Source organism: Rhinolophus hipposideros (assembly GCF_964194185.1).
Source record: "Rhinolophus hipposideros genome assembly, chromosome: 23".
Taxonomy (NCBI): Eukaryota; Metazoa; Chordata; class Mammalia; order Chiroptera; family Rhinolophidae; genus Rhinolophus; species Rhinolophus hipposideros.
The window spans coordinates 4373850-4505163 of NC_138069.1; the positions used below are offsets into that span (position 1 = coordinate 4373850).

The 131314-nt window shown below is 39.9% G+C and overlaps 4 protein-coding genes and 1 pseudogene across 5 annotated transcripts; 3 read left to right on the forward strand and 2 right to left on the reverse strand.

Annotated features, from left to right (window-relative positions):
• Positions 1 to 851: 851 nt before the first annotated feature.
• Positions 852 to 101433, forward strand: LOC308491965 (butyrophilin-like protein 3; the record flags this gene model as incomplete). The annotated part of the gene is given in 9 exon segments (XM_081036192.1): positions 852 to 909; positions 63700 to 64047; positions 96374 to 96649; positions 99031 to 99051; positions 99585 to 99611; positions 99901 to 99927; positions 100558 to 101183; positions 101186 to 101255; positions 101258 to 101433. Coding segments are annotated over 9 exon segments (1629 nt in total).
• Positions 25988 to 45956, reverse strand: LOC308491940 (butyrophilin-like protein 3; the record flags this gene model as incomplete). Its single annotated transcript, XM_081036177.1, is given in 9 exon segments — positions 25988 to 26166; positions 26169 to 26268; positions 26271 to 26878; positions 27459 to 27485; positions 27737 to 27763; positions 28350 to 28370; positions 30846 to 31121; positions 36329 to 36676; positions 45899 to 45956. Coding segments are annotated over 9 exon segments (1644 nt in total).
• LOC308491733 (rRNA-processing protein FCF1 homolog) lies at positions 32169 to 32765 on the forward strand (annotated as a pseudogene). Its single transcript has one exon. The product of its transcript is annotated as an rRNA-processing protein FCF1 homolog (transcript).
• LOC308491734 (dnaJ homolog subfamily C member 15-like) lies at positions 94589 to 95134 on the reverse strand. The gene has a single exon (XM_081035742.1). The coding sequence runs from the start codon at positions 95130 to 95132 to the stop codon at positions 94686 to 94688; it is 447 nt and encodes a 148-aa protein (XP_080891868.1). The 5' UTR covers positions 95133 to 95134; the 3' UTR covers positions 94589 to 94685.
• A 12131-nt stretch (positions 101434 to 113564) lies between the features above and the next one.
• Positions 113565 to 130200, forward strand: LOC308491732 (butyrophilin-like protein 3; the record flags this gene model as incomplete). The annotated part of the gene is given in 10 exon segments (XM_081035741.1): positions 113565 to 113622; positions 116363 to 116710; positions 120827 to 121102; positions 127117 to 127230; positions 127878 to 127898; positions 128410 to 128436; positions 128723 to 128749; positions 129385 to 130010; positions 130013 to 130085; positions 130088 to 130200. Coding segments are annotated over 10 exon segments (1683 nt in total).
• Positions 130201 to 131314: the final 1114 nt, after the last annotated feature.

Consider the following 131314-nt stretch of genomic DNA (forward strand, 5'->3'; position numbering starts at 1 on the left):
GATTAGAAAATTTTGGGTTTTTTTCCCATGGCATTGGGGGAAACTTGCATTAAGGTCAGTAACTAATTAATTTTTCAATTTTCATGAGCTTGAAAAGATTGCATAATATCTAATTGTGGATGCCCTGGCTTAGGGTCTAAATAAATGGCTGAGGGAGTGGTTCTTCACCTTTACTTCCGGCCAGACATATTTTCGTCATTTCCCAATACCTTGGATCGTTGGAGATTAAGGTCCTGTCTTGTTCTAGCAAGTTCTTCCAATCTTGCTTCATGATCTGAGTCCTAGTCGTGGACTCAAGAAAGGGGGTGACAGGCAGGATTACCTCAGGCTGTGCCAGGAAATGTTCATGACACCTGTTCTTGGATATTCCTTGTGGAATGGCACCTATTTACCTGCACAACCTGCTACCATCTGCTGGAACAACCTTTTTTTAGGACTAGTTTCCCACCACACACACACAGTTCTACCTGCCAGATTGGACCTTAAGACATCCCTGCATCTGTCAGTCCGTGCCAGCCACGCAGGGCTCAGTGTTGACCCAGGACAAACCCCTCCCAGTGTGCCCCACCCCCTTCTCTATCATTGCTTCCTTGGTCTGAGATGAATGTTTATGGCCGGCCAATAAATGCAGTGATTCAAAGTGCAGAGTCCCCTGTCCCCTAACACACAGGGCCATGTTTATGTCAGGTGACTCTAAGAAGAATGTGCAGCTTGCCATCAGCTCAAGCTCTGCCTCTTCATGGCTCCTCACCTCAGAAGCTGGCCTGACCCCTCTTCTCTCTAACTAGTCCATCCTCCTGTCCCTGCTGTCGTCTGTTTCTATAACGTGAGATCGACCTGCAGACACATCCATGGCCCTTGGGACCCTCGTGCTCACTTTGCTTCTCAGTCTCCTGGGGCTGGGCTCAGGTAAGCCTCCAGGCGGGACTCCGTCTGCCTCTCTTCTTGTTGGTTAACACTTTGAGTTCTTTAGCTGCATGACCACGGCACAGTGGGGTGGGGCATCTTTCTTGTTTGCATTTCCCTGACTTCTGCCCCAGGCTGACATCTATCAATGCCAGGGGCTGCGGGAAGCAGGGAGCAGCGGGAAGGTCTCAGGCCTGTGCCAACAGTGACAACAGCCCAGAACTCATGGCAAAGAGTGCTGAAGAGGGGCCTAGGAGTGGGGGTGGGACACACCAAGGACGTGAAGGTGAATAAATGAAATGTTTGTTCCTGGTGGGCTGTGGAGTTAGGCAGGGTCTCTAGTAGAGCACCAGGTTCTGACATGGAGGATGGGGTAGGAGACACTGATTAGGATGTTTGGGGGAAAGATAATGGTCCAGCTGTGGACATGCTGAGTGGGAAACACATGTGGTATGTGACCTGAGGGTGGGGGATGGTGTCGCGATCTTCAAGTGAGGACTAAGTTGTAACCTGGCATAGTCTGAGAAGAAGTCCACTTTTCTTCTTCTAGTTATGATCAACACAAAGGCTGGTGTGTAGGATGTTGAGCAACTGAATAAGGTACAGAGAGGAAGCTGGAGGCTGGAGTAGACCCCTCTCTCTGTGCAGGTGGTGTCCAGCAGTACAAGGTCCTGTCTGCACAAGTTCATTCTGCCACTCATCTGCTATGTCTGTTGTGCAATAATGGAAAAGAAGAGAGAAATAAGGGCAATCAAAACATGCTCCATGTTTCCACAGCAAAACCCATATGTCTTGTTCACAGGACAGCCTCTCACTGATGTTCATTCTCATCTATTTTGTGACAAGTTTCTCTGACAGCCCTGTCTCCTGGAGAGCTAGCAGGTGTCATGGAAATGACCTTAGAGGCAGGAAGTCTTTATTTTAAACCCTCATTTTCTCTGCTTATGAACTTTGTGGCTCATGACTCCGCCAGGTGTCTGTGTGCTCCTTGTGACAGGAGATGGCATCACACCCTGATCAGGCCGGTGTGGAGATCACATGAGCTCATGTACATAGAGCAGAGCCCAGTGTTCCATCAGCTCAGACTCTGTGTGAATTACAGACAATTTTTCCTTGCTGGTCCCCGGGGGAAGGAGTAAAGGGTAGAAGGAGCAGCTGGAGGCAAGGAAAATGACAGCAGCAGTAAGGGCTGAACAGAGAGACGGAGACACCCCAGGGAAAGGTTCCCTCAGCTTGAGAGCCCCCCACAGCCTTGAAGGCACAACAGCAGCAGCCCAGCTGACCTAGGCTGAGCCCCCAAAGTAGACCAGGATAAAGGTCTCAGTGCAGGTGGGCTGGTGAGGAGGTGATTCTGGAGAAAAAAGTGAGGGAGTGGAGAGAGTGAAGGCAGAATGGAGGGAAACCAAATGAGGGTTTGCCAGTGGGCTGGTTACTGACATGAAAACACCTTCTGAGGGGCCACACAGATGCCAACCCAGAATCATCCCAACATCCACTGCCTCCTGCCCCCACAGGGGATGTGTACCCCCACTACTGTTAAATTCTCAGTACATCTGGGCTGCCCTGCATCAGACTGAGCAGGTTCCAAAGGGCAGAGAAAGCCCTCAGCAGAGAGCAGAGGCCAGGCTCCTGGGTGGCGCTGTCACAGGGCAGGGACATGCCCAGCCCACTGCAGGAGGACTCAGCGTGCGTGGGGTGAGGGGCAGCACTTAGTGTCTGCTAGGCCGGGTCAGTGGCTGAACAGAGATTCTGCTGCAAAGTCACATTTTATATCATCTGACTCCTTCAAGATCCATCAGTGAAATAATTTTCAGAAAAAATTATAAAACACATTTAAAGTATGATAATGTGGGTGCTAAAATAAAAACATCCCTTACTTGAAATTAAGTGATCGCATGCTTGAAAAGGAAAATACACTGTGATCCCCTTTTCTCTGGTGATATACACACCCCACCACACCAGTGTATGCACCTATCAGAAATGCATGCATGTGAGTTAATCAAGAGATATTCCTATTCAGAGAGGTGTATTCAAGAAGATAAAGGGAGCCTCCATAGCTTGTGATCTCTGTGAAGAAGAAATCTTATCATTACAAATGATTAGTGTGATTTACAGCAGGAAAATTACTGACACGATCATTAGCAAATGAGCAAGTAGCAGAGAAAAAGGTGCTCATCTTACATAATGGAACCACTCTTTGTGGAGCCTGTGCTCTGAGCCGAACACTGTGCTGGGCATGAGGGTGGGGGTGTTGTGCTGAGCAAACGGACAGGCCTTGTCCCCACAGAGCTGAGAGTCACGCAGGGGAGACTTACAGAAAACAAATACGCATTTCAAACAAGATGATGAAGAAGGTTTCAAAATGAAGACGAGGGTAAAGCTGCACCCAGAAAATAGAAACAAATGAAAGGTAACATCTGCTGGTAAAGCTGAATGAAGCCCCATTTACCCCAACATTACAAAGTGGAGAAAAGAAATTGTTACACAAGTATGAAAGCACACTCTGTGGAAAAGATAGTCAGCATGAATTCACCGGAGAGCAAATGTATAAAGTAAACACTGCAAAATCTCTTTGTCACAGTGTCATGTATGTCTCTCAGAATTTGGCAGAACAAGTAGATAAAGAAAATAAGGAAGCAAAAATAAAGGTTTAACCTATGGACAAAGACATTTTTTTACTGTACCCATGAGACGTATACAAAACGGAACCATGTGCTTGAGAAAACAAATTGCCGCAAAGTGGAGATTTTATTGTTAATACTCTCCTCTTGGAAAATGAGTCATCTTTAGTTTTTGGCAAAAGTTAAAAGGGGCTGTTGTGAGGGTGTGGTGAAGCAGATGGGCAGCACAAGAGAATGTGGGTATAGATTCTCCTCCAGTCAGAGGGTCAGCATTTGGAAAGTGCTCTCATGCCCCTCATTGACTTACTTAGTCCCTCTGAGACATTGTGTTCTCATCTTGGAAATGGGAATATCACTAACGCACACCTGTCGGGATGTTTGGGGAGACATAATGAAGTAGGGATGTGGAAGTGCTCTGTCAAGCTTAGGGGATGTACAGATGTAGGTCACTGGGTTTGGAAAGGAGATAAGACGGATGTCGCACCCCTGGGCACACGCAGGCCATGAGTAGGACACACTGACAGGGCCTTTGCTCAGTTATCTCTTGTGCTTCCTTCCACAGGCCAGTGGCAGGTGGTGGGACCAGACAAGCCCGTCCAGCTTGTGGTCGGGGAGGACGCAGTGTTCTCGTGCTTCCTCTCTCCTAAGACAAGTGCAGAGGCCACTTGAGAGGTTCTTCAGAGATGAGTTCCATGCTGTGGTGCATCTCTTCAGAGAAGGGAAAAACCAGCATCATATGCAGATGCCAGCCTATCGAGGGAGAACCGAGCTGCTGACGGACTCCATAGCGGAGGGGCATGTCTCCCTGAGGCTGAAGAAGGTCACTCTCTCAGACACTGGTGTCTACGGATGCTGGTTCATCTCCCAGAATAATGACCAGGAGGCCATCTGGGAGCTGCAGGTGTCAGGTCAGTTGGTTATTTCAGAGAACTCATAACTTAGTTGTCTGGTAGAACCATCCGGGACTTTTTAAACTATTTGTTGAATGAGGAATTAAAAAAATATCTTAGGTCATTTAGTTAGGAGATTAGATCTTACCCTGTTTATTTATTCTGCCTCATGTGTATAGTTCTATGTCATTTTATGTGTAGATTTATGTAATCACATGACATCAACATCAGGGTGTAGACCTAGCCCATGACTGAATCTCCATCTGCTACCTCCCTATAGTCACATTCTTACCCACCATCTCACTTGACTCCCCTCCTCACTCCCTTATTATGATCCTCCTTACTCGCCAAGCCCTGGCAACCATTTATCTCTTCTTCATTTCCATAATTTTGTCATTTCTAGAATGCTACATAAATACAACTATACAATATGTGACCTTTGAGATTGGCTTTTCCACTGAACAGCATGCCCTTGAGTTGCCTGTGTTAATAGTTTGTTCCCTTTTATTGCTGAGCAGTATTCCATGGTATGGATGTACCAAGATTGTTTAGCCATTTACCCATTCAAAGACATTGGGGTTGTTTCCAGTTTTTCTTTTACAGGTAAGGCTTTAATAAACATTTGTGTACAGGTCTTTGTATAGGCAAAAGTTTTTATGTCTCTAGGGTAAATGCTCAGGAGTGCCATTGCTGGGTTGTATGGTAAGAGTATGTTGAGGGTTTGTTTTTTTTATTGTTGCTTTTTTTGGCTTTTATTTTTTGAGCAGTTTTTAGTTTGCAGAAAAATTGACCTGTTTATTCCTTCCCACTAAACCTCTGACAAGCAATGATCTTCTTACTGTCTCCATAGTTTTACCTTTTCCACAATTGTCATATACTTGTAATCATGCAGTATATAGCCCTTTCAGGTTGGCTTCTTTTACTTCCCAATACACACATTTTTTTTTCATAAATTTATTTATTTATTAGTTTCAGGTGTACAAAACAAGGTAATACTTAGACGTTCATCATCCATATCCCTCACACTGTGAACCCCCCTCCCCCCATCCACCATCCCTCCGACCCCACACCGAACCATCACATTATATATATAAAATTATAGTTGGCATTCATTAATGTCCAGCCTCTGGTGTCCAATGCCATGATCAGGTATCCACAGCATCCCTGAGGTGGTCTCCCAAATAGGACGCATGTCCATCGGATACCCAACAAAATCTTTACAACATTATTGAATACCTTCCCCAAATTAATTTTCAAAAAAAAAAAAAAAAAAAAAAAAAAAACCCCGAGGCCATCTTGTGGTCACCAGCTGCCTCCAAATCCCTTCACCTTTCCCCTTATCCCCAACCCCCTCCCACACACCCATCTAACCACTCTCGGTTTTTTCTCTGCGTCCCCAAAACTGTCTCTGATTAGTTCATTCACATAGTCTTTTCTTTAGATTCCATATATAAGTGAGATCATATGGTACTTGTCTTTCTCTTTCTGACTTATTTCACTTAACATAATGTTCTCTAGATCCATCCATGTTGCTGCAAATGATAAGATTTCTTTCTTCTTTATGGCTGCGTAATACTCCATTGTATAAATGTACCACAGCTTCTTAATCCAGTCATCTACCGATGGGCATTTTGGTTGTTTCCATATCTTGGCTATTGTGTAAAGTGCTGCAATAAACATAGGAGTGCATACAGATTTTTGAATTGGAGTTTTGGATTTCTCCGGGTAGATGCCTAGGAGTGGAATTACTGGATCATAGGGTAGTTCCATTTTCAGATTCCTGAGATACCTCCATACTGTTTTCCATAGTGGCTGCACTAATCTGCAGTCCCACCAACAGTGCACTAGCGTTCCCTTTTCTCCACATCCGCGCCAGCATTTGTTGTTTGCTGATTTATTGATAATAGCCATTTTGACTGGAGTGAGGTGGTATCTCATTGTGGTTTTTATTTGCATTTCTCTGATGGTTAGTGAGGTTGAGCATTTCTTCATATGTCTTCTTGCCTTCTGTATGTCCTTTTTAGAGAAATGTCTCCCCAAGTCCTCTGCCCATTTTTTAATTGGGTTGTTTGTTTTTTTGGAGTTGAGTTGAGTAAGTTTTTTATAGATTTGTGATATTAATCCCTTATCAGATATATCATTGGCAAATATCTTTTCCCATACAGTAGGATCCCTTTTTGTTTTATTGATGGTTTCCTTTGCTGTGAAGAAACTTTTTAGTTTGATGTAATCCCACATGTTTATTTTTTCTCTTACTTCGCTCGCGCGAGGGAATATATCAGTGAAAATCTTACTCCGGGTAATGTCCATGAAGTTTCTTCCTATATTTTCTTCTAGATATTTTATGGTTTCAGATCTTACATTTAAGTCTTTAAGCCATTTTGAATTTGTTTTTGTATATGGTGTAAGGAGGTGGTCCAGCTTCATTTTCTTGAATGTGTCCATCAAGGTTTCCCAACACCACTTATTGAACAGACTGTCTTTACCCCATCGTACATTCTTGCTTCCATTGTCGTAGATTAGATGGGCATATAGGCATGGATTTACATCTGGACTCTCTATTCTGTTCCATTGATCTATGTATCTATTTTTATGCCAGTACCATGTTGTTTTGATTACTGTAGCCTTGTAGTATAGTTTGAAATCAGGTATCGTTATACCTCCCACTTTGTTCTTATTTCTCAAGATTGCTGAGGCTATCCGGGGTCTTTTATGGTCCCATATAAATTTTAGGATTATATGTTCTATTTCTGTGAAAAACGTCGTTGGTAGTTTGATAGGAATTGCGTTGAATATGTATATTGCCTTAGGCAGTATGGACATTTTAACTATATTAATTCTTCCTATCCATGAACATGGAATGTGTTTCCATCTATTTATGTCTTCTTTCATTTCTTTCTTCAGTGTTGTATAATTTTCTGAGTACAGATCCTTTACATCTTTGGTTAGATTTATTCCCAGATATTTTATAGTCTTTGGAGCAATTGTAAATGGAATTGTTTTTTTAATTTCTCCTTCTGCTATTTTATCATTGGTATATACAAATGCAACTGATTTCCGAATATTAATTTTATATCCTGCTACTTTACTAAATTCATCTATCAGTTCTAATAGTTTCTTGGTGGAGTCTTTAGGGTTCTCTATATATAGAATCATATCATCTGCATATAATGATAATTTTATTTCCTCCTTACCAATTTGGATGCCTTTTATTTCTTTCTCTTCTCTGATTGCTGTGGCTAGAACTTCCAGTACTATGTTGAATAGAAGTGGAGAAAGTGGGCAACCTTGTCTTGTTCCTGATCTTAGGGGGAATGGTTTTAGCTTTTCCCCATTGAGTATGATGTTAGCTATGGGTTTGTCATATATGGCCTTTATTATGTTAAGATATGATCCCTCTATTCCCACTTTCTTAAGGGTTTTTATCATAAAAGGTTGCTGTATTTTATCAAATGCTTTTTCTGCATCTATTGATATGATCATGTGATTTTTATTTTTCATTTTGTTAATGTGGTGTATCACATTAATTGATTTGCGGATGTTGAACCACCCCTGCATACCAGGGATGAATCCCACTTGATCATGGTGTATGATCTTTTTAATGTATTGCTGAATTCTGTTTGCTAATAATTTGTTGAGAATTTTTGCATCTATGTTCATTAGAGATATCGGCCTGTAGTTTTCTTTCTTTGTGGTGTCTTTGTCTGCTTTTGGGATCAGGGTGATAGTGGCTTCGTAAAAAGTGTTTGGGAGTCTTCCTTCCTTCTGGATTTTTTGGAAGAGCTTGAGGAGAATAGGTGATAATTCTTTTTTGAACGTTTTGAAAAATTCACCTGTAAAGCCATCTGGTCCAGGGCTTTTGTTTGTTGGGAGATTATTGATTACTGATTCAATTTCCCTGGTGGTAATCAGACTGTTCAGGCTTTCTGTTTCTTCTTGAGTGAGCCTTGGAAGGTTGTGCGCCTCTAGAAAATTGTCCATTTCTTCAAGGTTGTCAAATTTGTTGGCATATAGTTGCTCATAGTAATTTCTTAAAATTTTTTGTATTTCTGTGGTGTCTGTTGTCACTTCTCCTCTTTCATTTCTGATTTTATTAATTTGGGTCCTCTCTCTCCTTTTTTTAATGAGTCTGGCTAAAGGTTTGTCAATTTTGTTTATCTTCTCTAAGAACCAACTCTTGGATTCATTGATCTTTTGTATTGTTTTTCTGGTTTCTATTTCATTTATTTCTGCTCTGATCCTTATTATCTCCTTCCTTGTGCTCCCTTTGGGTTTATTTTGCTGTTCTTTTTCCAGATCCCTTAAGTGTGAAGATAAACTGTCAATTAGTGATGTTTCTTGTTTCTTTAGGTAGGCCTGCAGTGCTATGAACTTCCCTCTTAGGACTGCTTTCGCAGCATCCCATAGATTTTGGGTCGTCGTGTTCTCATTCTCATTTGTCTCAAGATATCTTTTGATTTCTTCTTTGATCTGCTGCTTGACCCATTCATTATTTAGCAACATGTTATTCAGCCTCCATGAATTGGTGTATCTTCCTGGTTTTTTTCCCCTGTAGTTCATTTCTAATTTAATAGCACTGTGGTCAGAGAAGACAATTGGTATGATTAAAATTTTCTTAAATTTATCAAGGCTTGTTTTGTGTCCTAACATATGATCTGTCTTAGAGAATGTTCCATGTGCACTTGAGAAGAACGTGTATTCTGCAGCATTGGGGTGAAATGCTCTGAAAATATCAATTAAATCCAACTGCTCCAAAGTATCATTTAAGGCTGTTGTTTCCATATTGATTTTCTGTCTGGAGGACCTGTCCCTTGTTGTCAGAGGTGTGTTGAAGTCCCCTACTATGATAGAGTTGCTGTTGATCTCTGTCTTTATGTCCATCAATACCTGTTTTATATATTTAGGTGCTCCTATGTTAGGTGCATAGATGTTTACTAGAGTTATGTCCTCTTGTCGGATTGACCCCTTTATTATTATATAGTGCCCATCTTTGTCTTTTAATATGTTCTTCATTTTAAAGTCTATTTTGTCAGATATAAGTATTGCAACTCCAGCTTTTTTTTTGCTTCCATTTGCATGAAATATGTTACTCCAACCCTTCACTTTCAGCCTGTGTGTGTCTTTTGATCTGAAATGAGTCTCTTGTATACAGCATATACAAGGGTCTTGTTTCCTTATCCACTCAGCCACCCTATGTCTCTTGATTGGAGCGTTTAATCCATTTACATTTAAAGTGATTATTGATAGGTACATAGTTATTGCCATTTTTAGATTTGTAGTAAATTGTTTTCATCTTTCTTCTATTTACAGAAGTCCTTTTAGTATTTCTTGCAATGCTGGCTTGGTTGTCATAAATTCTTTCAGTTTGTTCTTTTCTGGGAAGCTCTTTATCTCTCCATCAACTTTAAATGATAGCCTTGCTGGATAAAGCAATCTAGGTTGTAGGCCTTTGTGTTCCATCACTTTGAGTATCTCCTGCCACTCCCTCCTTGCCTTCAATGTTTCTGTAGAAAAGTCATTTGATAGTCTTATGGGAGTTCCCTTGTATGTAACCTTCTGCCTTTCTCTTGCTGCTTTCAAGATTCTCTCTTTGTCTTTAAGCTTTGCCATTTTAACTATAATGTGTCTTGGTGTGGGCCTGTTTGGGTTTATCCTGGTTGGAACTCTCTGCACTTCCTGGGCTTGTATGTTGGTTTCCTTCATCAGGTTAGGGAAGTTTTCGGACATTATTACCTCAAATATGTTCTCAATCCCTTGCTTCTTCTCTTCGCCTTCTGGTATTCCTATGATGCGCATGTTGTTGCGCTTGATGTTATCCCAGAGGTCTCTTAACCCATCTTCATTGTTTTTTATTCTTTTTTCTTTCTGTTGTTCAGTTTGAGTGATCTCTGCTAACTTGTCTTCTAAGTCGCTGATTCGATCCTCTGCTTCATCTAACCTGCTGGTCATTCCTTCAAGTGAGTTCTTAATTTCGGTAATTGTGTTTTTTAGTTCTAGCTGGTTGTTCGTTAAGATTTCTACATCCTTTTTTAGCTCTAACTGGTTGTTCTTTATGATTTCTATATCCTTCTTTATGTCTTCTCTAAGCTCCTTAAACATTCTTATCACCAGTGTTCTGAACTCTGTCTCTGACATGTTGGTTACCTCTGCTTCATTTGGTTCCAGTTGTGGAGGTTTCTTCTGTTCTTTTATTTGGGACATGTTTCTTTGTCTCCCCATTCTGACTGACTCTCTGTGTTTGCTTTGATGTATTAGGAAGATCCCCTAGAGCTCTTAGTTCTTGCTGGGTTATCTTATGTAGTATGTGTCTTTTATATTTGACTTGGACTACTTCATTCTTCTCTGCATGTGCTCCACAGGTGGCTCGTGTGTTTAGTATATCGTCCTGTTCAAGAAGAACTTTGATTGCTTTTTGCTTGTGAGTAGGTGGGCTTAACTCCTAGGCCGTCTAGTTGTGAAACTTGGCTCTGCTCACCACAGGGTGTTCTGCTGGGTGAGGGTTGGCCACTTAAATGAGGTTTGGCCTCTATGGGCTCTTGTGCCTTCAGAGAATTCCCTCTGGGTGTGTGACTTGTAGGTCAAACTCGGTAGTACTCTGGTTTGGTCCAGAGTTGGCTTCTGGAAAATGTTGAATCTTGTGCCTCTTAAGCTGGGCCCTGGTAGGGCAGTTTCAGCACAAATCAAGTTACCAAGTACAACAACAACAACAACAACAAAGAAAACAAATCAAGTACATTCACATGTAAAATACAACCAACAATCCCCCCTCAACATAGGCAAAGATATCAAAGCAATAATGACAGAACAAAGCAAATTACTACAAGCAGAAAAAAAAAAAAAAAAAAAGTACCAAGCAAAGCAAAACAGAAAGCAGAACCAGTCTTGGCTTAAGCCCACCAGGTAATCTCCAGGTTGTCCTCTGCTGTGCCAAAGAGTTCCCTGCCTATTGCGCAGGCAGCGCTGGTCACCTGGTGCCCAGAGTGAATTTGGGAGTGTAGATTTAAATGCGAGGGGCTGAGGGGTCTGGATGACAGTTTTCAGAGAGACCATGCAGTTTCTGTCCTTTCCTGCACAAATGCACGCTGAGAGTAGCTCCACCAGCCCTGTGGTCAGTATTCCTGAGTCTTAGGGCCCTCCTTCCATGGGTGACTTGTAGGTCAAACCCGGTAGTACTCTGGTTTGGTCCAGAGTTGGCTTCTGGATATGTTGAATCTTGTGCCTCTTAATCTGGGCCCTGGTAGGGCAGTTTCAGCACAAATAAAGTTACCAAGTACAACAACAACAACAACAACAACAACAAGGAAAACAAATCAAGTACATTCACATGTAAAATACAACCGACAATCCCCACTCAACATAGGCAAAGATATCAAAGAAATAAAGACAGAACAAAGCAAATCACAACAAGCAAAGATAAGAAAAAAAAAGAAGAGAAAGAAAGAAAAAAAAGAAAAAGAAAAGAAAGGAAAAAAGAGAAAAACAAAGCAAAACAACACAAAACAAAACAAAAACAAAAGCAAAAAAACAAAAAAGCAAAACAAAACAAACAAACAAACAAACCAAAAAAAAAAAAAAAATCACCAAGCAAAGCAAAACAGAAAGCAGCACCAGTCTTGGCTTAAGCCCACCAGGTAATCTCCAGGTTGTCCTCCGCTGTGCCAAAGAGTTCCCTGCCTAGTGCACAGGCAGCGCTAGTCACCTGGTGCCCAGAGTGAATTTGGGAGAATACACACATTTTTAAATTAACTTTATTAAATTTATTGGGGTGAGATTGGTTAATGAGATTATGTAAGTGTACCATTCTAAAACACATCATTTGTACATTGCATTGTGTGTTCAACACCCAAAGTTAAGTCTTTTTTTGTTATGATACATTTGATCCCCTTTAAATGCTTCTACCTCCCTTCACCCCTTCCCTTCTGGTAAACACCATACTGTTGTCTGTGTTAGGTTTTGGGGATTTCTTTATTGGTTTATTTGGTTTGTCCATTTGTTGCTTTCTGTTTTTATTCCACATAAGAGTGAACTCATATGGTTCTTGTCTATTTCCATCTGTCTTATTTCGCTTGGCAGGATGTTCTCAAGATACGTGCACATTGTTGCAAATGGCAGTATTTCTTTTTTCAAACTATGTATCAGATAAGGAAGTAATGTCTACAGTATATGAAAAACTCATGCAACTCAACACCAAAAAACAAACAATCAAATTTAAAAAATGGCCAGAAGACCTGAACAGACATGTCTCTCAAGAAGACATACAAACGGCCAAGTAGCATTCTATTAAACATACATGTATGCACGACATCTTTATCCAGTCATCATTGAAGGACACTTAGGTTGTTTCCATGTCTTGGCCACCATGACTAATGCTGCAATAAACATTGGGGTACACATTTCTTTACCAATAAGTGTTTTCAATTTTTTCTGGGTAAATACCCAGAGAAGGGATTGCTGGATCAAATGGTATCTTTGTTCTTCATTTTTGAGGAAACTCCATACTGTTTTCCAAAGTGACTGTACCAATTCATTAATATGTTCCCACCAGCAGTTTATGAGGGTTCCTTTTTCTCCACAACCTCTCCAACACTTGTTATTATTTCTCTTGTTGATAATAGTCATTCTTACGGGTTTGAGATGGTATCTCATTGTGGTTTTGGTTTGCATTTCCCTCATAGCTCATGAAGTTGAGCATCTTTTCATGTATCTGTTGGCCATTTGTACGTCTTCTTGAGAGAAGCGTCTGTTCAGGTCTTCTGCCCATTTTTTAAATTGGATTGTTTGTTTTGTGGTGTTGAGTTGCATGAGTTCTTTATATATTCTGGATATTACTCCTTTATCTGATACACAAGGCTGACAATTACGTTTGCAAACTCATCCTAGAAAAAGTGCTACATACCTCATTGCTGAATATCACTATGGTCACCTTCAAAGTTCTCCCCTTGGGAAGCTATGCACTGACACCAGCACCTAGACCTCCTGTCAAAGCAATTTTGGAACTCTTTTTTTCTGGAATGGCCATCAGAGCTGTCATCGTATTATCCTTGATGTCTTGAATGTCATCAAAATGTCTTCCTTTCAATATTTTCTTCATATTTGGGTAAAGAGAGAAGTCATTGGGGACCAGTTCAGGTGACTAGGGAGGGTGTTCCAATATAGTTATTTGTTTACTGGCTAACAACTCCCTCACAGACAGTGCTGTGTGAGTTGGTGCATTGTCATGATGTAAGAGCCATGAATTGTTGGCGAAAAGTTCAGGCCGTTTTCATCTAACTTTTTCATGCAGCCTTTTCAGCACTTCCAAATAGTCAGCATGGTTAACTATTTGTCCAGTTGGTACAAATTCATAATGAACATTCCCTCTGATATCAAAAAAGTTAGCAACATCGTTTTGACTCTTTTTTTTAAAAAAAATTAAAGGTTATTGGGGTGGCAATTGTTATTATAGTTACATAGATTTCAGTTGTACAATTCTGTAATACATTATCTATATCTCACATTGTGTGGTCACCACCCAGAGTCAGTTTCATTTTGACTCTTGGTTTGGAGAGAGGGAACATTTTTGTTGTGGAGAATTGGCTCACTTTCCTTGTGTGCTTTGACACTTTGTTTCAGGGTCATATTGGTACAGCCATGTTTCATCACCAGTGTTAAATGACCCAAAACATCAACTTGCCTCTCCAAAAGGTCTTGGCAAACTTCAATTCTCCTTTGCTTTTGTTCATCGGTGAGCTCCTTTGGGATCATTTTTGCACACACCTTTCTCATGCCAAGATTTTCACTTAAGATTTTCCTAACTGTTTCTCTATCGATATTTACTTGGTCTACTATGTTTCTCACAATCAACCCAATGATTTTGACGCACAATTCAAGGAATTTTTGCAATGCTTTTGTCAGCTCTGCTCCTTACTGGCCTCCCTGACCTCTTATCATCAGTGATGCTTTCTCTCCCCTCAGAAAAAATGTTTACTCCATTTGTACACTGCCATTTTCTTCATGGCATTATCCCCATAAACTTGGACTAACATGTCCCTGATTTCACTTCCACTCTTGCCAAGTGTAACAAGAAATGTAATGTTTGTTCGTTGCTCTAATTCAAGCTCAGACATTCTTGCGAGGTCACACAAAAACACGCAACAACAATTAAAGCCACTCAACAAGACACCGCCACATGTTGACACAAACACAGCTGTGAGATGCTGATACACCAAGGTTATGAAACCTTACCGAGCTGTTTGTACAGTGCTGCCAATGCATAGTGGTAAGTTCGCTAACTTAGTTGTCAGACCTTGTATAGTTTGAAAATATTTTCTCATATTGTATAGGAAGTCTTTTCATTTCGTTATGATTTATTTTGCTGTGCAGAAGTTTTTAGTTTGATGTAATCCCACTTGCTGATTTTTGCTTTGGTTCCTTGAACTTTTGGTGTCGACCCCAAAATCATTGCCATGGAGCTTCTTCCCTAAGCTTTCTTCTAGGAGTTTTATTCTGTCAGGTGTTACATTTAAGTCTTTAATCCATTTTGAGTTATTTTTTTTTTGTGCATGATAAGATAGGGGTCCAATTTCACATTTGTTTGTGTGGTTGTACGGTTTTCCCAACATCACGTGTTGAAGAGATTATCCTTTCTTTATTGAGTGGTCTTAGCTTGCTTGCCAAATATTAGTTGACTGTATATGTTTGGGGTTATTTCTACGCTCTTGATTCTGTTCCACTGGTCCAGATGTCTATTTTTATTCTAGTACCATACTATTTCAATTATTATAGTTTTGCAGTATAGTTTGAAATCCAGAAATATTGTTACTCTGGGCTTGTTCTTACTCAGGATTGCTTTGGCCATTCAGGGTCTTTTTGGTTCCACACAAATATTAGGATATTTTTTTCTATTTCTGTAAAAATTATCACCAGAATTTTGATAGGGGTTGCATCGAGTCTATAGAGGACTTTGGGTAGTATGGACATTTTAATATTAATTCTTCTATTCATGAATACAGAATATCTTTCCATTTGTTTGTGTCTTCAATTTCTTTCATCAAAATCTTGTAGTTTTCCTTGTAGAGATCTTTCACATCCTTGGTTAAATGTATTCCTAAGCATTTTATTGTTTTTGGTGCTACTATTAATGGGATAGTTTTCTTTATTTTTTTCCCAGATATTCAGTTGTTAGTGTATGGAAACTCAACGGATTTCTCTATGTTGCATTTATGTCATGAAGCTTTACTGCATTTCTTGTGTAAAAATTAATAAACAGAAACCTCATTTAAAATAGAGTGAGAAGGCTAGGATGGAGAATTTTTAGGCGAGTGTCCTCAATGCACATGACTGACCCCAATAGAAAGAGATGTAACTTGCACCTCTGACAGGAAGTGTCACTATTTTGCTACCTCAACAGGAGGAATAAAAGATTCCTGCTTGCCCAGTAACAGCTGGGACAATGGGCAACTGACATAACTCAGCCAATGAAAAGTCACTGTACTTCAAACTTTCAGTTTCCTCCAATGGACTCTTCTTTTACAACTGCTCTTCCCAAGTCCATAAAAGAGCATTCCTCCCCTTTGCTTCTCTGTACTTGTGTTTAGTTTGTCATTAGACCTCATGTCCCAAACTGCAAATCTTTGTTGTTTCTAAATCAACCAGTGTTCTGGAGAAACATCTGGCTGGTTTTTGAAGTCAACAGTTGATTAGGGTTTTTTGTTTTGTTTTGTTTTCTCTAGTCTTTAGGATTTTCTATACATAAGATCATATCATCTGCACATAACAATTTTACCTCTTCTGTTTCAATTTGGATATCTTTTACTTCTTTGTCTTGCCTAATTGCTCTAGCTAGAGCTTTCAGTACAGTAAGTTTTCACTTAATGTCATTGATAGGTTCTTGGAAACTGTGACTTTAAATGAAATGACAGATAACAAACCCAACTTTACAATAAGGTGATTGATATAAACAAGAGTGAAGTTCCTATGACATATTTCTGCTCAGAAAAACATCACTTAACTTCTAAATAAAGACCCCAAACACTTCTAATATTAGACTTTGAAATAAATGTGAGCTATACATGCATTTAAGAAAGACTAACATGAACAAATAAGATAATTATATTCAAACCTGATTAATCCTGTTCAGGGGCACTGGTGGCTGGAATCTCTTCCAGCAGCTGAGAGTGTAAGGTGGGAACCAACACTGGACAGGACGCCATTCCATTGCTGGGGGCACTTACACACTCACCCACACTCACATGGGGACAATGTGCAAACTCCACACAGACAGTGGTCCCAGCTGGGAATCTTTTTCTTTTTACTCATCAACATTATAACAAAATGATCTTGAAATGAAGTGCCATTAGTTAAGGACCTGCTGTACTATATTGAATAAGATGGTGAGAGTGGGTGCACTTGTCTTAGTCCTGATCTTAGAGAAAAAACTTTCAATTTTTTACCATTGAATATAATGTTAGCTGTGTGTATGTCATATATGGTCTTTATTATATTGAGATATGTTCCTTTTATGACCAATAGCTGAGAGTTTTTATTATAAGAGGTTGTTGTATTTTGTCAAATGCTTTTTTTGCATCTATTGAGATGGTAACATGATTTTTATCTTTCATTCTATTAATAAGTGTATCACATTTATTATTTCATGCTGAACCACTCTTACACCCCAGGGATAAATCCCACTTGGACTAGACGAATGATCCTTTTCCTAAGCTGTTGAATTCATTTTGATTTTTTCTGTTCTCTATTTCATTTATTTGTACTCTGATCTTTGTTATTTTCTTCTTTCTGCTAACTTTAGACCTAATTTGCTCTCCTTTTTCTAGTTCCTTAAGGTGTAAAGTTAGTTTGTCTATTCTAGATTGTTCTATTTTATTAATATATACATTTATCACTGTAAACTTCTCTTCAGAACTGCTTTCGCAGCATTTCACAGATTTTGATATGTAGTGTTTCCATTTTGATTTGTTTTGAATTTTTAAAAAATTTCCCTTTAGTTTTCTTCTTTGACCCACTTGTTGTTCAACAATGTGTTAATTTCCACATACATATTTGTAGATTTTCTAGCTTTCTTCAAGTTGTTGACTTCCAGTTTCATACTATTGTAGTTTGAATAAATATTTGGTATGATTTCAGTCTTCTTAAATTTGCTAAGACTCATTTTACTGCCTATTATATGATGTATCCTGAAGAATATGCAACGTGTGCTTGAGAAGAATGTGTATTCTGCTGATGTTGGATAGAATGTTCTCTAAATGTCTGTTAGGTTCATTTTATATAATGTATAGTTCAATTTTAATGTTTCATGGTTGATTTTCTGTCTGAATGATCTACCCATTGTGGAAAGAGAATTACTGAAGTCCCCCACTGTTATTGTATTATTTATTTCTTCCTTCAGATCTGATAATATTTGCTTAATATATGTAGGTGCTTTAATATTGGGTGTGTACCTTTACAGTTGTTGTATCTTCTTAATGAATTGACCCCTTTATCATCATGTTCCTGATTTTGGCTTAAAGTCTATTTTGTCTGATATAAATATAACTATTCCTCCTTTCTTTTGGTCTCCACTTGCATGGAATGTCTTTTTCTATTTCTTCAATTTGCACTTATGTGTGTTCTTAAAGCAGAAGTGAGTCTCTTGTAAGCAGCATATATTGGATCTTGTTTGTCTTATCCATTGAGCTACTCTGTGCCTTTCGATTGATGAATTCAGTCCATTTACATGTAGAGTACTTACTGATATGTTAGGACTTACCAGTTCCATCTTATTTCTTTTCAGCTGTTTTGTAGTTTCATTGTTCTTTTTTCCCTCTCTTACTGCTTGTCTTTGACAATTGGAGATTTTCCATGGTAGTATGCTATGATTCCCTTCTTTATCTTTTGAGAAACTTCTAGGTTTTTGCTTTGTGGTTACCATGAGATTTACCTAAAACATCTCATAGATGAAATAGTCCATTTGAAGCTGATAGCAACTTAACTTGAATCACCTGCAAAAGTTCCACCTTTTTACACCCCCCTTTGGATTTTTCAGCTTCATTTCCCCACTTTTAAATTTTTGAATTACAGTTGACATTCAATATTATTTTATATTAATTCCAAGTGTATACCATAGTAATTAGACATTTATATAATTTGAGAAATGATTCCCCTGACTAATTTAGTACCTGGCACTATACATGGTTGTTACCATATTATTGACTGTATTCCCATGATTTACTTTATATGGCCATGACTATTTTGTAACTACCAATTTGTACTTCTTAATCTCTTCACCTTTTTCACCCTATCACCCAACGCCCTCCCATCTATCACTCCCGTTAAATCTAGTACCCATTCTACACCATACATAGTTATTACAATATTATTGACTATATTCCTTACGCTATACTCTACATCCCATGACTACTTTGTAACAACCAACTTGTACTTCTTAACCCCTTCCCATTTTTCAACCACCCCCCTCCCAAGTGGCAACCATCAGTTTGTTCTCTGTATCTATGAGTTTGTTTCTGTTTTGTTTGTTTGTTTTGGTTTTTAGATTCCACATTGAGTGAAATCATATGGTATTTGTCTTTCTCTGTCTAACTTATTTCACTTAGCATAATACCTTCTAGGTCCATCCAAGTTGTTGCAGATGGCTAGATTTCATGCTTTTTTAAGGCTGAGTAATATTTCTTTGTATTTATGTACCACCTCTCTTTTATCCATTCATCCATTAAAGGACACTTAGGTTGCCTCCACCTCTTGGCTATTGCAAGTAACGCTGCAATGAACATAGGGATGCACACATCTTTTTTAATTAGTGTTTTGGGTTTTTTTTGATAAACACCCACAAGTGGAAGTATTGGGTCCTCCTTTGTCTCTTCTTATAGTCTTTGTTTCGAAATCTGTTTTGTCTGGTATAAATATTACTATCCCAGCTTTGTTTGTTTGTTTGTTTCCATTTTCATAAATATCTTTTTCCACCTCTTTATTTTCAGTCTGTGTGTGACTTTTGATCTGAAGTGATTCTTTCATAGGCAACTTATGTAAGGTTCTTGTTTTCTTATCCATTCAGCCACCCTATTGTGTTTTGATTGGAGCATTTAATCTATTTACGTTTAAAGTAATTGTTGATAGATATGTAATTATTGCCACTTTTTTATTCATATTTTTAAATCTTCTTCTTCTTCTTCCTCTTCCTCTTCCTCTTTTTCTTCTCTTTCTCCTTCTCCTTCTTCATCTCATTCTTTTTTTTTTTTATTAATTTTATTGGGGTGACAATTGTTAGTAAATTTACATAGATTTCAGGTGTACAATTCTGTATTACATCGTCTATAAATCCCATTGTGTGTTCACCACCCAGAGTCAGTTCACCTTTCATCACCATATATTTGATCCCCTTTACCCTCATCACCCCCCCCCCATCCCCTTACCCTCTGGTAACCACTAAATTATTGTCTGTGTCTATGAGTTTTTGTTTCTCATTTGTTTGTCTTGTTCTTTTTGGTTTATATACCACATATCAGTGAAATCCTAGGGTTCTCTGCCTTTTCTGTCTGACTTATTTCACTTAGCATTATACTCTCGAGATCCATCCATGTTGTCACAAATGCTCCTATATCATCTTTCCTTAATGCGGAATAGTATTCCATTGTGTATATATGCCACAACTTCTCTATCCATTCATCTATCGAAGGACATTTTGGTTGTTTCCATGTCTTGGCAACTGTAAACAGAGCTGCAATGAACATTGGAGTACACGTGTCTCTATAGAGAAAAGCTTTTATATTTTTTGGGTAGATACCCAGGAGAGCGATTGCTGGGTCGTATGGTAATTCTATTCGTAATTTCTTGAGGAACCTCCACACTGCCTTCCATAGCAGCTGCACCAGTCTGCATTCCCACCAACAGTGTATGAGAGTTCCTTTTTCTCCACAGCCTCTCCAACACTTGTTACTGTTTGTTTTGTTGATGAAAGCCATTCTGACTGGGGGGCATTTTTTTAAAATTAAATTTATTGGGGTGACAATTGTTAGTAAATTTACATAGATTTCAGGTGTACAATTCTGTATTACATCATCTATAAATCCCATTGTGTGTTCACCACCCAGAGTCAGTTCTCCTTCCATCACCATATATTTGATCCCCCTTACCGTCATCTCTCACCTCCCACCCCCTTACCCTCTGGTAACCACTAAATTACTGTCTGTGTCTATGAGTTTTTGTTTCTCATTTGTTTGTCTTGTTCTTTTGTTGTTTTTGGTTTATATACCACATATCAGTGAAATCATAGGGTTCTCTGCTTTTTCTGTCTGACTTACTTCACTTAGCATTATACTCTCAAGATCCATCCATGTTGTCACAAATGCTCCTGTATCATCTTTCCTTAACGTCGAATAGTATTCCATTGTGTATATATACCACAACTTCTTTATCCATTGATCTATCGAAGGACATTTTGGTTGTTTCCATGTCTTGGCAACCGTAAACAAAGCTGCAATGAACATTGGAGTACACGTGTCTCTATAGAGAAATGCTTTTATATTTTTTGGGTAGATACCCAGGAGAGCGATTGCTGGGTCGTATGGTAATTCTATTCGTAATTTCTTGAGGAACCTCCACACTGCCCAATGGCATTTTTTAAAGAAATAGAACAAAAAATCATCAGATTTGTTTGGAACCACAAAAGACCCCGAATAGCCAAAGCAATATTAAAAAAAAAAGAACAATACTGGAGGTATCACACTCCCTGATTTTTGCTTGTACTATAGGGCTACAATAATCAAAACAGCTTGGTATTGGCGGAAAAACAGACACATAGACCAATGGAATAGAATTGAGAACCCAGAAATAAAACCACATAAATATGGACAGATAATTTTTGACAAAGAAGCTAAAAACATACAATGGAGGAAAGACAGCCTCTTCAATAAATGGTGCTGGCAGAACGTGCAAAAGAATGAAACTGGATTGCTATCTGTCACCATGTACCAAAATTAATTCAAAATGGATCAAAGACTTAAGCATAAGACCTGACACAATAAACTGCATTGAAGAAAACATAGGTACTAAACTTATGGACCTTGGGTTCAAAGAGCATTTTATGAATTTGACTCCACAGGCAATGGAAGTAAAAACTAAAATAAACGAATGGGATTATATGAAACTGAAAAGCTTCTGCACAGCAAAAGAAACTATTGACAAAATAATGAGGCAACCAACTGAATGGGAGAAGATTTTTTGCAAACAGTGCCTCTGATAAGGGGCTAATATCCAAAATATACAAGGAACTCATGAAACTCAACAACAACAAAAAAAACAACCCAATTGAAAAATGGACAGAGGACCTGAGACATTTCTCCAAAGAGGATATACAAATGGCAAATAGACATATGAAAAAAATGCTTAACATCGCTAATCATCAGAGAAATGCAAATGAAAACCACAATGAGATATCACCTCACCCCAGTCAGAATGGCTTTCATCAATAAGACAAATAGTAACAAGTGTTGGAGAGGCTGTGGAGAAAAAGGAACCCTCATACACTGTTTGTGGGAATGCAGACTGGTTCTGCCGTTATGGAAGGCAGTGTGGAGGTTTCTCAAGAAATTACGAATAGAATTACCATATGACCCAGCATCGCTCTCCTGGGTATCTACCCCCCAAAAAAATGTGAAAGCATTTCTCTATAGAGACACGTGTACTCCAATGTTCATTGCAGCTTTGTTTACGGTGGCCAAGACATGGAAACAACCAAAATGTCCTTCGATAGATGAATGGATAAAGAAGTTGTGGTATATATACACAATGGAATACTATTCGGCGTTAAGGAAAGATGATATAGGAGCATTTGTGACAACATGGATGGATCTTGAGAGTATAATGCTAAGTGAAATAAGTCAGACAGACAAAGCAGAGAACCCTATGATTTCACTGATATGTGGTATATAAACCAAAAAGAACAAGACAAACAAATGAGAAAGAAAAACTCATAGACACAGACAATAATTTAGTGGTTACCAGAGGGTAAGGGGGTGGGAGGTGGGTGGTGAGGGTAAAGGGGATCAAATATATGGTGATGGAAGGAGAACTGACTCTGGGTGGTGAACACACAATGGGATTTATAGACGATGTAATACAGAATTGTACACCTGAAATCTATGTAAATTTAGTAACAATTGTCACCCCAATAAATTTAATAAAAAAAAAGTTGCTATCAGCTTAAAATGGACTGTTGTGACTATGAGATATTTATGTAAATCTCATGGTAACCACAAAACAAAAACCTAAAAGGTTCTCAAAAAATAAGGAAGGGAATCATAGTATACTTCCATGGAAAATCTCCAATCCACAAAATATAATCAGCAAGAGAGGGAAAACAAAACAATGAAACTACACAACAGCTGAAAAGGAATAACATGTAAGTTCCCTTTTTCAATTAAAGTTTATTGGGGTGAGAATTGTTAGTAAAGTTACATAGATTTCAGGTGTACAATTCTGTATTACATCATCTATAGATCCCATTGTATGTTCACCACCCAGAATCAGTTCTCCTTCCGTCACCATATATTTGATGCCCTTTACCCTATCTACTAACCCCCTCCCCCCTTATCCTCTGATAACCACTAAACTATTGGATTTTAGTGAGCCCTTTCAAATCTGAAGAGTACTTAGAAGGCAAAGGATATTTTTGAGAAAAAAATTACCTCTTCTAGATCCATGAAACGAAAATAGATTTGCAATTTTTGAGGACTGTGTCAAAGTCTGTGCAGGTGCCCCTGGAGCCGGAGCTGTCGTATCCCCCCTTTCCTATTCCCCTTCCAGTTGCAATCAATAAAGGTCATTCGTACCATAATAAATAAATAAATAAATAAATAAATAAATAAATAAATAAATAAATAAATAAATTTGCGTGAAAAATGAAAGTGAACAGAAGTAAAAAAGCAGCTAACCCAGGGGTTTAGTCAGATGGGGATTTTCGTTGTAGGAGTTCTTGATTTCTAGTGTGTTACGTGTTTTATGTTTTATTTGCAGTGTGCTTCATAACTACAAAAGGGTTAAAAACAATTGCAAAGCTGCAATTACTTTTGCACCAACCTAATACATTTTGTAGCAATTTAAAAACACAGTTCCTCGCATCATTTTACTGTTCATGCCAGTTAGTATTCACAAATTTCTGTTAAATGTAAGTACACGGAGAACATCAGATGTAGAGGAAACAGTCTGATAGATGGCTTTCCAAAAGGAAAAAAAAGGAATGATATTCTGCAACTGGGCTTGGCCACTGTCACCTTAGCTGGACCTGTTGTAGGTTTCAGACCTTGAATGCTGGACTCCTGATGTTTAATAACTGTTTATCTAGTAACTTGTTTTTCTTTTTTGTTTCAGAAATAATCATGTTTCAAGAAATACACAAAAGAAAAGGGAAGAATATTTAATCAATGAACAGAATTAAATACTGTGCATATTTTGATATGTAACCTTACAGTGTTTTATAGACATCGTAATTTTTTTATCAAAAGCGAAACTTTACCAACCATTTGTGACCAGCTTGTTTCATGACATGTTGTTTTCCCATATCATTAAATAATTACATTTTAAAAAGTCACAAAAAGATAGAGTCACCTTAAGTGAATATTGGAAAGAGAGTGAAGCCAGTTTGAGAAGGCTGCATACTGTATGATTCCAATTATATGAATTTATAGGAAAGGTAAAACTGTGGAGACAGTAAAAAGTTTTGTGGTTGTCAGTGTTTGGGAGGGAGAGGGAATGCAAGAGGGACAAATTAACAGAGCCCAAGATATTTTTAGGGCAACGAAAGTATGTATGCTCTATGGCAATAAAATGATGGATACATATCATTATACATTGTCCAAACCCATAGCATGTACAACACCAAGAGCGAACGGTAATGTAAACTAGGGCCTTGGGGTGATAATGAGGTGTCAGTTTATGTTCATCAGTTGTAACAAACGTACCACTCTGATGGGGAGTTGATGCTGGAGGGGACTGGGCATGTTTGTGTGTGATGTGGATTGAGAGGGTTATACGGAAAGTGTAATTTACACTCAGTTTTGTTGTGTACTTTACACTCTATTTAAAAATAAAGTCTATTTTTTTTGAAAAGTAAAGATGGTACCTAAAGGATGTGGTTCAGAAAATACTATCCCTAAGATCAACCATGCTCCTCTTTTGGTATTGTTGACATGTTTATTTTTGAAAACAGCTTTATTGAGGTATAATTGACATATAATAAACTGCACATGTGTGATATTTAATTGATATGTTTTGATTTGTGTGTTTACCCATGAAACCATCACCACGAAGAAGACAGCGAGCATTTCTGCTCCCTAAGAGCCTCCTTGTTCCCGTTTCTAATCCCTTCTATCCTATGTCCCCTCCTAGCAACCACTGATGTCAGGGCTTTGCATTTGCATTTTCTAGACTTTTATACAAGCAATGACACACAGTATGCACTCTTTTTGAGAGTTTGGTTTTGTTTTGTTTGTGTGTGTGTTTTTTTGTTTTGCCTGTCTCCTTTCTCTTGGAATAATTATTTTGGATTCATCCTTGTGTGTGTGTGTTAATAGTTCATACTTTTTTATTCCTGAGTAGCATTTCATTGCATGGATATATGAAGATTTGTTTATCCCTTCATCTATTGATAGCATCCGGATCACTTATTACTTTCAATTACTACAAATAAAGCTGCTCTGAACATTCATGTGCAGATTTGTAGAGGAATGTATTTCATTTTCTCTTAAACAAAATACTTAGAGTGAACTGGTAGAATCACATGGTAAGGGACTGTTTACATTATAAAGAAACTGCCAAATTGTTCTCCAAAGTGATTGTACCATTTTATGCCCCCACCAGCTGTTTATGAGACTTTCAGTCCGTCCACAGCCTTGTCAACACTTGTTACGATCAGTTTTTTAAATTTTACTCTAATAGGTAGTAATAGTGTTTCCTTGTGGTTTTAATTTGCATTTTATTACTGTCCAAGGATGTAGTAAGCCCTCCCTCACCTACGTGGGCTTATCAGCCATCTCTATATATTCTTTGCTGAAAGATTTATTAGTAATGGATGCTGAATATGTCAAACGTTCTTTTGCTGCATCTATTGAGATAATCACATGATTTTTCTTTTAGTTTGTTAATGTGGTGAATTACACTGCTTAATGTTTGAATATTAAAACATTCCTTCATTACTGAGATAGACATATTTGGCAGTAATGTATGATACTTGCATTATGTGTGGAATTCAATTTGCTAAAATTTTATTTAAATTTTTGCAACTACGTTCTTGAAGGATAAGAATTGATAGTTTCTTCTATATTATTCTAATATGTTTGTCTGGTTTTGGTATCAGCCAGTCATGCTGGCTTTATAGAATGAGCTGGGACATCCTCCTTCCTCATCAATTCTTTGGGCTTGGCCCAGAAATTCCACAGGTGATTTGGAATAGAGGAAAATGAATTAATATGGAATAAATAAGCAGAGATCATGTCAAAAAAGTTTAATATAAAGAACACATCATCCACTGATGCCAGGACACCTACAAGAGGCAGCATGATTTGCATTCACTATCTCTGGTCTTCACTTGACCCTGAGTGGGAATTCCTGTCCTTGTGTTACAGGTGAGGAGCCTGAGAGCTTCATATTGTCAAAGGTTCTTTGGCTATAGAGTTTGTCCAAACTAAATACACCATCAACCTTCTTCCCTTTGAGCCTCAGGGCAGCCATGATCCCTGACCCCACATGGATGGGCCAGCCACCTCATCTGGAAGCCATGCTGCTGTCTGCTGCAGGGCTCTGGGGCCTGAGAAGAAGCTCAGTGTCCTGAGGGAGAGTGTGAGGTGTGATTCCCTCACGGCACCACCCTGGACAGGAAGGATGTGGTCACCTGTGGTGAGGGCTCCAGCTCGTCTGTGTCAAAAGGTGCTTCTTTCTCTGATCCCGGGGACACTGGGCAGATCACTATGGGAGTTACATTTTTTTCATCACTCTCATCATGCTGGATGTAGGGCCTCAATAACCCTTTAAACTGATGTGTCAGGGTGTAAATGAAGGATTGATCATTTACATTGAGGAAGGAAATGATCCCAGCCTCGTAGTCAAGGAAGACCCCCACTCGTGTAGGGGGTTTTCTTGGAGAGAGGATGATATCATCAGGGTTAAATGTGAGATAGAGATGTTCGCTATTCAGTCCAAGCACCCAGTACCCATTGTTGGGAGACAAAGTCACATGTGTCACATTTCTGTCCACGTCATCCCGGCACACTCCCACAAACCACATTACATTGCATCCCACATCCACCTCCCAGTAATGTTTTCCTGCCTGGAATCCCTGAGTAGCCAACACACACTTCCTTTTAAATTGCTTGTTCGTGAAGGTCACCTCCTGGTGAATGTTCTTACAGCACACAGTTTTCAGATCAGAAATGTGGAGCTGGGGGTGAGCCGTCTCTGGGTCCAGAGTCACTTCCACTGGGGTGTCACAGGGAGAGAGAGCATGAGTCACTGAGGAGGGACCTGGGCTGGATGCAGAGATCAATCCCTCCCACAGCAAACTGGCTCAGGGTGAGATCAGGTGAGGTCCCAGAGCCAGAGGCTCCATCAGACATAGACCCCTGCCCCTCCCTCATCTTCAATGGGGCCCTAGGACCTCACCAATGCCTCGTAATGCTCTACTGTGAGCTCAATATTAGACTTTGTGAGACCTGTATCAGCTCCTCTAAGCAGCTTCCTGCCGTCCTCAAAACTGACAAAATTTACCTCTTTCCCCTCAGTCCATCCCCTTGGCCAGTCACCAGTGCCCTCATTTCCCTGGAGCTTAGCCTCTGACCCCTATCCTGACTGACCCAGCTCCCATCCTCTCTCCTCCTAGTTCTGGGGCAAGAAGTGAGTCTGGGGCAGCTGCCCCCTGGGGTGAATCGGGCCTCACAGATTTATAATCTGCAATCCAGTGTGTCTCATCGTTCTCATTCCCGCTTGTTTCTCTGCTTGGCTCCTTCTCCCAGGCCTACCTGCAGCTCTCTCCCACTGTTACCCTCTCAAACATTGGTACCTGCATGTTTCCGGGCCTCTCTCAGCTCTGAAAACAAGCAGAGAGAGAAGGAGGGTCAGTACTCACATGGAGAGCGGGAGTCAGAGAGACAGGAGACCAGATATGCTGAAGGCCATGGGGTTCTCTACAAATGCACCTCCCCCAGCATCTGCAAACAGTTTCAGGGTCCCCATCACCAACTTGTCTCTGCAGAGACACAGGGCCTCAGGGTCTCAAGATTCATAAACAAGGGACTGGTAAGGAGAGATAATGGGAGTGGAGGGAATAGCTTCTCTCACCTGCTGCTCCATGCTTCCTTCTCCGTTCTGAAAACCAAAAACACAGAAGAGAATGAAATCACAGAACAGGGGCCCAGGGAGAGTGTGAGAGGAAAGCTCTACAACACTCTTAACCAGTTTCCTGGTCTTTCCATGACACAAAAAGCAGAATATTCTGGGCTGATAGAAGCCTGGAATACTTATCTCAGAGTATCAAGCCAGGCAGGAGGTTGAGAGAGATGCCTCACAGGCTCTTTCCCATTCTGGATCCCGCAGAGAGCTCATGAAATCTACAGTTCTTCTCCCCGCAGAATGTACCAAAAGGCAAAATGTGCAGACAGTTTTAGGGGGTTTCAGCATTCCTACCTCCCTACCTGTCTGAGGATCATTAGTTCATTAGTCAATGGATGGGAGGTTGAAACAGCTGTCCTCATCGTCCTGCCCATCCATCCCTACCTGTCTGAGAATCAGTTCATTAGTCAATAGGTGGGAGGTTGAAACAGCTGTCCTCATCATCCTGCCCATCCTTCCTGTCCAGTCTGGAGCCCAGACAGTCCCCAGGTGGCTCAAACTGAGGAACAGGAGGGACCCAGAAGAACTGTGGGGAAGGCTCAGAACATGACAAGACACTTACCCAAATCTTCCCAGATTTTCCCTGAAACAGAAACAGAATATCCAGTGGTGGACACAGCAATGTGTAAGGTATAAACACAGCCCTGGCTCATTGCTCAGGGAGACAAGCTGCTCAGGGTGAATGATGGGGGCTCTTCTAGAACTCTCCTTTTGAGCCCCCATCGCCAAACCCTTGTAATGACTGTCTCTATCTGGGGTAAAGGAAGAGATCAGGAATGTTTATGCTGAAGGGAAGGGCTGACATGTGGGGTCCTGTGGATGTGGAGATGGTGGTTATCAGGGAGAAGGGATGGTAATATATAAGAGAAGCTGGAGTGAAGATGGGATCATGGCAAATGTTCTCAAGGAACAGTATCCTCTCCAAGGAGGAAAAAACTAGTTCTTGGGGTGAAAACTCTTATTGAAACTGAATATTAATTTATCTTGTCTTCGCTTCTATTTATTCTGTTATGAAGTCTTTTCAAGTAATTTAAATTGTTTTGCTGGAGTCTTGGTGATGTTATAAATTTATATCATCACTACAGATAATGAAAATCATTGTTCCCCTAATTCTGGGCCCTCTGTGAGGAAGATGGGCCTGGTGGGGCTGGCATTTCCTAAGGGAGCCATTTCTGGCCAGCCTGGAGTGGGGCGAGGACTGTGGTTGCTGTGGCCCAGGTGATGGGGTCCTGGAGACTGGGGCTGGAATAACAGACCTGGGAGGTGTGTGGGAGGATCCCTGATCCCTGCCCTGCTGGAAGCATGAGTAAGCCATGGGCCCCTGCTTCTCTCTCTCACTTACTCTTGAATGTGTAGAAGGAAATTGTCAGACCAATGACAGCAACACACAGGACGGAGAAGAATACTCCCAGTAGAATAGATAGCAGGCGCCAGGATATGGCCTGGAAAATCACCTCTGCAAAACAGTTCCACAGACCCCTTAGATACCACTGAACAGTAAAAGCAGTTTGACTCATTTAAAGTATCATCTCATACCCCAAGATTGAAAAGATAGTTTCTATAATTTCTTGTACATGTTTATAACGTACTTCTTCATAATTCTTTCTCCATCTGGATTTTATTTTTGTATATAAAATGAGGTAGAAGTTCAATTTCATTGTCTTCTAAACAGATAACAACTCTGCAGGCATCATTTATTTGAATGAACTTTCATTCACATGCTATTACATGCAATGTCGCTTCTATTTTATACATCTTTGTAAGAGTTTGCTAACATTTTTTTAGATACATAAAATATATTAAAATACAGTAAAACAACTAAAATAAGCACAGCAATGTAACTTCTTGCAGGTAACAAGAGGCAATATTTTAAAGATACCGTTTATTCCAGAATTGACCTATATATTCAATATAACTCTATTGAAAATCTCAATAGTGTTTTCTTAGAACTAGACAAGTTGATTCCAAATTTATGTGCATGTACCTGGTGGAAGTTTGTAATATTCCATGTGTGCTTCAAAATAATGATTTTTGTGGGTGAAGTCTTGTTCTAAGAATGTCTATTAGATTAGGATTGTTAATTTCTATATCAAATAGTCTACAACCTTACGTCTTATATATGTATACAAATGTATACTTCTGTTGATTTTTGCTTTGTATATGTTGAGGTATACTATAAGGTGCATATATATTTATATATTTATATTTTTTATAGTTTTCTAGTGAATACACTTTTTATGTTTCTGAAATAACTATCGTAATTATGCTTTTTTTCCTTAAGACTTTTTCTCTTGACTCTAACATATCTACAATGGTATTCCTTTGGTTAACATTTGTCTGTTACGCTTTTTCTATTTTTAAAATGTTTCAGTGAATAGCTCATTGTATTACAATTTCTCTAAGAATTGCAACCATTGAGATTTTTTGAAATTCCTGTCTGACATTCTTTGTCTTCTAATTGGCAAATTAACTCGTTTTGTATTGATTGTGATTACTGACATATTTGGGGTTACATTAATTATCCTATTATTTTTAAATCCTTCCAGAAATTATCTACTTTTATTATATTCTGTTTCACAGAGTAATGTTTTAGTAGCTATATAGATGCATTTATTTTTTTAATGAGCAAACATTTTTTTCCTCTGTCCCTCAAGTTAGCTCTCTTAAATTTTGTGTATATTGATTTTGGAGGGTTGCACCACGAAGATGATCATGTGATGAAGAAAATAATTGACTCTACTCCACTGCAATTATAAATGATTGTTTCCACATAATCAATTCTTTTTTATTTATTGGGGTGACAATTGTTAATGAAATGGGATTTATAGATGATGTAATTATAGATGATGTAAACAGAATTGTACACCTGAAATTATGTAATTTCATTAACACATAATCAAATTTTATATTATCTTTATACCTCATGGATCTTTGGCTTTCAAAACTAATCATTAAAACTGGACAATAGTACACAACAACCCTCAAATAGAGGCTCCTGTTCTCCCTCTGTGCTACACAATCGTGAACCTCTCCCCCACTCCTCCTTCTCCCCACTCACCTCTTATCCATACCCTGGATTCCACCTCTCGGCTCTGGTCAGGGTACTGGATAGAACACGATACGCTCCCAGCATTTTCTTGGACTATAAGGGAAGTCTCCGCATCAAACAGACCCTGTCTGTCTGCATTCACCTTTGAGTCTGAGGGCAAATCATATCCTTTGGGGCCTTTCCATTTCACTGTGGGCTGGGGAAACCAGCCTGAGGACTTGCAGAGCAGCTGGAGACCTCCGTCAACATATCCCATGATAGAAACCAGAGGAGCTGAGCCCAACGCTGGGGAGAAAACAGGAAAGGGATGAAAGCAAAGATGATTTTCTAAGGCCACAGATGTTCTGAGCCAGGTTCATCAAGTACATAACATCCCACCCCCATGGCCATTTCTCTCTTAGACACACATAGACTTATAACAGTTGTAAACCCTTCCATGCATGTCTTTGTTCACTCAACATGAATTTAACAGCTACTATATACATTGGTGTTTCTAAACGCTAAATATGATGAAAAAATAAGATAGTCCATTCTAATGAAGAGCTTGCTGACTAAAAAAGGAGACAACTATTAACAAATGCACGTCATTGTGAAATGCGCAGAAGTGAGCATGGTCAAGTTAGCACTGAGGAGACAGTGATTGTCATCAGAAGTCATGGTTTCCTGGAGGTGACATTTGCACTCTGCTGTGTCAGATGAATAAAAGGTTTTAAAGTGAACAAAGAGAAAAAGGGAGAAGCAGGATAGGCAGAGGGCCCAGTACATACCACAGCATGAGTGGAAAGGCCATATTATGCCCAAGGACCTATGAGCATTTGGCACGTCAGGACTGTGATGTGCAAGAGGGGATAGGTGTGAGGTCTGGGGGACGGACAGTGGCAGGACATGGATGGGTGCACTGACCTAAAGAGTGTGGACCATTGTCCTGTAGGCACTGGAGAGCTGTTGGCTGGCTTCCAGGTAAGAGTTGTGAGCAGACATGCATCTTAGAGAACGCCCCAGGCTGCACTATGGAGGAAGGGTCAGTGGGAACACTCAGAAGGAAAGCTGCCAGATAGATGATCACTGAATCACTCAGGTGAGAGATGAGAAGGTCTGGAAAAGAACACTGTGAGAAGGGGAGGGACAAGTACAGGGAGATAGATTTCACAGGACTAATAAGAGGATGAGGGAGGGTTACTCCTGACCTCCAAATTTGTGACTTGAGAGACTATGGAGAGTACCCCACACAGGGGTAACCTCTTTTTTTTTTTTTTGAAAATGACACAATTTATTACCTTTAGAGAATGTATTATAAAAATATTATAAACAATAGAAGAGTGTGGTGTGAACATGGGGAAGGAAAAGAAAACAAGGAAGTATGCGACCATGAAGCGAATGCTTAGTCTCAGAGATCAGAGGCTTAAAGAAAAGGATAGGTTATAACCTAAAAAGAAACAAAAGAAAGATCCCAGTGCACTCAAGGAAAGAGAAGTCCCCCAACACCCTTCCTGCTTATTCTTCCAGTATAACACACAGCTGGGCCCACCTTACCACATCCTGATTGATACCAATTTTATCAACTTTTCCATTAAAGCCAAACTAGACTTAGTTCAGTCAATGATGGACTGTCTGTATGCCAAGTGTATCCCTTGTATAACTGACTGTGTAATAGCTGAAATTGAGAAAGTGGGGCAAAAGTATCAAGTGGCTCTAAGGATTGCCAAGGATCCAAGATTTGAACGATTACCATGCACACACAAAGGATCCTATGCAGATGACTGCTTAGTACAGAGAGTAACTCAGCACAAGTGTTACATTGTGGCTACGGTTGACCAGGACCTTAAATGAAGAATCAGGAAAATCCCTGGAGTTCCCATCATGTACATTTCTAACCATAGGTACAACATTGAGCGGATGCCAGATGATTATGGAGCCCCTCGATTCTAATTCTTAAAAGGCAAAATTCCTCTGCTTTCCTTCAACCAATTTTCTCTGTTGCCAGTTTATGAAACATGCTACAGCATGAATTATTATTCCACTCACCCATTTGCTCTATTATGAGTTGAATATGGTTAAAGACACTCACTTTTTTAATGTTGTTTTGAAAATATTTTTGTATCATTTTAAAATTTGTTGCATCTTTTTATAAATCCAATGACTGCTCACAAAAAAATATTATAAACAATAAAAAATTCTTCAGAATTAATAGAACATAAAGCACTCTTTTTTCTCCTAGTGAAATTATAGGTAGAATTGGACCATATCTGTGTAGTAATGAAACAATCTGTTAGCAGAGAGAGAGAGAGAGGGTAACCTCTTTTTGAGGATTTCTTATTGCCATCTCCCCCACCCAAACAGCTCTTACCCACAATGTGCTATTCTCTTCCATTGTCCAGGGCCTGGCCCAACAAATGGAGCCAAATAAATGTTTGTTGAGTGAATGAAAGAAGGAACTATGGTGTAAGCACTAAGGAAAGGAATTCCAATAAGATGGTATACACTAATCTCTCCCTGCTCCTCCTTCTACATAGAATTACAAACCTGGAAATAACACAAGAGACAACCATAGGAGAACTCTGAAAGGTGGAAAGAGGTAGGTGAACTGACTAGGGTCCCAGGACTGGAGGACCAATACAGAACAGCCGGACATCTTATGGTCCACGTCCCCTTGATTTTGAGACTTTTTTCTTTTTGTTACTGAGATGGGTCTCCTGAAGGAAACAGACAGTTGGATTTTGTTTTTTAATCCATCCCACTACTCTGTGCCTTTTGATTGATGAATTCAGTCCATTTTTATTTAGGGTGATTATTGATATATACAACCATTATTGACTTATACAACCATTTTAACTGTTGTTTTCTGGATGCTCTGTATCTCCATTGTTTCTTTTTTCCTGTCTGCTATTTCAGTTTGGTGACTTTCTATGATTCTTTTCTCCATTTCTTCTATTTATGTTATGTGCCTCAACTCTAGATTTGTTTTGTGATTACAATTAGGTTTATGTAAAAATAAGTGTTTCATAAACACAATAGTCCTTTTTCTTTTGGTTGCATCTTATCTTCATTCACTTGTACCAATTCAGTCCTTTTCCTCCTTCCCTTTTATGTTTTTGTTGTCACAAATTATCCCTTTTTGTGTTGGGTGTTTATTTCCAAATGGTACAAGTTACATTTTTTTAAAAATTCCTTTTCCCCTTTAATTTTCATGTTATAATTAAGTGTTTAACACCCTATTCTGAAAGAAAGTTGCAATTTCCTGCTTCTGTTTGTCTGTTTGTCCTTACTCAATTTTTTCTATACTTTTTTCTCTTTGTTTCAGAAAAAAGAGCTCCTTTCAGCATTTCTGGTAATGAAGGTCTTGTGGTGGTAAATTCCCTCAGCTTTTGTATGTCTGGGAAAGCCTTTATTTCTCCTTCATATCTAAAGGATAACTTTCTTGTATATATTATTCTTTGTTGGTTATTTCTCTCTTTCAAGATTTTGAATATTTGAGTCTACTGTTTCCTAACTTTTAGCGTTTCTGCTGAACAATCCAATGATTTCCTTTAAGGTTACCATCTTTTTTTCCATGGCTGCCTGAGAATTCTTTCTTTGTCATTAATTTTTGACAATTTTAAAATAACGTGCCTTGGAGAAGCCCTTTTTGGAGTGACATAATTACGTGCTCTGTTAGTTTCTTGATTTTGAGGATCCAGCTCTTTCCATAGATCTGGGACGTTCTCATTGAAAATTTTTTGAATAGGATCTTTGTTCCTGTCTCTCTCTCCTCTCCCTCTAGTATACCTATTATTCTTACATTGCCCTTTCTAATGGAGTCAGATAGTTCTCTTAGAGTTCTTTCATTTTTAAAAACTGCTCTGTTCTGTCTCTCTTCTTCCCTGAGTCATTTTTAGATTTCTATCTTCAAGCTTGCTAATTCACTCTTCCATCTAGTCTGCTCTATTCCAAGACTTTCTAATGGATTCTTCATCTCATTAATTGAGTTTTTCAGCTCCAGAATTTCTATTTGGTTCTTTTTTATAGTTTCAATCTCTTTGGTAATGTACCCCTTTTGCTAATTAATTTTATTTCTAAGGCCTGAATTTTCTTGTATCTTGTATCTTGTTGAATTTTTTCATAATTTCAATCTTGAATTCTCTGTCATTAAAGTCACAGTCTTCCATATCTTTTTTTCTGGAGTCTTTTCATTTTCTTTCTGAGTTAGCTTGTTACCTTGATTACCTTGTTACCTTGATTATTCATTGTATTTGATGGATTGTGTCTCTGTCTGGGCATTTGAGGTAGAGAGCTCTATTCCTTCTAAATACTGTTTTGTTCTGGACAATTAAGCAGGCTGATCAGTAGAGGTGTTTCATTTGTATTCCAGCAGGTGGTAGTATTGCACAAGATTTTGTTTTCTCTTACCTGTAGTTCTGGCACCTCTGAGATCTCAGTGGGGCGGTCTCTTCTGTCTTAGAAAATGCCTAACGTTCCCTGAGGGGGTTGGTGTCCCCTCTATGTTCTGGTTGCCTCGGTCTCAGAGTACTACCCCTATGGTCGGATGTGTTGGGTAATGGGTTCCAGGCCTGTAGGTTCTTCATGCTGCCTTCCTGTAAACAGAGGCTGCAAGCTACTCTGTTCTATCCAAGGCATCTCCACTGCCTCTATCAGGTTCCATCATGAGTGGTGGGTGTCATGGGTTAAGCAAGGAGAGGGGTTTCTGAGTGTGTAGTTTTGTCTTCTTGCCAGTAATGGCTGCAGTTAGTCCATGGCTGCCAAACGTCTTTGTATCATCTCTGCACTTGTTGCCAGGTTTAGCCACATTGGGCACAGCCTACTTAGGCCTGAATGTTGCTTCTGCCCCTCCTAACCTACAGGCTGCTGTACAAAGACTACAGCCTGGCACTTCCACCACTACTTTGTCAGTTGGGGCCATAGTGAGTGCCTGACTGTGTCTGGTGCCCCCATCTTGGTAAGTCTTCTTTCCCACCTCCCCCACTTATTTCATATGCCCGCCTTCAGAGGTCTTGATGTGTGGATCTCTCAGATGAGTTTGTATAGTGAGCAGGGCATCCCTTGTTGAATTATAGTTGTCTGACTTGTTGTGACTTTAAGGGGAGAAACAAAGGGGTCTTCTCACTCTGCCATCAAGCTTAAATGACCCCTATAACATTCCTGAAATTACAGAATCATGGAGATGGAGAACCAGTTTGTGATTGCCAGGGGTTGGGGAGGTCGGTGGGTGAGGAGGATGACTGAGACAACAAAGGCATAGCAGAAGAAAATCTTAGTGGTGATGGGGATAGCTATATGTCCTGATGTGGTAGTAGTTACATAAATGTACACATGCAAAAAAAGTGATAGACAATCACATGTACAAAACAGAAAGAATTGATAGTTTAGGATGCTATCTTCTTCCTGAATGACATGAAAACATTTTCAAAAAGACTCCTGTTTCAGTATATGACATGAAGTCCCAAGTGTTTTTACCATAACACAAAGTTATGAGTTCTCTGAAATAAGCAACTGACCTGACACCTGCAGCTCCCAGGTGGTTCCATGGTCATTACTCTGGGATCTGAACCAGCATCCGTAGAGACCAGTGTCTGAGAGAGTGACCTTATTTAGTCTCAGTAAGACATGCCCCTCTGTTATGGAGTCCTTCAGCAGCTCGGTTCTCCCTCGGTACGCTGGTATCTGCATATGATGCTGGTCTTTCCCTTCTCTGTAGAGATGCACCACAGTATGGAACTGATCTCTGAAGAATCGCACTTCCATGGCCTCTGCACTTGTCTTAGGAGAGAGGAAGCACGTGAACACTGCATCTTCCCCAACCACGACCTGGATAGGCTTATGTGGTCCCATCACCTTCCACTGGCCTGTAGAAGGAAGCACAAGAGATAATTGAGCAAAGACCCTGTCAGTGTGTCCTACTCATGGCCGGCGTGTGCCCGGGGGTGCGAAATCCATCGTCATCTCCTTTCCAAACCCAGTGACCTGCATCTGTACATCCCTTACACTCGACAGAGCACTTCCACATCTGTTACTTCATTCTGTCTCACAAACATCACAACAGGCATATGTTATTGACATTCCTATCTCCAAGATGAGAACACAATGTTCAGAGACACTGACTAACTTAATCAGGGGTGTGAGAGACTTTCGATAGGCAGACCCTCTGACTGGAGGAGCATCTATACACACATTCTCTCGCCTCTGCCTGTCAGCTTCATGGCACATTCACAAAAACCACTTTTCATCTTCTTTGCTAAAAACTAAAGAAAGCTCATTTTCCAGGAGGGGAATGTTAACAATAGAATTGGTCATCAAAATGGCAGCGTGAGGTGAACCTCTGTAAAGATCCCCTGGAATATACAACGAATCGAACAACAATAACTCCACAAAGGACTCCCTGCTCAGCAGACAGGCAAGACGAAGAGGCCCACTACTGAATTCACCTAAAGGTGGGAGAATCCCGCGAGCAGGGGAGGAGGGAAGGGAGAAGTGCGGAGACGGAGCCACGCTGGCTCAGGACGTAGATCTAGTTCAGTGCTCCGAGCTCGCTGCATAACAGAACTCCTACAGCTGCGGGAGAGGGAAGAACTCAGACTGCTAGGGCTCCGCTTATGGCCCACAGGGCTGAGGGGGCAGCATACAACACGGCTGAACCCAAAGCTTACGGCAGAGACCTCGGAGAAAAGACTGAGGGAAGAAGGCTGAAAACGGTGGTTTAAGCCCTCACTGCTGAGCAGAGAATGGAAGCCTTAGACACTGAGACAAGCTGCCCGCTCTCTACCCTCCCATAGCTCGCCCCGCACCCACCTAGCCCTGTTCCGGTGCTAGAAGCGAACCAGTAGCAGTGTCAGATCAAAAGAACAGAAAATTTGCTGTTCTGAGAACTGTGGACCACAGGCACAGATTCGCAGCCCAACTAGTACCGGCAAAGGGGAGGGAGCTGTGGAAGCGGGACTGGCTGTGGTGGTGGTCGTAGCCAGTGCTCTGGGCCACCTCTCACAACTCATGCCACCCCGGGCCCCACCAATCTGTGTGGATCCCTGCAGGAGTAAACAGAACTGCTGAAAAATACGGGCTCTGAATCTGGTGCAGAAAAAGCTTTGGAACTTTAAAAGCTCTCTGCATCCCCACAGGGACGTGGCACCCTATGACCCAGGAGAACTGTTAACAGAGGAGAAGCCCATTTCCCAGGGAATTTCCCCATTGTGTGAGAAGCCGGAAAAGTGCAGAGAAAACATAGCACTACTGTGTGAGAAAGGAACAAAAGGCTGCAGTCAGAGAGAAAATAAAACATTCTACCAACAAATATTGGAAAACAAAAGAAAGACCTTTTCCTATCAACTTGTTGCAGAGCCACTCCTGTAGATGTCTAGGAAGAGAAATAATAAATCAGTAATTACCATGATAACCAAGGCAACAAGACAGCTCAGAAAGAAAGTGAAAAGTCTCCAGAAAAGGAACATAAAGATATGGAAATATGTGACGTAAATGACAGAGAATTCAAGATTGCAGTTCTGAAAAAACTAAACGAAAGAAGAAAAGAAGAAAGAAGAAAACTAAACGAAAGAAGAAAAGAAGAAAGAAGAAAACACAGAAAGGCAATTTAATGAACTCAGAAATGCAATCAAAGAAATACATGAGCATTTTACGAAAGAGATTGAAATTTTGAAAAAGAACCAAAGAGAATTTCTGGAGATTAAAAACTCAATAGAAGAAATTAAGAATGAGATAACGAGCTTAGGTAGTAGAGTTGACCAGATGGAGAAAAGAATCAGTGACATTGAAGATAGAAACCTGGAAATTACACAGATGGAAGATGAAAGACACTTGAGACTTAAAAGAAATGAAAGAACTCTACAAGAACTTTCTGACTCTATCAGAAAGAGCAATATAAGAATATGGGCATACCAGAAGGAGAAGAAAGAGAGAAGGGAACAGAGAATATATTCAAACAAATTGTTGATGAGAACTTCCCAAACTTGTGGACAGAACTAGATCCTTGAATCGAATAAGCAAATAGAACACCTAATTACCTCAATCCCAACAGGCCTTCTCCAAGGCACATTGTATTGAAGCTGTCTAAAATCACAAACAAAGAAAGAATCCTCAAGGTAGCCAGAGAAAAGAAGACGGTAACCTACAAAGGAAAGCCCATTAAATTATCATCATACTTTTCAGCATAAACTCCACAAGCCAGGAGGGAGTGGAACCAAATATTCAAACTATTGAAAGAGAGAAATTATGAGCCAAAAATAATATATTCAGCAAAGATATCCTTTAGATATGAAGGAGGAATAAAGACTTTTCCAGACAAACAGAAGCTGAGGGAATTTTCTAATACACGACATGCACTACAAGAAATACAAAAGGAGGCTATTTGACTTCCAGCAACAGGGACAATTTGGGGCAACATAAAAAGGGGGAGAGTAAAGGCCTGAACCAGATATGGGAATGGGGAAAGTAAGCGTGCTGAAGAAAATGGAATACTCTAAACATCAAACTTTTTTAAACATAAATTTAAGGGTAACCACTCAAAAAAAATCCAGAACTGAAATATGTGCTGTAGTAAAAGAAGAAACAAGGGAAGCATCATAAAATACCACCACACAGAAATAATAGACAACATCAAAAAGGCAAAAAATCATGGAGACACAGCCTTATCAGAAAACTAAAGACAGAATGACAGGAAATCCTCAAATATCAGTAATCACCCTAAATGTAAATGGACTGAACTCACCAATAAAAAGGCACAGAGTAGCAGATTGGATCAAAAAACTAAACCCAACCATATGCTGTCTCCAAGAGATACATCTCAGCAACAAGGACAAGCATAGACTCAAAGTGAAAGAGTAGAAATTGATACTCCAAGCAAATGCTACCCTGAGAAAATCAGGTGTAGCCATAATGATATCAGATGAAACAGACTTCAGGGTGAAAAAGGGAACAGGAAACAAAGATGGACATTTCATAATAGTAAAGGTCACTATACAACAAGAAGACATAACAGTCATCAATGTTTATGTCCACAAAAGGGGAGTACCAAAATATACCAAGCAACGACTAACAGAACTAAAGGGAGAAATTGACCAAAGTACAATTATACTAGGGGACTAAAGTACATCATTGACAGCTATGGATAGAACATGCAAACAGCAAATAAATAACAAAATATCAGTCCTAAATGACACATTAGATGAAACGGAAATAATTGACATATGTAAAGCACTTCATCCTAAAACATCAGACTATACATTCTTTTCGAGTATACATGGAACATTCTCAAGGATAGACCATATATTGGAACATAAAATCAGCCTCAGCAAATTTAAGAAGATTGCAATCATACCAAGCATATTCTCTGATCACAAGACTTTGAAATTGGATATCAACTGTAAAAAGAAAGGAGGAAATAACACAAATACATGGAGATTAAACAACATACTTTTAAAGAACGACTGGGTCAAAGAAGAAATTAGAGGAGAGATCAAAAGATACATAGAAACAAATGACAATGACAATACATCGTACCAAAATTTTTGGGATTCAGCAAAAGCAGTTTTAAGAGGGAAATTTATATCATTACAGGCTTATCTCAAGAAACAAGAAAAATCCCAAATAAATAACCTCATGTTACACCTTAAGGAACTGGAAAAAGAAGAACAAGTGAAACCCAAGGTCAGCAAAAGAAAGGAAATAACAAAAATCAGAGCAGAACTACATGAAATAGAGAACAAAATGACAATAGAAAAATTAATGTGACAAAGAGCTGTTTTTTTTTGAAGAGATTAACAAAATTGACAAACCCTTAGCTAGACTCACTAAGATAAAAAGAGAGAAGACACTAATTAACAAATTCAGAAATGAAAAAGGGGAAGTTATCACGGACACCACAGAAATACAAAGGATCATGCAAGAGTACTATGAAGGACTATATGCCACCAAATTCAATAACCTAGAAGAAATGGACAAGTTCTTAGAAACATATAGCCTTCCAAGGTTGAACCATGAAGAACTGGAAAATCTAAACAGACCGATCACCAGTAACGAAATTGAATTATTCATCTATAACCTTCCCAAAAGCAAAAGTCCTGGACCAGATAGCTTCACTAGTGAATTCTACCAAACCTTCAAAGCGGATCAAATACCAATCCTACTCAAACTCTTCCAAAAAATTGAAGAAGAGACAATACTCCCTAACTCATTTTATGAGGCCAACATTACCCTGATAACAAAACCTGGTAAGGACAACACACACAAAAAAAACTACAGACCTATATCTCTGATGAATACTGATGCAAAAATCCTCAACAAAATTGTAGCAAATCGAATACAACAATGCATTAGAAAGATCATTCACCACGACCAAGTGGGGTTCATCCCCCGGGCACAAGGATGGTTCAACATCCGCAAATCCATCAATGTGATACATCACATAAACAAAATAAAGGACAAAAATCATATGATTCTATCAATTGATGCAGAAAAAGCATTTGACAAGATACAACATCCATTTATGATTAAAACACTTAATAGAATAGGTATAGAAGGAAAATACCTTAACATAGTGAAGGCCTTATATGACAAGCCCACAGCTAATCTCATAATTAATGGTGAGAAACTGACGCCCTTTGCTCTACGTTCAGGAACACGACAGGGCTGTCCCCTATTACCTCTGCCTTTCAACATAGTGTTGGAAGTCCTTGACAGAGCTATCAGGCAAGAGAAAGAAATAAAAGGCATCCAAATTGGGAATGAAGAAGTTAAATTACCACTCTTTGCAGATGACTTGATGCTATATATAGAAAACCCTAAAGACTCCACCAAAAAGCTATTAGAAACAATCAATGAATACAGTAAAGTTGCTGGCTACAAAATCAACATACAAAAGTCCATTGCATTCCTATATACTAACAATGAAATCTCAGAAAAAGAAATACAAAAAACAATTCCCTTTGCAATTGCAGCAAAAAGAATAAAATACCTAGGAATAAATTTAACCAAGGATGTGAAGGATTTATATGCGGAAAACTATGACATTTTTGAAAGAAATCGAAGAAGACACAAATAAATGGAAAGACATTCCATGCTCATGGATTTGAAGAATCAGCATAGTTAAAATGGCCATATTACCCAAAGCAATATACAGATTTAATGCAATCCCCATCAAAATCCCAATGGCATTTTTTAAAGAAATTGAACAAAAAATCATCAGATTTGTTTGGAACCACAAAAGACCCCGAATAGCCCAAGCAATCTTAAGAAAAAAGAACAATGGTGGAGGTATCACACTGCCTGACTTTAGCTTGTACTACAAGGGCTACAATAATCAAAACAGCATGGTATTGGCAGAAAAACAGAAATATAGACCAATGGAATAGAATTGAGAACCCAGAAATAAACCCCCATAAATATGGACAGATAATTTTTGACAAGGAAGCTAAAACCATACAATGGAGGAAAGACAGCCTCTTCAATAAATCGTGCTGGGAGAATTGGATAGCCACGTGCAAAAGAATGAAACTGGACAGCTATCTGTCACCGTGTACCAAAATTAATTCAAAATGGATCAAAGACTTAAGCATAAGACCTGACACAATAAACTGCATAGAAGAAAACATAGGTACTAAACTTATGGACCTTGGGTTCAAAGAGCATTTTATGAATTTGACTCCAAAGGCAATGGAAGGAAAAGATAAAATAAACGAATGGGACTATATGAAACTTAAAAGCTTCTGCACAGCTAAAGAAACCATCGAAAAAATAAAGAAGCAACCGACTGAATGGGAGAAGATTTTTGCAAACAGTGCCTCCAATAATCGACAAAAATATACAAGGAATCGACAAACTATACAAGGAATTCATGAATCTCAACAACAAAAAAACAAACAACCCAATTGAAAAATGGGCAGAGGACCTGAAGAGACATTTCTTAAAAGAGGATATACAAATGGCAAATAGACGTATGAAAAAATGCTCAACATCACTAATTATCAGAGAAATAGAAATAAAAACCACAGTGAGATATCACCTCACCCCAGTCAGAATGGCTATCATCAACAAGACAAATAGTAACAAGTGTTGGAGAGGCTGTGGAGAAAAAGGAAACCTCATACACTGTTGGTGGGAATGCAGACTGGTGCAGCCGTTATGGAAGGCAGTGTGGATGTTCCTCAAAAAATTACAAATAGAATTACCATATGATCCAGCAATCCCTCTCCTGGATATCTACCCTAAAAATTTGAAAACATTTATACATAAAGACACGTGTGCTCTATTGTTCATTGCAGCTTTGTTTACGGTGGCCAAGACATGGAAACAACTAAAATGTCCTTCGATAGATGAATGGATAAAGAAGTTGTGGTATATATACATAATGGAATACTATTGAGCAGTAAGAAAAGATGATATAGGAACATTTGTGACAACATGGATGGATCTTGAGAGTATAATTCTAAGCGAAATAAGTCTGACAGAAAAAGCAGAGAACCCTATGATTTCACTAATATGTGGTATATAAACCAAAACCAACAAAAGAACAAGACAAACAAATGAGAAAGAAAAACTCATAGACACAGACAATAGTTTAGTGGTTACCAGAGGGTAAGGGGGTGGGAGGAGGGAGATGAGGGTTAGGGGGATCAAATATAGGGTGATGGAGGGAGAACTGGCTCTGGGTGGTGAACACACAATGGGATTTATAGATGATGTAATACAGAATTGTACACCTGAAATCTATGTAATTTCACTAACAATTGTCACCCCAATAAATTTAAAAAAATGAAACCAAAAAAAACAGTAAAATCTCCAGTTAGGTGCAATTTGTTTCCTTCAAGCAATGGTTACGTCTTGTAAACATTTCAATGGTACAAGGAGTGAATGTCTTTGTCCATAGGTTATTTCTTCATTTGTGTTTCCTTATTTTATTTATCTGCTTGTTCTGCCAAATTCTGAGAGACATATATGATAACATGACAAGGAGATTTTGCAGTTTTCACTTTGGGGATTTGCTCTCTAGTGAATTGAAGGTGGCTCTCCTTCCATGGAGTGTGCTTTATGAACACACCTCTTTGATTTGGAACATCTCTTGATTAATTCTCATGTATGCATTTCTGATATGTGCATATATGGGTATGGTGGGGTTTGTATACTCATCAGAGAAAAGGGGGTCACAGTGCAAATGTCCTTTTCAAGCACATGGAAATTCAAAAAGTGATCACTTATTTTCAAATATGTGAATATTTTAATTTTATTACCCATTCTTTCTTACTTTAAATGTTTTATAATCTCTCTGAAGTGTATTTCTGTCAAACATTTTGAGGGAGAGTTTTATGATATAAAATGTGACTTTGCAGCAGGATCTCTGTTCAGCCACTGACCTGGCCTAGCAGATGCTGAGTACCACCCCTCACCCTACCCTGAGTCCTCCTGCAGTGGGCTGGGCCTGTCCCTGCCCTCTGACAGCCCCACCCAGGGGCCTGGTCTCTGCTCTCTGCCCTTTGGAATCTGCTCAGTCTGGTGCAGAGCAGCCTAGAAATGCTAAAAATTGAACAGTAGTCAGGGTACATGTTCCCAGTGGGGGGCAGGAGGCAGTGGATGTTGGGATGATTCTGGGTTGCCATCTTGTGGCCCCTCAGAAGGTGTTTCCATGTCAGTAACCTGCTTATTGGCACACCCTCTTTTGGTTTTCCTCCCTTCTGGCTTCACTCTCTCCACTCTCTTACCTTTGTTCCCAGAATCACCTCCTTACCAGCCCCCTGTATTTAGAATCTTGTCCCTGGTTTGCTTTGGGGGCTCAGTGTAGGTCGGCAGGGCTGATGCTGTTGAGCCTTCAGAGCTGTGGGGGCTCTTGAGCTGAGATAACCTTTCTCTGGAGTGTCTCTGTTCCTCTGGCCAGCCCTTATTGCTGCTGTCATTTTCCTTGCCTACAGCAGCTCCTTCCACCCTTTATTCTTCTTTCCCCTGGGGACCAGCGAGATGAAACTGTCTGTCGTTGAACACAGGCTCTGAGCTAATGCAGCATTGTGCTCTGCTCTATGTACATGAGCTCATGTGATCTCCACACTGGCCTGATCAGGGTGTGATGCCATCTACTGTCACAAGGAGCACACTGACACCTGGGGGAGTCATGAGCCGCAAAGTTCATAACAAGGAGAAATGAGTTTATAATAAAGTCTTCTTGCTTCTAAGGTCATTTCCATGACACACTGCTGCCTCTCCAGGAAATAGAACAGTCAGAGTAATTTGTCACAAAATGGATGAGAATGAATGTCAGTTAGAGGCTTTCCTGTGAACAAGACATGCATTTTGCTGTGGAAACATGGAGCATGACTTGATTGCCCTTATTTCTCTCTTCTTTTCCATGATCTACACAATAGACATAGCAGGTGAATGGCAGAGTAAACCTGCGTTGACTGGACTTTGTACGGATGGACACTCCAGCTGTGCAGAGACAGGGGTCTACTCCCGCCTCCAGCTTCCCCTCTGAACTTTAGTTACTCAACATCCTACACACCAGCCTTTGTATTGATCATAACTAGGAGATGGAAAAAAAAAGTGGGCTTCTTCTCAGACTATTCCAGGTTACAACTCAGTCCTCACTTGAAGATCAGGACACCTTCCCCCTCCCTCAGGTCACATACCACAGGTGTTTTCCACTCAGCATGTCCTCAGCTGAATCATTATCTTTCCCCCAGACATCCTAATCAGTGTCTCCTTCTACCCCAGCACCCATGTCAGAAACCTGGTGCTCTCCTAGAAACCCTGTCTAAACTCTACAGCCTGCCTTTAACAAACATTTCATTTATTCACCTTCACATCCTTGGTGTGTCCCCTCCCCACGCCCAGGCCCCTCTTCAGCACTTTTTGCCATGAGTTCTGGGCTGTTGTCACTGTTGGCACAGTGCCCAAGACCTTCCCGCTGCCCCCTGCTTCCCACAGTCCCTGGCATTGATAGGTGCCAGCCTGGGGCAGAAGTCAGGGAAACAAGAAAGATGCCATATCCCACTGTGCTGTGGTCATGCAGCTAAAGAACTCAAAGCGTTAACCAACAAGAAGAGAGGCAGACAGAGTCCCGCCTGGAGGCTTACCTGAGCCCAGCCCCAGGAGACTGAGAAGCAAAGTGAGCACAAGGACCTCAAGGGCCATGGATGTGTCTGCAGGTCGATCTCACGCTATGGAAACAGATGACAGCAGGGACAGGAGGATGGACTAGTTAGAGAGAAGAGGGGTCAGCCCAGCTTCTGAGGTGAGGAGCCATGAAGAGGCAGAGCTTGAGCTGATGGCAAGCTGCACCATTCTTCTTAGAGTCACCTGATACAGACATGGCTCTGTGTGTTAGGGAAGAGGGAACTCTGCACTTTGAATCACTGCATTTATTGGCCGGCCATAAACATCCATCTCAGACCAAGGAAGCAATGATAGAGAAGGGGGTAGGGCACACTGGGAGGGTTTTGTCCTGGGTCAAGATTGTGCCCTGCGTGGGTGGAAGAGGAGTGTCACATGCAGGGTTATCTTAAGGTCCATTCTGGCAGGTAGAACTGTAGGGGCGGTGGGAATCTAGTCCTAAAAAAGGGGTTGTCCAAGCAGAGGGTAGCAGGTTGTGCAGACAAATAGGTGCCATTCAACAAGGAATAACAAAGAGCAAGTGAGATGAACATTTCCTGGCACAGACTGAGGTAATACGTGTACTGTGTCCCCTGTTTTGACTTGATTTCAGGGCCAAGACTCTCATTATGAGGCCAAATGGAGAAGAACTTCCTAGAATAATAAAGGACCTTGTTTTCCAAGTACCCAAAGTATTTGGAAGGGTGCCAGGGCAGGTTCAGCCTTTAGGGTAAGGCAAAGACCTGCCCACTCATCGTTCATTAGACACACTCAGCCAGGGCACTTATAGTATGAGCAATGCAGTCTTGCCAATATGTGGAAACTGACAGAGTGATCACTCACTGGATCAGAAAACAAGTTACCCCAGATACCACCTGAAAAAACATATTCTATAACCATAATGCAATTAACGTGTAAATTGATTTTAAAACATGGGGACCCGATACACTAAGATGTTGCTTATAATGTAATTTAAAGTGACTCATGGGTGAAAACAAAATAATAATAAAAGCTAGAAAGTAGGATAAACAATAGTAAAAGTAGTACTCTTCGACTAAAATCGAAAACATGGAGAACTCCAAATGTTGATGAGAATGTGGAGCAACAGGAACTCTCATTAATTGCTGGTGGGAATGCAAACTAGTATATCCACTTTGGAAGACAGTTCAATAACTTCTTACAGAATAGTCTGACCGTATGATTCAGCAAGTGTGCTCCTTGGTATTTATCCGAATGACTTGAGAACCCATTTGCACAAAAAGCCCTGTACACAGATGTTTATAGCAGCTTTATTCCAATTGCTGAAATTTGGAAGAAATGTCCATCAAAGAGTGAATGTATAATCAAACTGTGGTACATCCATTCAATGCACATTATTCAGCAATTAAAGAGAAATCAAATATCAAGCCATGAAAAGACATGGAAGAATTTTAAATGCATATTATTAAGTGAAGCCAGTATGAAAAGGCTACATACTATATGGTTCTGATGATATGACATCCTGGAAAAGACAAAACTATGGAGACAGTAAAACGGTCAGTGGCTGTCAAGGGTTAGATGGAAGGGAGGGAGGAAAGAGAGGATTGCAGGGAAATTTTAAGTATTTTTTATGACATTATAATGGTGGAAACTTAATATTAGATATTTATCAAAACTCATAGAATGTACAACAGAGAGAGTGAATCCTAATATAAACTATGTATTTTCTTTAATAATAATTTGTTAACTTGGCTCATTGTATAACAAATATACTACACAGTGCAGGATGTTAAGAGGGGAGATTGCGCACAAGAGAACTCTGTATTTCCTACCCAATTTTTCTGTAAACTATAACTGCTCTTTTAAAGTTTATTAATTTTTAAACATGAAAAAACACTACATTCCAAAAGCTATGTGATGCATATAGAGTGGTTTTTAGACAGAAATCTTTATCTTTACATGCTTATATTGAAAAGGACAGCCTGAAAATTAGCTGAGCACAGCCTCTAACTGCAAAGCCAGAAGCAAATGGTACTCCACAGTGAGATTACAGCTGTGAGTGAGAGTCCTTGCTCTCTAGTCCTAACAGATACAAGTAGTGACGAGTAGTAAACTAACAACTTCCATTCAGTAAATGTTGTAAGTGCCTGAGAGGTGTTTGTGCTGGCTGCTTGAAGTACAGAAGAGAAGCGCACACTGACCAGGTTCTGGAATAATTCCAGCAGAGGAAACTCCCAAGCTGTTCCTTGAGGCTAAGAAGATTTAAGTAGGGAATGGTTTTCCAACCTGAAGGTCATTGAGGATAACAATCATAAGGAATGCAGAAGTAGTATATGTTTGGAAAACAGTAAACGAATTCCAGGAGTGTAATAAAAGCTTCGTTTAAGGGAGGGTCAGGAGAAAAGACAGGAAAAGTATGGGGGGGTGGTCCCTAATAAAAGGTGCTGGTTGCTAAGGTAACACATTCAGTTTTATCATAAAGCTTATGAAGGGCCTCTAACAAATTTGAAAAAGAGGAAGTCATGTGATTGGTATTTAGAAACATCACTTTGTCAATAAAATGTAGCAATGTGAGTTTCACAGGAAAGAGATGACAAGAGAACTCACAACAAAACTCCTAGGAAAAGTAGCATTGAAGCCTCTCCCACTAAGGGCAAGGGTTTCCCATTATCATTATACTCAACTTTGTACTGGAGGTCGAAACTGGCACATTGAGATAAGAAAAAGACACAAATGAATAAGTACAGGAAATTTGAAGTCAATACAGTCATTATTTTCAGGTGATATGGTTTTGAGTGTAGAAAATCCAAAATAGTACAGATAAAAGAAATTTTAAAAGGCTCATTCAGGGCTATGATACAACAAAGCAAAAAACTTGCTTGTACAACAGTGTAAATATACTTAATGCTACTGAACTACATAATTAAATAAAAAAGGAATTAAATCTTGCCACTTGCAACAACGTGGAAGGACCTATGCTAAACGAAATAAGTCAGACAGAGAATGACAAATACCGTACAATTTCACTTATATGTCGCATCTAAAAAAACAAAACAAAACAAAAATAGGCTCATCAAAACAGTGATCAAGGAGACGTCATCAAAATGGCGGCATGAGGTGAGCCTCTGTAAAGCTCCCATGGAATTTACAACTAATCAAACAACAATAACTCCACAAAGGTCTCCCTGCACAGCAGACAGGCAAGACGAAGAGGCCCACTACTGAATTCACCTAAAGGTGGGAGAATCGAGCAAGCGGGGGAGGAGGGAAGGGAGAAGTGCGGAGACAGAGCCACGCTGGCTCAGGACGCAGACCTAGCTCAGTGCTCCGAGCAGGCTGCATCCCGGAAATACCACAGCTGCGGGAGAGGGAAGGACTTGGACTGCTAGGGCTCCGCTTATGGCCCACAGGGCTGAGGGGGCAGCATATAACACGGCTGAACCCAAAGCTTATGGCAGAGACCTCAGAGAAAAGACTGAGGGAAGAAGGCTGAAAATGGTGGTTTAAGCCCTCACTGCTGAGCAGAGAACGGAAGCCTTAGGCACTGAGACAAGCCGCCCCCTCCCTACCCTCCCAGAGCTCACCCCACCGCAACCTAGCCCTGTTCCGGTGCTAGAAGCGGACCAGTAGCAGTTTCAGATCAAAAGAACAGAAAATTTGCTGTTCTGAGAACTGTGGACTGCAGACACAGATTCGCAGCCCAACTAGTTCCGGCAAAGGGGAGGGATCTGTGGAAGTGGGACTGGCTGTGGTGGTGGTCGCTGCCAGTGCTCTGGGCCACCTCTCACAACTCATCCCACCCATGGCCCCACCTATCTGGGCGGATCCATGCAGGAATAAATAGAACTGCTGAAACATACGGGATCTGAATCTGGTGCAGAAAGAGCTTTGGAACTTCAAAAGCTCTCCGCATACCAACACAGACGCTGCACCCTGTGACCTAGGCGAACTATTACCAGAAGAGAAGGCCATCTCCCAGGGAATTCCCCCATTGTGTGAAAAGCTGGAAAAGTTCAGAAAAAACATAGCACGACCGTGTGAGAGAGAAACAAAAATAAGTCTGCAGTCAGAGAGAAAATAAAATATTCTACCAACAAGTACTAGAAAACAAAAGAAAGACCTCTTCTTATCAACCTGTTGCAGAAGCCACTCCTGTAGATGTCTAGGAAGAGAAATAGTAAAGCAGTAATTGCCATGAATAACCAAGGCAACAAGAAAGCTCAGAAAGAAAGTGAAAAGTCTCCAGAAAATGAACTTAAAGATATGGAAATATATGACTTAAATGACATACAATTCAAGATCGTAGTTTTGAAAAAACTCCACAAGATGGAAGAATACACAGAAAGGCGATTTAATGAACTCAGAAATGCAATCAAAGAACAACATGAGCATTTTACGAAGAGATTGAAATTTTAAAAAAGAACCAAATGGAATTTCTGGAGATTAAGAACTCAAAGGAAGAAATTAAGAATGAAATAATGAGCTTAGGTAGTAGAGTTGACCAGATGGAGGGAAGAATCAGTGACATTGAAGATAGAAACCTGGAAATTACACAGATGGAAGAAGAAAGAGACTTGAGACTTAAAAGAAATGAAAGAACTCTACAAGAACTTTCTGACTCTATCAGAAAGAGCAATATAAGAATATGGGCATACCAGAAGGAGAAGAAAGAGAGAAGGGAACAGAGAATATATTCAAACAAATTGTTGATGAGAACTTCCCAAACTTGTGGACAGAACTGGATCCTCGAATCGAATAAGCAAATAGAACACCTAATTACCTCAATCCCAACAGGCCTTCACCAAGGCACATTGTATTGAAGCTGTCTAAAATCACAAACAAAGAAAGAATCCTCAAGACAGCCAGGGAAAAAAAGACCTACAAAGGAAAGCCCATTAGATTATCATCAGATTTTTTAGCATAAACTCCACAAGCCAGAAGGGAGTGGAACCAAATATTCAAACTATTGAAAGAGAGAAATTATGAGCCAAGAATAATATATCCAGCAAAGATATCCTTTAGATATGAAGGAGGAATAAAGACCTTTCCAGACATACAGAAGCTGAGGGAATTTTCTAATACATGACATGCACCACAAGAAATACGAAAGGAGGCTATTTGATCACCATCAACAGGGACAATTTGTGGCAACATAAAAATAGGGAGAGTAAAATAGGGAGAGTAAAGACCTGAACCGGAATATGGGAATGGGGAAAGTAAGCGTGCTGAAGAAAATGGAATACTCTAAATATCAAACTTTCTTTTACATAAACTTAAGGGTAACCACTCAAAAAAAAATCCAAAACTGAAATATATACTGTAATAAAAGAAGAAACAGAGGGAAACATCATAGAATACCACCACACTGAAGCAATAGACAACATCAAAAAGGCAAAGAAACAATAGAGACACGGCCTTACCAGAAAACTAAAGATAGAATGACAGGACATCCTCATGTATCAATAATCACCCTAAATGTAACTGGGCTGAACTCACCAATAAAAAGGCAAAGAGTAGTAGATTGGATCAAAAAACTAAACCCAACCATATGCTGTCTCCAAGAGACGCATCTCAGCTACAAGGACAAGCATAGACTCAAAGTGAAGGGTGGAAATTGACACTCCAAGCAAATGTACCCAGAGAAAATCAGGTGTAGCCATAATGATATCAGATGAAACAGACTTCAGGGTGAAAAAGATAACAAGAGACAAAGATGGACATTTCATAATGGTAATGGGGACTATACAACAAGAAGACATAACAGTCATCAATATTTATGCCCCCAATCAGGGAGCACCGGAATATACCAAGCAACTACTAACAGAACTAAAGGGAGAAATTGACCAAAACACAATTATACGAGGGGACTTAAATACATCATTGACAGCTATGGATAGATCATGCAAACAGCAAATAAATAACGAAATAGCAGCCCTAAATGACACATTAGAGGAAATGGACATAATTGACACATATAGATCACTTCATCCTAAAACATCAGACTATACATTCTTTCCTGTGTACATTCTTTTCTAGTGTACATGAACATAAGGATAGACCATATGTTCGGACGTAAAATCAGCCACAACAAATTTAAGAAGATTGAAATCATACCAAGCATATTCTGTGATCAAAAGACTTTGAAATTGGATATCAACTGCAAAAAGAAAGGAGGAAATAACACAAATACATGGCGATTAAACAACATACTTTTAAAGAACGACTGGGTCAAAGAAGAAATTACAGGAGAGATCAAAAGATACACAGAAACAAATGACAATGAAAATACACCCTACCAAAATTTTTGGGATGCAGTAAAAGCAGTTTTAAGAGGGAAATTTATATCATTACAGGCCTATCTCAAGAAACAAGAAAAATCCCAAATAAATAACCTCATGTTACACCTTAAGTAATTAGAAAAAGAACAAGTGAAACCCAAGGTTGGCAGAAGAAAGGATATAACAAAATTCAGAGCAGAACTAAATGAAATAGAGAACAATATGACCATAGAAAAATTAATGTGACGAAGAGCTGTTTCTCTGAAAAGATTAACAAAATTGACAAACCCTTGGCTAGACTCACTAAGATCAAAAGACAGAAGACACTAATTAACAAATTCAGAAATGAAAAAGTGGTAGTTATCACGGACACCACAGAAATACAAAGGATCATGAAAGAATACTATGAAGGACTATATGCCACCATATTCAATAACCTAGAAGAAATGGACAAGTTCTCAGAAACATATAGCCTTCCAAGGCTGAACCATGAAGAACTGGAAAATCTAAACAGACGGATCACCAGTAACGAAATTGAATCAGTTATCCAAAATCTTCCCAAAAGCAAAAGTCCTGAACCAGATGGCTTCACTAGAGAATTCTACCAAACCTTCAAACAGGATCTAATACCAATCCTGCTCAAACTCTTCCTAAAAATTGAGGAAGAGACAGTACTCCCTGACTCATTTTATGAGGCCAACATTGCCCTGACACCAAAACCTGGTAAGGACAACACAAAAAAAGAAAACTACAGACCAATATCTCTGATGAATACAGATGCTAAAATCCTAAACAAAATTGTAGCAAATCGAATACAACAATGCATTAAAAAGATCATTCACCACGACCAAGCGGGGTTCATCCCTGGGGCACAAGGATGGTTCAACATCTGCAAATCGATCAAAGTGATACATCACATAAAGAAAATAAAGGACAAACATCATGTGATTATATCAATTGATGCAGAAAAAGCATTTGACAAGATACAACATCCATTTATGATTAAAACACTTACTAAAATTGGTATAGAAGAACAATACCTTAACATAATGAAGGCCATATATGACAAGCCCTCAGCTAACCTCATATTAATGGTGAAAAACTGACGCCCTTTCCTCTATGTTCAGGAACATGACAACATTGTCCCCTATAACCTCTGCTTTTCAACATAGTGTTGGAAGTCCTTGCCAGAGCCATCAGGCAAGAGAAAGAAATAAAAGGCATCCAAATCGGGAATGAAGAAGTTAAATTATCGCTCTTTGCAGATGACATGATGCAATACATAGAAAACCCTAAAGACTCCACCAAAAAGCTGTTATAAACAATCAACGAATACAGTAAAGTTGCTGGCTACAAAATTAATGTGCAAAACTCCATTGCATTCCTATATACTAACAATGAAATATCAAAAAAAGAAATACAAAAAAACAATTCCCTTTGCAACTGCAACAAAAAGAATAAAATACCTAGGAATAAACCAAGGATGTAAAGACCTGTATGCTGAAAACTATAAGACATTTTTGAAAGAAATTGAAGAAGACACAAAGAAATGGAAAGACATTCCGTGCTTATAGATTGGAAGAATCAACATAGTGAAAATGGCGATATTACCCAAAGCAATACACAGATGTAATGCAATTCCCATCAAAATCGCAATGGTATTTTTTAAAAAAATCATCAGATTTCTTTAACAAAAAATTAGATTTCTAGAACAAAAAATCATCAGATTTGTTTGGAACCACAAAAGACCCCGAATAGCCAAAGCAATCTTAAGAAAAAAGAACAATACTGGAGGTATTGCACTCCCTGACTTTAGCTTGTACTACAAGGCTACAATAATTAAAACAGCATGGTATTGGCAGAAAAAAAGACACATAGACCAATGAAATAGAATTGATAACCCAGAAATAAAAACACATAAATATGGACAGATAATTTTTGACAATGAAGCTAAAAACATGCAATGGAGGAAAGACAGCCTCTTCAATAAGTGGTGCTGGGAGAATTGGATAGCCACGTGCAAAAGAATGAAACTGGACTGCTATCTGTCACCGTGTACCAAAATTAATTCAAAATGGACCAAAGACTTAAGCGTAAGACCTGACACAATAAACTGCATAGAAGAAAACATGGGTACTAAACTTAAGGAACTTGGGTTCAAAGAGCATTTTATGAATTTGACTCGAAAGGCAATGATAGGAAAAGCTGAAATAAACAAATGGGACTATATGAAACTTAAAATCATCTGCACAGCAAAAGGAACCATCGGCAAAATAAAGAGGCAACCGACTGAATGGGAGAAGATTTTTGCAAACAGTGCCTCTGATAAGGGGCTAATATCCAAAATATACAAGGAACTCATGAAAGTCAACAACAGAAAAACAAACAACCCAATTGACAAATGGGCAGAGGACCTGAAGAGACATTTCTCCAAAGAGGATATACAAATGGCAAATAGACATATGAAAAAATGCTCAACATCACTAATCATCAGAGAAATACCAATAAAAACCACAATGAGATATCACCTCACCCCAGTCAGAATGGCTATCATCAACAAGACAAATAGTAACAAGTGTTGGAGAGGCTGTGGAGAAAAAGGAAACCTCATACACTGTTGGTGGGAATGCACACTGGTGCAGCCGCTATGGAAGGCAGTGTGGAGGTTCCTCAAAAAATACGAATAGAATTACCATATGACCCAGCAATCCCTCTCCTGGGTATCTACCCTAAAAATTTGAAAACATTTGTACATAAAGACACGTGTTCTCCATTGCAGCTTTGTTTACGGTGGCCAAGACATGGAAACAACTAAAATGTCCTTCGATAGATGAATGGATAAAGAAGTCGTGGTATCTGTACAGAATGGAATACTATTCGGCGGTAAGAAAAGATGATATAGGAATATTTGTGACAACATTGATGGATCTTGAGAGTATAATGCTAAGTGAAATAAGTCAGGCAGAAAAAGCAGAGAACCCTATGATTTCACTGATATGTGTTATATAAACCAAAAATAACAAAAGAACAAGACAAACAAATGAGAAACAAAAACTCATGGACACAGACAATAGTTTAGTGGTTACCAGAGGGTAAGGGGGTAGGGGGAAGGAGATGAGGGTAAGGGGGATCAAATATGTGGTTATGGAAGGATAACTGACTTGGTGGTGAATGGTGAATGGCATTTATAGATGTTATAATACAGAATTGTACACCTGAAGTCTATGTAATTTCACTAATACTTGTCACCCCAGTAAATTAAAAAAAGTAAAGAAAATTACAGGCTGATATCCCGAATGAAGATAGATGTAAAAATCCTCAACAAAACATTAGCCAGCCCGAATTCAACAATAGATCCAAAGGTCATACACTCGTACACCGTGATCAAGTGGGATTCATTCCTGGTATGCAAGGTTGGTTCAACATCCACAAATCAGTTAACATGATACACCAGATAAACAAAATGAAAAATCATATGGTCATATCAATAGATGCAGAAAAAGTATTTGACAAAATCCATCACCCATTTATGATAAAAACTCTCAGCAAATTGGGAATAGAGGGAACATATCTCAACATAATAAAGGCCATATATGACAAACCCACAACTATCATACTCAAGGTGGAAAAGCTAAAGCATTCTCCTTAAGATCAGGAACAAGACAAGGATTCTGAATTTCACCACCTTTATTCAGCATAGTATAGGAAGTTCTAGCCACAGTAATCAGACAAGAAAAAGAAATAAAAGGCATCCAAATTGGAAAGGAGGAAGTATAATTGTCATTATTTGCATATGATATGATAGAATATATAGAGAATCCAAAAGAGTCCACCAAACAAACAAACAAAAAAACTATTAGTACTGATAAAAGAATTTAGTAAAGTAGCAGGATACAAAATTAATATTCAGAAATCATTTTCCTTTTTATACACCAATAATAAACTATCAGAAAGAGAAATTAAGAAAACAATCCCATTTACGACTGCATCAAAAAAATAAAATGAAATACTTATGAATAATTTTAACCAAGGAAGTAAAAGACCTATACTCAGGAAATTATAAGACACTGAAGAAAGACATTAAAGACACAAACAAATGGAAACATATGCCATGCTCACGAATAGGAAGAATTAATGTAGTTAAAATGTCCATACTACCCAAAGCAATATATAGATTCAATGTAATTCCTATCAAAATACCAATGACATTTTTCACAGAACTAGAACAAATAATCCTAACATTTATATGGAACCATAAGGGATCCCTAATAGCCAAGGCAATCCTAAGAAATAAAAACAAAGAGGGAGGTATCATGCTACCTGACATCAAATCATACTAGAAGTCTATAATAATCAAAAGAGCACGTTTATGGCATAAAAACAGACACACAGATCAATGGAACAGAATAGAGAGCCCAGAAATAAATCCATTCACATATGGTCATTTAATCTATGACAATGGAAGCAAGAATTTACATTGGGGTAAAGACAGTCTATTCAATAAATGGTGCTAGGAAAACTTGACATATGCATGCAAAAAAATGAAACTGGACCACCTTCTTACACCATATACAAGCATAAACTCAAAATGCATTTAAGACTTAGATGTAAGACCCGAAACATAAAACTCCTAGAAGAAAATATAGGAAGTAAACTCTCAGACATTACCCTTAGTAATATTATATTTTTACTGATATATCCCCTCAGGCAAGAGAAACAAAAGAAAAAATAAACAAACGGGAGTACATCAAACTAAAAAGTTTTTTTCACAACAAAGGAAACCATCAGCAAAACAGAAAGACATCCTACTGAATGGGAGAAGATATTTGCCAATGATATATCTGATAAGAGTTTAATATTCAAATTTTATTTTAAAAAAAGAAAACTCATACAACTCAACACTAAAAACTTAACAACCTAATTTTAAAAATGTGCAGAGGACATAAGGGACATTTCTCCAAAGATAACATACAGATGGCCGATAGACATAAGAAAAGATGCTCAAAATCATTATTCATCAGAGAAATGCAAGTAAAAACCACAGTGAGATAAAATCTCATTCCTGTCAGAATGGCCATCATCAATAAATCCACAAACAACTAGTGTTGGTGAAGATGTGGAGAAAAGGGAACCCTCACACACTGTTGATGGGATTGCAAATTGGTGCAGCCACTATGGCAAACAATATGGAGGTTTCTAAAAAATTAAAAATAGAACTACTTTATGACCCAGCAATTCCACTCTTGAGTACTGAACCAAAGAAATCCAAAACACTAATTCAAAAAAAATATGCACCCTTTTGTTTACTGCAGCACTATTCACAACAGCCAACATATGGAAACAACAGAAATACCAATCAACACACGATTGGATAAAGCAGCTATGGTACATGTATACAATGGAGTATTGCTATGCCATAAAAGAAAATGAAATCTTACCAATTGTAACAACATGGATGGACCTAGAAGATATTATGCTAAATGAAAAAAGTCAGGCTGAGAAAGACAAATACCATATGATCTCACTTATATGTGGACTCTAAAGAACAGGATAATAAGCAAACAAACAGAAATAGACTCAGTGATACAGAGGAAAAACTGATGGTTTCTGGATGGGCGGGGGTGGGGGGCTGGAGGAGAAAGTGAATGGATTACAAAGTACAAATTGATAGTCACCAAATAGGGGATGTGGAATATGTGGAATATGATGAATATCGTTGTATAGATTATGTAGGGTGCCAGATGGGTACTAGACTAATGGGGGAATCACGTCATAGATGTGTAGATGCCAGACTGCTGCACTGTACACTGGAAGCTGATGTAGAATAACACTGAATGTCAACTATAATTAAATATATATATTTATTTATTTATTTATTTTATATACACACATATATATATACACAAAGTCTGACAATTAAGATTGTGAACTTGTAACGATGCTGCTAATCCTTTTTGATATCAGAGAAATTGTTCATTATGAATTTGTACCGACTGGACAAATAGTTAATCAAGTTTATTATTTGGAAGTGCTGAAAACACTGCGTGTAAAAGTTAGACGAAAATGACCTGAAATTTTCGCCAGCAATTCATGGTTCTTGCATCACGACAATGCACCAGCTCACACAGCACTACCTGTGAGGGAGTTTTTAGCCAGGAAACAAATAACTGTATTGGAACACCCTCCCTACTTACCTGATCTGGCCCCCAATGACTTCTTTCTTTACCTGAAGATAAAGGAAATATTGAAAGGAAGATTTGGATGACATTCAGGACATCAAGGGTAATACGAAGACAGCTCTGATGGCCATTCCAGAGAAAGAGTTCCAAAACTGTTTTGAAGGGTGGACTAGGTGATGGCATTGGTATATAGCTTCCCAAGGGGAGTATTTCAAAGGTGACCATAGTGATACTCAGCAATGAGGTATGGAGCACTTTTCTAGGATGAGTTAGCGAACTTAATTGTCTTACACCATATATACAAGAGAGTGTACATATATATATATATACATATATATATATATATATATATAAAATCACAAGATGTGAAGTACAGTATAGGGAATATATTCAATGGTGTTATAATAGCTGTGTACAATGTCAGAGGGGTAGTAGACTTGGGGGGATTATCAGTTTATCTGGGGCATAAATTTCTAATCATTATGTTCTTTTGCACACCTGATTTACACTTGCGGTTTATTTTATGTCAATTATGCCTCAATAAAGCTATTTTAAACAATAAATATGTCAGCCACACCAACAAAAGAGAAACATGGTTGTTGATCTTAGGAATAGTATATCCTGAACAACATCCTTTAGGTACCATCTTTACTCTTTAAAAATAGACTTTCTTTTTAAGGCAGTTTTAGGTTTACAACAAAATTGAGTGTAGAGTACAGTTTGTATACATCCTATCGATCCACATCACATGTAAACATACGAGTATGCAGCCTTCTCCAGCATCAATACCTCCAACAGAGTGGTACATTTGTTACAACTGATGAAACCGCATTAACATGTCATTATCACACCAAGTCCATAATTTACGTTACAGTTCACTCTTGGTGTTGTACAACTGCACCATGTACATTGGGCAAATGAATAATGACATGTATCCATCATTTTAGTGCCATAGAGAATACACACTTTCATTGCCCTAATAATATCATGTGCTCCATTAGTTCATCCCTGTCACATTCTCTCTCCTCCTAAATCCTGACAACAACAAAACTTTTTACTGTCTCTATGATTTTCCCTTTCCCATAAATTCATATAATTGGAAACATACAGTATGTAGCATTCTCAAACTGGCTTCACTCACTTACCAATATTCACTTAAGGTTCCTCTATATCTTTTTGGACTTGATAGCTCATTTCCTTTAATACTGAATAATATTCCTTTGTGTGGATGTATTTAGTTTGCTTATCCATTCATCTCTTGAAGGACATATTTGTTGCTTCCAAGTTTTAGCAATCATAAATAGAGGTGCTATAAGCATTCATGTGCAGGTTTTCGTGTGAATATAAGGTTTCAACTCATTTGGGTAAATACTGTAGAATGAAATCACTGAATTGTATATAAAGAGTATGATTAGTTTTGTAAGGAACTGCTAAACTGTCTTGCAAAATGGCTGTACCAGGAAACTTTCTGTTACTCCACAGTTTTGCCACCATTTGTTGTTTTACATGTTTTGAATTTTAGCCTAAATGTGGTATTTTCACTCACATTTTATTCTAAATATTTTCTAACTTTTATTGTGATTTCTTTTTGGACCCATGGGTTGTTTAACATTGTGTTATTAACAATTTCTAAATAAATAGGGTTTCCTAAGATTTAAAATTGCTTTTTTATGTTAACTCTATTATGGTTAGAAATTTTGTTTTTTTTTTCCCCATGGTGTCGGTGGAAACTTACATTCTGGACAGTAAGTGATCAATTTGTGAATTTCCATGTGCTTAAAAAGGTTGCATAATCTCTAATCGTGGATGCCCTGGCTAAGTGTGTAAATGAAAGACTTAGTGAGAGGTTCTTCACCTCTTCCTCAGGCCTGAAAAATTCTGGTCATTTCCCAATACCTTGGATCCTTGGAGACTAAGGTTCTGTTTTGTTCTAGAAAGTATTTCCAATCTTGCTTCATTATGCGAGTCCTAGTCTAGGACTCGAGAAAGGGGGTGACAGGCAGGATTATCAGGCTGTGCCAGGAAAAGTTCATCTCACCTGGTCTTGGTTATTCTTTGTGGAATGGCACCTATTTGCCTGCAAAACATGTCACCCTCTGCTGGGACAACCTCTTTTAGGACTGGATTCCCACTGCCAATACAGTTCTACATGCCATATTGGACCTTAAGATATCCCTGCATCTGCCGTTTACATGCCACCCACCCAGGACACAGTCTTGACCAAGTACAAACCCCTCCCAGTGTGCCCCACCCCCTTCTCTATCATTGCTTCCTTGGTCTGAGATGGATGTTTATGGCCGGCCAATAAATGCAGTGATTCAAAGTGCAGAGTCCCCTGTTCCCTAACACACAGAGCCATGTTTATGTCAGGTGACTCTAAGAAGAATGTGCAGCTTGCCATCAGCTCAAGCTCTGCCTCTTCATGGCTCCTCACCTCAGAAGCTGGGCTGACCCCTCTTCTCTCTAACTAGACCATCCTCCTGTTCCTGCTGTCATCTGTTTCCGTAGCGTGAGATCGGCCTGCAGACACATCCATGGCCCTTGGGACCCTCGTGTTCACTTTGCTTCTCAGTCTCCCGGGGCTGGGCTCAGGTAAGCCTCCAGGCGGGACTCCGTCTGCCTCTCTTCTTGTTGGTTAACACTTTGAGTTCTTTAGCTGCATGACCACAGCACAGTGGGGTGGGGCATCTTTCTTGTTTGCATTTCCCCGACTTCTGCCCCAGGCTGACATCTATCAATGCCAGGGGCTGCGGGAAGCAGGGGGCAGCAGGAAGGTCTTGGGCACTGTGTCAACTGTGACAACAGCCCAGAACTCATGGTAAAGAGTGCTGAAGAGGGGCCTGGGCATGGGGAGGGGACACAGCAAGGATGTGAAGGAGAATAAATGAAATGTTTGTTCCTGGTGGGCTGTGGAGTTTAGGCAGGGTCTCTAGTAGAGCATCAGGTTCTGACATGGGTGCTGGGGTAGAAGGAGACACTGATTAGGACTTTCAGGGAAAAGATAATGGTCTAGCTGAGGACATGCTGAGTGGGAAACACCTGTGGTATGTGACCTGAGGGAGGGGGAGTGTGTCCAGATCTTCAAGTGAGGACTGAGTTGTAACCTGGCATAGTCTGAGAAGAAGCCCACTTTTCTTTCTTCTTCTGGTTATGATCAACACAAAGGCTGGTGTGTTGTATGTTGAGTAATTGAATAAAATATAGAAAGGAAGCTGCAGCCTGCAGTAGACCCTGTCTCTGGATGAGCTGTATCCAGCCGTACAAGGTCCAGTCTGCACAGGTTCATTCTGTCACTCATCTGCTATGTCAGTTGTGTAGATGATGGAAAAGAAGAGAGAAATAAGGGCAATCAAATCATGTTCCATTTTTCCACAGCAAAACTCAATGTCTTGTTCACAGGACAGGCTCTTAACTGAAGTCCATTCTCATCCATTTTTGGATGAGTTCCTTTGACTGCTCTGCTTCCTGGAGAGGCAGCAGGTGTCATGGAAATGACCTTCGAGGCAGAAAGACTTTATTTTAAACCCTCATTTCCTCTGCTTATGAACTTTGCGGCTCACGACTCCGCCAGGTGTCAGTGTGCTCCTTGTGACAGTGTGACAGGAGATGGCATCACACCCTGATCAGGCCGGGGTGGAGATCCTGTGAGTTCCTGTGGGTAGAGCAGACAGCGCTGCATTAGCACAGAGCCTGTGACCAATGACACAGTTTTTCTTCTCTGGTCTCTGGGAGAAGGAACAGTAAAAGGTGAAAGGAGCTGCAGTAGGCAAGGAAAATGACAGCAGCAGTAAGTGCTGGCCAGAGGAACAGAGACACGCCAGGAAAAGGTTCCCTCAGCTCGAGAGCTCCCCACAGCCCTGAAGGCACAACAGCAGCAGCTCAGATGACCTAGGCTTAGTCCCCAAAGCAGACCAGGGACAAGGGTATGTGTGTAGGGTGTGGGGGGAGGCGAATTGAGGAGGTGATTCTGGGAATAAAAGTGAGAATGGAGAGGGTGAAGCCAGAAGGGAGGAAACCAAAAAGCATGTGCCAATGGGCTGGTTACTGACATGGAAATACATTCTGAGTGACATTCTGAGGGGTCACAGAGATGGCAATCAGAATCATCCCAACTTCCACTGCTCCCTGCCCCCACTGTGACAAGCACCCCCATTACTGTTAAATTCTCAGCAATTCTTGGCTGCCCTGCACCAAACTGAGCAGGTTCCAAAGTGCAGAGAAAGCCCTCAGCAGGGAGCAGAGGCCAGCCTCCTGGGTGGGGCTGTCAGAGGGCAGGGACAGGCCCAGTTCACTGCAGGAGGATTCAGGGTTGGGTGAGGGGCAGCACTCAGCATCTGCTAGGCTGGTCAGTGGCTGAACAGAGATCTTGCTGCAAAGTCACATTTTATATCATAAAACCCTCCTTCAGAACACATTATCAAAATATATTTCAGAAAGGTGTATAAAACATTTAAAGTAAGAAATAGTGGGTGCTAAAATAAAAATATTCAGTTATTTGAAAATAAGTGATCACTTTATGAATTTATGTGTGCTTGAAAAGGAAATTTACACTGTGACCCCCTTTCTCTGATGAGTATACACACCCACCACACCTATCTATGCACATATCAGAAATGCATAGATGTGAATTAATTAAGAGACGTTCCCAATCAAAGAAGTTGTTTATAAAATGCATTCCATGGAAGGAACGCCACCATGAATTTACTACAGAGGAGATCTCTAAAGTGACAACTGCAAAATCTCCTTGTCACAGTGTCATATATGCCTTTCAGAATTGGGAAGAACAAACAGATAAGTAAAATAAGGAACCACAAATAAAGTTTTAACATATGGACAAAGACTTTCTTTCCTGTACCTTTGAAACATTTACACGACGTAACCATGTGCATGAAGGAAACAAATTGTCCCAAACTAGAGATTTTATTGTTAATACTCCCCTCACGGAAAATGAGTCATCTTTAGTTTTTAGCAAAGAAGATGAAAAGTGGCTGTTGTGAAGCAAACTGGCAGAGGCGAGAGAATGTGGGTATAGATTCCTCTCCGGTCAGAGGGTCAGCATTTGGAAAGTGCTCTCATGCCCCTCATTAACTTACTTAGTCTCTCTGAGACATTGTGTTCTCATTTTGGAAGGAGGAATATCAGTAACATACGCATGTCAGGATTTCTGTGGAGACAGAATGAAGTAACAGATGTGGAAGTGCTCTGTAAAGTGTAGGGGATGTACAGATGTAGGTCACTGGGTTTGGAAAGGAGATAAGACGGATGTCGCACCCCTGGGCACACGCCAGCCATGAGTAGGACACACTGACAGGGCCTTTGCTCAGTTATCTCTCGTGCTTCCTTCCACAGGCCAGTGGCAGGTGGTGGGACCAGACAAGCCCGTCCAGGTTGTGGTCGGGGAGGATGCAATGTTCTCGTGCTTCCTCTCTCCTAACACAAGTGCAGAGGCCATGGAAGTGCGGTTCTTCAGAGATCAGTTCCATGCTGTGGTGCATCTCTACAGAGAAGGGAAAGACCAGCATCATATGCAGATGCCAGCCTATCGAGGGAGAACCGAGCTGCTGAAGGACTCCATAGCGGAGGGGCATGTCTCCCTGAGGCTGAAAAAGGTCACTCTCTCAGACACTGGTGTCTACGGATGCGGGTTCATCTCCCAGAATAATGACCAGGAGGCCATCTGGGAGCTGCAGGTGTCAGGTCAGTTGGTTATTTCAGAGAACTTATAACTTAGTTGTCTGGTAGAACCATCCAGGACTTTTTAAACTATTTGTTGAGTGAAGAGTTTTAAAAATATCTTAGGTCATTTAGTTAGCACACTAGATCTTATACTGTTTATTATTCTGCCTCGTGTGTGTAGTTCTATGTCATTTTATGTGCAGACTTATGTAACCACATGACATCAACATTAGGGTGTAGACCTAGCCCATGACTGAATCTCCCTCTGCTACCTCCCTATAGTCACATTGACCCCCCTTACCCACCAACTCCCCTGACTCCCCTCCTCACTCCCTTACTTGCAACCCTCCTTATTCGCCAAGCCCTGGCAACCATTTAGCTCTTCTCCATTTCCATAATTTTGTCATTTCTAGAATGTACATAAATACAATTATACAATAATGATCTTTGAGATTGGCTTTTCCACTGAACACCATGCCCTTGAGTTGCCTGTATCAATATAGCTTGTTCCCTTTTATTGCTGAACAGTATTCCATGGTATGGATGTACCAAGATTGTTTAGCCATTCACCCACTGAACATTAGGGTTGTTTCCAGTTTATGCTTTCCAGTTTATGACTTTAATGAACATTTGTGTACAGGTCTTCGTATAGGCCTAAGTGTTTATTTCTCTAGGGTAAATACTCAGGAGTGGAACTGCTGGGTTGTATGGTAAGAATATGCTGAGAGTATTTTTTTTAGCCTTTATTTTTTTTCAACAGTTTTCAGTTTGCAGAAAAATTAACCTATTTATTTATCTTCACTAAACCTCTGGCAACCAGTGATCTTTTTGCTGTCTGCCTGGTTTTGCCTTTTCCACGACTGTCATATATTTGTAGTCATACAGCATATAGCCCTTTCAGATTAGCTTCTTTTACTTAGCAATGCACACTTTTTAAAATTACTGTCATTAAATGTGTTGGGGTAACGTTGGTTAATGAGATGATATATGTTTCAAGTGTACAATTCTAAAATACATCATTTGTACATTGTATAATGTTTTCAACACCCAAAGTTAAGTCTTTTGTCACCATGTATTTGACATCCTTTACCCTTTTCTACCTCACCCCACCCCCTTTCCCTTCTGGTAACCACCATACTGTTATCTGTGTCAATAAGGGTTTCTTTTGGGAGGCGGGGGGTTGTTTGTTTATTTTGTTTGTCCATTTGTTGCTTTCTGTTTTATATTCCACATAAGGGTGAACTCATATGGTCCTTGTCCATTTCCATCTGACTTGACTTGCTGCATTTAGCATGATGTTCTCAAGATGCTTCCATGTTGTTGCACGTGGCAATATTTCATTTTTTAAACTACATTTCAGATAAGGGAGTAATATCTAGAATATATACAAAAAAACTCATGTAACTCAACACCAAAAAACAAATGACCCAATTTAAAAAGTGGAGAGAAGACCTAACCAGACACTTCTCTCAAGAAAATGTACAAACGGCCAAGTAATATTCTATTATATATATATGCACCACATATGTATCCAGTCATTCATCAAAGGACACTCAGATTATTTCCATGTCTTGGCCACCAGAAATAATGCTGCAATGAACATTGGGATACATATTTCTTTACAAACAAATGTTCTCAAAAATTTTTTTGGTAGATACCCAGAAAAGGAGGGATTGCTGGGTCATATTGTAGCTGTATTCTTAATTTTTTGAGGAACCTCCATACTGTTTTCCATAGTGGCTGTACCAATTTACATTCCCACCATCAGTGTAGGAGGGTTCCTTTTTCTCCACATCCTCTCCAATATTTGTTATTACTTATCTTGTTGAGAATAGCCATTCTAACAGGTTGAGGTGATATCTCATTGTGGTTTTGATTTGCATTTCCCTCATAGCTGGTGAAGTCGAGCATCTTTTCATACATCTGTTGGCTGTTTGTATGCCTTCTTGACAGAAGTATCTGTTCAGGTCTTCTGCCCATTTTTTAAAATTAGATTGCTTTTTTAAAATTTTTAAAATTAGATTGTTTAAATTAGATTGGTGTTGAGTTGTCTTCGTTCTTTATATATTATGAATATGACTCCTTTATCTGATATATAGTTTAAAATATTTTCTGACATTCTATAAATTGCCTTTTTATTTTGTTGATGGTTTATTTTGCTGTGTAAAAGTTTTTAGTTTGATGTAGTTCTACTTGTTGAGTTTTGCTTTGGTTGCTTGCACTTTTGGTTTTGATCCAGAATAATTGCCAAGAAGCTTCTACTCTATACTTTCTTCTAGGAGTTTTATGTTATCAGGTGTTACATTTAAGTATTTAATCCATTTTGAGTTAAATTTTGAGAGTGATAAGATAGAGTAAAATTTCATTTTTTGTGTGTGTGATTATACAGTTTTCCCAACATCATTTGTTAAAAAGATTATCCTTTCCCCCATGGATGTTCTTAGCTCCCTTGTCAAATATTAGTTGACTATATATGTGGGGTGTCATTTCTGGGCTCTTGACTCTGTTCCATTGGTCTATGTGTCTATTTTTATGTTAGTACCATAGTATTTCAATTACTATAACTTTGTAGGATAGTTTGAAATCAGGAAGCATGGTTCCTCTGGCCTTGTTCTTACTCAGGATTGCTTTGGCTATTCAGGGTCTTTTTGGTGCCACACCAATTTTAGGATTATTTTTTTCTATTTCTGTAAAAAATGTCATTAGAATTTTGATAGACGTTGCATCAAATCTACAGATGGCTTTGGGTAGTATGGACATTTTAACAATATTAATCTTCTATTTATAAATTAGAATATCTTTCCATTTGTTTGTGTCTTCAATTTCTGTCATCAAAATCTTGTAGTTTTCATTGCATAGATCATTCACGTCCTTGATTAAATGTATTCCTAAGCATTTCATTGTTTTTGATGCTATTATTAATGGGATAGTTTTCTTTATTTCTTTTTTTTATTAAATTTATTGGGGTGACAATTGTTAGTAAATTTACATAGATTTCAGGTGTACAATTCTGTATTACATCGTCTATAAATCCCATTGTGTGTTCACCACCCAGAGTCAGTTCTCCTTCCATCACCATATATTTGATCCCCTTTACCCTCATCACCCACCCCCCACCCCCTTACCCTCTGGTAACCACTAAATTATTGTCTGTGTCTATGAGTTTTTCTTTCTCATTTGTTTGTCTTGTTCTTTTTGGTTTATATACCACATATCAGTGAAATCATAGGGTTCTCTGCTTTTTCTGTCTGACTTATTTCACTTAGCATTATACTCTCAAGATTCATCCATGTTGTCACAAATGCTCCTATATCATCTTTCCTTAACACGGAATAGTATTCCATTGAGCTTTATTTCTTTTTCAGATATTTAGTTGTTAGTGTATGGAAACTCAACGGATTTCTCTAAGTTGCAATTATGTCATGAAGCTTTACTGCATTTCTTGTGTAAAAATTAATCAACAGAAACCTCATTTAAAATGGAGTCAGAAGGCTAGAAGAGGAAACTTTCAGATGTGTGTTACTCAATGCACACGTCAGGTGTGTGTCACCGACCCCAACAGAAAGAAATGTGCCCTGTATCTCTGACAAGAAGTGTTACTGCTTTACTACCTCAGCAGGAGGAAGAAAAGTTTCCTCCTTGCTCAGTAACAGCTGGGCCAATTGGAGACTACCATAACTCAGCCAATGAAAAGTCACTGTACTTCAAACTTTCAATGGACTCTTTATTTACAACTGCTCTTCCTAAGTCCATAAAAGAACATTTCTCCCCTTTACTTCTGTGTACTTATGTTTGGTTTGCCATTAGACCTCATGTCCCGAATTGCAATTCTTTCTTTCCCCAAATAAACCCATTTTGCTGTTGAAACATCTGGCTGTTTTTTGAAGGTCAATAGTTGATTAGTTCCAACAGGTTTTTTTGTGTGTGTGTGGTGTTTTTTTTTTCACTTTAGTCTTTAAGATTTTCTATATATAAGATCATATCATCTACACATAACAATTTTACCTCTTCTCTTTCAATTTGGATATCTTTTACTTCTTTGTCAGTACAGTAAGTCCTCACTTAATGTTATTGATAGGTCCTTGGAACCTGTGACTTTAAATGAATCAACATATAACAAAACCAATTTTACCATAGGCTAATTGATATAAACAAGACTTAAGTTCCTATGGCGTATTTCTGGTCACAAAAACATCACTGAACTTCTAAATAAAGACCTAAAATACTTCTAATATTAAACTTTGAAATAAATGTGAGCTATACATACATTTAAGAAAGATTGACATAAACAAATAAGGTAACTATTTGCAAACTGCTTAATCCAGTTCAGGGTCACAGGTGTCTGGAGCCTCTTCCAGCATCTCAGGGTGTGAGGTGGGAATCAACTCTGGACAGGATGCCATTCCTTCACTGGGTGCACTCACACACACATTCAGATTCTCTTATACTGGGACAATTGAGACATGCCAATTAACCTAATGAACACATCTTTGGGATGTGGGATTTGGGATGTGGGAGGAAACTGGAATTCCCAGAGAAAACCCATGCAGACATGGGGAGAGTGTGTACACTCTTTTTTTTTTTTCTCATCAACATTATAACAAAATGATGTTGAATTAAAAGACATTATTAAGAACCTGCTGTACTATATTGAATAAGATGGTGAGAGTGTCTTATTCCTGACCTTAGAGAAAAATCTTTTGATTTTGCATGGTTGATTATAATGTTAGCTGTGCATTTGTCATATATGGCTTTTATTATGTTGAGGTATGCTCCTTCTATACCCAATTTTTAGGGTGTTTAATCATAAAAGGCTGTCATAGTTTGTCAAATGCTTTTTCTGCATCTATTAAGATGGTGACACGATTTTTATCTTCCATTCTATTAATAAGTGTACCACATTTATTATTTCACGTAGGCTGAACCACTCTTGCATCCCACGGATAAATTCCACCTGGACTAGACGAATGATCCTTTCAATGTGCTGTGGAATTCATTTTGATTTTTTTCTATTATTTTCTGGTCTCTGTTTCATTTATTTCTACTTTGATCTTTGTTATTTTCTTTCTGCTAACTTTAGGCCTATTTTGCTCTCCTTTTTCTGGTTCCTTGAGGTAGAAAGTTAGGTTGTTTATTTGAGATAGTTCTATTTTATTAATATATGCATTTATCACTATGAATTTTGCTTCAGAACTGCTTTTGCAGCATTTCACATGTGTTGCTATTATATGTAGTGTTGCCATTTTGATTTGTTTTGAATTTTCTTTTTTATTTCCCTTTGGGTCTCTTCTTTGACCCATTGGTTGTTCAAAAGTGTGTTAATTTCCACATATTTGTAGATTTTCTAGCTTTTTTCAGGTTGTTGACTTCTGGTTTAATACCACTGTAGTTGGAATAAATACTTGGTATGATTTCAGTCTTCTTAAATTTGCTAAGACTCATTTTACTGCCTATTAGTATATGATGTATCCTGCAGAATGTTCCATGTGCATTTAAGAAGAATGTATATTCTGCTGACGTTGGACAAAATGTTTTCTAAATGTCTGTTAGATTCATTTGATCTAACGTATGGTTCAAATTTAGTATTTCCTTGTTGATTTTCTGTCTGAATGATGTATCCATTGCTGAAAGGGAAGCATTGGAGTCCCCCACTATTATTGTATTGTCTATTTCTCCCTTCAGATCTGATAGTATTTGCTTAATATGGCTAGGTGCTTTAATGTTGGGTGTGCATATTTATGATAGTTTTATCTTCTTAATGAATTGACCCTTTTATCATCATATAGTGATCTTCTTTGTCTCTTTTTAATGTTTTTGGCTTAAAGTCTATTTTGTCTGATATAAATATAACTATCCCTGCTTTCTTTTGGTTTCCACTTCTTTTTCTATTCCTTCAATTTGCACCTATATGTGTTCTTAAAGCGGAAGTGAGTCTTTTATAAGCAGCATGTAGTTGGCTCTTGCTTTCTTATCTATGCAGCTATTTTGTGCCTTTTGATTGATGAATTCAGTCCATTTAAAGATAGAATAATTATTGATATGTAAGGACTTACTAGTACCATCTATTTCTTTTCAGCTGTTTTGTAGTATCATTATTTTTTCCCCTCTCTTTCTGCTTGTCTTTGTGATTGGATATTTTCCATAGTAGTACACTACGATTCTCTTCTTTTTATCTTTTGAGAAACTTCTAGGTGTTTTCTTTGTGGTTACCATGAGATTTACACAAAACATCTCATAGCTAAAATAGTCCATTTTAAGCTGATAGTAACTAATCACCTGCAAAAGTTCCAAACTTTTCCACTCTCCTTTGTATTTTTCCCTTTCATTTCCCTCCTTTAAAATGTTTGAATTACATTTGATATTCAATATTATTTTATATTAATATCAGGTGTATAGCCTAGTGGTTAGACATTTATATAATTTAAGTAGTGATTCCCCCTGACTCGTCTAGTAACCACCTGTCACTATACATAGTTTTTACCATATTATTGACTATATTTCCTTTGCTTTACTTTATATCCCCATGACTATTTTGTAAGTACCAATTTGTACTTCTTAATCCCTTCACCTTTTTTACCTTATCCCTCACCCCTTCCATGTATCATCCTGATAAATCTAGTACCCATTTAACACATAGCAATTACAATATTATTGACTACATTTCTTATGCTATACCCTACATCCCCTGACTACTTTGTAACAATCAATTTGTACTTCTTAGTACTTATCTTTATGCAACTACCCCCGAAACCCCCCCTCCCATCTGGCAACCATCCGTTTATTCTCTGTATTTTTGAGTGTGTTACTGTTTCGTTTGTTTGTTTATTTTGGTTTTTATATCCACATATAAGTAAAGTCACATGTTATTTGTCTTTCTCTGTCTGACTTATTTCACCGAGCACAATGTCATCTAAGTGCCTTGATGTTGTTGAAGATGGCAAGATTTCATTGTTGCTTATGGCTGAGTAGTATTCCATTGTATATACGTACCAACTCTTTTATCCATTCATCCATTGATGGATACAGGCTGCCTCCACGTCTTGGCTATTGCAAATAATGCTGCAGTGAATATAGGGATGTGTACATCTTTTTAAATTAGTGTATTGGGTTTTTTGGGTAAATACCCACAAGTGGAATTACTAGGTCCTTCTTTGTCTCCTGTTACAGCCTTTGTTTTAAAGTCTGTTTTGTTTGGTATAAGTATTGCTTTCCCAGCTCTCTTTGTTTGTTACAATTTTCATGAAATCTTTTTCCATCCATTTACTTTTAGTCTTGTGCCTCTTTCAATCTGAAGTGATTCTTCTGTAGGCAGCATATGTAAGGGTCTTGTTTTCTTATCCATTCAGCCACCCTACTGTCTTTTGATTGGAGCATTTAATCCATTTACATTTAAAGTAATTTATAGATATGTAATTATTGTCACTTTAGTTTTCATATTTTTAAATCATTTTTCCTCTTCTCCTTCTTAAAGAAGTCCCTTTAACATTTTCTGTAATGCTGGTTTGGTGGTGATGAACTCCTTTAACTTCTTTTGCCTAGGAAGCTCTTTATCTGTTTTTTGATTCTGAATGATAGCTTTCCTGGGTAGAGTAATCTTGGTTGTAGGTCCTTGCTTTTTATCACTTTGAATGTTTCCTACCACTCCCTGCTGGTCTGCAAAGTTTCTGTTGAGAAACCAGCTGTCAGTCTTATGGGAGCCCCTTTGTAGGTAACTAACTGCTTTTCTCTTGCTGCTTTTAAGGTTCTCTATTTGTCTTTAACATTTGGCATTTTAATTATGGTGTGTCTTAGTGTGGGCTTCTTTGAGTTCATATTGTGTAGGATTCTCTATCTATTCCCTTCACCAGGTGAGGGAAGTTTTCAGTCATTATTTTTTCAAGTAGGCTTCAATTCCTGGTTCTCTCTTCTCTTCCTGGAACCCTATGATGCAAGTATTGGTATACGTGATATTGTCCAGAAGCCCCTTCAACCATCCTCATTTGTTTGGATTTTGTTTTTTTGGCAATTCTGATTGGGTGTTGTGGGGACAAAGCCCCCAAAAAAGCAGTTTCCAGGCTCTCGGCCTCACATAGAAAGGTGCTGGCTCGGGTAGTAAATGGCCATCAACTGTGATCAGATGGCCAGCAGCTGTGGCTAGTTGGCCGTCAGCTGTAACCCGTAGGCCATTGGCCACTAATATAACAGCTGTGGCTACGCTAGCAGGAAGGAATGGGGGCTAGCAAGAAGATGGTGGCTGGCAAGCGCGGACTGCTGTTAGGCAGATTATGTAGATCCTGCTTCCTGTGTCTCCAGCCCAGCCGCCAGCGAGAATATATTGGTTTGACTCCCCTATCTATGGCTCTGTGGGTGTTCCTTTTTGGCCTTACCGTGTCCTGCGTTCTTGGGCGGGGAGTGGGAGCTGAGACCCTGCACGATAGGTGTTTCCTGCTACCTTATCTTCTAAATCATTGAATCAACCCTCTGTTTAATCTCATCAACTGTTGCTTCCTTCTAATGTATTGTTCATTTCAGTTATTGCATTCTTTATTTCTGACTGGTTCATTTAAGTTTTCTATCTCCATGTTTGTGTTTCCTATCTCCTTGTTGACATTCTCCTGGAGATCACTGAGCATCCTTATTGACAGTGTTTTGAACTCTGCATCTGGTAGCTTGCTTGCTCCATTTCGTTTAGTTCTTTTTATGGAGTTTTGTTCTGTTATTTTTTGGGGGAACATGATTCTTTGTATCCCCATTTTGGCTGCCTCCTTCTGTTTGTTTCTATGTACTAGGTAGGGCTGCTATGTCTTCTGGTCTTAGTAGAGTGGTCTTGTATACCATGTGTCACGCAGGGAGTCATGCGGGGTCTCTAGTCCCACTCCCCACATAAGAATGCAGGATATGGTGAGGCCAAAAAGGAACACCTATGGAGCCATAGATAGGGGAGTCAGACCACTATATTCTCACCAGCGGCTGGGTTAGAGACAGGAAGCAGGAGCCATACGATCCACAACCCGCCATCCACTTCTCTGCCAATCAACCTCACTTTCTAGCCGCAATCCGCTCCTGCAAGCTCAGCCACCATCTTCTTACTAGCCCCAATTTGCTGCTAGCATAGCTACAGCAGTTATATTAGTGGTCAATGGCTCACTGGTTATAGCTGATGGCCAACTAGCCACAGCTGATGGCCATCCAATCACAGTTGATGGCCATTTACTACCTGAGCCAGCACCTTTCCACGTGAGTCTAAGAGCCTAGAAACTGCACTCCTGGCTCTGTCCCCACACCGTATTTCCGTGAAAATAAGAGCTGCCAGACAATCAGATGTAATGCGTCTCTTGGAACAAAAATTCATATATGACCCAGTCTTATATTATATTATATAAGACCCAGTTCTTATATTATAGTAAAATAAGACCAGGTCTTATATTAATATTTGCTCCGAAAGATGCATTAGAGCTGATTGTTAGGTTAGGACTTACTTTCGGGGAAACACAGTAGTAAGTGTGCTGATGGGGCTCTGTGGTGAAGTCTTTCTGGTCACGTGAGCCACACACTCCAGGTGTGTCCCTTGTGTGGATTGTGTGTGCCTTCCTGTTTTAGTTGAGCCTTGGTTGCTCTTTACAAGTCAGTGGGAGGGATTCACCCTCAAGTTAATTTGTTGTGAGGACTGGCCACGACTACAAGAGAGGAGCTGCTGTGCAGGTCTGACCCTACAGAGCCAGGATTCACTTTAGCAGGGCTCTGGGGCCTGCCCAGTCTACCCTTTGGGTTTGTAATCCTTGGAGGCAGATGGGTGATGTTCTGGCTTGGTGTGAAAATTGCCACTGGGTGTGCCATGCCCAGGGCCTCCTGAGAGCGGTCTCACCACAGGACATGATTAACAGCAGGCCAACTTCAGCTGCAGCCTATGCCCTGCCCAAGGCCCCCTGCCATGAGCCACAATGCAAATGCAAATGGCTGCCACCTGTGCTGGGTTTGTAGGTGCCTCAAGAGGCCAAGCCACAAACTGAGGCTGGCTGCCCTTTGTTCCAGGCTTGAGGCTGTTCAGCAAGACGTACGGAACATGCCAAAGGCAGATGCTGCTTGTTTGGGTTTTGTGAACCTCTGAGAAATTTTAGAAAAGTTCACAGCATGAGACAAGACAGGCCCTTTGTATGGAAAAGCCACTAGAAGTGGCTTGAGTAGGTCCACAAGTTGGATGGGGAGTGATCTCAGGATGGAGGAATAGTGTTAGCCAGGCAGGATGCATGAACAGTGTTAGCCAGGTTGATGGAGAGTCAGATATGTCACCCGCCCACATCTGCATGCAGGGAGGGGGGAAGTTTCAACAAAGAAACACTGGATTTTGCCAGCACTTCTGTCTGGGAGAAAGCTGACCCTCCAGCCCTTGCTCTGAAGCCTGAGAACTCAGTTCCTCCCAGTATGCACCTGGTGCCTCTCAAGTTGCTGCGCCTGTGCTGGAGCCCAGAATAAGTGAGTCCACCATCAAGTACCTATGGGCGTGGGTCCTTCAAGAGGATCACCTGGGACTCTAGCCACTCTCTGTATCACCTAGCCGCAATCTTCGCTGGTTTTCAATGTCAGAAGTTATGGGGACTTCTCTTTCCAGCACTGGAACCCTGGGCTGGGGAGACTGGTGTAGGTCTGGGACCCCTTACTCCTCTGGAGGGTAACTCCACAGCTGAGATATCCCTCCCAATTTTTAATGGTCACACACAGGTGTGGGACCAGCCTGTTCTGTGTTTCTGCCATTCCTACCAGTCTCAAGGTGACTTCTTCTATATATCCTAAGTTATAGGACTTCTGTTCAGCTAGACTTCAGGTATAAATTTGTAATTTTTATGTGGTTGTAAGAAGAGGCAAGCACAGCATTTACTTACTCCACCATATTGACTGGAAATCCCTTCTTTTGTATTTTGATGTTACAATTTACCTCTTTTTATATTGTTTATTCATTAGTAAATTATGGTAACTGTAGTTATTTTTAATACTTCTTTCCTTTACCCTTTATGTTATAGTCAACTGGTTACCACACCATCCTGTTGCAGAATTAAAGTTTTGTAAATCTGCGTATATATTTACCTTTACAGTGTGTTCTTACTTTTGTATGTTTTCGTGTAGCTGATGAGCATCTTTTTATTTCAGCTTGAATTCTTTTCAGCATTTAACATAAGGCAGTTCTACTTGTGATGAACTCCCTCCAATCTGTAGTCTGAGAAAATCTTTCAAACTGTGAATGATTTCACTTATTTTAAATTCATTAATTTTTCTTTTCTTTTAATTTATTGGGGTGACAATAGTCAGTGAAATTACATAGATTTCAGGTGTACAATTCTGTATTACATCATCTATAAATCCCATTGTGTGTTCACCACCCAAGGTCAGTTCTCCTTCCATCACCATATATTTGATCCCCCTTACCCTCATCTCCCTCCCCCCACCCCCCTTACCCTCTGGTAACCACTAAACTATTGTCTGTGTCTATAAGTTTTTGTTTCTCATTTGTTTGTCTTGTTCTTTTGTTGTTTTTGGTTTATATACCACATATCAGTGAAATCATAAGTTCTCTGCTTTTTCTGTCTAACTTATTTTGCTTAGCATTATACTAACAAGATTCATCCATGTTGTCACAAATGTTCCTATATCATCTTTTCTTACCGCCGAATAGTATTCCATTGTGTATATATACCACAACTTCTTTATCCATTTATCTATCAAAGGACATTTTGGTTGTTTCCATGTCTTGGCCACCGTAAACAAAGCTGCAATGAACATTGGAGCACACGTGTCTTTATGTACAAATGTTTTCACATTTTTTGGGTAGATACCCAGGAGAGGGATTGCTGGGTCATATGGTAATTCTATTCGTAATTTTTTGAGGAACCTCCACACTGCCTTCAATAATGGCTGCACCAGTCTGCATTCCCACCAACAGTGTATGAGGGTTCCTCTTTCTCCACAGCCTCTCCAACACTTGTTGCTATTTGTCTTGTTGATGATAGCCATTCTGACTGGGGTGAGGTGATATCTCATTGTGGTTTTTATTTGTATTTCTCTGATGATTAGTGATGTTGAGCATTTTTTCATACGTCTATTTGCGATTTGTATGTCCTCTTTGGAGAAATATCTCTGCAGGTCCTCTGCCCATTTTCTTTTTTTTTCTTTTTTTTTTTAAGATTTTATTGGGGAAGGGGAACAGGACTTTATTGGGGAACAGTGTGTACTTCCAGGACTTTTTTTTTTCCAACTCAAGTGTTGTCCTTTCAATCTTAGTTGTGGAGTGTGCCGTTCAGCTTCAAGTTGTTGTCTCAGGGGGCACAGCACAGCATCCGATGCGAGACTCAGGGAATTGAAACTGGCAACCTTGTGGTTGAGAGCCCACTGGCCCATGTGGGAATCGAACTGGCAACCTTCAGAGTTAGGAGCACGGAGCTCTAACCGCCTGAACCACCAGGCCGGACCCCTCTGCCCATTTTTCAATTCGGTTGTTTGCTTTTTTGTTGTTGAGCTTCATGAGTTCCTTGTATATTTTGGATATTAGTCCCTTATCAGAGGCACTGTTTGCAAAAATCTTTTCCCATTCAGTTGGTTGCCTCTTTATTTTGTCGATGGTTTCTTTTGCTGTGCAGAAGCTTTTAAGTTTCATATAGTCCCATTCGTTTATTTTAGCTTTTACTTCCATTGCCTTTGGAGTCAAATTCATAAAATACTCTTTGAACCCAAGGTCCATAAGTTTAGTACCTATGTTTTCTTCTATGCAGTTTATTGTGTCAGGTCTTATGCTTAAGTCTTTGATCCATTTTGAATTAATTTTGGTACAGGGTGTCAGATAGCAGTCCAGTTTCATTATTTTGCACGTGGCTATCCAATTCTGCCAGCACCATTTATTGAAGAGGCTGTCTTTCCTCCATTGTATGGTTTTAGATTCTTTGTCAAAAATTATCTGTCCATATTTATGTGGTTTTATTTCTGGGTTCTCAATTCTATTCCATTGGTCTATGTGTCTGTTTTTCTGCCAATACCATGCTGTTTTGATTATTGTAGCCCTGTAGTACAAGCTAAAGTCAGGCAGTGTGATACCTCCAGCATTGTTCTTTTTTCTTAAGATTGCTTTGGCTATTTTGGGTCTTCTGTGGTTCCAAAGAAATCTGATGATTTTTTGTTCAATTTCTTTAAAAAATGCCATTGGGATTTTGATGGGGATTGCATTAAATCTGTATATGGCTTTGGGTAATATCGCCATTTTAACTACGTTGATTCTTCCAATCCATGAGCACAGAATGTCTTTCCATTTCTTTGTGTCTTCTTCAATTTTTTTCAAATTGTCTTATAGTTTTCAGCATATAGGTCCTTCACATCCTTGGTTAAGTTTATTCCTAGGTATTTTATTCTTTTTGCTGCAATTGCAAAGGGAATTGTTTTTTGTATTTCTTTTTCTGAGATTTCATTGTTAGTATATAGGAATGCAATGGACTTTTGTACGTTGATTTTGTAGCCAGCAACTTTACTGTATTCGTTGATTGTTTCTAACAGATTTTTGGTGGAGTCTGTAGGGTTTTCTATATATAGCATCATGTCATCTGCAAAGAGTGACAATTTAACTTCTTCATTCCCAAATTGGATTCCTTTTATTTCTTTTTCTTGCCTGATTGCTCTGGAAAGGACATCCAACACTATGTTGAAAAGCAGAGGTGATAGGGGACAGCCCTGTCGTGTTCCTGAACGTAGAGCAAAGGGCTTCAGTTTTTCACTATTAATTATGAGATTAGCTGAGGGCTTGTCATATATGGCCTGTATTATGTTAAGGTATTTTCCTTCTATACCTATTTTATTAAGTGTTTTAATCATAAATGGATGTTGTATCTTGTCAAATGCTTTTTCGGCATCAATTGATATAATCATATGATTTTTGTCCTTTATTTTGTTTATGTGATGTATCACATTGATGGATTTGTTGATGTTGAACCATCCTTGTGCCCCGGGTATGAACCCCACTTGGTCAGGATAAATAATCTTTTTCATTTCTTGTTGCATTCGATTTGCTAGAATTTGGTTTAGGATTTTGCATCAGTATTCAACAGAGATATTGGTCTGTAGTTTTCTTTTTGTGTGTTATCTTTACCAGGTTTTGGTATCAGGGTAGTGTTGGCCTCATAAAATGAGTTAGGGAGTACTGTCTCTTCTTCAATTTTTTGGACGAGTTTAAGCAGGATTGGTATTAGATCCTTCCAAATCTCTTTTGGAAGAGTTTAAGCAGGATGGGTTTGAATGTTTGGTAGAATTCACTAGTGAAGCCATCTGGTCCCGGACTTTTGCTTTTGTGAAGGTTTTGGATGACTGATTCAATTTCGTTACTGGTGATCGGTCTGTTTAGATTTTCCAGTTCTTCATGGTTCAGCCTTGGAAGGCTATATGTTTCTAAGAACTTGTCCATTTCTTCTAGGTTATTGAATTTGGTATCATATAGTCCTTCATAGTATTCTTGCATGATCCTTTGTATTTCTTTTTTTTAAAATAGTTTTATTTTATTTTATTTTATTTTTACATCCCTCACACCGTGAACCCCCCTCCCCCTATCCACCACCACCCCGACCTCACACCGAGCCATCACATTATACACATAAAATTATAGTTGGCATTCATTAATGTCCAGCCTCTGGTGTACAATGCCATGACCAGGCATCCACAGCATCCCTGAGGTGGTCTCCCAAACAGGACACATGTCCATCGGACACCCAACATAATCCCCAAACACTATTGAATAAGTTCCCCAAAGTAATTCTCAAAAAACCCTGAGGCCATCCTGTGGTCACCAGCCGCCCCCCACTCCCTTCACCCTTTCCCCCATCCCCAACCCCCTCCCCCCCGCCCATCTAACAACTCTCGGTTTTTTGTGTCCCCAAAACTGTTTCTGATTAGTTCATACACATATTCTTTTCTTTAGATTTCGCATATAAGTGAGATCATATGGTACTTGTCTTTCTCTTTCTGACTTATTTCACTTAACATAATGTTCTCTAGATCCATCCATGTTGTTGCAAATGATAAGATTTCTTTTTTCTTTATGGCTGCGTAGTACTCCATTGTATAAATGTACCACAGCTTCTTAATCCAGTCATCGACCGATGGGCATTTCGGTTGTTTCCATGTCTTAGCTATTGTGTAAAGTGCTGCAATAAACATAGGAGTGCATACTGATTTTTGAATTGGAGTTTTGGATTTCTCCGGGTAGATGCCTAGGAGTGGAATTACTGGATCATATGGTATTTTGTGAGTGGTTACCTTTAAGTTTATGTAAAAGAAAGTTTGATATTTAGAGTATTTCATTTTCTTCAGCACACTTAGTTTCTCCAATCCCATATTCCGGTTCAGGCCTTTCTCTTCCCCTTTTCATGTTGCCACAAATTGTCCCTGTTGATGGTGGTCGAATAGCCTCCTTTAGTATTTCTTGTAGTGCAGGTTGTGTATTAGAAAATTCCTTCAGCTTCTTTATGTCTGGAAAGGTCTTTATTCCTCCTTCATATCTAAAGTATATCTTTGTTGGATATATTATTCTTGGCTCATAATTTCTCTCTTTCTAATAGTTTGAATATTTGGTTCCACTCCCTCCTGGCTTGTAGTTTCTCCTGAAAAATATGATGATAATCTAATGGGCTTTCATTTTAGCTTACCATCTTCTTTTCCCTGGCTGCCTTGAGAATTCTTTCTTTGTCATTGATTTTAGACAGCTTCAATACAATGTGCCTTGGTGAAGGCCTGTTGGGATTGAGGTAATTAGGTGTTCTATTTGCTTCTTGGATTCGAGGATCCAGTTCTGTCCACAAATTTGGGAAGTTCTCATCAACAATTTGTTTTAGTATATTCTCTGTTCCCTTCTCTCTTTCTTCTCCTTCTGGTATGCCCATTATTCTTATATTGGTCTTTCTGATATTGTCAAAAAGTTCTTGTAGAGTTCTTTCATTTCTTTTAAGTCTCAAGTCTCTTTCATCTTCCATCTGTGTAATTTCCAGGTTTCTATCTTCAATGTCACTGATTCTTTTCTCCATCTGGTCAACTCTACTACCTAAGCTCATTATCTCATTCTTAATTTCTTCTATTGAGTTTTTAATCTCCAGAAATTCTCTTTGGTTCTTTTTTAAAATTTCAATCTCTTTCGTAAAATGCTCATGTTTTTCTTTGATTGCGTTTCTGAGTTCACTAAATTGCCTTTCTGTGTTTTCTTGCATCTCGTTGAGTTTTTTCAGAACTGTAATTTTGAATTCTCTGTCATTTAAGTCACATATTTCCATATCTTTAAGTTCCTTTTCTGGAGACTTTTCACTTTCTTTCTGAGCTGTCTTGTTGCCATGGTTATTCATGCCAATTACTGCTTTACTATTTCTCTTCCTAGACATCTACAGGAGTGGCTTCTGCAACAGGTTGATAGGAAGAGGTCTTTCTTTTGTTTTCCAATACTTGTTGGTAGAACATTTTATTTTTCTCTGACTGTAGCCTTTTTTTTTTCTCTCGCACACAGTAGTGCTATGTTTTCTCTGCACTATTCCAGCTTCTCACACAATGGGGGGGATTCCCTGGGAAACGGGTTTCTCCTCTGTTAACAGTTTTCCTGAGTTACAGGGCACCATGTCCCTGTGGGGATGCGGAGAGCTTTTGAAGTTCCAAAGCTCTTTCTGCAGATTCAGAGCCTGTATGTTTCAGCAGTTCTGTTTAATCCTGCAGGGATCCACCCAGATAGGTGGGGCCAGAGGTGGTGTGAGTTGTGAGAGGTGGCCCAGAGCACTGGCTGCGACCACCACCACAGCAGGTCCCGCTTTTACAGCTCCCTCCCCTTTGCCAGAACTAGTTGGGCTGCGAATCTGTGTCTCTGTTCCACAGTTCTCAGAACAGCAAATATTCTGTTTTTGTTTTTTTTTTATCTGACACTGCTACTGTTCCGCTTCTAGCACTGGGCAGGTGGGGGCAGGGTGAGCTCTGGGAGGGTAGGGAGGGGGTGGCTAGTGTCAGTGCCTAAGACTTTCGTTTTCTGCTAGGCAGTGAGGGCTTAAACCACTGTTTTCAACCTTCTTCCCTCAGTCTTTTCTCCAAGGTCTCTGCAGTGAGCTCTGGGTTCAGCTGTGTTATATGCTGTCCCCTCAGCCCTGTGGGCGATAAATGGAGCCCGGGCAGTCCGAGTACTTCCCTCTCTCAGAGCTCAGTAGTTCCAGGATATAGTGAGCTTGGAACACTGAGCTAGGTCTGCATCCTGTGCCCTTGCGGCTCTATCTCCGCACTTCTCCCTTCCCTCCTTCCCTGCTGGTGCATTTTGCCCATCTTTAGGTTAATTCAGTAGTGAGCCTCTTTTTCTTGCCTGTCTGCTGTGTGGGGTGTGTTTTGTGGAGTTATAGTTTTTCAGTTTGTTGTAAATTACATGGGAGACTTCCAGAGGCTCACCTCAGGCTGCCATTTTCATCTATATTTTTTAAAAAATATATTCTGTTGTTAGATGCATACGTATTGAGGACTGTGATGTTGTCTTGGCGCATTCATTCTTTTTTCATTATGTAATGCTTCATCTCTTGTAATTTTCTTTGTTCTGAAATATACTTTATTTCATATTAATATAGCTACTCCTGCTTTTTAACAATTAATGTTTGCATGTTTGTGTAGTAAAGACATGATACTATTCTTTGGTGTTTTAATTCTGACAAGCTCTTAACCCATACTACTTCCCCTTCATGATTTGCCCCACTTCTGGGCTAGCTGATAAGAAAGCTGTGACCCTCACTCATTTGGTTTCAGTGAGGAGTTCAAATCATGAAATCTTTGCCTGACATGTGAAGGAAATTTTACCTCTAACCACAGTGAAAACCAAGCCAGTCTCCTATCTTTGCTCTTTTGTGCTATTTTCACGTATTTTTGAGGGCCAGCTCTGTCTCCCCAGAAAGCCTCATTATGTGAGTAATGAATTTTATCATACCTTCTTGGTGCATGTATGATGTCATTATTCTTGACATCTGCACAAATTTTGAGTGAGGTGGGGTTGGGAGGATGGTGTCATCCTGTTCTTGGAGGGTGACCACCAACAGTATATGTATTTATTTATTCATATCCTTTTACTTTTTGCTTACCTATATCACTATATTTGACATGAGTTTCTTATAGGGAGCATATACTTGGGTATTTTTTTAGAAACCTATTCTGCCAATTTCATCTTCTCATTGGTTAACTTATTAATTCATTTAGATAATTAACATTTAATAGTTATTGATATTTAGGGTTTACATATGCCATTCGTTTCTGCTTGCTTCCTCTGTTTCTCCTTCATTTGTTTCTCTCTTTCTCTCTGTCTCTCTTTTTGACTCTGTAAGTTATAAGAACTTTTTTTTAAGAGTCCATCTTGACTAGTGTTTTGAACATATCACTTTGTATAGTTTTCTTAACAGTTACTTTTGATATTATAATATACATAAATATTTTATCACAATCTACTGGCAGCAACACTTTGTCACTTTAAAAAAATATGGAAATTTTATTGAAGTCCTTTTTTCTCCCCAGTTTGAAATAACATTGCCTTGAGCACCACGTTTGATAGTTTATACCTTTTGTTTCCACAATCAAATTAATTTTCAAAACTCATGAGGATAATGTATTTTATTTTTGCTCTCTTCATTGCTTTTTTCTTCCTTCCTAATGTTCTAATATTCCTTCTTTTATTATCATTATTTTTTATTTTTTTGGTTTGAAGAATTTCCTTAACCATTCTTGTTTTCTAGTTAATTTTTTATTTTTTAAATAATTACACAATATTATATTAGTTTCAGTTGTACAACATAGTGGTTGGACATTTATATAAGTTATGAAGTGATTACAGTAATAAATCTAGCACCCACATGATACCACACATACTTATTATAGTATTATTAACTGTATTCCCTATGCTATACCCTTTAAACATTCTTTAAGGATAGGTTGACTAGTAACACATTCTCTGATTTTCTTTCATGAGAGAATGTGTTGATTCTTCCTTCTGTGGATAGTTTTCCCAAATGTATGACTTCCTGTTGACAGTTTTTTTTATCATTTAAAAGATGTGACACGTTCTCGCTTTCAATATTTCTGATGAGAAACTGCTATTAGTCGAATTGATATGTCTATACATGTAGTACATCCTTTCTCAGTGGTTGCTCTCATGATTTTTTTCTTCGTCTTTAGTTTTCAGAAATTTAATTTTTATCTATGTAAGTGTGAATTTCTTTGGGTTTCTCCTATTTGATATTTGCACAGTTTCTTGAAACTGTTGTTTTACTCGTACGCTTTTCACTAAATTTGGGAGTTGCTCAGCCATCATTTTTTTCAAATACTTTTTCAGTCCTCCTTTCCTTCTCCTTTTCTTGGACTCTGATGGTACAAATGTTTGCTATTTTATTAAGGTTCCAAAGATCCCTGGTAGGAATGTATTCTTTAAAAAGAAAAAAAATGCTATTTTCTTTCTATTGTTTGAATTTTATAAATTCTATTGATCTATCCCCATGTTCACTGATTCTATCTTCTGTCACTTCCATTCCAGTATTAAACCCATTAGGTTTTGTATTTGTTACTGTATTTTTCAGTTATATAATTTTCATTTGGTTCTTTTTAAAAATAAATTCTATATTTTGGTGAGGTATTCTATTTTTTTTCCAAGAGAAAGTGTAATCATTTGTTGAAGCATTTTTATGATAGCTATTGAAAAGACTTTGAGAGATAATTCCAATCTAATTTATCTCTATGTTATGAGTCAATTATCTATTATCATTTAAGATAACAGTTTTCTGTTTCTTTGTGTGATGGGTAACTTTAAATTGAAACATGGACATTTTGGCTGTTATGTGATGAGACCCTGAATCCTATTTGAAGCTTCAATTTCAGTAGGCAATCACCTTGTTTAAGTTTACCACTCAGGTCCCTGGTCTCCTGTTGTCAGTTGAGCTTCCATATCTGCACCATGGTATCTACCCGACCTTCTGTCTGGCATGCTTCTCCCTCTTTCTGACTTTTCCACCTATAAATTCCCATTTATCTGACACAGAAGGGTACAGATGTCACTTCCAGGAAGGTGTGACTTACCCTGACAGTTAGTCACTATCTCCTTGATCTCATTCCTTAACCATACTTCCATAACTGTACTTTTCACAATGAAATGTATTTGTTTAGTTTTCTTCCTGTTTATAAGTGATCAGTGAGTTCTGAGAGTCTGGTTTCTGTTGAAAGTCCTACTGATTTTTAAGATCTGACCATAGGCAATTACAAAGTCTTCACTTGACAGGCCTCAAGAGAAAAAGCTGCCAGCCCCACACTAGACTTGGTGCACAGCCAATGCCTTCAATATCTTGTGGAGGAGTAGTCAGTGACTCTCATGCCTCTGCCTGGTCATGCTCTTACACGTATTTGCATTCCTAGCTCAGGTAACTTCATTCCTAGGTCTCTGAGGCCTGAGGCAGAGTCCTCTTCAGGTACCACAGTCAAGGCCTTCTTATCAGGAAGAGGAGGGGGAAAACCTGAAGACTTTTTTCCCCGTTCTGACTCAGTACCCTGTATCTTTCAACAACTGTCCCTTCCCCTCGCCCTCATCTCAACCTCACAGTCCATGAAACTGTTGAAGTCTTTTGTTCAGTGCACACTCAGGAGTGGCACAACCCTCTCCTCTGCACAGATACACTTGACCTTAGACTAGCACGCCAGTTCATGGGGGAAATGGAGGAGGGAGGAGTCATCGTGTGAATGTACTAGGACAGTAAATGATGAAAGGCTTCACTGCTATTTGATTTGGGCTCATTGTTCCTTAAATTAGCTGATCTAACAGCTGGCAGTAGAGGTCTCTCTTCCCCAACTGAGCTCCTCATTAGAAGGAAGTTCCTCATTGAGAAAAAGTTCCTCATTAGAAGGAGCTCTGTCTTATTCACATCACATCTAGTGTTTAGGAATATGCAGGTTTATAGCAGTTGTTAAATGCGTGTTAATGAACAAAACCATGGAAGGGCTTACAGCAGTGTTTTGTGTGTGTGTGTGTGTGTGTGTGAGAGAGAGAGAGAGAGAGAGAGAGAGACAGAGAGAGAGAGAAAGAGAGAGAGAGAAAATAAGGGAGAGAGGGGAATGTGGGATTTCAGGTAGGATTTAAAAATTAATTATAATTTTAATTATAATTTAAAATATAATTATAAATATAAAAATTAATAATAGATTTTAAAATAATAGATGTTGTTTGCATAGTTTTCTTAGCAGTTTCTCTGGACGTTACATGTAAATATTTTATGTATTGACATCGACATTTTGTCACTTGAAGAAAAATGTGCAAACCTCAATTAGGTCCCTTTTCCTCCCCACTTTTGAAATAACATTGCCTTGTGCACCACATCAGATAGTTTATAACTTTTGTTTCAACCATCAAATGATTTTTCAAAACTCATGAGGATAGTCTATTTTATTTTTGCTCTCTCAATTGTTTATTTTTTCCTTTCTAATGTTCTAACATTCCTTCTTTCATCATTTTTTTTTTGTTTGAAGAATTTCCTTTAACCATTTTTTCTGGTTTACTTTTATTTATTTTTTAAGTAATTACACAATATTATATTAGTTTCAGGTGTACAACATAGTGGTTAGACATTTATATAACTTATGAAGTGACCACCCCATAAATCTAGCACCCACATGATACCATACATAGTTATTATAATATTATTGTCTATATTCCATATGCTATACACTTTAACCATTCTTTAAGGATAGATTTACTAGCAACAAATTCTCTAATTTTCCTCCATCTGAGAATGTGTTGATTTTTTCTTCTAAAGGATACTTTTCCCAGATATAGGATTTCCTGTTGACAGTTCTTATATCACTTAAAAGGTGTGACACCTCCTGGCTTTCAATGTTTCTGATGAGAAATTTATGATTCAAATTGATGTTTCCATATATGCAGTACATCCTTTATCAATGATTGCTTTCATAATTTTTTTCCTCATCTTTAGTTTTCAGAAATTTAATTTTTAACTACGCAAATGTGAATTTCTTTCGGTTTCTCCTATTTGGTATTTGCTCAGTTTCTTGAAACTGTTGTTGTATGCTTTTCACTAAATTTGGAAGTTGATCAGCCATCATTTTTCCAAATACTTTTTCAGTCCTCCTATCTCTCTCCTCTCTTTCTAGGACTCTGATAATACAAATGTTATTTTGTTAAGGTCCCTGGAGGTGGGGTAGGGGAGCTTCTCTTTAAAAAAAAATTCTATTTTTTCTATTGCTTTAATTTGGTGAATTCTATTGATTTATTCCCATGTTCACTGATTCTATCTTCTGTCACTTCCATTCTATTATTGAGCCTATTAGATAAGTTTTGTTATTTGTTATTATATTTTTTCAGTTATACAATTTCCATTTGTTATTTTTTTATTTTTTTTTATTTTTATTTATTTATTTATTAGTTTCAGGTGTACAAGACAAGGTAATACTTAGACGTTCATCATTTATATCCCTCACACTGTGAACCCCTTCTCCCCCCATCCACTATCCCTCCGACCTCACACTGAACCATCACATTATATATATAAAATTATAGTTGGCATTCATTAATGTTTAGCTTCTGGTGTACAATGCCATGATCAGGTATGCACAGTATCCCTGAGGTGGTCTCCCAAATAGGACGCATGTCCATCGGATACCCAACAAAATCTTTACAACATTATTGAATACCTTACCCAAATTAATTTTCAAAAAAACCCTGAGGCCATCTTGTGGTCACCAGCTGCTCCCAAATCCCTTCACCTTTCCCCTTATCCCCAACGCCCCCTCCCACACCCATCTAACAACTCTCGGTTTTTTCTTTGTGTCCCCAAAACTGTTTCTGATTAGTTCATTCACATAGTCTTTTCTTTAGATTCCACATATAAGTGAGATCATATGGTACTTGTCTTTCTCTTTCTGACTTATTTCACTTAACATAAGGTTCTCTAGATCCATCCATGTTGCTGCAAATGATAAGATTTCTTTCTTCTTTATGGCTGTGTAATACTCCATTGTATAAATGTACCACAGCTTCTTAATCCAGTCATCTACCGATGGGCATTTCGGTTGTTTCCATATCTTGGCTATTGTGTAAAGTGCTGCAATAAACATAGGAGTGCATACAGATTTTTGAATTGGAGTTTTGGATTTCTCCGGGTAGATGCCTAGGAGTGAAATTACTGAATCATAGGGTAGTTCCATTTTCAGATTCCTGAGATACCTCCATACTGTTTTCCATAGTGGCTGCACTAATCTGCAATCCCACCAACAGTGCACTAGCGTTCCCTTTTCTCCACATCCGCGCCAGCATTTGTTGTTTGTTGATTTATTGATGATAGCCATTTTGACTGGAGTGAGGTGGTATCTCATTGTGGTTTTTATTTCCATTTCTCTGATGGTTAGTGAGGTTGAGCATTTCTTCATATGTCTTCTTGCCTTCTGTATGTCCTTTTTAGAAAAATGTCTCCTCAAGTCCTCTGCCCATTTTTTAATTGGGTTGTTTGTTTTTTTGGAGTTGAGTTGAGTAAGTTTTTTATAGATTTGTGATATTAATCCCTTATCAGATATATCATTGGCAAATATCTTTTCCCATACAGTAGGATCCCTTTTTGTTTTATTGATGGTTTCCTTTGCTGTGAAAAAACTTTTTAGTTTGATGTAATCCCACATGTTTATTTTTTCTCTTACTTCCCTCGCGCGAGGGGATATATCAGTGAAAATCTTACTCCGGGTAATGTCCATGAAGTTTCTTCCTATATTTTCTTCTAGATATTTTATGGTTTCAGATCTTACATTTAAGTCTTTAAGCCATTTTGAATTTGTTTTTGTATATGGTGTAAGGAGGTGGTCCAACTTCATTTTCTTGCATGTGTCTGTCCAGGTTTCCCAACACCACTTATTGAACAGACTGTCTTTACGCCATCGTACATTCTTGCTTCCATTGTCGTAGATTAGATGGGCATATAGGCATGGATTTACGTCTGGACTCTCTATTCTGTTTCATTGATCTATGTGTCTATTTTTATGCCAGTACCATGCTGTTTTGATTACTGTAGCCTTGTAGTATAGTTTGAAATGAGGTATCGTTATACCTCCCACTTTGTTCTTATTTCTCAAGATTGCTGAGGCTATCAGGAGTCTTTTATGGTCCCATATAAATTTTAGGATTATATGTTCTATTTCTGTGAAAAACGTTGTTGGTAGTTTGATAGGAATTGCGTTGAATATGTATATTGCCTTAGGCAGTATGGACATTTTAACTATATTAATTCTTCCTATCCATGAACATGGAATGTGTTTCCATCTATTTATGTCTTCTTTCATTTCTTTCTTCAGTGTCTTATAATTTTCTGAGTACAGATCTTTTACATCTTTGGTTAGATTTATTCCCAGATATTTTATAGTCTTTGGAGCAATTGTAAATGGAATTGTTTTTTTAATTTCTCCTTCTGCTATTTTATCATTGGTATATACAAATGCAACTGATTTCCGAATATTAATTTTATATCCTGCTACTTTACTAAATTCATCTATCAGTTCTAATAGTTTCTTGGTGGAGTCTTTAGGGTTCTCTATATATAGGATCATATCATCTGCATATAATGATAATTTTACTTCCTCCTTACCAATTTGGATGCCTTTTATTTCTTTCTCTTGTCTGATTGCTGTGGCTAGAACATCCAGCACTATGTTGAATAGAAGTGGAGAGAATGGGCAACCTTGTCTTGTTCCTGATCTTAGGGGGAATGGTTTTAGCTTTTCCCCATTGAGTATGATGTTAGCTGTGGGTTTGTCATATATGGCCTTTATTATGTTAAGATATGATCCCTCTATTCCCACTTTCTTAAGGGTTTTTATCATAAAAGGTTGCTGTATTTTATCAAATGCTTTTTCTGCATCTATTTATATGATCATGTGATTTTTATTTTTCATTTTGTTAATGTGGTGTATCACATTAATTGATTTGCGGATGTTGAACCACCCCTGCATACCAGGGATGAATCCCACTTGATCATGGTGTATGATCTTTTTAATGTATTGCTGAATTCTGTTCGCTAATATTTTGTTGAGGATTTTTGCATCTATCTTCATTAGAGATATTGGCCTGTAGTTTTCCCTTTTTTGTGGTGTCTTTGTCTGATTTGGGGATCAGGTGATAGTGGCTTCGTAAAAAGTGTTTGGGAGTCTTCCCTCCTTCTGGATTTCTTGGAAGAGCTTGAGGAGAATAGGTGATAATTCTTTTTGAACGTTTTGTAAAATTCACCTGTAAAGCAATCTGGTCCAGGGCTTTTGTTTGTTGGGAGATTGTTGATTACTGATTCAATTTCCCTGCTGGTAATCAGTCTATTTAGGTTCTCTGTTTCTTCTTGAGTTAGCCTTGGAAGGTTGTGCGCCTCTAGAAAATTGTCCATTTCTTCAAAGTTGTCAAATTTGTTGGCATATAGTTGCTCATAGTAATTTCTTAAAATTTTTTGTATTTCTGTGGTGTCTGTTGTCACTTCTCCTCTTTCATTTCTGATTTTATTAATTTGGGTCCTCTCTCTCCTTTTTTTAATGAGTCTGGCTAAAGGTTTGTCAATTTTGTTTATCTTCTCTAAGAACCAACTCTTGGATTCATTGATCTTTTGTATTGTTTTTCTGGTTTCCATTTCATTTATTTCTGCTCTGATCCTTATTATCTCCTTCCTTGTGCTCCCTTTGGGTTTATTTTGCTGTTCTTTTTCCAGATCCCTTAAGTGTGAAGATAAACTGTCAATTAGTGATGTTTCTTGTTTCTTTAGGTAGGCCTGCAGTGCTATGAACTTCCCTCTTAGGACTGTTTCGCAACATCCCATAGATTTTGGGTCGTCGTGTTCTCATTCTCATTTGTCTCAAGATATCTTTTGATTTCTTCTTTGATCTGCTGCTTGACCCATTCATTATTTAGCAACATGTTATTTAGCCTCCATGAATTGGTGTATCTTCCTGGTTTTTTTCCCCTGTAGTTCATTTCTAATTTAATAGCACTGTGGTCAGAGAAGACAATTGGTATGATTAAAATTTTCTTAAATTTATCAAGGCTTGTTTTGTGTCCTAACATATGATCTGTCTTAGAGAATGTTCCATGTGCACTTGAGAAGAACGTGTATTCTGCAGCATTGGGGTGAAATGCTCTGAAAATATCAATTAAATCCAACTGCTCCAAAGTATCATTTAAGGCTGTTGTTTCCATATTGATTTTCTGTCTGGAGGACCTGTCCCTTGTTGTCAGAGGTGTCTTGAAGTCCCCTACTATGATAGAGTTGCTGTTGATCTCTGTCTTTATGTCCATCAATACCTGTTTTATATATTTAGGTGCTCCTATGTTAGGTGCATAGATGTTTACTAGAGTTATGTCCTCTTGTCGGATTGACCCCTTTATTATTATATAGTGCCCATCTTTGTCTTTTAATATGTTCTTCATTTTAAAGTCTATTTTGTCAGATATAAGTATTGCAACTCCAGCTTTTTTTTTGCTTCCATTTGCATGAAATATGTTACTCCAACCCTTCACTTTCAGCCTGTGTGTGTCTTTTGATCTGAAATGAGTCTCTTGTATACAGCATATACAAGGGTCTTGTTTCCTTATCCACTCAGCCACCCTATGTCTCTTGATTGGAGCGTTTAATCCATTTACATTTAAAGTGATTATTGATAGGTACATAGTTATTGCCATTTTTAAATTTGTAGTAAATTGTTTTCATCTTTCTTCTATTTACAGAAGTCCTTTTAGTATTTCTTGCAATGCTGGCTTGGTTGTAATAAATTCTTTCAGTTTGTTCTTTTCTGGGAAGCTCTTTATCTCTCCATCAACTTTAAATGTAGCCTTGCTGGATAAAGCAATCTAGGTTGTAGGCCTTTGTGTTCCATCACTTTGAGTATCTCCTGCCACTCCCTCCTGGCCTTCAATGTTTCTGTAGAAAAGTCATTTGATAGTCTTATGGGAGTTCCCTTGTATGTAACCTTCTGCCTTTCTCTTGCTGCTTTCAAGATTCTCTCTTTGTCTTTAAGCTTTGCCATTTTAACTATAACGTGTCTTGGTGTGGGCCTGTTTGGGTTTATCCTGGTTGGAACTCTCTGCACTTCCTGGGCTTGTATGTTGGTTTCCTTCATCAGGTTAGGGAAGTTTTCGGACATTATTACCTCAAATATGTTCTCAATTTCTTGCTTCTTCTCTTCGCCTTCTGGTATTCCTATGATGCGCATGTTGTTGCGCTTGATGTTATCCCAGAGATAACATCAAGAGGGATGGGTTATTCCTCTTAACCCATCTTCATTGTTTTTCATTCCTTTTTCTTTCTGTTGTTCAGTTTGAGTGATCTCTGCTAACTTGTCTTCTAAGTCGCTGATTCGATCCTCTGCTTCATCTAACCTGCTGGTCATTCCTTCAAGTGAGTTCTTAATTTGGGTAATTGTGTTCTTTAGTTCTAGCTGGTTGTTCGTTAAGATTTCTACATCCTTTTTTAGTTCTAACTGGTTGTTCTTTATGATTTCTATATCCTTCTTTATGTCTTCTCTAAGCTCCTTAAACATTCTTATTACCAGTGTTCTGAACTCTGTCTCTGACATGTTGGTTACCTCTGCTTCATTTGGTTCCAGTTGTGGAGGTTTCTTCTGTTCTTTTATTTGGGACATGTTTCTTTGTCTCCCCATTCTGACTGACTCTCTGTGTTTGCTTTGATGTAGTAGGAAGATCCCCTAGAGCTCTTAGTTCTTGCTGGGTTATCTTATGTATTATGTGTCCTTTATATTTGACTTGGACTACTTCGTTGTTCTCTGCATGTGCTCCACAGGTGGTTCGTGTGTTTAGTATATCGTCCTGTTCAAGAAGAACTTTAATTGCTTTTTGCTTGTGAGTAGGTGGGTTTAACTCCTAGGCCGTCTAGTTGTGAAACTTGGCTCTGCCCACCGCAGGGTGTTCTGCTGGGTGAAGGTTGGCCACTTAAATGAGGTTTGGCCTCTATGGGGTCTTGTGCCTTCAGAGAATTCCCTCTGGGTGTGTGACTTGTAGGTCAAACCCGGTAGTACTCTGGTTTGGTCCAGAGTTGGCTTCTGGATATGTTGAATCTTGTGCCTCTTAAGCTGGGCCCTGTTAGGGCAGTTTCAGCACAAATCAAGTTACCAAGTACAACAACAACAAAGAAAACAAATCAAGTACATTCACATGTAAAATACAACCGATAATCCCCACTCAACATAGGCAAAGATATGAAAGAAATAAAGACAGAACAAAGCAAATCACAACAAGCAGAAAGAAAAAAAAAAGAAGAAAAGAAAGAAAAAAAAGAAAAAGAAAAGAAAAGAAAAAAGAGAAAAAAAAAACCAAAAAAAAAAACAAAAAAAAAAAAACACAAAAACCACCAAGCAAAGCAAAACAGAACGCAGCACCAGTCTTGGCTTAAGCCCACCAAGTAATGTCCAGGTTGTCCTCCGCTGTGCCAAAGAGTTCCCTGCCTAGTGCGCAGGCAGCGCTAGTCACCTGGTGCCCAGAGTGAATTTGGGAGTGTAGATTTAAATGCGAGGGGCTGAGGGGTCTGGATGACAGTTTTCAGAGAGACGATGCAGTTTCTGTCCTTTCCTGCACAAATGCACGCTGAGAGTAGCTCCACCAGCCCTGTGCCCAGTACTCCTGAGTCTTAGGGCCCTCCTTCCGTGGGTGTGTGGGAGGGGGCGGGCGGGAGATCTCTAAGCTGCTGAAAGCCGGGAGCTGCGTCTGCCGCTTACTGCTGAACTCAGGGAGTGCTTCCGCGGTTGCCCTTGCCCCGCCCCAGGCCAGCCAGAAAGGGTGGGCGCTGGGGATGGAGGGGTCTTCTCCCTCCCAGGCCAGCCACGTCACACTCCTCCCGCAGGCCTGAAAAGGTGGTGGCTGGAGGTGTGGGAGTCTCCTCTCTCCTCGTCCAGCGAAAATCCCCTCCTCCCAGCCTCTTCCGAAGGTCAGAGCTGGCTGCCAATCTTCCCAGTGCCTGAGCACAGACGCCCCTCTGTAATCTGACACTACTCCTCAGTTCAGGGGTCAGTTTAAGTCTCTGGAAGGGCGGGGGGAGGATTCGAAAAGCGCGGTGACGGGCCCAGGTGTGGCGTCTGAGTTCTTTGTCTGCCCTAGGGCCCACGAGCTGCCCGCCCCGGCGGAAGCGATCAGCTGTGGGACGCAGGGAAAGAGCCCACCTCCTGGACCCTGTGCTCTCCGCTGCACCCTGGGCTCCCTTGGGACTCTAGAGCCCCGGGTGCTGCCTGCCGCTGCTCCTATGGGCACGCTCCTCTTGCCCTCCTAGCTCCTCCCCCGCTTGCCCAACTAGCGCACCTCAAAGCAAACCTCCACGAGTCTCCGCTCCATCCTGGGAGCCGCGCAGCGCAGCGGTTGCTGTACGGCCTGGGCTCCGCTGTGTGGGGGTTAGTGTTTTCACTTCGTGCCCCTCTCTCCTCCCCGGCTTGCCTAACTAGCGCACTCCAAAGCAAACCTTCCACGAGTCTGCGCTCGTCGTCCTGGGCGCCGCGGCGGCGGTTGCCGCTGGCCTCGGCTCCACGGGGGTGGGGGTGGGGGTGGGGGGGCGCGCTTCCACTTCGCTGTCTTGCCTCCTCCCCTGCTTGCAATCCGCGCACACCTTCAGGTAATTCCTCCACGAGTCTCCCCGCTGTTCTGCGTGTTCTATATCTCCCTGTGTCTTTAGAGCTGCGGTTTACCGCCGCTGCCGCCGCCGCCGCCCTAATTCCACCACGAGACCACGCGTTTCCACTCCACTCCCTTTCTTCTTCCCCTGCTCGCCCAATTTGCGCACCTTCAAGTAATCCTTCCACGAGTCTCTTAGGAGTCTCTTAGCTGTTCTGCGTGATGAGCAAAGAGTTGTTTGATGGGTTATATGTCCCGTTTGTAATAAGATCCGGAGGAGAACTCAGAAAATGTGCCCCGCTGCCGCCATTCCTATGATGTCAATCTCCCATTTGTTTTTTTTAAAAATAAATTCTATGTTCTGGTGAGGTATTTTATTTTCCATTCTCTTCAAGATAAATTGAATTCATTTGTTGAGAGATTTTTATGATAGCTATTGAAAAGTCTTTGTAAGATAATCCAGTCTAATTTATCTCTGTGTTGGCATGAGTCAATTATCTATTATCATTTAAGGTAACAGTTTTCTGTTTCTTTGCATGATGGCTAATTTTTAATTGAAAACTGGATATTTCGGCTATTATGTTATAAGACCCTGAATCCTATTTGAAGCTTCAATTTCAGTAGGCAATCACCTTGTCTAAGTTTATCACTCAGGTCCCCTGGTCTACTGTAGTCAGTTGAGCTTCCATGTCTGGTTTTTGCACCATGGTATCTACCTGACCTTCTGTCTGGCATGCTTCTCCCTCTTTCTGACTTGTCCACCTATAAAATTCCCCTTCATTTGACACAGGAGGATACAAATGTCTCCTCCAGGAAAGTGCAACACCCCCTAACAGTTAATCACTATCTCCTTGACCTCGTTCCTTAACTGTACTTTCTTTTTTTTTTTTTTTTGATTATTAATCTTTTATTATATACCTTAATAGTGGAATAAGTTATTATTTTTGGTCAGCACATATATGCAATTAATACAGGGGTGGTTTAGGCTAATTTTCAGGACTTTGTTTTAAGTCCCCCTCCCTTCTCTCCTTCAACGTAGTCACTGTTTGGTGGTTGCTTCCAGTAAGTCCTTTGCTTCATTTATTTTGGTTGCTAAGTACGGAGATCCACCTTTATCTGGGTGATTCAAAATCATGATTCTCCTGTGAGCTGTTCTAATCTTGGCCTTGCCAGCAGATAGGCTTACACCCAAAATAAGACTAGCTTCTCGCCTACTCATTTTCTGTTCAAACCCTCCTTTATAGTAGGATGACAGGCTAAGAGTTGCAATCTTCTTTGCAGTTTCTGTGATTGCTTGTTCTAGAGGTTTCCAGATGTGAAATGCAAAGCGACCTGCAAATGCAAAAGCTGCGACACCCAGTCCTACAGCTATCAAACTTCTTGCCAGTCCCCGGTGGGGCTCCGCGCCCGGCCCCGCGGGGCGCGGCAGCGAGTACTCGGCGTCGCGCAGGCCCTCGCCGGCGGCCACGCGGCCTGGGGCGGCCATGGCTGTGCCTGTACTTTCATAGTTGCACTTTTCACAATGAAATGCGTTTGTTTAGTTTTCTCACTGTTTACTCAGTGAATTCTGAGAGTCTGGTTCCTGGTGAAAATCCTACTGATTTTTAAGATCTGACCATAGGCAATTAGAAAGTCTTTACTTGACAGGCCTCAAGAGAAAAAGCTGCCTGCCCCACAATAGCCTTGCTGCACAACCAATGCCTTCAGTATATTGAGTAGCTGTAGTCAACGACTCTCATGCCTCTGCCAGTTCATGCTCTTACACATACCATGTTTCCCCCAAAATAAGACCTACCCTGAAAATAATCCCCAGTTAAGATCTCAGCCAGACAGACACATTTAGTATGTTATAACGATGTTCCAGAAGAAGATGACATGACTGTATTTAAATAAATGTAGATTGTTTTACATGAAAAAATAAGACATCCCCTGAAAATAAGCCCTAAAGGAGCAACAATTAATGAAAGACCCGGTCTTTTTTGGAGGGAAACATGGTATTTGCATTGCTAGCCCAGGTGCCTTCATTCCTAGGTCTCTCTGCCTGGGGCAGAGTCTTCTTCAGGTGCCACTGTCAAGGGCTCCTTATCAGGAAGAGGAGGGGGAAAGCTTGAAGACATTGTTCCCCACTCTGACTCAGCACCCTATAATTTTCCACAACTAGCTCTTCCCCTTGCCCACTTCCCAACCTCACAGTCCATGAAACTGTTAAAGTCTTTTGTGCAGAGCACTCTCAAGAGTGACACAACCCCCTCCTCTGCACAGATACACTTGACCTTAGACTAGCACGCCAGTTCATGGGGGAAATGGAGGAGGGAGGAGTCATCGTGTGAATGTACTAGGACAATAAATGATGAAAGGCTTCACTGCTATTTGATTTGGGCTCATTATTGCTTTAATTAGCTGATCTAACAGCTGGCAGTTTGGATCTCTCTTCCCCAGCTGAGCTCCTGCAAAGTTCCTCATTAGAAGGAGCTCTGTCTTATTCATATCATATCTAGTATTTAGGAATATGCAGGTTTATAGCAGTTGTTAAATGCGTGTTAACTGAACAAAGACCATTGGAAGGGCTTACAGCAGTGTTATAAGTGTGTATGTGTCTGTGAGAGAAAATGAGGGAGAGAAGGAGTGTGGGATGTTTATTTCTATGAGCTTTATGAATCTGGCTCAGAACTTCTGTGGCCTTGGAAGATGATCTTTGCTTTCATCCCTTTCCTGTTTTCTCCCAAGGGTTGGGCTCAGCTCCTCTGGTTTCTATCATGGGGTATGTTGATGGAGGCATCCAGCTGCTCTGCAATTCCTCAGGCTGGTTTCACCAGCCCACAGTGAAGTGGAAAGGCCCACAAGGACATGATTTGCCCTCATACTCAAAGGTGAATGCAGACAGACATGGCCTGTTTGATGTGGAGACTTCCCTTATAGTCCAAGAAAATGCTGGGAGCATATCATGTTCTATCCAGTATCCTGACCAGAGCCAAGAGGTGGAATCCAGCATATTGATAAGGGGTGAGTGGGGAAGAGGAAGAACGGGGGGGAGGGGTTCATATTTGTGTAGCCCAGAGGGAGAAAACCATGCTCTATCATAGGGTTGTTGTGTAGTATTGTCCAATTTTAATGATTAGTTTTGAAAGTCTAAGGTCTATGAGATATTAAGGTAATAGCATAAAATTTGATTAGGTGGAAACAATTGTTTACAATCACAATTGTTTACAAGTGTGGTTATCTTTCTGATGCAACCTCCAAAATCAACTCACACACAATTTAAGAAAGCTAACTTGAGGAATGAGGGAGAAAAAATGTTTGCTCATTAAAGAAAAATACTTGTAAATAAGTACTAAAACATTACTCTGTGAAACAGAATAGAATAAAAAGCGGATAATTTCAGGAGGGATTTAAAAATAATAGGATAATAAATGTAAACCCAAATATGTCAATAATCACAATCAATGTAAAAGGAGTTAAACTGTAAAAGGAGTTAAAGAATGTCAGACTGGATTTTTAAAAACTCAGTGGTTACAATTCTTAGAGAAAATTATACTACATATGAGTTAGTCATTGACACATTTTTAAAATAGAAAAAGCATAACAGAAAAATGTTAACCAAAGGAGTACCATTATAGATATATTAGTCAAGAAAAAAGTCTTAAGAAAAAAAACCATTATTAGGATAGTTATTTCAGAACATAAAAAGTTTATTCACTAGAAAACTGAAAAAATATAAATATGTATGCACCTTAAAGTATATCTCAACATACATAAAGCAAATATTAATAAAAATATAGGGATAAATTAAAATACTGTGAGTTCTAAAACTGATTAAATAAGTAAACATAATTAGTAAGATTATAAACGATTTTATATGGAAATTAACAGTCCTGATCTAACAGACATTCTTAAAAGACTTCACCTACAAAAAAAAAATCATTGTTTTGAAGCACACATGCAATATTTACAAGCTTTTACCAGGTACTTACACATAAATTTGGAATCGACTTGTCTAGTTCTAAGAAAACTCTATTGAGATTTTCAATAGAATTATATTGAATATATATATCAATTCTGGAATAAAGACACGTTTAAAATATTTCTTCTTGTTACCTGTAAGAAGTTATATTGTTCTGTTTATTTTAATTGTTCTTAGTGTCTTTTAATAAAGTTTTATATATCCCATAAAATGTTTGCAAACTCTTATGAAGATGTGTAAAATAGAAGTTTGACATTGCATGTAACAGCATGTGAAGGAAAGTCCATTCAAATAAATGATGCTGGTACAGTTGTTATTAGTTTAGAAGAAAATAAAATTGAACCCATACCTCATTTTATATAGAAAAATAAAATCCAGATGGAGCAAGAATTATGAAAAAGTGCATGTAGAAGAAACATGTAGAAGAAATGTAGAAGAAATGATAGAAAACTATTTTTTAAATCTTGGGATATGAGTTGATCCCTTAAATGAGAATCAAAGTGCTTTTACTGTTCAGTGGTCACTGAGGGTTCTGTGGAATTATTTTTCAGAGGAAATTTTCCAGCCTGTAACCTGGCGCATGAGATCCATTTTACTGGGAGTACTCCTCTCTGTCCTGTGTGTTGGTGTCATAGGTCTGACAATTTACTTCCACAAATTGAAGGGTAAGTGACAGAGAGAAGCAGGGGCCCGACGCTTATTCATGCATCCAGCAGTGCTAGGATCAAAGATACTCCCACACATCTCCTGGGTCTGGGAATCCTGCCCCAGGTTCCAGGACCCCATCACCTGGGCCACAGCAACCACAGTTCTCACCTCAAGCCAGGATGGCTGGAAATGGCTCCCTTAGGAAATGACAGCCCCACCAGGCCCATCTTCCTCACAAAGGGCCCAGAATTAGGGGAACAATGATTTTCACTATCTGTAGGGCTGATATAAATGTCTAACATGACCAAGACTCCAGTAAAAAAAACTTTCAGTGTACTTAAAAAGATTTCACAGCAGAAGAAGTGGAAGTAAAGACAACAAAATAAATAATATTCAGATTCAATAGGAGATTTTACCCCAAGAACTTGTTTTTTCCTCCTTGGAGATGATACTGACCCTTGAGAACATGTGCTGTGATCCCATCTTCACTCCAGCTTCTCTTGCATCTCACCTTCCCTTCCTGATAACTTCCATCTCCACTGCCACAGGATCCCATTGTCAGCCCCTCCCTTCAGCACGAACGTTCCTGATGTCTTCTTTTATCCCAGATAGAGACATTCACCAGAGGGGTGTGGGGATGGGGGCACAAAAGGAGAGTTCTGGAATGAGACCATGTCATTCACCTGCAGTTCATCCCCCTGACAAATGAGCCAGGGCTGTGTTTGTACCTTACACACTACTGTGTCTACCAATGGATATTCTGTTTCTGTTTCAGGGAAACTCAAGGCAGAATTGGGTAAGTGTCTTGTCATGTTCTGAGCCTTCCCCACCGTTCCCCTGGGTCCCTCCTGTTCCACAGTTTGAGCCACCTGGGGGTTGTCTTGGCTCCAGACTGGATGGGAAGGATGGGCAGGCCAGTGAGGGCAGCTGGTTCAACTCCCCCCGTCCCTCCACATCCATTGACTAATGAACTGATCCTCAGAAAGGTAGGGGGATTAGGATGGGCATTGGGATCCTGAAACCCACTAAAATAGTCTACAGGTTTGGTTTATTGGTGCATTCTGTGGAGAAAAGAACCATAGATTTCATGAGCTCTCTGGGGGTATAAAACTGGAGTGGTGAAGAGCCTGTGGGGCATCTCCAAAAATCTCCTGCCTGGCTTGATACTCTGAGACAAGCATTCAAGGCTTGTATCAGGCCAGAATATTCTGTTTTTTGTGTCATGGAAAGACCAGGAAATTGGGTAAGAGTGTTGTAGAGCTTTCCTCTCACACCTCCCCTACACCCCTGTTCTGTGATTTCAGCCTCTTGTGTGTTTTTGGTTTTCAGACTGGAGAACGGAGCATGGAGTGGAAGGTGAGAGAAGCTATTCCCTCTACCCCCATTATATCTCCTTACATGTCCATAGTTTTTGAATCTTGAGACCCTGAGGCCATGGGTCTCTACAGAAGCTAGCTTGTGATGGGGACCCTGAAACTCTCTGCAGATGCTGGGGGAGGTGCATTTGTAGAGCACCCCATGGCCTTTAGCAGATCTCTGGTGGACCCATAACACCCACAAAGGTTAACTGCCCTGGTCTCCTGTCTCCCTGCCTCCTGCTCTCCATGTGAGCACTGACCCTCCTTCTCTGTCTGCTTTTTTTCAGAACTGAGAGAGGCCCAGAAACATGCAGGTACCAATGCCTGAGGGGTGACAGTGGGACAGAGCCGAGGGTGGGCATGGGAGAGGGAGCCATCAGATACAGATATGGCGAAGAGGAACATTGAGACATTCTGGACTGCAGATTATAAATCTGTGAGGCCCAGATCCACTCTGGAGGGCAACAGCCCCACATTCATTTCTTGGCCCAGGACTAGGAGGGGAGAGGACAGGGGACAGGGTCAGCCAGATTAGGGGTCAGAGGCTAAGCTCCAGGGACCAAGGGCACTAATGACTGTCCAAGAGGATAGCCTGAGGGGGAAAAGGGTGAAGTTGGGCAGGACTCAGAATGGAAGGGAGAGGTTAGAGGGGATGATCCAGGTCTCACAAAGTCAGACAGTGGACGCATGTGGAGGTACAGTAGTAGAGCTGGGGTGATATACAGGTCCAAGGACCTCACAGTTAAGCATCACCAGGCATTGGTGAGGCCCCAAGGCCCGACTGAAGATGAGGGAGGTGCGAGGGCTGTGTCTGATGGAGCCTCTGGCTGTGGGACCTCTCCTGATCCCACCCCGAGCCAGTCTGCAGTAGGAGGGGGTGACCTCTCCATCAAGCACTGGTCCCTCCTCAGTAACTCATGCTCTCTCTTTTTGTGACACCCCAGTGGAGGTGACTCTGGACCCAGAGACAGCTCACGTCCAGCTCTGCATTTCTGATCCGAAAACCGTGTGCTATAAGAACATTTGGCAGAAGTTTCCCTACTCAGACAAGAGATTTACAAGGAAGTGTGTGGTGGCCTTTCAGGGATTCCAGGAAGGAAAACATTACTGGGAAATAGAAGTGGGACACAATGTAATGTGGTGTGTGGGAGTGTGCCAGGATGACGTGGACAGGAAGGTGACACATGTGACTTTGTCTCCCAACAATGGGTACTGGGTGTTCGGACGGAAGAGAGAAAATCAGTATCTCACATACAAAACCGATAAAGTTAACATTTCTCTGAGAACATGCCCTACACGAGTAGGGGTCTTCCTAGACTACGAGGGTGGGGCCATCTCCTTCTTCAATGTAAACGATCAGTCCCTCATTGACACCCTGGAACATCAGTTTGAAGGGTTATTGAGGCCCTACATTGAGCATTATGTGAGTGATGAGAAAAATGTGACTCCCATAGCGATCTGCCCTGTGTCCCAGGGTTCAGAAGAAAAAGCACCTTCTGACACAGACAACCTGGAGCCCTCCCCACAGGTGACCACACCCTTCCTGCCCAGAGGGAATCACACCTCACACTCTCCCTCAGGACACTGAGCTTCCTCTCAGGCTCCAGAGCCCTGCAGCAGACAGCAGCATGGCTTCCAGATGAGGCGGCTGGCCCATCCATGTGGGGTCAGGGGTCAGCTGCCCTGAGACAGGAGGGAAGAAGGCTGACAGCACATTTTGTTTGCACCAACTCTGCAGCCAAAGGACCTTAGACAAGAAACAAGCTCTCAGGCTCCTCACCTGTAAAACAGACAGGAATTCCCACCTCAGAGTCCAGTGAAGACCAGAGGGAGTGATTGTGAATCATGCTGCCTCTTGTCGGTGGTCTGGCATCAGCAGATGATGTTTTCTTATATTAAACTTTTCCAACATGATCTCTGTTTATTTATTCTATATTAATTCATTTTTCTCTATTCCAAATGACCCATGGAATAGTTATTCACCTTTCCATGCCAAACCCAAAGAATTGATGAGGAGATAGGATTTCCCAATTCATTCTATAATGCCAACCTGATACCAAAACCAGACTAATATATTAAAATAATATAAAAGACTCTGGGTGGTGAACACACAATGGGATTTGTGGACGATGTGATACAGAATTGTACACCTGAAATCTATGTAAATTTGCTAACAATTGTCACCCCAATAAATTTAATAAAAAAAAAAGAAAACTACCAATTCTTATCCTTCAAGAACATAGTTGCAAAATTTTAAATAAAATTTTAGCAAATTGAATTCAACAACATACTGCGAGTATAATACATTACTGCCAAATGCGTCTATTCCAGTAACAAAGGAATGTTTTAATATTCAAACACAAGCAGTGTAGCTCACCACATTAACAAACTAAAACAGAAAACCATATGATCATTTCAATAGATAAAGCAAATGAACATTTGACATATTCAGCATCCATTTCTAATAAATCTTTTATCAAAAGAAGATATAGAGATAGCTAGTAAGCCCATGAAAAAATTCTCTACATCCTTAGACAGTAACAAAATGCAAATTAAAACCACAATGAGACACTATTACCACCTATTAAAGTAAAATTAAAAAGACTGATCAGACCAAGTATTGACAAGGCTGTGGGGGGACTGAAAGTCTCATACAAAACTGGTGGGGGGATAAAATGATACAATCACTTTAGAAAACAATTTGGCAGTTTTTAAAAATGTAAACAATCCCTTACCATGTTATTCTAAAATTTCATTCTAAGTATTTTGTCCAAGAGAAAAAGAAATACATTTCTCTACAAATCTGCACATGAATGTTCACAGCAGGTTTATTTGTAGTAACCAAAAGTTATAAGTGATCTGGATGCTATCAACAGATGAATGGATAAACAGATTGTGGTGTATCCATGCAATGATATACTACTACTCAGCAATAAAATAGAATGAAATATTGACACAGACACATAACAAGGATGAATCCAAAATAATTATTCCAAGTGAATGGAGTCAGACCAAACAAACAAACAAACAAACAAAAAACCTTAAAAAGAGTGCATACTATGTGACATCACTTATATAAAAGACTACAAAGTGCAAATGGATCCCCAGTGACAGAAAGCACATCAGTGCTTCCTAGGAGGGGACATAGGATAGCAGGAATTACAAACGAGAACAAGGATGCTCTTAGGGAGCAGAAATGCTCGCTGTCTTCTTCGTGGTGACGGTTTCATGGGAAACACAAGACAAAACATATCAATTAAGCACTTTGTATGTGTGCAGTTTATTTTATGTCAATTATGCCTCAATAAAGCTGTTTTTAAAAATAAATATGTCAATAACAAAAGCAAAAGAGAAACATGGTTGGTCTTAGAGATAGTATTTCCTGAAGCACATCCTTCAGGTACCATCTTTACTCTTTCAAAAAATAGACTTTATTTTTAAAGCAGTTTTAGATTTACAAGAAAATTGAGTGTAGAATACAGTTTCCACATATCCCTTTCAATCTGCATCACACGAAAACATATGCAGCCCCCTCCAGCATCAACACCCCCACCAGACAGGTACGTTTGTTACAACTGGTGAACCTGCATTGACACGTCATTATCACCCCAAGGCCATAGTTTACATTACAGTTTCCTCTTGGTGTTGTACATGCTATGGGTTTGGACAAATGTATAATGACATGTATCCATCATTTTAGTGCCATAAAATACACACTTTCATTGCCTAAAAATATCTTGTGCTCCATTAATTCATCCCTCCCACATTTTCTCTCCCTCCCAAACCCTGACAACCACAAAACTTTTCATTTGTCTCCATAGTTTTACCTTTCCCATACATTCATATAAATGGAATTATACAGTATGTAGTCTTCTCAAACTGGCTTCACTTAATACCATGCTAAGATCTGGCTGCTTGCTCCTTGCAAAAGTTAAAAATCGAGAGACATGGTTGGTGGAAAGAAGAGCAGGTTTATTCAGAATGTCAGCATTCTGGGAGGATGGCGGACTCCTATCCAAAGGCCACTTCTCCATTCCTAGAACAGGCAGATGGTTTTATAGGTACACAAGAAGAACAAAGGAAAGGGGGAATCGGTCAGGCAGGTCTGAGGGCTGACATCGCTTCCTGGGGTCTGGTCTGTTTGAAGACTAGTTATCTCTGGACTTTGGACTCGGCCTTGGCCACCACGGCATGAAACTATGCGGCAAAGTAAATACTGCAAGAAGTTGTAAACTGGATTTTGGTGTCTGGGCACCTGAGGATTAAGAAATTGCTCTTTTCAGGTTAAAATTCTGTTAATTAAATGAACTAACAAGGTATATGTAGCCTTGAGAAGAGAAACAAAACAGAGTTCTTTAGTTAATCAGTGAGGGGAGGAACAAAGTGAAAATAGCTGAATATCAGGGAAGATCTAACTGCAAACTCGCTAGGTTTAATTACAGGTGAGTAGATAGTGAGCTATACAGTGACTCAAACTGCAAACTAATTAAGTTTAATTATGTTATTGATTTACCGAATTTTACCTTTATACATTCACTTACCAATATTCACTTAAGGTTCCTCTATATCATTTTGTGACATGATAGCTCATTTCCTTTAATACTGAATATTATTCCTTTGTATGGATGTGCATGAGTTTGTTTACCCATTCATTTCTTCAAGGACATCTTGGCTGCTTCCAAGTTTTGGCAATCATGTTTGGGCCAATACTGTAGAGTACAATGCTGGATTATATGGAAAGAGTACGATTAGTTTCCTGAGGAACTGCTAAACTGTCTTCCAAAATGGTTGTACCCGGAAACATTTTTAATTTTTTATTTTATTTTATTATTTTTTTAATTTATTGGGGTGACAATTGTTAATGAAATTACATAATTTCAGGTGTACAATTCTGTATAACATCATCTATAAATCCCATTGTGTGTTCACCACCCAGAGTCAGTTCTCCTTCCATCACCATATATTTCATCCCCCTTACCCTCGTCTCCCTCCCCCCACATCCCCCTTACCCTGTTGTAACCACTAAACTATTGTCTGTGTCTATGAGTTGTTGTTTCTCATTTGTTTGTCTTGTTCTTTTGTTGTTTTTGGTTTATATACCACATATCAGTGAAATCATAGGGTTCTCTGCTTTTCCTGTCTGACTTATTTCGCTTAGCATTATACTCTCAAGATCCATCCATATTGTCACAAATGTTCCTATATCATCTTTCCTTACCGCCGAATAGTATTCCATTGTGTACATATACCACAACTTCTTTATCCATTCATCTATCGAAGGACATTTTGGTTGTTTCCATGTCTTGGCCACCGTAAACAAGCTGCAATGAACATTGGAGCACACGTGTCTTTATGTATAAACGATTTTAAATTCTTTGGATAGATACCCAGGAGAGGGATTGCTGGGTCATATGGTAATTCTATTTGTAATTTTTTGAAGAACCTCCACACTGCCTTCCATAGCGGCTGCACCTGTCTGCATTCCCACCAACAGTGTATGAGGATTCCATTTTCTCCACAGCCTCTCCAACACTTGTTGCTATTTGTCTTGTTGATGATAGCCATTCTGACTGGGGTGAGGTGATATCTCATTGTGGTTTTTATTTGCATTTCTCTGATGATTAGTGATGTTGAGCATTTTTTCATATGTCTATTTGCCATTTGTAAGTCCTCTTTGGAGAAATGTTTCTTCAGGTCCTCTGCCCATTTTTCAATTGGGTTGTTTGTTGTTTTGTTGTTGAGTTTCATGAGTTCCTTGTATATTTTGGATATTACACTCTTATCGGAGAAACTGTTTGCAAAAATCTTCTCTCATTCAGTCGGTTGCCTCTTTATTTTTTTTTATTTTTTTTTCAGTTTACCTTTTATTATTTTTTTTATTTTTATTTTTTTTATTTTTTATTAGTTTCAGGTGTACAAGACAAGGTAATACTTAGACGCCCACCATGTACATCCCTCACACTGTGAACCCCCCTCCCCCCACCCACCATCCCTCCGACCTCACACCAAGCCATCACATCACACACATAAAATTATAGTTGGCATTCATTAATGTTTAGCCTCTGGTGCACAACGCCACGATCATTTTGTCGATGGTTTCTTTTGCTGTGCAGAAACTTTTCAGTTTCATATAATCCCATTCGTTTATTTCAGTTTTTACTTCCACTGCCTTTGGAGTCAAATTCATAAAATGCTCTTTGAACCCAAGGTCCATAAGTTTAGTACCTATGTTTTCTTCTATGCAGTTTATTGTGTCAGGTCTTATGCTTAAGTCTTTAATCCATTTTGAATTAATTTTGATACATGGTGACAGATAGCAGTCCAGTTTCATTCTTTTGCACGTAGCTATCCAATTCTGCCAGCACCATTTATTGAAGAGGCTGTCTTTCCTCCATTGTATGTTTTTAGCTTCTTTGTCAAAAATTATCTGTTCGTGTTTATGTGGTTTTATTTCTGGGTTCTCAATTCTATTCCACTGGTCTATGTGTCTGTTTTTCCGCCAATACCAAGCTGTTTTGATTATTGTAGCCCTGTAGTACAAGCAAAAATCAGGGAGTGTGATAACTCCAGTATTGTTCTTTTTTTTAAATATTGCTTTGACTATTCAGGGTCTTTTGTGGTTCCAAACAAATCTGATGATTTTTTGTTCTATTTCTTTAAAAAATGCCATTGGGATTTTAATGGGGATTGCATTAAATCTGTATATGGCTTTGGGTAATATGGCCATTTTAACTATGTTGATTCTTCCAATCCATGAGCACAGAATGTCTTTCCATTTCTTTGTGTCTTCTTCAATTTCTTTCAAAAATGTCTTATAGTTTTCAGCATATAAATCCTTCACATCCTTGGTTAAGTTTAGTCCTAGGTATTTTATTCTTTTGCTGCAATTGCAAAAGGAATTGTTTTTCTATTTCTTTTTCTGAGATTTCATTGTTGGTATATAGGAAAGCAATGGACTTTTGTACGTTGATTTTGTAGCCAGCCACTTTACTGTATTCATTGATTGTTTCTAACAGCTTTTTGGTGGAGTCTTTAGGGTTTTCTATATATAGCATCATGTCATCTAAAGAGTGACAATTTAACTTCTTCATTCCCAAATTGGATTCCTTTTATTTCTTTTTCTTGCCTGATGGCTCTGGCGAGGACTTCCAACACTATGTTGAAAAGCAGAGGTGATAGGGGACAGCCCTGTCGTGTTCTTGAACGTAGAGCAAAGGGCTTCAGTTTTTCACCATTAATTATGAGATTAGCTGAGGGCTTGTCATAGATGGCCTTTATTATGTTAAGGTATTTTCTTTCTATATTTATTTTATTAAGTGTTTTAATCATAAATGGATGTTGTATCTTGTCAAATGCTTTTTCTGCATCAATTGATACAATCATATGATGTTTGTCCTTTATTTTGTGTATGTGATGTATCACATTGATGGACTTGCGGATGTTGAACCATCCTTGTGCCCCAGGGATGAACCCCACTTGGTCGTGGTGAATGATCTTTTTAAGGCATTGTTGTATTCTATTTGCTAAAATTTTGTTTAGGATTTTAGCATCTGTATTCATCAGAGATATAGGTCTGTAGTTTTCTTTTGTTGTGTTGTCCTTACCAGGTTTTGGTATCAGGGTAATGCTGGCCTCATAAAATGAGTTAGGGAGTACTGACTCTTCTTCAATTTTTTGGAAGAGTTTGAGCAGGATTGGTATTAGATCCTGTTTGGAGGTTTGGTAGAATTCACTAGTGAAGCCATCTGGTCCCGGACTTTTGCTTTTGGGAAGGTTTTGGATGACTGATTCAATTTCATTACTGGTGATCGGTCTGTTTAGATTTTCCAGTTCTTCATGGTTCAGCCTTGGAAGGCGATATGTTTCTAAGAATTTGTCCATTTCTTCTAGGTTATTGAATTTGGTGGCATATATTCCTTCATAGTACTCTTGCATGATCCTTTGTATTTCTGTGGTGTCCGTGATAACTTCCCCTTTTTAATTTCTGATTTTGTTAATTAGTGTGTTCTCTGTTTTTATCTTAGTGAGTCTAGCCAAGGGTTTGCCGATTTTATTAATTTTTTCAAAGAACCAGCTCTTTGTCACATTATTTTTTTCTATTGACTTTTTGTTCTCTATTTCATTGAGCTCTGCTCTGATTTTTGTTATTTCCTTTCTTCTGCTGACCTTGAGTTTCACTTGTTCTTCTTTTTCTAGTTCTTTAAGGTGTCACATGAGGTTATTTATTTGGGGTTTTTCTTGTTTCTTGAGATAGGCCTGTAATGTTATAAATTTCCCTCTTAAAACTGCTTTCGCGGCATCCCAAAAATTTTGTTAGGATGTATTTTCATTGTCATTTGTTCTATGTATCTTTTGATCTCTCCTCTAATTTCTTCATTGACCCAGTCATTCTTTAAAAGTATGTTTTATCTTGAGACACTGAGGCCATGGGTCTCTGCAGAGATAGTCTTATGATGGGGACCCTGAAACTGTCTGCAGAGAACCCCATGCTGTCTGCTAGAGAACCCCATGGCCTTCAGCAGATCTCTGGTGGACCCAAGAGACCCACAAAGTTTAACTGCCCTGGTGTCCTGTCTACCTGCCTCCTGCTCTCCATGTGAGCACTGACCCTCCTGCACTGTCTGCTTGTTTTCAGAATTGAAAGAGGCTCAGGAACATGCAGGTACCAATGCCTGAGGGGTTGACAGTGGGACAGAGCCTTGTGCGGGCATGGGAGAGGGAGCCAACCAGAGACAGATATGGGGAAGAGGAACACTGAGACGTTTTGGACTGTAGATTATAAATCTGGGAGACCCAGATCCATCCCGGGGGACAGCTGCCCCAGAGTTATTCCTTGACTCAGGACTAGGAAGGGAGAGGGCAGGGGGCTGGGTCAGCCAGGGTAGGGGTCAGCAGCTAAGCTCCAGGGAACTGAGGTCACTGGGGACTGCCCAAGGGGATGGACTGAGGGGAAAGGAGGTGAAGCTTTTCAGTTTTGAGGACGACAGGAAGCTGGTTAGAGGGGATGATACAGGTCTCACAAAGTCTAATATTGAGCTCACAGTTAAGCATCACCAGGGATTGGTGAGGCCGCGGGGCCCCACTGGAGATGAGGGAGGGGCAGGGGTCTATGTCTGATGGAGCGTCTGGCTCTGGGACTTCACCTGATCCCACCCTGAGCCAGTCTGCAGTGCAAGGGGGTGATGTCTGCATCCAGCCCAGGTCCCTCCTCAGTGACTCATGCTTTCTCTCCCTATGACACCCCAGAGGAGATGCCTCTGGACCCAGAGATGGCTCACCCCCAGCTCCACATTTCTGGTCTGAAAACTGTGTGCTGTAAGAACACTTGCCAGGAGATGACCTACACAGGCAAGAAGAGATGCACAAGGATGTGTGTGATGACTACTCAGCGAGTCGAGGCAGGAAAACATTACTGGGGGGTGGACGTGGGATACAATGTAATGTAGTGTGTGAGAGTGTGCCAGGACCACATGGACACGAAGGTGACATATAAGATTTTGTGTCTGTACAATGGGTACTGGGTGCTTGGACTGAATAGCGAACATCGTTATCTCACTTTTAACCCTTACAGAATCATCCTTTCTCTAGGAAAACCCCCTACATGAGTAGGGGTCTTCCTAGACTACAAGAGTGGGACCATCTCCTTCTTCAATGTAAGTGATCAATCCCACATTGACACCCTGACACATCAGTTTTCAGAGTTATCGAGGCCCTACATCCAGCATGATGTGAATGATGAGGAAAATGTGATTCCCATAGTGACCTCCCTTGTGTCCCCGGGATCAGAAGAAGAAGCACCTCCTGACACAGACAACCTGGAGACCTCCCCACAGGTGACCACACCCTTCTGTCCAGGGTGGTACCCAGAGGGAATCACACCTCACACTCTCCCTCAGGACACTGAGCTTCCTTTCAAACTGCAGAGCCCTGAAGCAGACAGCAGCATTGCTTCCAGAAGAGGAGGGCTCCCCATCCATGTGGCATCAGCCGTCATGGCTGCCCTGAGGCAGGGATGAAGAAGGCTGAAGGTGCATTTGGTTTGGACCAACTCTGCAACCAAAGGGCCTTTGACAATAAGAAGCTCTCTGGCTCATCACCTGTAAAACAAGGACAGGAATTCCCATCCTAGGGGCTAGTGAAGACCAGAGATAGTGAATGTGAATCATGCTGCCTCTTGTAGGCGTCCTGGCATCAGTGGATGATGTGTTCTTTATATTAAACTTTTTTGACATGATCTCTGTTTATTTATTCCACATTAATTCATTTTCCTCTATTCCAAATCACCTGTGGAATAGCTATTCACGTTTCTGTGCCAAGCCCAAAGAATTGATGAGGAAGGAGGATGTCCCAGTTCATTCTATAAAGCCAGCATGACTGGCTGATACCAAAACCAGACAGACATATTAGAATAATATAAAAGAAACTATCAATTCTTATCCTTCAAGAACGTAGTTGCAAAAATTTAAATAAAATTTTAGCAAATTGAATTCAACAATATATTGCAAGTATAATACATTACTGTAAAATATGTCTATCTCAGTAATGAAGGAATGTTTCAATACTCAAACATTAATCAGTGGAATTCACCACATTAACAAACAGAAAGGAAAACCGTATGATTATCTCAATAGATGCAGCAAAAAACGTTTGAAATAATCAACATCCATTACCAATAAATCTTTCAGCAAAGAATATATAGAGATGGCTGATAAGCCCACGTAAAGATTCTCTACATCCTTGGACAGTAAGAAAATGCAAATTAAAACCACAAGGAAATACTATTACTATCTATTAGAGTAAAATTAAAAAGACTAATCATACCAAGTGTTGACTAGGCTGTGGAGGGACTGAAAGTCTCTTACACAGCTGGTGGGGCGATAAAATGTACAATCACTATTGAGAACAATTTGGCAGTTTCTTTATAATGTAAACAGTCCCTTACCATGTGATTCTACCAGTTCACTCTAAGTATTTTGTTTGAGAGAAAATGAAAAACATTCCTCTACAAATCTGCACATGAATGTTCACAGCAGCTTTATTTGTAGTAACCAAAAGTTGTGACTCCAGATGCTGGATAAACAAATCCAGATGAATGGATAAACAAATCTTGGTATATCCATGCAATGAAATGCTACTCAGGAATAAAAAAGTATGAACTATTAACACACACACAAGGATGAATCCAAAATAATTATTCCAAGTGAAAGGAGCTAGAGAAACAAACAAACAAACAAAAATCCTCAGAAAGAGTGCATACTGTGTGACATTGCTAATATAAAGTCTAGAAAATGCAAACGGAATGCCCTGACAGAAAGCACATCAGTGTTTGCTAGGAGGGGACATAGGATAGAAGGGATTACAAATGGGAAGAGGATGCTCTTAGGGGTGCAGAAATGCTCACTGTCTTCTTCCTGGTGGTGATTTCATGGGTAAACACACAAATCAAAACATATCAATTAAACACTTCACAGATGTGCAGTTTATTTCATGTCAATTATGTCTGTATAAAGCTGTTTTCAAAAATAAATATGTCAACAACAGCAAAAGAGAAACATTATTCGTCATAGGGATAGTACTTTCTGAACCACATTCTTTAGGTACCATCTTTACTCTTCAAAAAAATAGACTTTATTTTTAAATTGAGTGTAAAGTACACAACAAAAATAAGTGTGAAGTACAGCTTCCCTATATCCCTCTCAACCTGCAGCACACGCAAACAGGCCCAGCCTCCTCCAGCATCTACACCCCCATCGGTGTGGTACGTTTGTTACAACTGATGAACATACACTGACACGTCATATCACGCTAAGGCCAAAATTTACATTATCGTTCACTCTTGGTGTTGTACTGTTAGGGTCCGGAGTCAACCCCTCCTCAAGCAAACAGAAGTCACACGATAATGCAAGTCACACAGCGAGGTTTATTTCCAGCTAGCTGGGGTCCGAGTATCTGCCCGACGCAGCGGGTTTCAACAAGGACCCCAAGCACACAAAGCTAGGGGTTTTTATAGCATAACATTTTAAGGCTCTCAGTAATTTTCCATGCAGGCAAGATATTTACAAGACTTTTGGTCCTGTGTCCTTGCTTACATTTTTGCTGCAAGATAAGCCTTTTCTCAACAGAGCTTCCTGACCTTGCAATACGTGGTGTTTATGATTAATGACTAGGTTATTTTGGTCTGGGGGCTGTTCAGAAAAGGGCTTCTTGACCCTTGAGGAGGCAGTTCTAGTACTACAGTAAAGGGCTTCTTAACCCTTGAGGAGGCAGTTCTGGCACTACACTGTTCTACAGTACATGCTATGGGTTTGGACAAATGAATAATGACATGTATCCATCATTTTATTGCCATAGAGAATACATACTTTCATTGTCCTAAAAATATCCTGGGCTTCGTTAATTCATCCCTCTCACATTTCCTCTCCCTCCCAAACTGACAATCACAAAAGTTTTTAATGTTTCCATAGTTTTACTTTTCCCATATATTCATATATTTGGAATCATACAGTATGTAGCCTTCTCAAACAGGTTTCACTCACCAATATTCACTTAAGGTTCCTCTATATCCTTTTGTGACTAGATAGCTCATTTCTTTTAATACTGAATAATATTCCTCTGTATGGATGTGCATTAGTTTGTTTATCCATCCAACTCTTGAAGGACATCTTGGTTGCTTCCAAGTGTTGGCAATCATGAACAATGGTGCTATAAGCATTCATGAGCAGGTTTTCATGAGAGAATAAGGTTTCAACTCATTTGGACAAATACTGAAGAGGGCAATTACTGGATTGTATGGAAAGAGTACGATTAGTTTTGTAAGAAACTGCTAAACTGTCTTGCAAAATGGCTGTACCAAGTAAGTTTCTGTTACTCCACAGCTTTGCCACCATTTATTGCTTTGCATGTTTTGAATTTTAGCCTAAATGTGGTATTTTCACTCACACTTTATTCTAAATATTTCCTAACTTTTATTGTGATTTCTTTTTGGACCCATGGGTTATTTAACATTGTGTTATCAACAATTTCTAAATATATAGGGTTTCCTAGGACTTAAAATTGCTTTTTTTCTATTAACGGTATTATGGTTAGAAATGCTGTGGGGTTTTTTTTTGTTTGTTTGTTTGTTTTTTGTCATGGCTTCTGTGGAAACTTGCAGTCTGGTCAGTAATGATCATTTCCTGAATTTCCATGTGCTTAAAAAGGTTGCACAATCTCTAATCGCGGGTGCCCTAACTTAGTGTGTAAATGAATGACTGAGTGAGTGGCTCTTCACCTTTTCCTCAGGCCTGACATATTCTGGTCGTTAACCAATACCTTGGATCCTTGGATATTAAGGTCCTGTTCTGTTCTTGCAAGTCCTTCCAATCTTGCTTCATGATCTGAGTCCTAATCTTGGATTCAAGAAAGGGGGTGACAGGCAGGATTACCTCAGACTATGCCAGGAAATGTTCATGACACCTGTTCTTGGTTATTCCTTGTGGAATGGCACCTATTGTCTGCACAACCTGTTACCATCTGCTGGGACAACCTCCTTTTTAGGACTGGATTCCCACCGCCCATACAGTTCTACCTGCTAGATTGGACCTTAAGATATCATGGATCTGTCAGTCCCATGCCACCCACGCAGGGCACAGTGTTGACCCAGGACAAACCTCTCCCAGTGTGCCCCACCCCCTTCTCTATCATTGCTTCCTTGGTCTGAGATGGATGTTTATGGCCGGCCAATAAATGCAGTGATTCAAAGTGCAGAGTTCCCTCTCCCCTAACACACAGGGCCATGCCTATGTCAGGTAACTCTAAGAAGAATGTGCAGCTTGCCATCAGCTCAAGCTCTGCCTCTTCATGGCTCCTCACCTCAGAAGCTGGGCTGACCCCTCTTCTCTCTAACTAATCCATCCTCCTGTCCCTGCTGTCGTCTGTTTCTATAACGTGAGATCGGCCTGCAGACACATCCATGGCCCTTGGGACCCTCGTGCTCACTTTGCTTCTCAGTCTTCCAGGGCTGGGCTCAGGTAAGCCTCCAGGCGGGACTCTGTCTGCCTCTCTTCTTGTTGGTTAACACTTTGAGTTCTTTAGCTGCATGATCCCAGCACAATGGGGTGGGGCATCTTTCTTGTTTGCATTTCCCCGACTTCTGCCCCAGGCTGACAACTATCAATGCCAGGGGCTGCGGGAAGCAGGGGCCAGCGGGAAGGTCTTGGGCACTGTGCCAACTGTGACAACAGCCCAGAACTCATGGCAAAGAGTGCTGAAGAGGGGCCTGGGCATGGGGAGGGTACACACCAAGGATGTGAAGGTGAATAAATGAAATGTTTGTTCCAGTTGGGCTGTGGAGTTTAGGCAGGGTCTCTAGTAGAGCACCAGGTTCTGACATGGGTGCCGGGGTAGAAGGAGACACTGATTGGGACCTTTGGGGAAAAGATAATGGTCCAGCTGAGAACATGCTGAGTGGGAAACACCTGTGGTATGTGACCTGAAGGAGGGGGAAGGTGTCCAGATTTTCAACTGAGGACTGAGTTGTAACCTGGCATAGTCTGAGAAGAAGTCCACTTTAGTTTTTCTTCTAGCTATGATCAACACAAAGGCTGGTATGTAGGATGTTGAGTAACTGAATAAAGTAGGGAGGAAGCTGTAGGCTGGAGAAGACCCGTCTCTGGACAGCCGGTGTCCTTCTGTACAAGGTCGAGTCAGCACAGGTTCATTCTGCTACTCATCTGCTATGTATGTTGTGTAGATCATGGAAAAGAAGAGAAAAATAAGGACCATTAAGTCATGCTCCATATTTTCACAGCAAAACCCATATGTCTTGTTCACAGGACAGTCTCTCACTGAAGTTCATTCTCATCCAATTTCTGAGGAGTTTCTTTGACTGCTCTGCTTCCTGGAGAGGCAGCAGGTGTCATGGAAATGACTTTAGAGGCAGAAAGACTTTATTTTAAACCCTCATTTCTTCTGCTTATGAACTTAGCAGCTCACAACTCTACCAGATGTCCGTGTGCTCCTTGTCACAAGAGATGGCATCACACCCTGATCAGGCTGGTGTGAGGATCACATGAGTTCATGTACATAGAGCAGAGCCCAGCATTCCATTAGCTCAGAGCCTGTGTTCAACGACAGACAGTTTTTCCTCGCTGGTCCCTGGGGGAAGGAAGTCTAAAGGGTAGAAGGAGCTGCTGTAGGCAAGGAAAATGACAACAGCAGTAAGTGCTGACCGGAGGAACAGAGACTCTCTAAGAAAAGGTTCCCTCAGCTCGAGAGCCCCCCACAGCCCTAAAGCCACAACAGCAGCAGCCAACTGACCTAGGCTGAGCCCCCAAAGCAGACCAGGATCAAGGGTCTGTGTGAAGGTGGGCTGGTGAGGAGGTGATTCTGGGAACAATGATAAGAGAATGGAGAGAGTGAAGGTGGAAGGGAGGAAAACCAGAAGAGGGTGTGCCAATGAGCAAGTTATTAACATGGAAAGACCTTCTGAGGGGCCACAAGATGGCAGCCCAGAATCATCCCAACATCCACTGCCTCCTGCCCCCAACTGGGGACGTGTACCCCCACTACTGTTCAATTCTCAGCACTCTGGTTGCCCTGCACCAGACTGAGCAGGTTCCAAAGGACAGAGAAAGCCCTCAGCAAGGAGCAGAGGCCAGGCTCCTGGGTGGGGCTGTCAGAGGGCGGGGACAGGCCCAGCCAACTGCAGGAGGACTCAGGGTGGGGTAAGGGGCAACATTCAGCATCTGCTAGGCCAGGTCAATGGTTGAACAGAGATCCTGCTGCAAAGTCACATTTTGTATCATAAGACTCTCCTTCAAAACAGATGGATAAAATACATTTCAGAAAGATGTATATGACATATTTAAAGTAAGAAATAATGGGTGCTAAAATAAAAATATTCACTATTTGAAAATAAGTGATCACTTTGGGAATTTCCTTGTAAGGGAAATTTACACTGTGACCTCTCCCCTTTTCTCTGATGAGTATATAGACTCCCGCACATATCTATACACATATCAGAAGTGCATACATGTGAATTAATCAAGAGACATTCAGAATCAAAGAGGTGTGCTAATAAAGCACACGCCATGGAAGGATAGCCACTATGAATTCACTAGAGAGCAAATCTCTAAAGTGAAAACTGCAAAATCTCCTTGTCATAGTGTCATATATGCCTCTCAGAATTTGACAGAACAACCCGATAAATAAAACAAGAAAGCACAAATAAAGATTTAACCTATGCACAAAGACATTCCTTTCTTATACCCATGAAATGTTTACAAGGCATAACCATGTGCTTGAAGAAAACAAATTGACCCAAACTAGAGATTTTATTGTTAATACTCCCTCCTGGAAAATGAGTCATCTTTAGTTTTCAGCAAAGAGGATGAAAAGGGGCTGTTATGAGTGTGTGGTGAAGTAGACTGACAGAGACAAGAGAATGTGGGTATAGATTCTTCTCCAGTCAGAGGGTCAGCATTTGGAAAGTGCTCTCATGCCCCTCATTAACTTACTTAGTCTCTGAGACATTTTGTTCTCATCTTGGAAATGGGAATATCAATAACACACCTGTCGGGATCTTTGTGGAGACAGAATGAAGTAATGGATGTGGAAGTGCTCTGTCAAGTGTAAGGGATGTACAGACACAGGTCACTGGGTTTGGAAAGGAGATAACAATGGATGTTGCAACTCTGGGCACACGCCAGACATGAGTAGGACACACTGACAGGGTTTTTGCTCAGTTATCTCTTGTGCTTCCTTCCACAGGCCAGTGGCAGGTAATGGGACCAGACAAGCCAGTCCAGCTTGTGGTCGGGGAGGATGCAGTGTTCTCGTGCTTCCTCTCTCCTAAAACAAGTGCAGAGGCCATGGAAGTGCGGTTCTTCAGAGATCAGTTCCATGCTGTGGTGCATCTCTACAGAGAAGGGAAAGACCAGCATCATATGCAGATGCCAGCCTATCGAGGGAGAACCGAGCTGCTGAAGGACTCCATAGCAGAGGGGTATGTCTCCCTGAGGCTGAAGAATGTCACTCTCTCAGATAATGGTTTCTATGGATGCAGGTTGAGATCCCAGAATAATGACCAGGAGGCCATCTGGGAAATGCAGGTGTCTGGTGAGTTGTTTATTTCTCATAACTCATAACTGTGTTTTACGGTAGTACCATCTGGGAGTTCATGAACATATTGCTGAATGAGGAGTCTTAAAAGATGTTTTCATGTCATTCAGTTAGAAGATAGCATCCAGAGCTATCAGTTCTTTCTGTTTGTACATATAGTTCTCTGTCGTTTTTTCCTGCATGTGGAGGTTTATGTAACCACCACCACATGAGGATATAGAGCTATCCCCATTACCACTAAGACCTTCTTCTGCTACCCCTTTGTATTCTCAGCCACAGTACTCATCCACCAACTTTACATCCTCTGGCAATCACAAATTGGTTCTTCATCTTTATAATTCTGTATTTTCAAGAATGTTATAGGGGTGACTTAAACCTCATGGCAGAGTGAGAATACCCTTTTTTTCCTCCCCTTAAAGTTAAAACACGTCAGATAACTATAATTCAACAAAAGATCCCCTGCTCAACACACAAATACATCTGAGAGATCCACACATCAAAACCTGTGAAGGTGGGCATATGGAAATAAGTGGGAGAGGTGGGAAGGAGGAAAGACAAAGATGGGGGTGCCAGATGCAGTCCGGCACTCACTCTGGCATGAACTGATGAAGTAGTGGTGGAGAAGACAGGCTGTAGCCCTTATACAGCAGCCCAGAGAGTAGGAGGGGCAGAGGAAACATTTTGGCCTAAGTAGGCTGTGCCCATTGTGGCTAAACCTGGCAACAAGGGCAAAAACATGGCAAAGAGGTGTGGCAGCCATGGACTATCTGTGGCCATTACTATCAAGAAGACAAAGCTGCACACTCAAAAACCCAGCTCCCCGTGCTTACTCCATGAACCCACCACTCGTGGTAGAACCTGATAGAGTCCGTGGAGATGCCATGGATAGCACAGAATGCCTGGCTGCCTCTGTTACAAGGAGGCAGCACCAGGAATTCACAGGCCTGAAATCCATCACCCAACACATCCCACCACGGGGTTGGTACCCTGAAACTGAGGCAACCAGAACACAGAGGGAACCCCCTCAGGGAATTTGGGCATTTTCCAAAATGTAGGGGACTGCCACACTGAGATCCCAGAGAAGCCAGAAGTACAGGTAAGAGAAAACAAAAACTTGTGCTATACCAGCATCTGCTGGAATGAAACACCTCTACTGCTCAGCCTGCTGAATTGTTAAGAACAAAACAGTATTTAGAAAGAATAGTGCTCACTACTTCAAATGCCCAGGCAGAAACACAATCTATCAAGTACAATGAATAATTAAGGTAACAAGGTAATCAAGACAACAAGATAACTCAGAAAAAAATGAAAAGTCTCCAGAAAACAAAGACATGGAACACTGTGATTTAAATGATAGAGAATTCTAGATTGAAATTATGAAAAAACTCAACAATGTACAAGAAAATTCAGGCACTTTTACGAACTCGGAAATAAAATCAATAAGCAAAAGGAGTACTTTACCAAAGAGATTGAAACTATAAAAAAGAACCAAATAGAAATTCTGGAGCTGAAGAACTTAATGAGATGAAGAATGCATTAGAGCAGAATAGATGGAAGAGTGAACTAGTGAGTTGGAAGATAGAAACCTAGAGATTACTAGGGGAAGAAGAGAGACAGAACTGAGCATTTTTTAAAAATGAAAGAACTCTAAGAGAACTGTCTGACTCCACTGAAAAGGGCAACATAAGAATTATAGGTACAGTAGAAGGAGAATACAGGAAGAAGGGAATAGAGAGCCCATTCAAACAAATAATCAATGAGAATTTCCCAGACATATGGAAAGAGCTAGATCCTCAAAATCAAGAAACTACTATAATATGTAATTATCTAACTCCAAAAAGGCCTTCTCCATTGCACATTACATTAAAATTGTCAAAAATTAATGACAAAGAAAGAATCCTCAAGGCAGCCATTGAAAAGAAGATGGTAATTTATGACAGACATCCAAGGAGATTATCATTGGATTGTTCAGCAGAAACCTTACAAGCTAGGAGAGAGTAGGATCACATATTCAAAATCTTGGAAGAGACAATTATCACCAGCCAAAAATGATATATCCAGAAAAGTTATCCTTTAGGTATGAAGGAAAAATAAAGGCTTTCCTAGACAAATAAAAGATGAGGGAATTTACCACCACAAGACCTTCATTATAAGAAATGTTGAAAGGAGCTCTTTTCTATGAATCAAGAGACAAAAGAATAGAAAACTTTGAGTAACATGACAAACAGATGAACAAAAGAAATAAATTGGAACTATATTTCAGAATAGGGTGTTAAACAATTATAAAAGTTAAAGGGGAAAGGGCATTTTAAAAAGACTGCAACCTCTACAATAAACACCCAACATTAAAAGGGATAATTTGTGACAACAAAAACATAAAGGGAAGGAGGAAGAGGACGGACCTTGCACAAGTGAATGAAGATAAGATGCAACCAGAAGAAAAAGGACTATTGTATGTATGAAACACTTATTTTTATATAAACCAAATTGTAATCACAAAACAGAAATCTAGAGCTGAGACACGTAACATAAATAGAGAGAAAATGGATAAAAGAATCATAGAAAACCCCCACACTAAAATAGCAAACAGGAAAAAAGAAATAATGGATATACAGAGCAACCAGAAAACAACACTTAAAATGGTTGTAGTAAGTCCTCATATATCAATAATCACTCTAAATGTAAATAGACTGAACTCACCGATCAAAAGGCACAGAGTAGTGGGATGGATTAAAAAAACAAGACCCAATTATATGTTGCCTTCAGGAGACCCATCTCAGTTACAAAGAGAAAAATAGTCTCAAAGTGAAGGGGGCAAAATCCATAAGATGTCCGGCTCTTCTGTCCTAGAACCCTAGTCAGTGCATCTACCTTTTTCCACCCTTCTGAGTTCTCCTAAGCTTCCCTCCTGTGATATTTCCAGGGTTTGTAATTCTACATAGAGGGAGGGGCAGGGAGAGATTAGTCTATACCATCTTATTGGAACCCCCTTCCTTAGTGCTTACACCATAGTTTCTTCTTTCATTCACTCAACAAACATTTATTTGGCTCCATTTATTGGGTCCAGACACTGGAGAATGGAAGAAAATAGCACACGGAGGGTAAGTTCTGTTTGGGTGGGGGAGATAGCAATAAGAAATCCTCAAACAGAAGTTACCCTTATATGGGGTACTCTCCATAGTCTCTCAAGTTTCAAGTCTGGAGGTCAGGCAAAACTCCCCCTCATCCTCTTGTTAGTCCTGTGAAATCTATCTCCCTGCACCTGTCTCTCCTCTTCTCACAGTGTTCTTTTCCAGACCTTCTCATCTCTTACCTGAGTGACTTCAGTGATCATCTGTCTGGCTGCTTTCATTCTGAGTGTTTCCAATGACCCTCCTCCCCCTCCTGGGGGGGTTCTCTAAGATGCATGTCTGCTCATGACTCTTGCCTGCTGGAAGCCAGTCAACAGCTCTTGAGTGAAAATGGTCCAGTCTTTAGGTCAGTGCACTCATCCATATCCTGCCATTCCCCACCCGGCACCGTGCCCAGACCTCACACCTATTCCCTCTTGCACATCACAGTCCTGACATGGCAAATGCTCAGAGGTTCTTGAGCATAATATGGCCTGTCCACTCCTCATGCTGTGGTATGTACAGGCCCTCTGCCTATCATGCTTCTCTCTTTTTCTCTTTGTTCACATTAAAACCTTCTATTCATCTGACACAACCGAGTGCAAATGTCACCTCCAGGAAACCATGACTTCCGATGACAATCACTCTCTTCTCAGTGCTAACTTGGCCATGTTTCCTCTCTGCACATTTCACAATGACGTGCATTTGTTTATATTTGTCTCCTTTTTCAGTCAGCAACCTCTTCATTAGAATGGGATCTGTCTTATTTTCTTCATCATATTTAGTGTTTAGGAATATCCATGTACATAGTAGCTGTTAAATGAATGTTGACTGAACAAAGACTATGGAAGGGCTTACAGTGGTATTATAAGTCTATGTGCATGTAAGAAAGAAATGGCCATGGGGGTAGTGTTACATATGTGGACTTGATGAACCTGGCTCAGAATAGCTGTGGCCTTGGAACATGATATTTGTTTTCCTCTCTTTCCTGTTTTCTCCCCAGCGTTGGGCTCAGCTCCTCTGGTTTCTATCATGGGATATGCTGATGGAGGCATCCAGTTACTCTGCAAGTCCTCAGGCTGGTTTCCCCAGCCCACAGTAAAGTGGAAAGGCCTACAAGGACATGATTTTCCCACAGACTCAAAGGTGAATGCAGACAGACGTGGCCTGTTTGATGTGGAGACTTCCCTTATAGTCCAAGGAAATGCTGGGAGCATATCATGTTCTATCCAGTACACTGACCAGAGCCGAGAGGTGGAATCCAGCATACTGATAAAAGGTTAGTGAGGAGGAGGAGGAAGAGGGGAGGGGTTCATATTTGTGTAGATCAGAGGGAGAAAACCAGGCTCTATCATAGGGTTGTTGTGTAGTATTGTCCAGTTTTAGTGATTAGTTTTGAAAGCCAAAGATCTGTGGGTATAAAGATAATATCATAAAATTTGATTATATGGAAACAATCATTTACAATTGCAGTGGAATAGAATCAAATATTTCCTTCATTACATGATCATCTTCATGACGCAACCCTCTCAAATCTACCCACACAAAATTTAAGAAAGCTAACTTGAAGTTCAATACGTCATCCAAATGGCTGTGTGAGGTGAGCCTCTAGAAATCTCCCCTGGAATTTACAACAAATTGAAAAACTATAACTCCACAAAACACTCCCTGCACAGCAGACAGGCAAGACGAAGAGTCTCACTACTGAATTCACCTAAAGGTGGGCAAATAGCGCAAGCAGGGGAGGAGAAAAGAGAGAAGTATGGAGACAGAGCCGGCGGGAGCAGGACGAAGAGCTCAGTGCTCCAAGCTCGCTGCATCCCGGAAGTACTGCAGCTGCGGGAGAGGGAAGAACTCAGACTGCTAGGGCTCCGCTTATGGCCCACAGGGCTGAGGGGGCAGCATACAACACGGCTGAACCCAACGCTCATGGCAGAGACTTCAGAGCAAAGACTGAGGGAAAAAGGCTAAAAACAGCGATTTAAGACCTCACTGCTGCAGAGAACTGAAGCCTTAGGCACAGAGACTAGCCGCCCACTCCCTACCCTCCCAGAGCTCACCCTGCCCCCACCTTCCCAGTGCTAGAAGCAGAACAGTAGCAGTGTAAGATCAATAGAACAGAATATTTGGAGTTCTGAGGCTGTGGTCCGCAAACATAGATTCGCAGCCCACCCAACTAGTTATGGAAAAGGTGAGGGAAATTTGGAAGCAGTACCTGCTGTGGTGGTGGTCATGCCATTGCTATGGGCCACCTCTCACAACTCACCCTGCCCCTGTCCCCAACTATCTGGGCAGATCCCTGCAGGAGTAAACAGAACTGCTGAAACACACGGGCTCTGAATCTGGTGCAGAGAGTTTTGGAACTTCAAAAGCTCTCTGCATCCCCACAGGGACATGATGCCCTATAACCCAGGCGAACTGTTAACAGAGGAGAAGCCCGCCTTCCAGGAATGCCCCCATTATGTGAGAAGCTGGAATAGTGCATAGAAAACATAACACTATAGTGTGAGAGAGAAAAAAAATGCTGTAGTCTGAGAGAAAATAAAACATTCTACCAATACGTACTGGAAAACAAAAGAAAGACCACTTCCTATCAACCTGCTGCACAACCCACTCCTGTAGATGTCTAGGAAGAGAAATAATAAATCATTAATTGGCATGAATAACCAAGGCAACAAGACTGCTCAGAAAGAAAGTGAAAAGTCTCCAGAAAAGGAATTTAAAGATATGGAAATATGTGACTTAAATGACAGAGAATTCAAGATTGCAGTTTTGAAAAAACTCAATGAGATGCAAGAAAACACAGAAAGGCAGTGTATTGAACTCAGAAACACAATCAAAGAACAACATGAACATTTTACCAAAGAGATGGAAATTTTAAAAAGAACCAAATAGAATTTCTGGAGACTAAGAACTCAATAGAAGACATGAAGAATGAAATAGCCAGCTTAGGTAGTAGAGTTGACCAGATGGAGGAAAGAATCAGTGACATCAAAGATAGAAACCTGGAAATGACACGGATGGAAGAAGAAAGAGACTTGAGACTTAAAAGAAATTAAAGAACTCTACAAGAACTTTCTGACTCCATCAGAAAGAGCAATATAAGAATAATGGGTAAAGCAGAAGGAGAAGAAACAGAGAAGGGAACAGAGAGTATATTCAAAAAAATAGTCGATGAGAACTTCCCAAACTCGTGTAAAGAACTGGATCCTAGAATCCAAAAAGCAAATAGAATACCTAATTACTTCAACTCCAACAGGCCTTCTCCAAGACATATTGTACTGAAGCTGTCAAAAATCAACAAGAAAGAAAGCATCCTCAAGGCAGCCAGGGAAAGAAGACAATAACCTACAAAGGAAAGCCCATTAGGTTATTATCAGACTTCTCAGCCGAAACTCTACAAGCCAGGAGGAAATGGAACCAAATATTCAAACTATTGAAAGAGAGGAAGAGAGAAATTATGAGCCAAAAATCATATACCCAGCAAAGATATCCTTTAGATATGAAAGAGTGACCTTTCCAGACATACAGAAGTTGAGGGAATTTTCTAATACACGACCTGCACTACAAGAAATACTAAAGGAGGCTATTCAACCACCATCAACAGGGACAATTTATGGCAAGCAAAACAAAAAGGGGGAGAGTAAAGGCCTGAACCGGAATATGGGAATGGAGAAAGTAGGCATGCTGAAGAAAATGGAATACTCGAAATATCAAACTTTCTTTTACATAAACTGAAGGGTAACCACTCACAAACAATCCATAACTGAAATATATACTGTAATAAAAGAAGAAACAAAGGGAAACATAATAGAATATCACCACAGAGAAATAAAAGACATCAACAAAAAGGCAAAGAAACAATGGAGACACAGCCTTACCAGAAAACTAAAGATAGAATGACAGGAAATCATCACATATCAATAATCACCCTAAATGTAAATGGACTGAACTCACCAATAAAAAGGCACAGAGTAGCAGATTGGATCAAAAACCTAAACCCAACCATATGCTGTCTCCAAGAGACACATCTCAGCTACAAAGACAAGCATAGACTCAAAGTGAAAGGGTGGAAATTGACACCCCAAGCAAATGGTATCCAGACAAAATCAGGTGTAGCTATACTGATATCAGGTGAAATAGACTTCAGGGTGAAAAAGGTAACAAAAGACAAAGATGGACATTTCATAATGGTAATGGGGACTGTACAACAAGAAGACATAACAGTCATCAATATCTATGCCCCAAATCAGGGAGCACCAAAATATACCAAGCAACTACTAACAGAACTAAAGGGAGAAATTAACCAAACACAATTATACTAGGGGACTGAAATACATCATTGACAGCTATGGATAGATCATCCAAACAGAAAATAAATATTGAAATAGAAACCCTAAATGACACATTAGATGAAATGGTCATAATTGACATTTATAGAGCACCTCATCCTAAAACATCAGACTATACATTTTTTCTAGTGTACATGGAACATTCTCAAGGATAGACCATATATTGGGACGTAAAACTAACTTCAGCAAATTTAAGAAGATTCAAATTATACCAATCATATTCTCTGATCACAAGGCTTTGAAATTGGATATCAACTGCAAAAAGAAAGCAGGAAAACCCACAAATACATGGAGATTAAACAACATACTTTTAAAGAAAGACGGGGTCAAAGAAGATATTAGAGGAGAGATCAAAAGATACATAGAAACAAATGAGAATGAAAGCACATCCTACCAAAATTTTGGGGATGCAGCAAAAGCAGTTTTAAGAGGGAAATTTATATCATTAGAGGCCTATCTCAAAAACCAAGAAAAATCCCAAATAAATAAGCTCACATTACACTTTAAAGAACTAGAAAAAGAAGAACAAATGAAACCCAAGGTCAGCAGCAGAAAGGAAATACTAAAAATCAGAGCAGAACTAAATGAAATAGAAAACAAAAAGACAATAGAAAAAAATTAATGTGACAAAGAGCTCGTTCTTTGAAAAGATTGATAAAATTGACAAACCCTTGGCTAGACTCACTTTGATAAAAAGAGAGAAGACACTAATAAACACAATCAGAAATAAAATGGGGAAATTTTTACAGATGCCACAGAAATAGAAAGGATCATTCAAGAATACTATGAAGGACTATATGCCACCAAATTCAATAACCTAGAAGAAATGGACAAGTTCTTAGAAACACGTACCCTTCCTAGGCTGAACCATGAAGAACTGGAAAATCTAAACAGACCCATCGCCAGTAACGAAATTGAATCAGTCATCTAAAACCTTCCCAAAAGCCAAAGTCCGGGACCAGATGGCTTCACTAGTGAATTCTACCAAACATTCAAAGAGTATCTAATACCAGTCCTACTCAAACTCTTCCAAAAAATTGAAGAAGAGACTGTAGTCCCTAACTCATTTTATGAGGCCAACATTGCCCTGATACCAAAACCTGGCAAGGACAGCACAAAAAAAGAGAACGAAAATGTCCTTCGATAGATGAATGGTAAAGATGTTGTGGTATATATACACAATGGAATATTATTCGGCGGTTAGAAAAGATAAAATAGGACCATTTGTGTCAACATGGATGGATCTTGAGATTATAATACTAAGCGAAATAAGTCAGACAGAAAAAGCAGAGAACCATATGATTTCACTGATATGTGCTATATAACCAAAAACAACAAAAGAACAAAACAAACAAATGAGAAACAAAAGCTCATAGACACAGACAATAGTTTAGTGGTTACCAGAGGGTAAGGGGATAGGGGGTTGGTAGATGAGGGTAAGGGGATCAAATACATGGTGATGGAAGGAGAACTGATTCGGGGTGGTGACACACAGTGGGATTTATAGGTGATGTAATACAGAATTGCACACCTGAAATCTATGTAACTTTACTAACAATGGTAACCTCAGTAAACTTTAATTTAAAAAAATGAAAGAAAGCTAACTTGAGGAAAAAATAAAAAATCTTTACTCATATTTTAGAAAACATTAAATCATTATACTTTGAAACCAATTACAATAAAAATATAAATATTTGTGAAAAGTTTAAAAATAATAATGTAATTTATGTAAACTCAAATATGTAAAATAACTTCATATGAAAGGATTTAATTTACCAATATAAAGACAAAGAATTTCAAACTGGATTTTTGAAACTGACTGTTGCTACATTAGAAAAAAATATATAACATATTCATTGAAAATGAAAGTCTAGCAAAGCATACCAGGTAATATTACCATAAGGAGAATCACAACAAATATATTAGGTTCAAGGAAGGAAAGAATAAAGGTTTTAAGGGGAAAAAAAACTTATTAGAAATGGTATGAAAGGAGGAAATCAAACGGCCATTGTTGACAGAGTATGTGTGATATACAATCGAAATTTAAAAGAATATCAAGCTAAATTTTTTCAACTCATAAATGAATTCATCATGTTCATATGAGACTAATAAAATTAATTACATTTTTGTGTAAACCAGCCAAGAGAAAAATAAAGATGCTGTCTATAAGAACAACCAAAAAATATGTTAACTAGGTGTGGGTCCAATAATTGCAAAATCTTATTGAAGATCATATAAAATTTTATTTAAAAATACTAAAGAAAACTAGAATAAGAAGATGTAACATTTCTCAGATAAAATGATGCAGTATTTTAAAGAACAGTTCTCCCAAAATTAATTTATAGAATCAATATAATTTTATTGAAAATCTCCACAGAGTTTTCATAGAAATTTCATAGTTCTTATAGAAATAGATGAGTTGGTTCCAAATTATATAGTTAAGTCATTGGCTAAGAATTGCCAAAACACAGCAAAGTTAGACAAAACTGAGAACGTTAGTCTAATACATGCCAAGACATATCTCAGAGTTGTGAGGATGAAGCCAGTTTAAATCATGGGCACAGAGATGGACAAGTGGACAATGGCACAGGGCAGAGAGCCAGGAAACAACTGAAGCTTGAATAGAAACTCGATGTAGACTGAGCTGACATTCTGTGCAACAGTGTGTGAAGGAAAGTCCATTCAACAAACGATGCTGGCACTGTTGTTATGCATTTAGAGGGAAATGAAACGAAATCTCTACCTCATTTTATACATAAAAAATAAAATCCATACAGATTTTATATGGGAGACTTACCGAGAATGGCAAAGTTTGAAACCTCTAGAAGAAATTAAAGAAACATATCCATTTTATCTTGGGATGTAAGAGGATTCCTTAAATGGGAATCAAACTGCATTCACCTTTCAGCAATAATTAAGGAATCTGTGGATTGCTTTTCAGAGACCTTTTTCCAGTTCTCACCCTATCGCTTGGCTTCCATTTCACTGGGAGTACTCTGCTGTGTCCTGGGTGTTGCCGTTGTAGGACTGCTGATTTCTTATTCAATATCCAAAGGTAAGTGAGAAAGTGAAGGGTGGGCTTGTGCTGTATTCAGTTTCCAATGAGGCCAGGATTAGGGATGCTCCCATACACCTCCTGGGTCTGTCTTTGGAGCTCTGCGCTCCAGGATTCCATCACATGGCCCACAGGGACCCCAGCCCTCACCCTCTCCATGCTGCACTAAAATGGATCCCTTGGGCAACGCCAGCCTCCACCAAGCTTTTCCACTTCAATGAGTGCCAAGAATTAGGAGAAGCATGATTTTCAGTACCTGTATATCAAATAAATTTCTAAGAACAGCACCAAAATTCCAGTAAAAATTTTTCAATTTTCTCTTTTTGGGCTGTGACACAACCCCTTTGACAGCCCATGTGATAATCTACCCTCTGCTCCCAGCCTCCTTCTCGCTGATAACCTCCATCTCCATCTCCACAGGATCCCAGATGTCAGCCCCTCCCTTCCGCATGAATGCTCCTGATCTCTTCTTTCACCCCAGATAGAGACACTCACTAGAGGGGCATGGGGATAGGGGCACAAAATGAGAATTCTAGAAGAGCCTCCATCACTCACCAGCAGCTCGTCTCCCTGAGCAATGAGCCAGGGCTGTGTTTGTACCATACATACTGCTGTGTCCACCACTGGATATTCTGTTTCTGTTTCAGGGAAAATCTGGGCAGAATTGGGTAAGTGTCTGGTCATATTCTGAGCCTTTCCAACAGTTCTCCTGGGTCCCTCCTGTTCCCCAGTTTGAGCCACCTGGCATCTGTCTTGGCTCCAGACTGGGCATGCCAATGAGGGAAATTGGTTCAACGCCCTCCCCCATCCACTGATTAATGAATTAATCCTCAGATATTTGAGTATTTTAAAGAGCATCAGGTGTTGGAAATGCCTATAAATTGTCTGCACATTTTGCCTGTTGGTACATTCTGTGGGGAGAGGAACTATAGATTTCAAGAGCTCTCTGAGCGTTTGAACCCACAATGGAGAAGAGGACGTGGGGCATCTCCCTCAACCTTCTGCCTGGCTTGGTACTTTGAGACAAGCCTTACAGGTTTCTATCAGCCCAGAATATTCTGGATTTTGTGTCATGGAAAAACCAGGAAACTGGTAAGAGTGTTGTAGATGTTTCCTCTCAGACTCTCCCCTGGGCTCTTGTTCAGTGATTGCAGCTTCTTCTGTGTTTTTGGTTTTCAGACTGGAGAAGGAAGCATGGAGTGGAAGGTGAGAGAAGCTATTCCCTCTATCCCCATTATCTCTCCTTACAAGTCCCTAGTTTTTGAATCTTGAGACTCTGAGGCCATGGTCTCTGCAGAGATAAGTTTTGATGGGGATCCTGAAACTGTCTGTAATGCTGGGGGAGGTGCATTTATAGAGAACCCCATGGTCTTCACTGGATCTCTAACGGACCCGTGACACCCACAAAGGTTAACCACCCTGGTCTCCTGTCTCCCTGCCCCCGGCTCTCCATGTGAGCATTGACCCTCCTTCTCTCTCTGCTTGTTTTCAGCACTGAGAGAAGCCCGCAAACACGCAGGTACCAATGTCTGTGGGGGTGACAATGGGACAGAGACTTGGGTGGGCATGGGAGAGAGAACCGACCAGAGATAGATAAGGGGGAACAGGAACAATGAGACACAATGGACTGCAGATTATAAATCTGTGAGGCCCTGTCCACCCCAGAGGGCAGGTGCCCCAGACTCATTTCTTGGCTCAGGACTAGGAGGGGAGAAGACAGGGGACAGGGTCAGCCAGGTTAGGGGTCAGAGGCTAAGCTCCAGAGAAATGAGGGCACTAGTGACTGGCCAAGGGGATGGACTGAGGGGAAAGGAGGTGAAGTTGGGCAGGACTCAGAATGGAAGGGATCTGGTTAGAGGGGATGATCGAGGTCTCACAAAGTCAGAAAGTGGACTTATATGGACGCACAGAGATACGGCTGGGGTGATATACAGGACCTAGGACCTCACAGTTGAGCATCTGTAGGCATTGGTGTGGTCCCAGGGCTCCACTAGAAATGAGGGAGGGGCAGAGGGGTGTGTCTGATGGACCCTCTGGCCCTGGGACCTCACCTGATCCCACCCCGAGCCAGTCTGCAGTGCAAGGGGATGACGTCTGCATCCAGCCCAGGTCCCTCCTCAGTGACTCATGCTCTCTCTCCCTGTGACACCCCAGTGGAGGTGACTCTGGACCCAGAGACGGCTCACCCCCAGCTCTACATTTCTGATCTGAAAACTGTGTGCTATAGGAACATTTGCCAGGAGGTGACCGACACGGACAAGAGATTTACAAGGAAGTGTGTGGTGGCTTCTCAGGGATTCCAGACAGGAAAACATTATTGGGAGGTGGATGTGGGACACAATGTAATGTGGTGTGTGGGAGTGTGCCGGGACGATGTTGACAAGAAGGTGGAATATGAGACTTTGTCTCCTAACCATGGGTACTGGGTGCTCAGATTGAAAAGACAATATCAGTATTTCACACTTAACCCCCATAGAATTAATCTCTCTCCAAGAACACCACCTACACGAGTAGGGGTCTTCCTAGACTACGAGGGTGGGACCATCTCCTTCTTCAATGTAAATGACCAGTCCTTCATTTACACATTGACACATCAGTTTGAAGGGTTATTGAGACCCTACATCCAGCATTATGTGAGTGATGAGAAAAATGTGACTCCCATAGCGATCTGCCCTGTGTCCCAGGGATCAGAAGAAGAAGCACCTTCTGACACAGACAACCTGGAGCCCTCCCCACAGGTGACCACACCCTTCCTGCCCAGAGGGAATCACACCTCACACTCTCCCTCAGGACACTGAGCTTCCTCTCAGGCTCCAGAGCCCTGCAGCAGACAGCAGCATGGCTTCCAGATGAGGTTGCTGGCCCATCCATGTGGGGTCAGTGGTCAGCTGCCCTGAGGCAGGAGGGAAGAAGGCTGACAGCACATTTTGTTTGCACCAGCTCTGCAGCCAAAGGACCTTTGACAAGTAACAAGCTCTCAGGCTCCTCACCTGTAAAACAGGGACAGGAATTCCCACCTCAGGGTCCAGTGAAGACCAGAGACAGTGAATGTGAATCATGCTGCCTCTTGTCAGTGGCCTGGCATCAGCAGATGATGTTTTCTTATATTAAACTTTTCAAACATGATCTCTGCTTATTTATTCCATATTAATTCATTTTTCTCTATTCCATATCAGCCTTGGAATAATTATCTCTTTTCTGTACCAATCCAAAGAATTGATGAGGAGGGAGGATTTCCCAATTCATTCTACAAAGCTAATCTGATACCAAAACCAGACAAACATATCAAAATAATATAAAAGAAAACTACCAATTCTTATCCTTCAAGAACATAGTTGCAAAATTTTAAATAAATGTTTAGCAAATTGAATTCAATGACATACTGTGAGTATAATATATTACTGCCAAATGTATCTATTCCAGTAACGAAGGAATGTTTTAATTTTCAAACATCAAACACTTACACATTAACAAACTAAAAAAGGAAACCATATGATCATTTCAATAGATGCAGTAAATGAACGTTTGACATATTCGACATCCATTACTAACAAATCTTTCAGCAAAAGAAGATATAGAGATGGCTAGTAAGTCCATGAAAAGATTCTCTATATCCTTAGACAGTAATAAAATGCAAATTAAAAACCACAATGAGACACTATTACCACCTATTAAAGTAAAATTAAAAAGACTGATCATACCAAATATTGACAAGGCTTTTAAGGGACTGAAAGTCTCATACACAGCTGGTGGAGAGATAAAATAGTACAATCACTTTGGAAAAACAATTTGGCAGTTTCTTTAAAATGTAAATAGTCCCTTACCATGTGATTCTACCAGTTCATGCTAAGTATTTTGTTAAGAGAAAAGGAAATACATTCCTCTACAAATTTGTACATGAATGTTCACAGCAGATTTATCTGTAGTAAGTGATCCGGATGCTATCAACAGATAAATGGATAGATTGTGGTGTATCCATGCAATGATATACTACTCAGAGATAAAAAAGAATGAAATATTGACGCACATACACAAGGATGAATCCAAAATAATTATTCCAAGTGAATGGAGTCAGACCAAAAAA

What these genes read in the sequence shown, in the direction of transcription:
- LOC308491734 (XM_081035742.1), bottom strand. Translation starts at nt 95,132, where the DNA reads ATGGCCGCCCCAGGCCGCGTGGCCGCCGGCGAGGGCCTGCGCGACGCC.